This window comes from Carcharhinus amblyrhynchos, chromosome 5, assembly GCF_965287045.1.
Source record: "Carcharhinus amblyrhynchos chromosome 5, sCarAmb.v2.hapA, whole genome shotgun sequence".
Taxonomy (NCBI): Eukaryota; Metazoa; Chordata; class Chondrichthyes; order Carcharhiniformes; family Carcharhinidae; genus Carcharhinus; species Carcharhinus amblyrhynchos.
The window spans coordinates 25,003,255-25,147,433 of NC_137328.1; the positions used below are offsets into that span (position 1 = coordinate 25,003,255).

Genomic DNA, 144,179 nt, shown 5'->3' on the forward strand with positions numbered 1-144,179 from the left:
CCCAGGGTGGGCCTCATTCAACTAATAGACATTCATAAGAGGGAGAGGATAGATTTGAACGCCACTGACGAGTTCTGACAGACTCCAGGGGAGCCCCATGAGAAATATGACGCGAGCCTAAAACTCCTGCCAGAGGAATTGAACCTGATTCGGGTAAAATTGGCTACAGCCCACAGAACCTTCACCAAAGTAGTACAGCAGACCCAAGAAGTAAAATGGAGAATTAAAGAAATTAAAGTCACCTCTTGATGGGATGAGCTTTGGAACTGGGGCTCAAACACCCAAATCCATCCCTTTGTTCGCATAATATCACACCTAGCGGTAGTACTGATTTTGTTCACCCTAATCATCTTCACAGTCCAATTCAGCCAATGGAAAAAGAGGATCACCCAGAGGCAGAATGTAGGGGCCGCCCTTGGGCCATGGTCCCTTCTAATTCAGTAGAGCAATGTTTACAGGAAGCCTGCCATTTTGCAATTTGTACTAATGAACTGTTGGAAATCCTACTACCAAAATGTGCCTCAGATCTGTGGATAGTTTTTTGTAATGTTTGTTTGAATGTTGGTTTATAATTAGCTTATTGTAATAATTGTGTTTTGAAAATCTGATTGTCTGTATTTGTGGGTAATTAGTTTATTGTAATAATGGTGTTTAGAATATGTGGTTGTTTGTATTTGTAGACTGTTGTTGCCTGTAGCTTCTGGAATGTCAATATGTTGTGGGGATGTATTATCACTGTACATGCGAATGCCTGGGCCTTACTTGGTTGTTGAGTAAATGGGGGATTCCTGACAGATACTGGTCCTGAGTTTGTGATCCATCACGCTTTGCATTCAGGATCAAATGGAGAACCAGGCACCTGGCCATGGCCCAGTGAGTACCGGGGGTAACCTAAGGGGAGGGGGCAGGGCCTGAAGAGGACAGGGCCATGAAGGGGGTGAGAGGCTCTGTAGGGGGATGTATTCTGCATCGGGAATTGGCTGGAGCTGTAATCAGCTCTGGGGAGAAGATCTGGGTGGCTATTTGCCAGGGGGGGGCAATGGACTGGGGCAGTGGTCGGTTGGTGCGCGGGGAGGGGGTGTGGGGGGGGTGGTTCATGGCTGGCGCTCAACGCAGGGAGATATCGGGGCTGGCAATCAGCTGGGGGGAGGGTGGCACGGCCAGTGATCATCCAAGGTTGGAGGTGACTGACAGGCCTCCCAGTATACTGTGTACACTTACATACAGTGCACTGGCATATTGGGGTGCCTGCACAATGGCAGCCTGACAGTTCAGCAGCAAGCTTCCCAGTGTGAATAGGCTCTCACTCTTCAGTTGGCAAGAATCACATTTTGCCTCAATTTTTTAACCTAAGTGCCACACAATTGCATCTGGGAGCCCACCCATAAAATAGGCACAATTCTCTCCTTTTTTCATGTTCCTTCAGCACTCCGAATATTTTTTGGTAAGATTACCCCACAGTATTTATATGGATTGACCGGAAAATTAACTGGACCATGATAAGACCTCAGGGTGTTGATGGTGGAGAATACAGTGATAGTTAGAGGGGCTCAGTGACAGCTAATCAGAGGTGTGCAGGTTCCTTTCCAAATTAGTCTAATGGTATTATCACATTATGTATTAATCCAGGAAGTCAGCATATGTTCTGGGGGCCTTTGTTCGAATCCCACCATGGCAATTGGTGGAATTTGAATTCAATAAAAAATATCTGGAATTAAGAATCTACCAATGACCATAAAACCATTAATGATTGTTGGAAAAACGTATATGGTTCACTAATGTCCTTTAACAAAGGGAATCTGTCATTCCTACCTGGTCTGGCCTACATGTGACACCTGAGCTACAGCAATGTGATTAACTTTCAGCTGCCCTTAGGCCACTAGGGATGGGCAATAAATGCTGGTCAGGCAGCAATGCCTATAACCCACAAATGAATAAAAATAACAATATGTCCCAGAGGTGTTGAGACAATGACACACCATCAGGGAGCGCTATTTTCAAAGCTTACCCACACCAATCTCACATCATGGCCAATTAAAAAATCAATACCCAAGGACAGCAGGCATTCCCTAATTTTGTGCCTTCAGCAGCATTCGAATTTAAAATAACTACTAATGATGGGAGAATCAAGTGATTACAATTCACGGTCTAAGCGTGCTCAGTCTAATTTTCATTGTGATAAGGGAAGCATTATATATCAGGTACTGGCAGAATTAAAGGAGTTGGACTGTGGCTTTAAGAGACATAGGATAGGATTTTGTAGCCTCGCTCAAGAGAGACTGGAAATTCCTATCCGAGGATAGTGGACATTTTCGTTGTTCACCCCTCTACCCCCCTCAATTCCGTGGTGGGGGAGGCAATAGAATTCTGGCAATAGCGTTGAAATTTACAAATTAAGGGGTTGAGTAGATCTAATAATGGTGTTTAAGTTTAATCTTGATAGGACAAATAAAGAGGACACATTTCTATTAAAGTAAGAAAATAAATGTGACTGCTGAGCTTAGAGGTTTGGGAATCGATACATAAATTTCTAAAAGCAGTAAGAAATGTCGATTGAGTATACACAGAATGAAAATAAATATTGTGATGTATTCCTAAAGAAACAGAATTAAAAAGCAGGCTGCTAATGTTAAATTTCTACGCAGCCTTGGTTCGACCACAATGACAATACAGTGCACTTTTGATCTCCATATTATGAAAAAGGAATTCTGGAGGAGAAAGTGCAGAAAATCCATTAAAGTATATTACTGGAATATAGATTTGCAACTATCAGGAATGATCAATCAGGCTGGGGGGAAAGGGTGGGTGCTTTTATCTGAATGAAGACAAGAGGAAAGCTGATAGAGGTCTTTATATTAAGAAGCATTTCCATAGGATAGTTGGGGAAACCATTTTCTACTTCTGGATGAGCCTAGATCAAGGGACAGAAATATAACATTGATAAAGCAAAACATGAAAGACTACAGCAACTTTCAGAACTTCAGCTTACCCATTGCACTTTATAGCTGATTAAGTATATTTTTGAAAGTACAGTCATTGTTCTGGTGCAGGAAACACGCAAGCCAAATTGCACACTGTAAACTCCCACAATCAGCAATATCAGGATGAACTGTATGGGGGAAATCTTACCAAAAGTGGCAGAATGTTATTTCCAGAGGGAAAACTGATGATTCTTTCCCGATCTTATGAGACTCTGCCAAAAGAAAATCAAGGCGGCATATTTCACACCATTATGCAGGGAGAGGACCTCAACATGCCAGCAAAAGACGGCTGCACAGGAATCGGAGCGCTAGCTTTAAAGAGGGCCCTGATCATAGCAGGAATAAACCATCTCCCAGCCCACCATGGAGGTCATAGGGGCACCCTTCCGGACCATCAATCAGGTTCCATTTCTATCCCCTTCCACTGATCATTGGCACCTTTCCCCCCTCACTGATCATCATTGGCATGGGCATGGTACTAACCTAGCAGTGCCCACCTGTGTCAAGGGGCAATGCCAGGGAACATGGCCACCTGTCCCCTCGGAGGGCTACTTATCTTTAGGTCCACCTTTTTTTTGTGGCAAAGTAACATGGCAGAACCAACATTCTTCCACTTCTTTGTAAGATTCACCCCCAACTTTTCCAATTCATCAACATACTGGATTTTTTTCATCCCTGGAACTATTTTTGTGAACCTTTTCTGCATCCTCTCTAATGCCGTCACATCCGTCCTAAAGTGTGGTGCCCGGAACTGGAGATGGTGCTCCAATTGAGGCGGCATCAATGTTTCATACAGATTGAACATAACTTCCTTGCTTTGTACACTGTGTCTTTATTTATAAAGCCAGGGTGTGTCTACTTTATAAACTGCTCCCTCAGCTTATCCTGGAATGGCCTGTTTCTAAGCTCTATATCATACGTACAGGAAGCTGAGGATGGAGAGGCAAATGTGGAAACCCATAGAACATAGAACCCTACAGTGCAGAAACAGGCCCTTCGGCCCATCGAGTCTGCACTGACCACAATCCCACCCAGGCCCTACCCCCATATCCCTACACATTTACCCGCTAATCCCCTCTAACCTACACATCCCAGGACACTAAGGGGCAATTTTAGCATGGCCAATCAACCTAACCGGCACATCTTTGGACTGTGGGAGGAAACCGGAGGAAATGCACGCAGACACGAGGAGAATGTGCGAACTCCACACAGACAGTGACCCGAGCCGGGAATCGAACCCAGGTCCCTGGAGCTATGATATCTGAGTTTGCTGACTCCTCAGACAAGAGCAGCCATTGCTCCTCTGGAGAATCCTCTACCATCCTTGCTTTCTCTGGTCTTCTGGGTATATCCTTATACAAATTCCTCATTCTGATCCCTCTTTCTTCCTCTCATTCTTTGAGCTAGTAAGTGAAACAGAGGATAAGTGATATAGGAAAAATGTTGAATATGACCAGAAACAGAAGAACGAGTTTCATTGGCATGAATTCATCTGTCTCCTCGTTTTCTCTCATCTGCTTTTCTGAATGCTGACTGTGCTGTGGAAGAGGAGGGAAGGTACATGCAGCAAATAGTCCAGACTTTTAATAGCTGCTAAGTCCATTTGAACGAATGAGCAATTGTGAACATTGTTTCATACACATTTAGCTACAGTTACGTTAGCCCACTAGTCCCTCCATCCTAAACCTTGCTGGGGTACAATTAAGTATAGCTCCCAGGTGCTGAGGGACATGCCTCCCCCAGGGATGATACCACACCAATCTCTCTGGAGCTTGCTTGCCAGTTTAAAAGGCCCCATTCCACTGGATACATAGCACAAACCATAACCCCCAGATTCTCCGTGCACTGAGTGCCAGAGAAACTGAAGAGAAAAATCGGCTATAAAGCTGGAGAGCTACACAGTGGTTTTCAGTCTGCAATTGACGCTGATAAATTTTGGGAAGATTTCACCTTTATTTGTCGAAGCTTTTCATCTTGCACTCATCAGGACAATCATAAAAATACCAATGTCAGGGCAAATAACAACTTGATACTATATGAGGAGAAATTACTGATCGGTTGGCAAGTGAACTCAGGTAGAGATGCTGTCATGGAGAATGTATCTTGACTGATGTAAAATGTATAAAACATGCCTTAAAGATTCAATAACAGTTCTTTCTAAATGTGCTTTTTGATCGGAAAATGGTGCCTGCTGTTGAAACTGCCTCATTAACTAGCAAACCTTCAGCGAATACTAAGTACCACTATTATGTTTCTTTACAAGAGCTAAATCATGTGGACATTTCAGATAACTACACAATGTGCTCACAAAATGTACTGCTCTGTCAGCACTTGCAAGGCAAAACTGTGGAATGCATCATTTACTGCATGAAGAAGTGTTACCCACCTGCACAGCTTATCTTTGGAATGACATGAGAAAGATTTCCTTTGATTCTTTGATGTTGGTATCATTTACTGACAAAAGCTCACTGCACAGAGATACGAGTTCACAGGATCTAGAGCCTGAACACAACTTCTGTGCATTCTCTGTGTCTCACTGTCAGGTCCTGATTTAACTTTTGATTCCTCTGGCACTATAAGGGTAATGAATGACGGAGTAATGCACCCATAAAGAAATGAAAAGGAAGAGTCAGAGAGAGCGGACAGTTTCCCTTGACTGCTCTGCTGAAGTCATTAGGCTTTTTCTTGCACTAGCAAGGGGTGTTCAAGAATGTGGCACATATTGCCACATCCACAATAACCTCTGATCACAAACATACCCCAAAATAGATGTTCCCACCTATTTTGTACCTTCATAACGGCAAGGTGCAGGTCCAGTTTCATCTAGTTTGCTACATGGTTCTTTGTTCTGATTGCCATTGTTGTCCTGTAATGTTATTATATGCTGTGCTGTGGTGTAAAGCTTAGCTCCTAGTTCCTGTCCCTTTTGTTCTGGACTCTCACATCAGAGGAAATAATTTTCTTGTATCTCTCTCTTCTACCATGTAACGTTGTACTCACTAAAATACCTTAAAATCATGAGCCACGGCAGCACTGAGAAATCTGACAGTAACCCTTGTTGAAAGCCTATAAAATGAGTTCTTCATTGAAGAAACTCAAGGAACTAGGAGACTATTTGGAAGAAAATATCATGAAATCAAAACAATAACTCTTCTCTTCCCGAGATGCTGACTGAGAGGTTAACTCAGAAGAGCTATTTTTACTTTAATATACTTAGCAAACGTATTTTGTTCTGAGGTATTTAAGTTTAGTCTAGATAATATTTCTATTTATTTACAGGGTTTGCAATTTCAATTTTGTCAACACAAATGTTAATGTTAATGAAAACCAATATTACAATTATGGAGTCTGTGGCCTCGTAATATTATCGCTGGACCACTAATCCAGAAACTCAGCTAATATTCTGGGAACCTGGGTTTGAATCCCGTCATGGCAGGTGGTGGAATTTGAATTTGATTTAAAAAAAAAACCTGGAATTAAGAATCTATTGATGACCATGAAACCATTGTCGAAAAACAATCATCTGGTTCACAAATGTCCTTTAAGGCAGGAAATCTACTGTCCATACCTGGTCTGGCCTACATGTGACTCCAGATCCATAGCAATGTGGTTGACTCTCAACTATCCTCTGAGCAATGGCAACTAGGGATGGATAATAAATGCTGGCTAGCCAACAACACCCATGTTCCACAAATGAATAAAAAAAAAGTGATAGTTATCTTCACAATCAACTACCAGCATTCAGTTAAGTCTGGCAATATTTGTAAGGGATTAAAGGTTTGTCAGTCATTTATGGAAATAATTTGCTTCTTTCTGAAGACTGTCCAATATAATCAGTCCCTGTGTCAAGTAACCACCAGCTAGAGCCAATTGCCTATCATCTTTACATAGGATTACATAAGCTAAATGGCACAGGAATAGGATGTCAATGTTCTTTATCTTATTCTATCTTTAATCCCCAGTATATTTAGTCAAATTTATTGTCTGTCTTAATCCTTGACTAGGAGACATTTCAGATCATTATAGAAGCTTAGCTAACTATGCCAGTGACAGACTCGATCTATTTTTATTCATTTGTGCGACATGGGTGTCGCTGGCTGGCCAACATTTTTGTCCTACCCTAATTGCCTAAGGGCACTTGAAAATTAGCCATATTGCTGTGACTCAGCAGGGGTATATAGGCCAGACCAGGTAAGGACGGCAGATTCCCTTCCCTAAAGGATATCAATGAACCAGATGGGTTTTTCCGACAATCGATAATGGTTTCATGGTCATCAGTAGATTCTTAATTCCAAATATATTTTATTGAATTCAAAATCCGCCATGTGCTATGGTGGGATTTGAATCCAGATGCCCAGAATGTTAGCTGAGTGTCTGGATTAATAGTCTAGCGATTGTACCACCAGACCATCCTCTTCCCTTATAATAAAATGTCCTCCCTCCCAGGAGTACTTAGACTAAGCTTGGATATCTCAGGAGAAAATATACTTGCTAAGTATGTTATAGCAGAAGTAACTCTTCTGAGTTAACCTCACTCAGTATTTAAAATTCCCCATTGAAAAATTCTAGAGAAATTAGCAGCTTGATCTTTACAAATTACGTTGACAGCATTTTATAATTGTTACTTAATATTTTATTAAAAGCTTAAATCTTAGATTACCTTATAGTAACGGTTGCAATGTTAAAATTGTAAAGTAAGTAAAACAATGGAAAATTAACTAATCCAACGACAAGTAAATAAGAGGTAAAAAGTAAATTAAATCAATTTAAAATAAATGTAGGACATTAAAAATAATAAAAAGTATGGTTTGTCTTTGTCTCAGCTAAGAGAAGATCTATAATTCCCTTACCTCTCTTGTGTCAGCCATGTAGATCTGACCTAGATGATTATCTAAGAATCTAATTTCAAGAAAATCTTTTGTTTTAAAAATAACAGACCACTGTCGAAGTTAGGCTTCTTTGTTTTCAAATTCTTGGAAGGCCAGTTAGTGTGTTTTTACACATGTAAGCATCTCAGCTTTTTGTAAATAGTCTGAAGGCTTTGCATGCATGCCAAAGCCTTCCTAAGGTTTTCTGCAGTTTATGTGTGTCATGTTGTCTCCCTTTCCTCTTGGCAAAGATTCAATTTTTTCATAAGCTGAGTTAAATCCTTAAAAACGGCATTCCTTCCCACCAGACCTTGTTAGAATTTATGTTACATCCAAAACTTCGGTAAGGCTAATGTGATGATACTATGCTATTGATATATTTTATGTTTAAGGGGAGTGTTTTAAAGTTCAGTTTTTTTTTCAACAGGCAGTCAGTGTGTCTGGCAGGAATACAGCTCAGATGCTGAGAAAGTAGGATAAACACTCATTTTAGCCCTGTAGTGTTTATTTAGAAGAGAGCTCATGGATTTTTCTTTATAGATGAAGGGCTGGATTTTCCGGTCGTGCTTGCCCCAAGATTAGAAAATCCCATCTGACATCAGTAGACCTTTTCCCCACCCACTGTGATTCCCAGGAAAATTCTACCTGTAAAGTTCCCCTGGACTTTTTTGATTAAAGGAATAAAAGATGGGTTTTGGTATGAAGGGTCATGTTATAATGTGGTTAATGGGAGGAACTAGGTCTGCAGTAAGGATTTTCATGCTGGTTTATTTTTTGGTTTAAAGTTCCATTTCTGGCTGGTGTTGATTTAAAGACAGGAGCCTGTAAGCTGCTCTGAAAATCAATGCCTTTCTGAAAGCTTCAGGGGTGTTAATCCAATTTATAGCAAGTATGTCTGGGTTTGATAACTGTATTTAAAATAACATTTGAGTGTAAGAGAACTGTTGATTATTTGCAACTGAAATAATAAGTTCACAATTAGAGTTGTTTCTTTCCACTTTTAACTATTGTTCAACTGTTAAATGTTAAGCAGCTTCATTTTGTTTGTTATATTAAAATTGTGTTATGAATGAAGATTGTTTTGATAAAGGATCCCTAATTTATCAGTGGAATTAGTCATGGAGTGATGCATCCTCACATTTATGCCAAAATAGAAAAAATTGTTGCAGTCTCGTCTGGATTCATGATGCACCTTCGGGTTTGACTCCTGGATATATTTTTATTTCCCAAAGGTGACTAAAGCTCTTTCAAATTGCATGTAGACGCTTTGCAGGGAATCTAAAACACCAGGAAAGTCATCACGTAGTAATTGAATCAGCAACCCTAGAAAAATAAGTCGAGCAATCAAACAGTTCTGTAGAAATAGGTCCACTGATGGAGATCTTCAGAAATGTGTCAAACGCTGTTGACATATTAAAAAGGATGATACAACCCAGGCTCTGTGATACTCTACATTTTATATTGTAACCACACACGTTATGCTGCTAAAGTCAAGTATATAACATTGACATCTCAAGAAGAAGTTCCTGCAGTGGATATTTGAACATTTTGTTGCCAGAGAGTGAGATTATGATTACAAAAATGTAAAATGGGTAATAGTGAGTTCTTATCCACCTTTATATCTCCCTTGGTTTTTATGTAATTTAAATAAAATATAATAGCAACTATCGTTCGAAAGCAGTTCATTGGTTAGAAAGAGAATTTTAAATGCCTGAAGTTATGATAAGTGCTGTGTAAATGTCTGTCTACCTGAGGAGTAAATGAGTTCTTAATTTAATGCCCAATCCAAAAGAAGACAATTCCAACTCTGCAGATCTCCCAGTAAGCAACTGGAGTGTCAGCCGCGACTTTGTGCTTAGGTCACTAGACTAGGATTTGAGCTCAGCTTTCTGACTCTAAGGAGAGAGCACTATCTCTGAACTAATATTATCCCAGTAGCTTTAAACTGCAATAAAGGGCTTTTAGCAGTCCTCAAGCTTATAACATACTCACATCTGCAGATCCTAATGCCTTCTATTTTCAATTCTAAATTGGCTGCAAAACCAAGGAGAATCAGCTCCAGAGACATTGGCATTCAGTGAAAAATAATTAAATTAGGTACATACTGACTTGATGGGCTGATTCCAGGAAGGGTCCAATCATGTCTGTAAAATTCAGCTGGCTAGATTTTGATGTGGAAAACTGGCAGAAATGGTTTGCCTCTTCTCAGTGACGGTAGAAACAATCTATTAAATTCCTACTATTTCTGAAGACTATTGTTAGATTACTTCTTAACTTGCTCAGTTCGAGTGAAAACAGCTCTAAAAGAGTCTGTGGCCCTTTCTCCCTGTTAACAATCTGATGAATTTAAGCTGTGCAGTCTATTCATAACCTCTATGCAAGTGATATACCAACACTCAAGAGAAATGGAAATACGTAATTCAGCTTTATGTCGCAATATCCATAACATGCATCCTTCCTCAGAAATACAGAATCTTGGATTATGTGGCTGGTGTTTTATGTATCACAGTTTAATGCCCTCTGATCTAAAAAAAAGTCGCCTAACAACTATTATTGGATTGATCCTGTAGGATCTGCTGCAGTCACTGAGGCTGCGCAATGGAGATAGATATGGGTGAAATTGCACAGGAATGATGAATCAGGCAAAAACAGAAATATCTGGTGATATAGTTTAATTGATTTTTACTTTGGTACGAAATGCCACTCAAAAGGTTTTGCTATTCCCTCTCTCAATTCACTTTTGATCTGTGGGAAGCCACTTTGAGTTCAAAAACTAACGACCCAGACAATATTGACCTTTGTTGGTGCGTGTAACTAACTGGTACGTAGTCAATTTTAGAAAATACCTTGTAATGTGCTCCAGAAATCGAATACCGTCTCCGGTCATTTCTATCAATGTAATCTATACATGAAAATCCACCCTTCATCGAATAATGGCTAAAGAAACTCAACATCATTTTATACAACCTGTTTTCACAATATGGAAAAGCCCTATGAATCGGTTAAAATCAATCAGTAACTTCTAACTAAATGTACCTGTTTAAAGAAAGATACTTGTTTAAAAACAATTGTTAGCTTTGGCATAGCCTAATTATTTGCATTACCCAACATTTTCAAACTGAAAGGGTGGATGTTTGTTTGATATAGTGGCTTGGAATCCCAACCTTTCACCTTTGTATCCCTAGCTCATATCCAGCATTATGTGTGCAAGTTTTTAAGGCCCATCAGGCTTTTGAATGGGCCTACCTTGTATTAAGTTGATCATTCTCTGCATCCTAGCTATAACTGTAACAGTATATTCTGCACTCTCTCGTTTCCTTCTCCATGAACGGTGTACTTTGTCCATAGCACGCAAAAAACAATACTTTCCACTGTACGCTAATGTAACAATAAATCAAATCAAATAACATGCAATGAATTTTTGATATTCACAATGCAGTTTCAAATGTTAATAAACCGGCAGTATCAAACTTCCCCACAACAATTTCCTTCAAAGAGGGTACAAGATAGCTTGTGCAATGTTACCAGCTATGTGTAAAAGGGATCCATTCCTGGGCTTGAGATCGTAAAACACCATTGAGCTAGAGAAGAAAATGGATATAAGAATGCTGAAGTATCTTCAAAGATGGGTGACCGCCAAGTAAATTAATGAATAAACAGTTTATAAGAAGAAATTAACTATTTAATGAGAGTGATATAAGTCCCAAAATTTTGTTGATGCTGAAAGTGGAGGGATCTTATGGTTCTGCTGATGGCTTGCCCCCACCAGGGGTTCCCGGCTTTGAAAGGTACATTCAACAGGAAACCCCCTTATGGCAGGACGCATAAGAACAGAATGATGCCATCGCTGCAAAACACACCCTAGGGGGAGGAATATCCTGCCCAAAGGCTCAGTACACCACAAATTGCAAGTCATAGTATTTGCGCGCATCTGCTGCCTTGTTCTTTGGGTAGTAGAGATTGCAGGTTTGGAAAATACAATTACCTCTCCCCCACCCCCAACAGCACTGTGTGTGTATGCAACAGAGTGCAGCAGTTCAAGGAGGCAACTCCCCAAGACCATCCCAAGAACAATTAGGGATTGGCAATAAATGCTGGACCAGACAGTGATGTCAGGGGATGCAGTGTTGAAACGTTATTGTCACTGAACCAGGGTAATGCTTTGAAGACCTTCTTTGAATCATGGCAGATGGTGAAATTTGTATTCAAATTGTAATGGTCTACCAAACCACTCAGCTCAAAGTCTATTAGGGATAGGCGATAAATGCTGGCCAGCCAGTGATGTTCACACGACCCAATTGAATAAAAGAAAAATGCCCACATCTCATTGAAGACCATTAATGGAGGGCTGGAAAGTTTCAAGGGTAGGTGAGATGCCAATTAAGTGATAGAATCAAGATTCTTGAGTGTTATAAGGAGACTATTGCATTGCGCTCCTGACTTAAGATTTGTAAATGGTGAACAGGCTTTCAGGAGCCAGGAGGTGAGATACTCGCACAGAATTCCCAGCCTCTGACCTGCTCTTATAACCACAGTATTGATATGATTGGTTTGGTTCAGTTTCATGTCAATGATAAGTCCCCAGCATGTTGATAGTGAAGAATTTGGTAAGTTATTGTCATTGAATGTAAAAACAAGATGGTTACATTTCTTCTTGGAGATGACCACTGCCTAACACTTAAGTGACACAAAACTACTTAGCACTTCAGTCCAAGCCTGCAGGTTACCTAGATATTGCTGTGGACATGAATTGTTTCAGTATCTGAGAGATCAAAATGGAATTAAACACGGTACAATAATGAACCATTTCTAACTACGCAACAGAGGGAAAGTTGGGTAGTAGAGATTGCAGGTATACCGGAGATGAGGGGGTTGGACTATGAAGGGAGACTAAATAGACTGGGTCTGTACTCGTTGGAGTTTAGAAGGATGAGGGGGGATCTTATAGAGACGTATAAAATAATGAAGGGGATGGATAGGGTAGAGGTAGAGAGATTCTTACCGCTTAGAAAGGATAGCAGGACTAGAGGGCACAGCCTCAAGATAAGGTGGGGGAGGGTGCAGTTTAGATCGGAGTTGAGGAGGAACTTCTTCACTCAAAGGGTGGTGAATCTCTAGAGTTCTCTGCCCGTTGAAGTGGTGGAGGCTACCTCGCTAAATATATTTAAGTCATGGGTAGATAGGTTTCTGATAGACAAGGGAATTAAGGGCTATGGGGAGAAAGCAGGAAAGTGGAACTGATCCACTTCAGATCAGCCATGATCTTATTGAATGGCGGAGCAGGCTCGAAGGGTTAGATGGTCTACTCCTGCTCCTATTTCTTATGTTCTTATGTTCTTATTGATGAAGCAGCTTTAAAAGAAATTCATTTATGGAATGTGGATGCCACTGGCTAGGCCAGTGCCCTTGAGAGAGTGGTGGGGAGTTGCCTTCTTGAACTATTGCAGTCCAGGTGATGTCGATACACTCACAGTGCTGTTAGGCAGAGAGTTCCAGGATTTTGACTCTGTGACAGTGAAGGAATGGAGATATATTTCCAAGTCAGGATGGTGAGTGGCATGCAGGGGAACTTCCAGATGCTGATGTCCCTGTGTGTCTGCTGCCTTGTCCTTCTAGATAGTAATGGTCATGGGTTTGGAAAATGCTGTGGAAGGAGCCTTCTTGAGTTCCTACAGTGCATCTTGGAGATAGTACACACTGCTGTAATTCTGTATCAGTGCTGTAGAGAATGGGGCTGGAATTTTATCTGCTCGGAGAACAGCGTTGTCCATTGACCTGTGGCAAAATTCCGCCCTAAATGTTTGTGAATGTCAAGTGGGCTGCTTAGTCCAGGATGGTGTCAACTTTCTTGAGTGTTGATGGAGTTACACTTGTCCAGGCAAATGAAAATGTTTGGGCCTGCGTACTACCCTGAAGAATTTGTGCAGTGATGTTCAGTGGTTGAGATGAATGGCTTCCAAAACTACAACATTTCCATTGTACTTAAAAATGTTTTGAGGCCAAAATGACTACTTTGGAACTGGTTCCAGAGGACTAGCACTGAAAAATGATTTCAAAATATTAACTGCGTGTATCTCTCCACCAGTACTCCCATGCTGATAAGTTCATTATCCAAGCACAGATGGTGCACCATTCTCAAGGAGTCATACTTTCTTTTTGTGATAAATCTAACACAGCTCACCAATGCTGCTCGCCCCGCACCCCTTGCTGTGATGGCGTCTCTGCTTGCATTCCGACCCCCCCCAAATGATTCACCTTGCGAGCCCTCCAGTTAGTCCAACCTTTATTGCGAGTGTTCTTAACTGCTGAGGAGTATCCTCAACAACTCACTCTACAGACAAGTGTCGGGAATACAGATATTTGTTGCAATCTTACTCGCTCCACACTCCAAAGAACAACTGCCCTCACAGGGTGGTTCCTGGGCAGTTCCCCCACACCCAGGGCCACCTGACCCATTCCCTTAAAGAGGCTACTTATGTAAAACCACCTTTCTCTGCCTGCTGTGCTTTGCTGCTCTTCTGGCAGACTTTGTAATTAACACCTTCAGTAAACTCCTGATCTCCCAAAATGCTGCTGCCGTTCAACGATTATCAACAAAATATTGCAGATGCTGGAATCAGAAACAAAAACAGAAAATGCTGGAATATTTATGGGGAGAGACCAGAGCTAACATTTCAAGTCTGGATAGCCCTTTGTCAGACCTCCGACCACCTCTACAACACTGTGAAATATCTCTTTCCTTCTGATTCTGACCTCTGTCACATCAGTCTATCTCTCCACCACTGGCAGCTATGATGTTTTTAGGTTCAAAATATGAACCCAAGTTGCTATCATAATTCACGAAATGCTTCTGGAAAGTCTTTTGAAATATGTTGATCGTCCCTCACTTTCCAGCAACGGGACAATTCTAGGTAAGCGCACACATCAAAATGAAGATGGGATCAAATGCGGTGAGATGGGATCAACAGTTTATTCCATACTTTCCTCCCTATCACGGGCTGGACATTAATGTTAACTGCAATGGGTTTCCGGGCAGAAATATCTCGACACCTGAATTAAGAAGTTAAGAAGCAACAAAAGGGAGTTTTGACAGGTCACATTGCTCTAGAAGTGTGCAATTCACTTCAGCATGTTTCTGTGTTCCAATCTTTCCGACCCCTCAGCAGTGGAGTGGCGTGAAACATGCCTCAGAGATCGCAGAAAGCTTACTTTAGTACATTAGCATGTCATTATCGGACACTCTCTCTGGACTTTGAGCCCACATTGAATTTTCAGCTGACACCACTGTGATTCAGCTCAGTGCCATTTACAACAGCTCTATAGAAGCAGGAACCTGGACCCGTCACATCCAAGGGGGATTTTGGAGATCAGTGCTCAGACAGCCGGCACCTTCCGCGGTGTGCACTGCTCAAGAGGCACCGTAGACAACTCGAGGGACGCAAATAAATTCAACTCGAGTCTGAGGGTGAGGGTCAGGGACTCACATTCACTATTTCGGGGAGAAGGGTCACTTGCAGGTCTTACCCTTCCTTCTTGTCAGAGTGCCTTTTGCTCTAAGGGGGTTGTGAAGGCTGGTGTGCAGGCAGAGCTTGCTGTGTCCTCCTTCCTGGGTTCCTGTCCATGTCGCAAATTAGAAAGTGCCCTTCCTTAGTCAGGGTTGGCAAGAGGGTGAGAGGAGCATAACACTGTCATTCTCACACTCATCTGATGAAGGGGCAGCGCTCCAAAAGCTAGTGGCTTGGTCTACCAAATAAACCTGTTGGACTTTAACCTAGTGTTGTGAGACTTCTTACTGTGCTCTCACATTCGACAGGAATGAGGTGATGGTGACCACAGATTTACCCCCAAGCTTGGTGGCATGAACAGATAGAATGGAGGCTCAATGGACGAACAAGGTGAAATTTATTGACAAACATTCGGAACAAAATGGCTGAATATGCCCAGGGTCCATCAGCTGGAGGGCCCCGAGCTATAGTCCTGCTGATCCTCTTCCCTTCAGGTTCCTGGGATCTGACAGAGTGAGATCCAGAAGCCCCACCATCCTCTGCTATTGACACTCATGGATTCCCATCAGTCTGCACCATGCAATCCAAGCTCTGCACCATGGAGCTCATGAGCTGAGTCATGGTGCAGACATCTCCTGGCATGGAGCACATGTCTTGCATCATGGTCTCCACAGTGGACGTCAACCTTGCAGTCCTGGCCTCAGTGCGATGTAGTTACTGCACCATCTCCTTAGATAGAAGGTGATGGGACTCCTCCGATCGGCCTTGCAATCTGAGGAAGGATGCTGTCATCCCTTCCTCAGTTTCGCAACTCTGCCTTTGCAGCTCTAGCAGCAGTGGGATGACTGATCCCAGGAGCACATCATCAGGCAGGGTTTCAGCAGAGTCATGGGATCCAGCATCCCCTCAAGTGCTGGCTCTCTGGGATGCTGTGAATCATCAACTGTGAGGTGCTCACCAGCGAGTGCCCAGAAGACTGTTTATTTAGTGATCCCACCGAGGTGTGAGCATCTGCACTAGTGCCAGGTCTGCGTGTGATGTCTCTTGCATGGTGGGAAGTCCCGGAGAAGACCCCTCTGAGCTGCTGTAGTGCACTGGTCCGGGGGTGCGAAGATGGTCCAATCTGATTGTAGGAGAGAGGGGTTAGACCAGGTACCTGGTGTTGGCAAAGGCCAAGGTGGCTGAGTGAGAGAATGGGATGGACTTGTAAGGGGATCCAGTGAGACAGAGGGTGGTTCACTTACCCTGACTGAGTGAAGAATATTGTTCATCGTTTTCCGACAATGCTGCCCCATCTTCTTCAGTAGTGCGTTGGCACTGACTAGAGTCACCACTGTATCCCAGGGGGGAGTGATCACCCTGCTGGACAGCTATTGTCTGAAGTGTGGGTATAAGAATTCACCTCTGCTCCACTCCATCGGGCAGGCTGTTGAAGGACGATGCTGGCTTCTTTGCTGCCGATCTCTGCAGTCGTTGTGGAGCAAGTGATGGAAGCTGTTCGTATGGAGCTCCCTAGAAATACAGGAGCCGTTGGCAGCCATCATTCTGTTTTTATTGCCAGACCCAATGCTGCCATTTTTTAGCAAAATTTCACTCAATATCTCTTGACCAAGGTTACTAAAAGTGATCGACTGGTTATTTGCTGATGAGATTCCGCTGTGAACAAGTGTGTTATAGAATTCCTCGACAGTGTTTTGTGGTGTCCTGTGGTGATAAAAGGTGTATATTCCTCTGGATGTTTGCTGCAGTACTCCAGTCTGGCCCTGTATTCACTGCACAAACCTGACCTGTCCCACTTACAGCTATCAGTCAAAATCTGAGTGAGCTGCTACACACTAAGGTATGCATAAGTGATACAATATTCAGTGGCAAAACTGAACATTCACAGCATCTTTTAATTGGTAATTAAAAGTAACTAAGTTCCAAAACGAATGACTGACTTTAACACACTTACGTGGAAAAAAATTGAGAGGTTGATCCTATGATTGGAGATTCTGCTTTACCAATACGGTTCTCATATTTTTAACTGCTGCCGCTCAAACGTGGTGACAGTAAATAGAAGTGAAGCAATGTCACCACCTGGTGGTAGCAAAATGTATTACAGTCAACCATGGAAAGAAACGTGCAAATAAAATTCAGAATAGATGTTAGAAAATTCAACCACCATATAACAATTGCAGTTTTAACATGCACAGTCAGTGACAAGATTTTCTCCAATTTTGCCAAACATATTATGGCCAATAAGTGATTATTTCCTCCTTTAATTATTGGAAAGTACTGGGCACATATTTGAGTCACTTTATCATGTAAAAGAGGCACATTTCCACATGCCCCTGAAAACATCCAAAATGGCTCCTACTATCCCAATGTACTTGGCCACCTCCCACTTTCTCTGTAAGTTTAAGCTAATCCAAATCTCTTTATTTTTATTCATTCGTGGGACATGGCTGTCACTGGCTGGCCATCATTAATTGGCCGTCTCTACTTGCCCTTGGAGGACATTTGATTGTCAACCATGTAGCTGTGGCTTTGGAGCCACATGTAGGCCAGACCAGGTAAGGACGGCAGATTTCCTTCCTCAAAGGACATTGGTGAACCAGATGGGTTTTTCCAACAATTGACAATGGTTTCATGGTCATCAGTAGATTCTTAATTCCAGATTTTTTTTATTGAAATGAAATTCCACCATCTGCCCTGGCAGGATTGAACCTGGGTCCCCAGAACATTAGCTGAGTTTCTGGATTAATAGTTGAGCGATAATAATACTTGGCAATTGCCTTCCCCTTTACTCGTACCAGTCAACTCCTGTTAACAAACCACTCATGTACTTACTGACCTACATTGATTACTGCTTTGAAAGCGCCTCAATGTTAAAATTCTCACATGCTTTCAAATAGTTCCATGGTCTTACCCCTCTTTATTTCTGTAATCACCTTTCCCAGTAACCCTTTGCAATATCCACTCTTCTTTAAATCTAGTATCTTGAACAACTCTCATTTTAATAATGGACATGCCTTTAGCTGCCAGTGTCCTAAGCTTCTCAATTCTATTGCTTCCTGTCAGCCATTCCTTAAAACCCAAACTCCTGACCAAGCTTTTGGCCATCTACCCTATGTGGCTTGATGTCAACTTCTTTTTACTATCACTTGGGTGTTAAAGGTGTTATAAGACCACAAGAAATAGTAACAGGAGTAGGTCATTCAGCCCCTCGAGGCAAATTCGTCATTTAGTAGAGTCATATCCATTTTCCTGCCCTTTCCCCATAATCCTTAATTCACTTTCTGATACATCAATCCAAATTGTTGCTGTGGTAATACATAATCCACAATGTGACGCTCTGAACAGTTTGAAAATGGTACTGAGAAATCCATTATGTGTTCTTAAAGATGTGTTGAACATTAAAAAATATACTACAGTTGAAGTTACAAGAAACAAAATTCACCCAGAATATGCTGGATAATATGCTGATTTTGCCAAAGTGAAGTTACGGCTGGAATACATTAGCATAAAACCAAATACAAAATCTTCAGATAAGAAAAGTTTTTTTTAGAATTTACTTTTTGTAATTCATCCTTAAAGTTACAAAGCCAATGCTCAGAATGGACTGGGCAAACCCAAATCCGTTCCTTGCTTGCCCCAAAAGCCACATTCAAAACCCAATTGAATCCAATTCCAGGTTGCCTTGAGAGAGGCAAACAAGATCCAAGTTAACGAGATGAGGCATTTCACCCTGTTTGGGCTTGATTTGACATTCGATCTTAGCCAAAAAGGCTGAGAAGTGAAGTTGCCAAAGTGAACTTAAACCAAATGTAAATTCACCAGTTATGCAAAGTAGCAGTACCAAATGTGATAGACTTACAAATGAGGTAATAGAGCCTCAATCTGCTGTGTGACATTAGAGGCAAGCAAAACCAATGTCCTTCAGAGTGAAACTGTAGATTACAAGGTCCTCTCTGTCCTGTGCCAACAATGCACTGCTGTGCTTGATTTGGAGGAGGGAACAGGACAGATCAAAACATCAAACAGGCTAAAGCATAAGCAGCTGGAGTGAGACCAAGTAAATGTGCGGCTGTGACTGGAGGAGCAGAGAACATGGGAGAGAGAGAAAATTTGTGATTGGAGGTGCAAGACGTGGAGAGAGGGAATCTGTGATGGAGATGAGCGAGTGCAGAAGAAGAGAATCCATGATTAGAGCAGCAGCCAGCGTGGGAGAGAGGAATTTAATTATTTCAGAGCCAGCCAGGGTCCGGGAGCAAGAGATGGCAAACACTGGGGCACATACTTACCGAGTTTGGGAGCCAAAAGGGGCCTGGGTTCAGTAAATAAATGACATCTAGACTAAACACTGTACCTGAAAGAAGATTTTTTTTAAATTGAAACTATCAGGTTGACTGTTATGATTTTTTTAAAGATGGTCTTTCAGGTCAGTTTCATTGAGATGCTGTGCTGCTGACCTTCGGATAGCTCCGTGATTCTAATTTTTAAAAAAATCTTGTCAAAAGGTCAGCAGCAGCACAGCAACTGTCAGGAGACTGCTCCCTACAGAATACCTGCTTGAAAAAGAGGCTTGAGAACCTTGGGCCTCATCAAAATAACCGAAGAAATTTAAAAAAGGGACATCTACAAAGCAGAGTGTTGACTTACTATCAGCCATTTTACTGTTTTTGCAAAATCTGGAAATGAAACCCTTGCTTGTCTCTAGGAGATTGTGTAAAGAAAGTTTTTTTTTTCAAAATCTCTACTCCATCCTAGGTTCAATCCAGATAAGCTGTAGGTTCACAGTGTGAGCATTAATTTGTGTGACAATTACTGGCAGAAAGGCAAACAAGCTTGTTCTTGTGTTAAGGCAGTACTGAATTTAGGTAAGATATATCATTCTTTGAAAAAAATCAAAAACAATGCAATCTGCATTTTCTTGAGTTGTTCATATATGTCTGATTGACAAATCCTGGTGATAGTATCATTACATTAAAAGAGCAGATGCTATTTATGGTATGTTGTGGGTGGGTGCCAGATAAGGTAGAATGGCTACAGAATTGAATTGTTTTGTAACTGTAGTGATGTTTTTGTAGCCACTTCCTTCTTATTAGTTGACAACTCTATGATTAGTAATCATTAGATAATCAGTATTCGGCCTCCAATTTCACCATTGCTATAGTCAGTCTGACTTCTGCATGCAGATGTAAAGAAAAATAGACAGGACCTACATTTATACAGCACTTTCCTATGATCTTTAGACTTGCAGATCAAGGTGATACAGGTACCATTGTGAACCAGTCATTCTTTGTCCTCTGGCCTCTTAAAAATTTAATTGCACAGAGACACCTGTGAACTCTTATGCTTCTCACTGACATTGAGGACATATGTTGTTTATTGATTCTACTCATTGCTCAGGAGTCATTTGATCTTTCTACCCCGTGAGATCACTGATGAAATGGATTCCAAATACACTGCTATATGAAATAATTACATCAAATAATATGATGTACCCAGGCAGGAGAAAGTTTTCTATTTCTTCTTTAGAATGGAAAATATTCTGTATGAGTTTATCTGGATGGCAAGAATTAAATCTCTCCCTCCAAATATGAATTTGCTGTCAACATGTGCATATGGTGCAATAATGATCAAAATCAGTGTTATCATCTACACAGTGTTATGAATAACTAATGGGATATTTTCCTGTCAAATTAACAATACTTCACAATGCTATTGAAGGAAAATTTATACTCCCTGGCTTGTTTAATTGTTACAGTGGAATCACTTACAGGCCACGCACAAACAAACAGTGCATTTTCAAACATGCTGCTCTTAATATCAATGATCCATACTGCATAAATATGAGATAATATTTGTAACAAGGCGCCAACAATAGGTGTTATCATTTTACTATAATCTTTCTGTGATTATTTGGTGAATTGATTGGTGAATCTTAAAAGAGGAAAATATGTTATGCATGATTGAGAGGAGGCTTAAAGTGGAGAGACGGGAAGGAATAATGTGCCCGGAAACAGGATAGATATCAGTGCCCATCATTTCTTCGGGAGTAGTAAGCATGGGCAGTGGAAGTGGATGAGTAAGGGGAAAAGTGCCTGGAAGTGAACAGAGTGCAGCTGGAAGGACAGAGGGTGATGGGCCCAACAAGGACTCCGGATGTCAGGAGAGAATGCATTTTAGAAGGTGAGAGCACTCCAGATTTATTTGTTAGGGATTGTGGAAGGGAGAGAGACTCTGGAAAATTCCCCAGTAGCCAGTCAACCTGGTTTAGCCAGATGAAAGGCAATGGAGCATGTGGACTCTAACCAAGAATTAGAGAAAGTCGCAGGATTCCTCTCATTCAGCAAATTTCAACCCCCAAGCATACAACTGAAGCCAAATGACCCAGAAAAAAAAGTTCATAAAATCAATGGGCATAATCCATCATGGCCACATAATCCCACATAGTCTGTCTGATCAGTGGATTAAGTCCATTGAAGACCTCCTAATGCAAAGGTTTATGAAGCAGCCCAATTCATTGATAATTAGTATCGAGCATATGTACAGAGATTGCATGGGACTGTGTGAGGGCAGAGGGAGGAAATGCTTGAGGACACGCAGAATGGGAATTGTGAGGTCAGTAGATTCAGTGTTGAGTGGGGAGGGAAACTGGGACCCGAGGGAGTGGAGGGGAACAGAAACTACAGGGGGTGCATGGAAACTGTGGGAAGGGAGAGGATCCAGGGTTGCTGGGGTGGGGTGACTGTAAACTGCAAGTGGGGATTTGGTCAGGAGGGACAGAGAACTGTGGGACGAGAAATGGAATGGGATTGGTGAAGGGGAAGGGGGCTGGAAGTTGTGGGTGTGCTGGCTACCATGGGTGGGGAGGAGGACTGAGGGTTGTTATTAATTGGAGAGGGGGACTGAGAGGGCGGTGGGACAACTGTGGGAGGGGATCAAGTGTGCGAGTGTGCATTCACACAGCACTTTTGGAGTGAATTAAAATTTGCAGTTTGCTCACAAATGTGTGAAATTTCAATGACTTTCAAAGCAGCTCAAGGGCATAAACTTAGTAGACTGAAGAGTTTGTTGACCATCCAGTTCAAAAAACATTTAGGAGGGAATGTTGGCAGCATGAGGGCTGATACATTTACTGAATTTAAACAGATTTAAAGTAATTGCAACAATGAGAGTGGGGACGCAGCTGGGTCAGTGCTTTCAATTAGCTGCTGGTCCCCGCAGTTATTAATGATGGATTAATTTGCTTGCGGCTATCTGTGAATATGGAAATCTGGGTGGAATGTGACAAATACCCCCAAACAGAGGTAACCACAGGAGTCTGCAATGCCAACCTCGAGGACATGATCAGTATTTTGTGTTTTCGATGGATTAGTTCGTGACCCAGTGTAAAATATCACACTGCCCCAGTGTAAAGTGGTTTTGGGCACAATTCACTTCAGACTTAGAATTCTCCACTCTTCAGAACTCTTTCAGTTGATTCCCCAAGCAGAAACTTCAGCCTGAGCAGCCGATATGAAATAAAGACAACCACAAGTATTATAATCGCTTGAGATGGAAATGAAAAGCAGCTCTTGGCATAGTTAGGGACAGAGTAAATTTTCCCAAATTTCATTTCTGAATACACCTGATCTAAATACTCCAGAGCACATTTCCTTCGTGTGCTGCCAGTTACAGGATATGCAAAAATCGATCAGAAAATTGAACTGTTGGAACCAGGGGTGTGGTTTCCTTACTGTTAATTCATATCATTAAATTAAAAAAGTTCTTACGTAACATCTTTCAGGCCCTCAGGATCGTCCATTGTTGAATGATGTCTTGTTAATGTTCATAGAATCCCTACAGTGCTGAAGGAGACAATTCGGCCCATTGAGTCTGGGCCAATAACAATCCCTGGCCCTATTCCCGTAACCCCCTGCAGATATCCTGCTAATCCTCCTGACACTAAGAGGCAATTTAGCATGGCCAATCAACCCAACCCGCAGAGCTTTGGAGCGTGGGAGGAAACCTGAACCCCTCACAGACACAGGGAGAACCTGCAAATTCCACACAGTCAGTTGAGGCTGGAATTGAACCCGGGTCCCTGGCACTGTGAGGACGCAGTGCTAACCACTGTGCCACCCCAATGTTATGTAAACTAATATGGCGGCCAGTTTGTATCAGGCGATGCTATTTAACACCAAGTGCAGTAAAGGAACAGCCAATCGCTTGGAGTTTGCTCATTGCTGACATTGCCAAAACACACTGAAGTGATAGTGGGAGCAGGGGCCAATTGTATTGCTTCCTAGCATCACCCAGTGATTTCCTGGATATTCTCTAGTGGGCACCACAATGTCGCACTTGTGGTAACCAAGACAGGCTCCCCAACAAAGGCAAAAATCCAGCAAGATACTTAATGTAAGGGCTATACTCCCAAGCTCTGTACACTGAGATAACATAAAGTCTTAGGGGCCTTCAGGTATTAGCCAAGTTACTCCCATTGGCAGTAGTGCAATGGCAGTAAGATGTACTATTACCCCTGCCTGGTCTACAGATTCAGAACTCAGCCAGTTAAAAGGCTGGTTTCTAAAATGCATAAGGCCTGAGTAAGCTCATTGCAGGTGGCTAGGATAATGGGCGATTGCAGAGCTTGGATGAGACGTTAAATCAAATCCCTGACTGTTATCTCAAGGTGACATAAAGATCTATGTCATTATTTAAAGAGGAACAGGGAAGTGTTCTCTTGGTCAGAAATTTGCACTCCCAATTGTTACAGGTGTCATTGTGGGCTCAGGAGTTAAATCTCATGAGAAGACCCAAAACCATTTATACAATTATGTAAAAGAAAAGAAGTGACTGTGCACATCAGCCATCAATGGTGGGCCGCATTTCCAACCTGTAATAATTCTTGTTAAGGGAAACACAACAACATACAGGTAAAGGCTACACAGAGACTTGCAACCAGCTCCGAAGAAGCTTCTAGAACAGAAACCCATACTGACTTGGGTGATTCCCCCATGTTGCTCCCCGATTGGTACCCTGGGTCATGTGACCCTTACTCTGCAGTTTGATCCTTAAAGAGACAATAACCACTTTGCTGGAAAACATTGTGAATGTCCTTGGTATTAATCACCATCTCATTATGGAGTCATTGAGAATTACAGCATGGAAACAGGCTCTTTGGCCCAACTTGTTCATGCCACCCAATTTTATGATGCCTGCTCACCAGAATCATCCCTCCACACTGGGTTAAGAGCCCAGGTCAGTGTGTAATTAGAACAACATGTTTTACAACAGTATCAAATGACACGTAACTGGTGAACAAAATGTCACTGGTGACTCAAGGTTAGTTCACATGCCTTGCAATACACAGCACTATCGGGGTTCACCACCAGGCTTTGCATGCTGCACCACATCTGTTCAGAGGCATATCACAGGCAACTCTCTCCAGCTACCACAACAGGGTGAAGATAGGATTTCCTTTACTGTGCTGCAGGGCAAGTACTCCATTGGAGAAAGGGCCACTCAGGACTGAGGGAAGGAAAAGGCTGCAGAGCAATGACCCCATTGGGGACAATGAATGGGGAAGGTTGCACTGAAACACATGACTGGGGTTTCCAATCTAAATCTTTTGGCACAAATCCTATATTAACAAGATCTCGCTCTTTTGCAGGAAGATTCCAAGTTGGCTTATGTTAAAATAAAGCACCGCTTAGAAATTAATTATGTCTCCAGTTGGAATCCATCTTCACTACCACACATGCAGCATTTAAACTGCAAATATTAGGTTGAATTTCTCAGTGCAGATTCAGAGATGGGAGGCATTTTGGAGAGATATGAGTGGGGACCCCACTGCCTATCCATCTCCTTTCTGATTATGTCAGGGGCAGGAAAGTACATGGATAACCTTCCCACCCTGCTGCCAACTGATGTCCTCTAGAATCTTATCCATAGGAAGGTTAATCAACAAACAGGATGGTTGGAAAACATCTGAAAACCCATATTTCCTGTTGCCTTTCCTTCTGCAGGGAAGTGGGAGCAGTTGAGGCAGGAGGACCCTCATTGCCCGGCACTTGGTGTCTGATCAGAGGAGCCAGCATCGCTTGTTGATCCCACGGTCTAGTCGATGCAAAGCCAAATGCTCAAAATCCTGCCCTATCGCTGCCCACATTGAAGAGCTTCTGGCATCTGATTGGCTGGCTGTTCTGGGAGGGCGGTGCAATTTCCAGATCCTGGAAAAGGCCTGCTATTGGTCAGTTAACCTGCAAGTAATGCTAGTGGGTTTTCCTCAAAAGAGGTGGTATCAGACCAGCCGATGGGCAAAACCCTTGCCTCCTGGATTAAATTCCATTCATAATCACAAACCTGGGTGTGAGTGAGCCTAATTTCTCTCCCTTTGCATTTTTTCACCTTTTCTTCAGGTAAGTTATTTACTGAGGCTCAGGGAGAAAAAAAACAGAGGGCATGAGTTAAGGGTGAAAGGAGAAAAGTTTAAAGGGAATATTAGGGGGGGTCTTCTTCACATAGAAAGTGGTGGGAGCGTGGAATGAGCTGCCAGATAAAGTGGTAAATGCGGGGTCACTTTTAACATTTAAGAAAATCTTGGACAGGTTCATGGATGAGAGGGGTGTGGAGGGATATGGTCCAAGTGCAGGTCAGTGGGACTAGGCAAAAAATGATTCGGCACAGACAAGTAGGGCGAAAAGGCCTGTTTCTGAGCTGTAAATTTTCTATAATTTCTATTTAGTTTCTATTTTATAGTGTTCTAAACAGATTAAATGCATGAAAATTAATTCAAAGCATTCCTATGCTTCCCATCGCCTCCCCTCTAAATCTTTCCTTTGTTTTTCTCTTTGCTTTAACCTTCATTCTTTCACTCTTTTACTTGGATGGCATATGAGATGACACAGTAACACACTACTACCTCACAATGCCAGCGAGCCGGGTTCAATTCCGGCCTTGAGTCTGCACGTTCTCCTTGTATCTGCGTGGATTTCCTCCGGGTGCTCCAGTTTCCTGCCTCAGTCCAAAGATGTGAGGGTTAGGTGGATTGGTCATGCTAAATTGCCCCTTTGTGTCAGGGGTTAGCAGGTTAAATACGTGGAGTTGCAGGAATAGAACCTGGGTGGGATTGTTGTTGGTGCAAGCTCAATGGACTGAATGGCCTCCTCTGCACTGTAGTGGTTCTATGATTCCTCATTCCTTTACCTTTCCCTGTACGTTCTTCCTTTTTGGCGTTTTCCACCTCCTCTCATCAAGCTTGAAAACTCAGAAGCTTCTAGCTTCCAACCCTCTGGGGCTGGAGGGTGAGTAACTGCTGAACCTTGGTTGCTTCAAAAAGACGATTTTCTGAATGCTTCAAAGTGTATCAATCAATAAAAAATCTTTCCTAGTTGTTCTGCTTCTGAAGGCTTCAATAGCTGAGGTTAATCTAGCTTTGGGTGCAAGTGCACAAGGAAGAATCCACCAGAAGCCTCTTAGACCTCATCAAAGTAATTCGTTGTCCTTTGATGTTGTAACTCCAGCCAGTATTTTAATTCCAGTGAGAATTATATAAAAGGCTGACGTGGATGATTTTCCCTTCCATTGAAATGACAATGCTACAAAAATGTTAACCTATGTTTTCAAGATGTTCAATGAAGAGCAAACTTCAAGACTTTGACAGAATTGGCACTTTCTTTGTGTTTGTGGGAAACTGTAGTAAAGCTAGGGGACTCCATGAGGATAAAGAACAAAAGGCTTTATTGCCAATGAATAAATAACTATATCTACGACACGGTCAGACAGAATATCTATGCGACTGTGCACTACTCCTTCCGACTCCAACTGCAGATCCTTCAGGATATATGCCCATGCACTTGACTGGTTCAGCTTCCTATCTATCTGGGTCCAACCGCATGGTCCCGGGGGCTCATTCCATTAAAGGTGCCTTGCTGGCACACTCCTCTCCCACCCCCCACCACCTCCCCAACTCCTGAGGTCATCTAAGGAGGAAACAAAAAGAAAACAACATTAACATAAGGAACAGTTTTCAAAAAGAACCTGAGAAATTTGTCATAAGTTAGTCGATTGGCAACTTCTGAACTCTAGTAGAATGTTTCAACTCCGAATTAGGTTTGTCAGGGAATAAAAAATCAGGTTGTATTGAGACGAAAGGCAAATACATCAATCCAAGGTCGCGTTCTTCCTCTGTGGCTGCTGTATTCTCAGTTACAGAAACCACCGATTGCTCCAGTTCCGCATTTACAACCAGGTTGACAAAGGGTCATCTGGACTCCATAGAATCCTACAATGCAGAAGGAGGCCATTCGGTCCATGAGTCTGCACCAACCACAATCCCACTCAGGCCCTGTCCCCATAGTTCCACACATTTACCATAGCTAGTCCCCCCGACACTAGGGGGCAATTTAGCATGGCCAACCCACCTAACCTGCACATCTTTGGAGTGTGGGAAGAAACCGGGACACCCGGAGGAAATCAATGCGGACACAGGGAGAATGTGCAAACTCCACACAGACAGTGGCCCAAGCCAGGAAACAAACTGGGGTCCCTGGTGCTGTGAGACAGCAGTGTGAACTACTGTGCCATTGTGTCATCCTATAACTCAAAACATCAACTCTTTTCTTACAGATGCTGCCAGACCTGCTCAGATTTTCCAGCATTTTCTCTTTTGGTCCCTGTAACCAGGCCTGGCAAATCCAAATTTATTGCTGGCCTTGCTTTTTGATCCTTTGCATCAGCCATTGCACTCCTTCTCAGGTGGTCTCCATGTTTCTTAATACAACAACCTTGTATCTCTGTGATAAAACAGGCTGGTCCTGTCATTTCCACAATGATATCAGCCACCCATACAGGCCTTGCTGTAAAATTTCTGATCATGATTAAATCTTCAACATGGAAAACTCTGTTGTTCTTCCTTAACTTACCGTTTTCTTTCTGTGAGGCTTATCTAGCCTCCACTCTCCCTGCCAAATCTGGGAGTATCATATCCAAATGTGTCCTTGAAAAGCTTCCCATTAGTAGCTTAGCTGGCATTTCCGTGTGGTCACATTTGGCATTGTGAGATAAGACAACAAAAAGCTGGCAATATGTCAGAGTAGAGGCCTATTGACTTGTTTCTTCATTTCTTCATCTTGAAATTTGCACATTCTGCTATCCTATTTGAGGCTGGGTGGTAAGGCGTTGGCCTAACATTGTGAATGCCATTTGATTTTACAAATTTCTGAAACTCCTCTGTCATGAAGGATGTGCCATTACCTGATACTAAGACCTCTGGGATACCATGAATGGCAGAGATTTTTCTCAATTTATCGATGTTAGCAGTGGGGGTCATGGACTTCATCAACTGGACATCCAGCCACTCTGAGTGTGCATCCACTAATATGAGAAATATATGGCCCATAAATAGTCCTGCAAAGTCAATATGTGTTCTTGTCCAGGGTCTGCTCGGCCACTGCCAAGGATGCTTATTAACCGGTAGCAGCAAAGCTTGTTGAGTTTGACAACTGGGGCATTACCTAACAATCCTCTCGATTCCCCTATCTAGACCCAGACACCACACAAAATATCTGGCTAGTGCTATCATTCTATTTCGACCTGGATGTGAATCATGCAGCTGTCTTCCCTGGTGCAGGACTATAATGTGGGTATGCCGGCGTTGGACTGGCGTAAACACAGTGAAAAGTCTGACAACACCAGGTTTTAGTCCAACCTATTTATTTGATAATATACTCACAAGCTTTCGGGGTTAGCCCCTTCGTCAGGTGAATGGAGAGTTCTGGCCTCAGACAGAGCTTATAAAGCACAGACAGTTTAGAGATTACTGATTAGAATGCGAATCCTTACACCTAACCTGCTGTTCAAGACCTGAAGTGGCTGATAATGTGAGTGGAAGGAGCACTGATCACAGTTTAAAGAGATGTGTATTGTCTCCAGACAGTACAGTAAGTGAGGTTTTGCAAACCCAGGCAAGTCACGGGGGTTACAGACAGTGCGACATGAACCCAAGATCCCTGTTGAGACCGTCCTCATGTGTGCGGAACTTGGCTATCAGTCTCTGTTCAGCGACTCTGCGCTGTCGTGTGTCGTGAAAGCCACCTTGGAGAATGCTTACCCGAAGGTCGCATTCTCCAAGGCGGCTTTCACGACACACGACAGCGCAGAGTCGCTGAACAGAGACTGATAGCCAAGTTCCGCACACATGAGGACGGTCTCAGCAGGGATCTTGGGTTCATGTCGCACTGTCTGTAACCCCCGTGACTTGCCTGGGTTTGCAAAACCTCACTTACTGTACTGTCTGGAGACAATATACATCTCTTTAAACTGTGATCAGTGCTCCTTCCACTCACATTATCAGCCACTTCAGGTCTTGAACAGCAGGTTAGGTGTAAGGATTCGCATTCTAATCAGTAATCTCTAAACTGTCTGTGCTTTATATGCTCTGTCTGAGGCCAGAACTCTCCATTCACCTGACGAAGGGGCTAACCCCGAAAGCTTGTGAGTATATTATCAAATAAATAGGTTGGACTAAAACCTGGTGTTGTCAGACTTTTCACCGCAGGACTATAACCCTGGCCCTCCACAACAACATGTTGTCTTCACAGGTTATTTCCATTCTCTTTTGTTGGTAGAGCTTAAGCAGCTTTGACTTCTCATATGCTGCATAGCAGATTGTTGCATAAGGTTAAATCTCACGGGATCCAGGATGAGGTAGCTAAATGGATACAAGATTGGCTTAATGACAGAGGCCAGAAGGTGGTTGTAGAGGGTTGTTTCCTAAACTGAAGGCCTGTGACCAACGGTGTGCCTCAGGGATCAGTGCTGGGCCCACTGTTATTTGTCATTTATATTCATGATTTGGATGAGAATATAGGAGGCATGGTTAGTAAATTTGCAGATGACACCAAGATCGATGGCATAGTGGACAGTGAAGAAAGTTATCTTGAATTGCAATGGGATCTTGATCAATTGGGCCAGTGGGCTGGCAAATGGCAGATGGAGTTTAATTTAGATGAATGTGAGGTGGTGCATTTTGATAGATTGAACCAGGGTAGGATTTTAATTCAGAGACATTTGTTGACTGCAGAGCCTCTTTTATGGCTTTCACTTTCTCTCCTAGGGACACAACCTTTTTGCATCTACCTTAAACCCTAAATAGGTAACTTTGTCTGCTTGGAAGGTACATTTCCCCCAATTCAACCTAACGCCTGTTTCTTTAAAACGTTTCAATATTTCCTCCAAATTGGTCTTGTGTACATCAGGTATGGTTGCTGTAATTAAAACATCATTGAGATTATTCAGATACCTTGTAATAGACTTAACATTGTTTGTTGAAAAATGGCACAGGATGATAGGACTCCAAAAGTAACCTATCGATATGAATACTTGTGACTGTTGATAGTGCCTCTGTGAGTTTTTGTCCAATTCCAATTCCTGGTAAGTTTGACCGAGGTCTAATTTGGTGTATTTTAGACATCCAACTAGTTTTGCATCAAAGTCTTCAATATTATCTGTCTATTTGAGCTCCTCAATTAACTGTCAATTTGTAGTTCACACAAATTCTTACAGTCTGATCCTGTTTTAGGATAGGGACTGTGGGTGCTACCCATTCTGAGAATTGAACAGGCTTTATGATATCAAAATCCTCCAGTCTTTTGAACTGTGCAAAACTCTGGTGCGGCCACACTTGGAGTATTGCTTACAGTTCAGGTTGCTGCATTATGAGAAAGATGTGGAAGCATTGGAAAGGGTGCAGAGGAGGTTTACCAGGATGTTGCCTGGTATGGTGGGAAGGTCTTATGAGGAAAGACTGAGGAACTTGAAGTTGTTTTTGTTTGAGAGAAGAAGGTTAAGAGGTGACCTAATTGAGGCAGACAAGATGATCAGAGGATTAGATAGGATGGACAGTGAGAGCCTTTTTCCTCGGATGGTGATGGCTGACACGAGGGGACATAGCTTTAAATTGAGGGGTGATAATTATAGGATGAATGTCAGAGGTAGGTTCTTTACTCAGAGGGTAGTAAGGTCGTGGAATGCCCTGCCTGCAGCAGTTGTGGGCTCGCCAACTTTAAGGGCATTCAAATGGTCATTGGATTGGCATATGGATAATATTGGAATAGTTTAGGTTAGAGGGTCATTAGATTGGTTCCACTGGTCGGTGCAAGTTCGAGGGCCGATGGGCCTATACTGCACTGTAATGTTCTATGTTCTATTTATATCAAACTTGTCAGAAGCTGCTGTACAGCACAAACAATAATCTGAACGGTTCTGCTGAAAATGGCAGCCACAATTGAAGTTTATTTATTAGTGTCAAAAGTAGGCTCACATTAACACTGCAATGAAGCTACTGTGAAAATCCCCAGCGGACAAAGTTACCTATTTAAGGTTTAAGTCAGATGTAAAAGGGTTGCACCCCCTAGTCACTACACGCTGGTGCCTGTTTGGGTACACTGAGGGAGAATTTAGCATGGCCAATGCATCTAATTAACATGTCATTTGGACTGTGGGAGGAAACCGGAGCATGCAGAGGAAACACAGGCAGACAGGAGAGAACATGTGCCTCATGTCTGGTGGGTTTCGAACCAGCGTCCCTGGCACTGTGAGGCAGAAGTGCTAACCACTGTGTTACGTGCTGTCCCATTCTTCTCTATGTTGCAATGATTCAACAAGTAATTCAGATGCGAACAAGTGCCACATCTGATAATCCCAATTTTAAAAAAAATTGAATCAATTCTCACAGGTTTCACCTCTGTAGATTCAATAGTGCTGCGTGATCCTCTATCCTCTCCAGCTAGTAATTGATATGCTATTCAGTTTATTGTTGATTCATAAGGCAGAATTAGACAAGCAGTGAACAATTCATTAACAGTGGCCACAACATGATTTAATATAATATTCTGTTTGAGATGAATCATAGAATCCCTACAATGCAGATGGCCCATCGAATCTGCACTGGCTCTTCGATAGAATATCCTTTCCAGGCCCTATCCCCGTAACCCCACGTATTTACCCCACAAATCCCCTAATCCACACATTGTGGGACACAAATGGGTAATTTAACATGGCTAATCCACCAAACCTGCACACCTTTGGACTGTGGAACGAAACCGGAGCACCTGGAGGAAACCCACGCCTATAGGAAGACAGAGTCAGCCACATTGCTGTGGGCCTGGAGTCACATGTAGGCCAGACCAGATAAGAAAGCAGATATCCTTCCCTAAAGGACATTAGTGAACCAAATGGGTTTTTCTGACAATCGGCAGTGGTTTCATGGTCATCAGTAGATTTTTAATTCCAAGTTTGTGGAAAACTGTCTCTAGAAAAGAGAAAACTAAAGGGTGACCTGATTGAAGTTTGTGAAGCAACAGAGGAACATTGGAGTTAGGAGCAGGAGCAGGCCACTCGACCCTCCTTGAGCCTGCTGCACCATTCAATAATATCATGGCTGACCTAGTTGTGCTCTGTGTTCCATTTTCCTATGCGGCCTTCAGAATCTTGGAGATAATTACCTGTCAACAATTTATAAGGTAGTCATCAGGAAACCAAATAGAGAATTTGGAGGTGTTGAGAATGTGGAATTTGCTTTCACAGAGAGTAAATAAGATGAATATGATAGATAAGGGAGTATCTATGATTTTAATTTCCAGGGACTTGCAAACATTCAGTAATATTTCATAAAGCAAACTGATTGTAGAAATGAAAGCATGTGAATTTGGAGGCCAGCTATTGATATAGATCAGGGACTTGTTTAAAGGTAGGAGTCAGGGAGTAGTGTTAATGGTTATGAACTTCAATTGGCAGGATGTGCCTAGTGGCATATGATGTGGAGATGCCGACGTTGGACTGGGGTGAACATGGTTGGACTTAAACCTAGTGGCATATCCCAGGGATCTATATTAAGACCTCAGCATTTTTTGATAGTTATAGTGACTTAGATGAAGGAATAAAGACCCTAAGGGTGGATCTTACAACCTCGTTTGGGCAATCCTGACCTAGGCTAATGGAGAATTCTGTTCTGGGAGGCTCACCCGCTCTGATTCAAGGCGGGAAAGGCAGTAAAATTTCAGCCTTAATGTCAAATTTGTTGACAAATTAAGTTAGGTGGCACAGAGCGTGTCGATGGGAGTAGAAAGTTGCAAAGGGTCATTGGTAAATTCAGTAAGCAAACAAAGCTGTGGTAGAAGGACTTCAGTGTAGAGGGATGTGAAGTCAATCACTTTGGACCTAAATATATGAACGTATGAATTGGGAACAAGAGTAGGCCACCCTACCCCTCGAGCCTGCTCTACCATTTAATAAGATCATTGTTGATCCGATTATAACGCTAATTTCATATTCCTACCTACTCCAATAACCTTTTACCCATTCGCTTATGAACAATCTACCTAACTCTGCCTTAAAAATATTCAGTCTATGCTTCTGCCACCTTTTGAGGAAGAAAGTTCTAAGGACTTACAACTATCTGAGAGAAAAAAATTCTCACCATTTCTGTCACAATGTCATCCAGGAGCTTCCTCACGCTGCAGCCTTGACATATTACCTGTCCTGCCGTTATTAATGGCTGGAATTCTCTCACCTCACCCACGGCTGGGATTCTCCGGTCCTGCTGTTGTGAACAGGGACATGGCTGAGCATTGAATTCTCAGTTCTTCCTGGCAGCAGTAGTGAGGTTTGTGAGACCAGAGAATTCAAGCCAATTTGTTTTAATTAATTACTTAATTATATAATTCATTTATTTGTTTTTTAAATATATTTTATTAACTTTACCATCAGTTTGTATACTATTTTCAACTTTAGGACTGGGATAGAACTTAACCATTTATTACATACTCACAGAAAAACTAGCTCTTTTGCCTATAGTAGGGTAAGAACCAATTCTTACAGGGTGAAAAGGTAGAAAAAGCAAAAAAAAGGGACACCTCCTGACTTCCTTCCCCTCCTAACCTCCTCCCCACCCCTCACTCACCAAACTTGCAAGTATACACTCAGTTCATCAACTGCACTCATTTGATTTAGCTACACTAAAGAACCTTGAATCTATAGTAAACTGAACTGGAGCTGGAGAAACCAGGTTCAATCAGTTAGTTAATTAAACTCCCCCGCTCTCCCTCTCTCTCCCTGGTCTTACAAGCAAGGTGTTGCCAATCTTCCTTCCACCAGATGTCGCCAGTCTCTCTGCCAATCCCTCTAGTTTCTCTATTATTCTTCATTCATTACTCCAGAGAATGCCTATTTACATTCGTTGGTTAATTAAACACATCACATAAGGTGGCCGACACTAATTCGTTCTAACCTCTGATTATGCATTGTGCATGAAGTAAGGGTGGTCTTTGCCAAGGTTAGCTGAGAACTGGGAATGTGTGCAAGCAGAGAAGCACATATAACAGGATAAGCTTTCAGCAGGGTTTATCCCGTGTGAAAATGTTAATAAAAATATACCTTAGAAAATGTTATAAAAATGTTATATAAAAAGGTAGAATAAAGGTCATAAAACAATGACTTCCCACACAATGTTCTCAAGTATGCACTCAGTTCCTCAGTTCAAAAAAGGATAGTTCAGAATATTGTGATATGGTGAGAAAATAGGAACTGTGGCGACAGAAAGACTTAGGGATTGAACCACAAAAAAACCTAATTAGAAATAATGAACAGACACATAATTGTTAAACTTCACCTCAAGGAGCTGCAATGCAAAGCGGTGGAAGATATGCTACAGTCATAAATACTTAAACCTTATCTGGAGCACTGTATTGAGTCCTGGGGAACAATTTCAGGAAGTATATGCTGATCTTGGAACATGTGCAGAACAGAATGATACTGAAAGAAAATTGAAGAGTAATCTATTGAAGTGTTTCACATGAATGTTGAATTTGACACAATGGATGAAGAGAACATATTTCCTCTGGCAGGGCAGTCCAGAAAAAGTGAGTGTAAACTTTAATATTAGAACTTGGGGGGTTGGGGATGATGGTTGGAAGCATCTCTTCACAAAGATGGAAGCGGAAATCTGGAACTCCATCGCTCAGAAACCTGTTAAGTCAAGATCTGTTGAAAATTGCAATAGATTTTTATTACAGACATTAAGCGATATGAAACCAAATAGATAAATGGAGTCAATGATGGGTTAGACGTGAGACTGAATGGGATCTTTCTGTTTTTATGTTCCAATTGAATGTCTTTCATATAGGATATATATCTGTAATATATCTGTAGCAAAAATATTGTTATCCTTTTTAACTGGCACAGATTTTACATGCATCAATTCCAATAACACTGCTATATCAAACATGCAATTCTCCATCTTCCTTCCACCGCACTGCCTCCATTACTCCCGTCCCAGTATTCTCATAAAAAAATTCCCAAACACATCTTAATTCTCTTGGAATAGTTGGAAATGAGTCAAATCAATAACATCATAATTAATTCATTGTTAATTTACACTTTTCCATATATTTGTAAATTAATATAATTTATCAATTTTGAAAATCATGTTTTTATACCAATAATCATATATATATATTCAAATATTTATAAATCGGGGGATATAATTGCAAATAAACAAATTAAAATGTGAAAACATATCCATTCAACAAATTAAGGACTGGAATTTCTAAGTTACAAATTAGAAAATTAATTCAAGCTATAGCACCATATTTATAACTGAAATGTGTTATCTTGTTTAATTAGCGTGAGCATATTTTTGAGGTAATTTGCAACTAATAAACATTTTTTGCAGACTTTCCAGGAGCAGAACACAATGTATGCTGGCAGGGGATATCAATGTCTATAACCAAGTGTGGCTTAGTAGCATCGCTACTAAACAAGCAGATAGGACTAGGCATGCAGCAGCTTTTAAGAGATCCAAGAGATCCAACAAATGAAGAACAACCTACTTGAACTTACTTCACCAATCAACCTGTCACAGATGCATCTGTCTCAAGCATCTGTCTCAATGGAAGTGACCATCATGTCGTGGAGACAAAAGCTAGAAGTTTCCAGCTGCAGAGAAAGCACATATCAGCATGAAGCACATTGTGTGGTCGCAGACATGTTGGACGATGAGGGAATGGAATCTCCTACAGTTCCTGAATGATGCCATATTCTGCCGTAGTGACTTAAGAGCCACGTGGGTGCAGACTCCTCAAGGAATCATCAGTTAGTTGCTCTGGCAGCAACATTCTTGACGCTGAACTCCAAGAGGTCTGCAATTAGCTTTTGAAACAATTTCCTAGAGGAAAGCCTCATTCTTTCAGGTCTTCAATGCTGTGCAGTTAAACAGCCTTGCATGAGAGCTATACATGTCCTCTCACAGCTCTACCTGACAGTCAGAGCTCACAGAGAAGTAGATTTAAACTTTCTTTCCAGTAATCCCTGCTGGCCTCACACCATTGACAGAGTGAGGGTTGTAGGTTTCACGGTGCTTGCCCTCTCCACAAGTGAAAGGGTCTTTATGCCTTAAGAAGGAGGGTAGCTCCCCACCACTGAGATCCCTACACTGGCCTTGCAGCCTGACCTCTCCCAAAGCAGCACCCTTTCTGTTGTGGCTGCCTTGCACCCAGTTTGCAGCTCCAACAAGGAAAGACACTCACTCCATTACTGTTTGAACAGTAATCCTGCATGGAGGATCTGGGAAGTGATGCCAGCTTGCAGCTAGCACTTCCCCTTGGAACAAGGGGGTGACTTGATATGAAGCGAAGGCCTTTAGCCATCCATCCACGCCCCCCCCCCCGCCCCCCAAACAAGCTTATCTCTGATATCTGTCTAGGAGATGATAACGCCAGGTTCACGCTTAAGTAGACCTGTTGCAAATGAAGCCGAATTTCGGTGCTGGCTGAATATTTAGTGCAGCCTCAACATCTGGCATATTTGCTTGCCAATGATACATTGATGCATTCATAATGCATTATTGCCCTATCCTGGTGTGATCCACATCACTCTGCCAGCGAGGCTAGTTCACGTGAACGGAAAGGTTACGAAGATTATGGAAGTGAAAGCTTATGAAGATTATGAAACTGAAAATTATGAGAGGCATGGGCTTAGTGGATAGTCAGAAACTTTTTCCCAAGGTGGAAGAGTCAATTACTGCTTTAAGGTGTGAGGAGCAAGGTTTAAAGGGGAGGTATGAGGCAGATTTTTTGATGTGGGTATACCGGCATTGGACTGGCGTAAACACAGTGAAAAGTCTGACAACACCAGGTTTTAGTCCAACCTATTTATTTGATAATATACTCACAAGCTTTCGGGGTTAGCCCCTTCGTCAGGTGAATGGAGAGTTCTGGCCTCAGACAGAGCATATAAAGCACAGACAGTTTAGAGATTACTGATTAGAATGCGAATCCTTACACCTAACCTGCTGTTCAAGACCTGAAGTGGCTGATAATGTGAGTGGAAGGAGCACTGATCACAGTTTAAAGAGATGTATATTGTCTCCAGACAGTACAGTAAGTGAGGTTTTGCAAACCCAGGCAAGTCACGGGGGTTACAGACAGTGCGACATGAACCCAAGATCCCTGTTGAGACCATCCTCATGTGTGCGGAACTTGGCTATCAGTCTCTGTTCAGCGACTCTGCGCTGTCGTGTGTCGTGAAAGCCGCCTTGGAGAATGCGACCTTCGGGTAAGGCCTTGTTCTGAACATGGACACAAGAGGCAAATTCCAGAGGTGAGATGAGAGTGATTGCCCTTGATATCAAGGCTCCATTTGTATTTATTGTTCATTGAATGAGGATAACACCAACTAAGCCAATATTTATTGTCTATCCCTGATTGGTCTTGAGAAACTGTAATCTGCCTAAATTTGGTATCAAGGAGCCTTAGCAAAATTGATATCAAATCAGAGTTAAGAAGAAAACTATCCACTGGTTACAGTCATACTTGGCACAGAGAAAGATGGTTACAGTTGTTGGAGGCCAATCATAATAGCCATAGAACATCATTGTAGGAGTTTCTCATAACAGTTATATAGGCCCAATCATCTTCTGTTGCTTCACCAATGATCTTCCTTCATAAGGTCAGCAGAGGAGATGGTTGTCGATGGTTGAACATTGTTCAGTATGTTCATAACTCCCCAAATACTGAAGCAGTCCTTGTCCAAATGCAGTAAAACCTGGACAATATCCTGGCTTGCTCTGATAAATGGCAAGTCACATTTGCATCACATAAGTACCAGACAATGTCCATCTCTAACAATAGACAAACTAAACATTCCTTCTTGATGCTCAGTGGTATTTGAACAGTGCAGTGGGCCTGGAAAATCATGCCCAATATCTTGAGGATTACCATTGCCCAGAAAATGAACTTGTCTAGTAATATAAACACTGTGGCTATGAGAACTTACCGGAAACTTGGAATTCTGTGGTGAGTAATTCACCTCTTAACACAAACCAGGAGCATGATGGAATACTCTCCACTTGCTTGGAAGAGTGCAACTGCAAAACCACACAGGCATAGCACAGTTTGGTGGTTCTCTTATTCCTGAATCATAAGATCCTGAGTGCAAGCTCCAATCTGCAGCATAGGCACAAATTTTAAGGCTTGCATTCCAGTGCAGTACTGAGAGAGCACTGCACCAATGGAGGTGCTGTTAAAACAAGGCCCCATCTGCCTGCCCAGGTTGTTGTAAAAAATCCCATGTCAATATTTTGAAGAAGAGTTGGAGAGCTGATCCCAGTTTTCTGGCCAATATTTATTCATCAATGAGCAGGATAAAAACAACATGTTGTCTGTTCATTATCACTGTTGCTTATGGAAATTTGCTAAGTACATTTTAGCTGCCATGTTTTACAACAGTGACTATATTTCAAAAGGTACTTTAATTGGCTCTTAGCACTTTGAGACACCTGGTGGTCATGAATAAATGTTTTCTTTCACTATCAAACACAAAACAGCCTGCTTGACTGTATCCCATTCACCACTTAAACATTCACGCCTTCCATCACTGTGCATCATCACCGCAAAGTGTGCCATCTACAAAATGCACCACAGCAACTCACTGAGTTGTAACTTTTGAACCTTCTACAATCTGGAAGAACAAGGGCAGTAGGTGCATGGGAACACCACCACCACCAACAAGTTCCCTGCCTAGCCAAGCAATCCTGACTTGGAACAATAACACCGTTCCTCCATTATCGCTGAGTAAAATTCCTGGAACTACTTCCTAACAGTATTTTAGTAGCCACACAAGATGAGTTGCAGTGTTTCAAGAAGTGGGTCACCACCATATTCTCAAGGTCAGTTAGGGTTAATGGTAAATGCTGGCCAAATTAGTGCAATCTAAAGTTTCTATAGGTGGCAGGTGAAATCTGGAAATCAACAAGCTATTTTGTGACAAGCGAAACGATTGTTGGAAAAAAACTCAGCATGCCCAGAAGCATCTGCAGGGAGATAGAAGAAAGTTAACATTTCAAGCCCCCTTCAACATTTCTTCATCAGAACGAGCAAGGTTAGCCCCCTTTATGATGACGTTGTTAGTGAACAGTCAGCCACCGGAAAAGGAATGTGGATGACACTGGTTAAGCCATTATTTATTGTCTGTCTTTGATTAACTCTTGAGAAACTGTAATCTGCCCAAATGTGGCATAAAAGAGCTCTAGCAAAATTAACATTGATTGGAGTCAAGGAGGAAACTCTCCTTTGGTTAGAGTCATACTTGGCACAGAGGAATATGATTGTGGTTGTTGGAGACCAATCATTATAGACATTGTTCTATGTAGGAGTTCCTCATAATAGTTACATAGGCCCAACTATCTTCCGTTGCTTCATCAATGTTCTTTCTTCCGTCATAAGGCCAGAAGATGAGATGTTTGCTAATGATTGAACATTGTGCAGCATATCCACAACTATCTAAAGACTGAAGCAGTCTTTGTCCACGTGCAGCAAGACCTGCACAATATTCAGGCTTGCTCTGATAAGTGGCAAGTAACATCTGCACCACATAAGTACTAGACAATGTCCATCTCCAGTAACAGGGAAAGTAAACATTGCTTCTTGATCTTCAATGGTATTTGAATGGTGGGCCTAGAAGATCATGCCCAATTTCTTGAGGGTTACCATTGCCCAGCAACTGAGTTAGACTTGTCATATTAATATTGTGGCTATCACCACATGTCAGAAACTGGGAATTCTGTGGAGAGTAATTCATCCCCAAATCAAGAGCATGGACTTGCTCCACTTGCTTGGAAGAGTGCAGCTGCAAAGCCACACTGAAAACTCAACGCTTTTGTGTCATGTTGCCATCCAAAGATTTTTTTAGAGCAAGACCTGTGCCCCACCCATAATAGAGAAGGTAGAGATAGAGCTAAAATGACTGGAAGACTTGGGCATCTTTAGGCTCATACAATTTGCAGAATGCAACACCCACTGTGCCAGTAGTTAAATCAGAGAGGATAATCCTTATCTATGGGGACTAGAGTTGAGGATAAACTAGCCTGATCAACTGTCTTAGATGAATTTGTTACCTCACCTTCCTCTGGGTTTAGCTTTCTGAGATGTTAGTGATTACTTCTATCCACTCCTCAATCCTCAGTTTCTGGGAAAATTCACCATCCACTATGTTGGAAGCTATAGCTGCACCAGTCATTTTAAATTTCATCCACATTGATCACAAGTGTAATAAAAACAGAAAATGTTTTGGTCTAAATGATCTTTCAGCAGAACAGTTCTATTAACTTTGTTCCTCTCCACAGATGTTATCAGACTTGTTGAGTTTATCCAGTATATTCTGTTCCTGATTTCCAGCATCTGAAGTATTTTGTTCCTATTATACACAAGTGGCATACTTATACCTGTTTGCAGCTGGTTGCTACAGCCATACATCTTCACCTCTGTGAGCTATTTGCTTACTGTCAGAGATGCACTTTCCCATTTTATAGACATGTTTTACACATGCAACAAATAAAGGCCTTGACACCTTCTACAAAGACTAAGACAAAACTATTGAAACAAGGAGTTAAGTAAGGGCTGCTGATTTGAGAGTTTAGTGTGACCCAAAGACTATTTTAGATTTAAAAAGCCCCTCAATTATATTTACGAATCTGAGTGTTGTGCTTGAAGAAATTAGCCATTCAAAAGTCAGTTATGTTGAAGAATTATTTTGCCACCTCTGCTGAGCATTTGAATGTGCTAGTTCATTAGTTTACCCTCTAGCTTCTTCAATCTGTGTTCACACATAGGAGGCGATCATGAGCCCGTACTTACCGCCTACGGGAATAGCGATGAAGGAATCATGATCTGAGAAACGTGGAATTCACAGATCACACCAGCAAGATTGTGACTCCCGATTTTCACCACACTGCCCCCTCCCCCCCCAAAATAGTGATGTATCAGGTTCTCACCATTTAAATTTATTTGAGTAGATTGTTGAGTAGATTGCCATATTATTAAAGAAAGTGTCCAATGTTTGGGGGAAGAGTGGGAGGTGTTGCTACTGACTCTTAGGGGGTGGGGGAGGGTGGAGGATGGGGAGACATTGACTCCGGTCGCCAGGGGTAGATACCACCTCTGACCAGGGAAGGTGGGGGGAAGATATGGAGGGGAGCCTCTGAAACCTTTATGGTGAGTCAGGTCATTGTTTGGTCTGATCGGGGCACTCTTTAAATGTGACACCCTGCTCTCAGTGCAGCCAGGCTTTGCCAGCGTGTTGAGACCCTGTGCCCTGATCACCCCCTACAGGATGGTGTGAAACATGCCCACCTTTTTTTTTGTGATAGAAGGCAGGATTTTCCGGCCATGCTCGCACCAAAGTTGGAAGATCCTGCCTGAGGTCAACAGACCTTTGCCTATTTGTGTCCTGCCCACTACAAATCCCATGATGGGTGGGATGGTAAAATTTCACCCAGAATGTGTGGTAAGATCTGGAGAGTAAACTGGCCTGTTTCTTTGGAGAGAAACACAATGTATCTCGTTGAAACCAAAAATCTGCCATTTTTTTTGGTAAAATTTCACCCATTGGGTACGATTTTCGTTTTGGATTGAGAAAACCCAACTCACATATTTTCGTGCTTTCTGAAATGCACATCCAACCCATGTGTGACCTTTCCAAGGTCCTTTTCCATTCACACAGGGGTCAGTCCACAGCGCATTTTTTGCAAGCTCTCAGAGAGTTTGTCTGGAGAGTGGGGGTGAAAGCTTAAAAAGCCAACTTCAATTCTCCAACACAATAGCCCAGCTTTCAACATTTTGTAGAGACCTCTTAAACCTCACGACTCACATCCCATCAAATCCCATGCTGCTCCATGCCACCTCAGATCACCCAACACACCTCTGTAAATATTCCCCGAGTATGTATTGTGTACTGTCCTCAGCAACCTTTTGATAAGCCATTTTAAACTCCACACAGTCTGTGTGAAGTTTACACGTTTTCCCCACGTTTGTGTGGGTTTGCTCCAGGTGCTCCAGTTTCCTCCCACAGTCCAAAATGTGTGGGTTAGGTTGTTTGGCCATGCTAAACTGACTCTAGTGTCAGGAGGGGTTAGTAGGGTAAATATGTGGGGTTATGGGAATAGGGCCTGGGTGGGGTTGTGGTCGGTGCAGACTCGATTGGCTGAATGGCCTCCTTCTGTGTGGATTCTATGATTCTATAAGCAACGGGTATTATTTTACAATTGCTGGAAAGAAAACAAACCTCTAACAATCTAATCAAATCCTGAATTCAAACACCATCACTGATGCTGGAGTGATGATCCATTTCCAATTCAAAGCACAGCTCCTGTCAATCAACACAGAGGACCAGGTGCAGAGACGTCTTTTGAGCTTTCAACAGCAGAGCTTTTTAGACAGCGAGAGCTGTCAATTACTTTAAATCAAAGCACAAAATGTGGCAGCAGCAGCTGACAGGACTTTGTTTTCACATCTTTTAATGCTTTATGGCATTTTTCTCGAAGAAAATAGGAGTGTAATAGTTGGCAATATTTACACAACGATGGGTAATGTATGGGTCAACTTACCATTGCAGGACAGATCCATATGATGAAAACTGCATTAAAAACACACCCACATTAAAATGCAATATCAAATAGTGACACCTGAAAGTGTCAAATCATTTTAGCTCTTAGCTTTCAGAATGTTCCCAATTTTTCAGCATGTTGCTTTTATAATATGCCTTTAAGAGATTCCCTCCCTTGCAAGGGAGCATGGCATCACTGGAAAGGAGGTATGTCATGTAATCCAGGCTGTGGTTCACTTTTATCTGCGAGCAGAACACAGCACTATCGCTTCCTTCAAGTTTTCTATCCATGTACATCTATCTCGTGTGTCGAGTCTCAATAAATGAACCCACATCGTGTTCATTTAATTCCTCTGAGTTACTTACGCCTTTATATCATTTTAACAAATGACACAGTGCTCAACACTGATCGAACAGCAAGGCTGTAAGTATAAGTAAAGTTATGGCATGGTGAATAGCCTTGGATCATGCTACATGGCATGAGATATGACATTTTGCTTATACTACTACAAAGTCACAGCGCTGGAGAGTGTTAGAAATGCAATGTGTTGGTTGCACAGAAAAGTTTGAAAAACACAGTGAGGTAGTGCTGAAATGAAGATTTGGTAAGCAGATGATCCCTCATGGGAATATTGCAATGCATAGCTTGTCAGTTCTAAGAGTGGACAGAATGTTGGGAGGACCAACACTAGGTTAACACAGTCAGGAAAGGTGAATGACCAGGATCGATTGCTAGCAAGTGAGGGTCAATTAAAAAAACAAACAAAATCATCACAAATGGATCAGAGGAAATTGCGCTTATAATGTTGTTGAAGCTGCTGAACAATAAATTGAAAGAAACAAGGAGCAAGGTTAAAGATATATTGTCACAATATCCATAAAATTCGCCAGCTTGAATTGGGATGCAGCTAACCTACTATCCAAATACAAAATCTTTAAACAATTTATAGAACTGTGGTTTCCTGATTCCTGAACAAAACAAGCAAGCCATAAAAATTTGCCTCACAATTGGGGTTGAAGGTCTTACACAGGCTGAACACGTCAGGGTTAACAGCAGTAGATCAAAAGGAACCCCGAAGGATATTGACTACATTGGAACACTAGACCCACAGGTTCAAATTAGACTTCTGTATTCATCAATCAGAGTTCATTCCCAAAAAATTCAAAGTTCTACCCCTGCTACCCAGTGACCCCGGTGAAGCTTCAATGGCTCTGGTCCCAATGGCAATGCCATCATATCAAGTCCCCAGTGGCTGGCACTCCTCCTCCCTGTGGGTGCCTGGTGGCCTCTCCTTGAGGTGGTGGGACATCTGGAGGGAGGTCAAAGTGCCTTGTTCCCCTCTCACCTAGCCACTGCTGAATCCTACCCATTGCTAGGGTGATGGTGTGCAGGTCAGAGTGCAAATCCATCAGAGGCTGCTGGGCATTGACCTCCAAGGCAGCTGCCACCCTTCCCATGGAGACAGCCTTCGCGTTTGCATGCTGGGGCCACAACAGCAAATAGAATATTGACAGACTCCTCCATTCTTTAGTCTGGTTCCTGGGTAACAAACTCTGCCTGGTGTTCCAGACCCTGCTGTTGCATCTCCAAGAGGTCTATTCAAGGTGAATCCAGAGGCCAGACTCAGTAAAGAGAACTTGACTGTCACTGTCTCTGCCAGCTATGCATTCATGTCCTTGAAGTGATTACCAGACTGTGAACCCAAACCTGCTCTAGAACCAGGACCCACCAAAGTGTGTATCTGAGTTGGTGGAGGGTGTAGGTGGACGTCTTGATGGTGCTTCCTCTGAGGATACTGATGCTCCACAAGAGATGGACTGGGATCTGGGGTTGTGGTGTCTCCTGGTTGATATCTTCCCCTGTTTCTTGCTGGTTCATAGAACAGAGAAAAGAGAGATTGAGTGATTGACCAAGTAGGCTCATAGATGAAAAGTCACTCATAGTCAATGGTCAGTATTGTAGATGGATACTGGATGCATTCTCATTGGGCTGTTGGAGGAGGCTGATCTCACCTTGCATGCATACAGGGTTTTGCTGTTTTCCTGCCAGCTCTGTGGCCTGTTCCTCATGCATACTCAGGGATGGCACACCACCTCCAATCAGGCCTGCTCCCTTCTGAGTGTTGTCTTATCCTACAGAAAGGCAGAAGGATTGGGTGTGAGCATTTCAGAAGCATGCGTGTCGATTGTCGCTGCTAAGCCCTCCCCCATACCTAACTTACAAACAGTTTATCCTGGAGCTACTATGATTAATTAATGGACTACCCAGATGAACACTCAGATCCTGCATAGACCAGCTGCTGGGAGTATTCAGAGATATCTTTTACCTTTCCTCCCACAAATCTGAGGTCCCTATCTGTTTCAAGAAGACGACTATCATCTATGCACCAAAAAAAAAAGCCAGGCAGCAATTCCCCTTAATGACTATTGTCCAGTGGCTGTGGCATCGATCATTATGAAGTGCTTCAAACGGATAGTCATGACACACATCAATTCCGGCCTCCCAGGTTGCCTGGATCCACTACAGTTTACCTATCACTGAAAGAAGTCCGCAGCAGACACAATTTCCCTGGCCCTGCACTCACCCTGGAACATCTGCATAAAAAAGACACTTATGTCAGACTCCTGTTATTGACTATAGCTCAGCCTTCAACAACATCATTCATACAAAACTCAACTCCAAACTCCATGGCCTAGAGTTCAGCCCTTCCCTCTGAGACGGGACCCTAGACTTTCTAACCCACAGACCACAACAGTAAGGACACCTCCTCCACGATTATCCTCAACACCGGTGCCATGCACCTCAGCTCCTTTATTATACTCCTTATATACCTATCACTGTGTGGCTAAATTCCCCTCCAATTCCATTTTCACATTTGTTGATCACAGCACTGTAGTGGGTTGGATCTTAAACAATAACGCGATGGAGTACAGGAAACAGATAGTGGGGGCGATTTTCCCATTCCAACCCACTAGTTTTTGGTGGGTCAGAATTAGGGACATGTGCATGCGCCAATTCATACATGCGTTCCTGATCCATGTGAGTCTCCCACTGCCGGAAAGCAGGCGCAGTTGGGACCACACTGGAAACCGGCGGGAAGACCAGGTAAGTAATTTTAATTTATTTTCACTGTCATTAAATGTGATTATCGGGCCCGGGACTGAATTCTCCAGGTCCAATAGCATCTCCCATCCCACATGTGTGATTTCATTCTGGAGAGGTTTAGACTACCTCCCCATTTTTGGAGGATGCCCCCCAGGAGGTCAGGCACTGGGGAGAGGTGAAGCCCCCTGGGCAGAGGCTGGGGGCACTGCCAAGGAGGCGGGTCCTATCAGGCAGGATCTATTATTGTGGGCAGGGCTTATGGGCGATCAGTGGGGTTGGGGGCTGTCACTGCCAGCCTGCATGGGGATCAATTGGGTCTAAAGGGAGGCTACTGACTGGGGTGAGCTGGGGGAATGGTCTGCTTGGGGATGGGGTCTGCCTCCTATGTGTGGCGGGGATGCGTCTGTCAGGATGGGGGTGTCTGCCTCCTGCACTCCCATGGGAGGTGGTCTATTGGGGTGGAGGGCTGGGGGGATCATCACTGTTGTGGGGGGGAGTGGTGGCTGGACATTGTGGCTCTCCGGGACAAAAGGGGTCGGGGTTGGCCCAGGAATGCTTGTGTAGGATGTAATTGGGCATAATTAAGAACTCCACACTGGACATTCTCTCTTCTACCTTCTTCCATTGGGAAAAAGATAGAAAAATCTGGGAATGCGTACCATCTGACTCAAGAACAGCTTTTTCCCTGATACCAGCAGACTTTTGAATGGGCCTACCTCACATTAAGTTGATCTTTCTCCACACTCTAATTATGACTGTAACATTACATTCTGCACCCTCTCCTTTCCTTTTCTATATATGGTACACTTTGTATAGCGTGCAATAGACAATACTTTTCAATGTATATTAAACATGTGTGATAATAATAAATCAAATCAAAACATATCAAATTTTATCACTCAGATCCAGAGCTTCTGGCCTGCTGTGAGTCAATGGCATCATTATCTTCGACCCCATGAGATTGAAGCATGACTTCATGGCCACTCCATCACAGGATTTGCCTTTCTCCTTGCAAATGTGGGGGATTGCATATGTTCAGCCATCCCATTGTCCAACAGGAATCACGCCAACATCATCACTGGACTTAAACTCCAAAACGGAAAATTCCACTCAAAGTTTCTTCCTTTGAGTTTTGTCAAACTAATAAGTTATCTCAAAAGAAAACAAAAGGAACAATAACTACATCATTATCAGAGTGACTTCCGCAGAATACTGCTCGGAATCTTTGTGAGGCTTGGGAATAAACGCAATGTTCAATTATCAACGGTTGTCCCAGGTTTCTTCAAGTTGTTCACTTATTAGGTCTACTGGGAACCTGAAGAATTTGTTGGAACATAATTTATGGCTGTCGAATTTGTGGTTTTCAGAGCTGAACACAGCATTCTATAAACCGCGAACTAAACCTCATGATCCCCAAGCAAATGGAATGTGTGAGGAGACAGTACAAGCTGCAAAACTGATTCTGAAATAAAATACTTAGACCCTGATCTTATTAATTTACAGACCATTACCGGATGTAGCAAGGATTTCTAGATTGAACAAAAATCTGAAGCCAACTGTCAAGCTGAACAAAGAGCTTTACAAAAATATTCACTTCTCCACATGTTTTAATGTTCTGTTACAATAATCTTGCCAATCATTGTGATCGAAAAATGGGCAAAAGGGAGAGGGAAATCCTCCCACAATTAAATCGGAACTGAACTTTTGGATATTATATCGTACATATATCTAATTCAGCTGTTCGGGAACCAGGGACATTAATTTCATGTACAGAGGATAGTAATTTAGAGGCTTATAAGCTATCTGTGAGTCACCAATAAAAGCCTGAGGACCCTACTGTTCAGCTGTCACATCTAAGTTTAGCACTCTTCAAGTGTTACGCCACCAGCATGTTAGAAGCATCAAAGCTTGAAATCAATACTTCCTAAGACAGAATTGTGAGAAAACCAATTTGCCATGGTGACAATGATTAATTAATAACTGCAAACGATCGCAGAGGCAGACTTCTGAGCCTGATCAAAGGCTTTCTATCCCAGAGTCTAATTAGGATAATCAGCCCAAAGGAAGTGAGATGTAATCACAATGATTTTGTGGTCGTAATAAAGACACAACTGTCAAGCTTCACTATTATTTCTCCTTTGAAAATGCACCAGATTTTTATCGTCCTGCTTGCCACGGAAATTGTAGCAGGCGGGTTACTGACCACGCAAAGGTCTGTTGATTTCGGGTGGGATTTTCTGACTTTTGGACGAGTGTGGCCCGAAAATCCCATCCCTGAAGAAAGCATGTTAAGCACAAAAATCCAGAAGTTTCTGTCAGTGATTCTGCAACCCTCCAGCCCCTCTTCTCCCTGCTACCCCATAATGTCCTTGCAGGGGGAGGTGGAGATAGTAGTGGTGTTGTCTAGTGGACTAGTAATCCAGAGAACCAGGGTAATGCTCTGGGGAGCTAGGATCAAATCCCATCATGGCAGATGGTGAAATTTGAATGCTATAAAAACCTGGAAGGCCATGAAATAATTGTTAAGCTCTCAGAAACTGAGGCATCGTTAGCCTGCCCTGTGAAATACAATAGTGTACAGATGTTTGTGAGATGTCACCAAGGTCTGCAGCTGACCCTTGTAAGGAGACGGAATCAAAAAGGTTCAAGGCCACTGTGATTTTGAAAGCTACTGAACAGCCATGACAATCAGTGCTGCAAGATGTAATGGCTCAGCTGATGAAAGCATCAATATTTGCAGCCATTTGCTTGGGAGTCACTGCTTCCTGCGTCACTGGATCTCAGCTATCTCAAGGTGCATTCGATGCTGAAGGTACGGTCTCCATATCTTTCCTTTCCCTTTTCCCTCTGCTCTACCTGGGCTTCTGCCCTTCCTGAAAGAACATAAGAACATAAGAAATAGGAGCAGGAGTAGGCCATCTAGCCCTTCGAGCCTGCCCCGCCATTCAATAAGATCATGGCTGATCTGTCGTGGCTCAGTTCCACATTCCCGCCCTCTCCCCATAACCCTTAATCCCCTCTCTTATCAAAAACCCATCAACCCGCGTCTTAAAAATATTTAGCGAGGCAGCCTCCACCACCTCAACGGGCAGAGAATTCCAGAGATTCACCACCCTTTGAGTGAAGAAGTTCCTCCTCAACTCCGTTCTAAACCGCCCCCCTTTTATCTTGAGGCTGTGCCCCCTAGTCCTACTGTCCTTTCTGAGCAGGAAGAGTCTCTCCACCTCTATCCTATCTTTCTATTCATCATTTTATACGTCTCAATGAGATCTCCCCTCATTCTTCTAAACTCTAACGAGTACAAGCCTAGTTTATTCAGCCTCTCCTCATAGCTCAACCCCCTCAACTCCGGCATCAGCCTAGTAAACCTCCTCTGCACTCCCTCCAAGGCCAAAATATCCTTAAAGGCTGCTTATCATCACAAATCAGAGTTGCCAGCTGTTGCCTTCCTTGTGCTCAGCTGGCGCCCAAATTGTGTTTGACAACCGTGCCATCTCCTATTATGGAGGGTGGACAATCCTCTGCATGGCCGAGTATTTTCCGAATCTCTCCCACAATCAGTGCCAATGGCTAAGTCCTCCTCTGTGTCGTTCACCCCTTCACAGGTCCTCCTAATTCCCTAGGGTGATCATAACTGAGTGGATCCTCACTGTGTGTCCACTACAATTCAATGTCTGTCTGTCAGCATGCGAACCCCATGTGTGAAGGAATATAGCTATAAATACAAAGTTATAAGAGAATTCAGCTATAACTAAGGAGCTATACAATTAAAAATTGTGATCACAACTTAAGGCAGTTGTGAAAAAAAGAACTGACCTTCACATCACTTCAAAAGGACTTGATTAAATGGTATGATACTACAATCTAACAATAAAGTTCAAAGTTTATTTATTAGTGTCACAAGTAGGTTTACATTAACACTGCAATTAAGCTACTGTGAAAATTCTCTTGTCGCCATACTCCAGCACCTGTTCAGGTACGCTGGTCAATGCACCTAACCAACATGTCTTTTGGACTGTGGGATGAAACTGGATTACCCGGAGGAAACTCATGCTGGCATACTAGAACATGCAAACTCCGCACAGGCATTACCCAAGACAGGAATTGAACCTGGGTCCCTGCTGCTCTGATGCACAGTGCTAACCACTGTGCTAATAACTGATGATTCTAAACAACTTGTTAACTGAATTTTGGAAATGGGGGTTGGAATTCTTCACCTATTTACACCGGCGGGATTCTCCAGACCCACTGACAGCACCCTCCCGCCCATGTGTTTCCTGCCAGCAGGGGGTGGCATCAATGGGAATCCCCACTGACAGCAGCAGGATCAGTGAATCCCACTGCTTGCAAACAAAGTGCCACTGGTTGGAAACACATAGCTGTGAGGCTGGAAAATCTCACTCAGGGTGTTACAAAGAAGTGGCTACTGTCTATGCTTCCCAGTACCCTGTTTGGCTGAAGGATGTTGATGAAAAACAAAGGATTTGTCCACCATGGGTGCTCAACATGCTTCCTGCTGGTTTAGCTAGCTAAGGCCATAAATATTGAATCACACAGCAGAATATTTTGATTTGTTGGATTCACTCCAACATCTCTCAAGATAAAGATAGCAGCTATTGTGTACTGATGACAGTTCTCCCATTAAGTGGTGTGGAGTTACCTCACTAGACTTGAAAGCTTTCTACTCAGGGATCTAAGGTTATTCCTACGTTAAATATGGATGGATATCCCTCCGTAACTTTAAGAGGATCTTGATTCGCTATTATAAAAAAAGATTATAATACTTTCCCTATAACTGTCAATGTTGCAATTACCATCAAAAGGGAATTGCATGTTTGGTTCTTCAATAAACTTTAAATTACTTAGAAAATATATCGTCTCATGTAATCTTCTGCATCCAAACTCAATAAGCAATTTTTGCACACACTTCAGTGGAGTGGCACATTGTTGAGGAAAATGCCTGGAACCTTATCATATCTGGCTGCACAGTGGCACAGTGGTTAGCAATGCTGCCTCACGGCATCAGGGATCTGGATTCAATTCCTGACTTGCGCCACTGTCTGTGTGGAGTTTGCACATCCTCTCTGTGTCTGCCTGGGTTTCTTCCGGGTGCCCCGGTTTCATCCCACAATCCAAAGCTGTGTGGGTTAAGAGGAGTGGACATGCTAGGGACTAGCTAGGATAAATGCATAGGGTTATAGGGATAAGGCCTGGGTGATATTGTGGTCAGTGCAGACTCGATGGGCCAAATGGTCTCATTCTGCACAGTAGGGATTCTATGATTCTATGATATCTGGGTTGTTATAATTTAGCTAAGATGTGTTTGAAAAGCTATCTGGAGGATGGTAATATTCTCCTGTGGCTCCTATCCTTCTGGGAGACTTAGATCAGTTCTCCAAACCACTTAGGTGTCTGTGAGGCGTATCTTTCTCAACCTTAAGTGGGAGTGATCATCCAAGCAGTACGTCTGATGTGGAATAGTCCTAGAGAGAGACTAGGATTGCTCCACTTTAACATTCATTCCCTCTCACTATATGAACATATCCCTTAAAGAACTCTCTTTGATCTCTTTAACTATCTTCATTGGCGTTGTTAATGAATTGGATGAGATCTCAGGGCTAGCCTCAACCCACCCTAGTGAAACTTACTGTCATCACAGAACTGGCATAGTGAGCGGAGCTGGTATTTTTTGTCCCCTGTCCATCTCTATTCCTGAAAATTCAGTCCCTAGTGTTTGTTACTCACAACAAGTAGCTGTGGTGAAAGAATCTATCCAGACAGGTCTTTTAGCTTCAAACCAGTTTATTTCTCAGTCCTACTAACCTACAAGAAGCTCTCTGCACAAGCTGTTCCAGCAGTGTTTACTTATAGGAGAATCAATGTCGCATGTTTAACCTACATTTCCCATAACAAGTAATTGCCATACATTCTGATTAATAGTACATTGATGGTGTTAGATGTCCATGATATGTGGAGAGACAGCAAAAGCTTGAAAAGTTGGGTCATACAGGTGATCTTCTAAAAGTATACAAGATGGTAAACTATGTGGAGATGATATGAATGGTGATAAATATGAAAAAGGCTGTTTTAAACTAAATTGAGGAAATAGAATAAGGAGCCACAAACTGCACCTGAGTTTTATCAGGAAATTCTACACACTTTGACTGATCCACAGGGACAAGGGGCAGCAAACTTTGGTCACCATTGTTCATGGGGTTTCAAATAGTAGTGGTAATGTAGGCGAAAATATAAATCAGGAAATTAGAGTGGAATGCAACGCTGATACCATAGTATCATAGATGATTTCAGACTACATGTAGACTGGGTAAACCTGATTACACTAATGCTGAGGAGATTGAATTCCTGGAATGTATAGAGGCAGCTTTTCTTGAACAGTATGTTGAAGAACTAACTAGAAGTGGGCTATTTTAGATCTCATATTGTGCAACGAGAAAGAGCCACTTGATAATCTTATTGTAAAGGAGCCTTTAGGGTCGAACAACCATAATGGGTGGGAATTTTACAGTATGTAAAATCTCAACAAAGGAAACTCTGAAAATGTGAGGGGAAAGGGTGGCTGAGGTAGGTCAGGGATTCACTTTGAAAAATATGAAAATAAGCAGACAGTGCCCGGCACTTAAATAATTAATACATAGTTTGCAACAAATTTATATTCCTTTAAACCATAAGATTCAAGAGGAAAATTAATCCAATCATAGCTAACAAGAAAGTTACAGATTCCATAAGATCAAAGGAAAGAGCATATGAAATTGCCAGAAAAAGCTTTTTAAAATTCAATAAAAGAGAACCAAAAAATTGATAAAGGCAGTGAATACGAAATTAAACTAGTGAGAAACATAAAAATGCTCTTTAAAAGTTTCTGTGGGAATGTAAAAGGAGGTTAGTAAAGATAAATGTGGGCCAATTACAGGCAGAGAGTGGAGAATTTATAACGGGTAATATGGAAATAGCAAAGAAACTAAGCAAATACTGTGCCTGTCTTCATGGAGGAAGATACAAGAAACCTCCCAGAAATAATGGGGAGCCAAGGGAATAATGAGATTGAAAATCTGAAAGAAATTAACATTACTGAAAAAAGTAGTGCTGGAGAAATTAATGGGGCTGAAAGTAGATAAATCCCTTGGACCTGATGATCGACAACCCAGAGTATTAAAAGAAGTCGCTGTAGAGACAACAGATGCATTGGTGATCATCTTTCAAAATTCCATAGATTCAGGAATGATGTTTGCAGATTGGAAGATAGCAATTGTAAATGCACAATTTAAGAAAAGGGGGAAGAGAGAAAATAGAGAACTAAAGACCTTTTAGCCTGAAGCCTAAGATTATCAAGTAGCTCTTTCTCGTTGCACAATATGAGAAACTGCTAGAATCTATTCTAAAGAACGTGATAATTGGACATTTCAAAAATAATAATACAATTGGGTACAGTCAATGTAGATTAATGAAAGAACATTCATATTTGGCAAATTTATTGGAGCTTTTTGAGGATGTTACCTAAAACATCATAGAAGGTGTGCAGAAGGAGGCTTCTTGGCTCTTCAATTATGCACTGACTCACTGACAGAGCATTTTACCCAGGTCCTTAACTTGCACCCTATCCATGTCACCCTACACATTGAGGATGGTCTCAACCAGGATCTTGGGTTCATGTCACACTACCTGTAACCCCCACGACTTGCTTGGACTTGCAAAATCTCACTAACTGTCCTGTCTGGAGACATAACACAAGTCTTTAACCTGTGTTTAATGCTCTCTCCACTCACGTTGTCTGTACCTATAAGACTTAATTAGCTGTAAAGACTCTCATTCCAATCATTAAATTGAGTTGTGTCTTTATATGCCCTGTTTGTGAACAGAACTCCCACTCACTTAACGAAGGAGCAGCGCTCCAAAAGCTAGTGGTGTTTGCTACCAAATAAACCTGTTGGACTTTAACCTGGTGTTTTGAGACTTCTTACTGTGTTTACCCCACACATTTACCATAGCTAATCCATGTAACCTACACATCTTGGGACATTAACCAGCAATTTAGCATGGCCAATCCACCTAACCTGCATGTCTTTGGACTGTGGGAGGAAATCAGAGTACTCGAGGGAAAACCATGCAGACATGGGGAGAATGTGCAAACATCACACCAACAGCCACCCAAGGTCAGATTTAAACTCAGGTTTCTGCCACTATGAGGCAGCAGTGCTAACTACTGTGCCACAGTGCTGCCCAAAAGAATAAAAAAGGAAAAAAACCAATGGATGTGGTACATCTGGATTTTCAGGACGCTTTTGATAATGTCCCACACAGAAGGCTAGTAAGCACAATTAGAACGCATGGGATTAGGAATGATATACTTACATGGACAGAAAGCAGGAATAAATGGATCATTCTCAGTTTGGCAAGCTGTGATGAGTGGGGTACAACAAAGCTTGGGGCCTGAGCTCTTCACAATTGACACCAAGTACCTGAATCTTGCTGATTCTTTGGATGAATGCAACCAGCAGACTCAGAGGCAGACACGATATGTGTTTCCAGCTGCAATTGGACACTGACTGTGATTTCATGCTGGCTGGCTAATTAATTACATCCAGCCTGAAAGGTGTGCTGAGAAAGGCTTAGTGCTGCTGGGGGCAGGGGAGGAGATGGAGGGTTAGGCATTGAAAGAGCTGAGGGTGCAGGTGGACACTTCCACTGATCTTGCCGGAGGCTGGCAGCTGCTGTGGATCTGCCTCAGGTGCTGCCCTACCGCCAAGATAAAATGAGCTTGAAAAATGCTGAACACTGTCAGTGCTGCAAATTCAAGCGACAAACAGTTAATTTAGTTAACACAGGACATTTTATCCTGCCCTGGCTTGAGTTTTTATTGAAACGGTGAAGGCAGCCTGGCCATTTGGCCCATCCACCCATGTAAAAGTGGACAGACCAAATAAAGTCGCTAACGATTGTTTCCTTATTGTACTTAATTGTTGATGGGTGCTTTCCCAACTTCCGGACCTGCCCACGGAATGTAATATGTTGTGCATGAGCATAATGAAATCAGGAACACATACCCAAGGTCTTCTCACATGATTCCAGGTCAGGTGCCTGCCCACACGATCAACTTAAAATTCTGGCCAATGATTTAGGTGTGGGGACCAAATGTGATATTTCCAAAACAAGAGCAGGGTGTGTTGGAAAAACTCAACTGGTCTGCCAGCATCTATCAGGAGACAAACGGAGATAATGCTCCAAGTCCCGGACCCTTCATTGGAACTGAAAGGAGGGAGAAGTTAAAGCAAAGAAACTGCAACAAACAGTAGCAACTTTAAGACAAAAAAACAGATGGCCGGGGCAAGGAGATGGTTTACATTGAGAAAATACATGTATAGGATATTAAAAAATAGGGGAGTTTAGGATGTAGATGAAAGATGAAAATCTAAAGTTGCTGAACTCAATGTTGAGTCCCGAGGGCTGCAACCAACTGGAAGGTGAAATGTCATTCCTCCAGTTTGCAACAGGCTTCATTGGAATATTGCAGAAAGACAAGGCTGGACACATGGGTATGAGAGCAAGGTGCTGAGTTAAAATGGCAATCAGTAGGAAGATTGGGGTCCTGCTTGTGGACTCAGTGAATGTTTCCACAAAGTGGTCAGCTGGTTTGTGTTTAGTCTCCCTAGTGTATAGGTGACCGCAATGGGATCAGTGAGTGCAATAATAAACAAAATTGAAGTAGGCAGACATGATGCGCAGCATCACCTGAAAGGAGTGTTTGGGCCCTTGAATGATGGGGAGGGAGGAGGTAAGTGGGCGGGTATTGCACCTTCTGTGATTACAAGGGAAGGTGCCGTGAGATGGGGATGGGGGGTATGGCGTAATGAAGGAGTAGACCAGGGTGTCACAGAGGGAGCGGCCTCTGCAGATTGCTGATGGAGGAGGTGAGGGGAAGATGTGTTTCATGGTAGTATCCTTGGAATTGGCGGATCCTTTGAATGCAGAGTTTATTAGGGTGAAAAGTGAAGATGAGAGGGATCATGGTCCTGGAAGGGAGGAGAAGGGATGAAGGCAAAGGTGCAGGTGCATGGGGTGGGGTGGAAGGGGTGAGGAGCTGTATTTGAGGTAACTGTGGAAATGAGTTGGTTTATAATGCATATTGATGGTGAATCTATCACCAGAAATGGAGACAGAGAGGAAAGGAAGGGAAGTGTTGGAAATGGAGCATGCAAAGGTGAGAGAGGGGTGGAATTTCAAATGAAAATCAATACATTTTTCCAGGTCCAAATGAGAGCCTGAAGCAGCGTCAATCCAGTTATTGGTATCACGGGGAAAAAAGTTGTAGGAGAGGGCCTGAGTATGACTGGAAAAAGGAGACATAACTGGGGTCCATAGGGACATCCATAGCCACAACTTTTAGTTGTAGGAAGTGAGACAAGTTACAAGGGGAATTAATTAGTGAAAATTAAGTTCCACCAAGCAGACGAGAGTTGTGGACAGGGATTGTTCAGGCCTCTGCTCAAGGAAGAAGCATACTGCACTCGGTCCATCCTGGTGTTGGATAGAGATAGAGAGTGATTGGAAATCCAAGGCGGGATTTTCCGGTCACGCTTGCCCCAAGACCAGAAAATCCTGCCTGAGGTCAACGGACCTTTGCAACGAACTGCCAGTACCCAAGGACAACTCCGTCCACCCCCCCTACCGCCTCCGCCCCCAATCCCAGGAGGGCTTCAATAGCCTCAATAGAATTTTTATATTTGCAAGTACTGAATTGCACAAAAAGCTAGAGCATGCTAATTTGTCTTAAGGGCTATATTTGTAATTGATTCCAATGGTTAGGCTTTTGCTCGATATAGATTGCTGCCTAAGATAAACACAGATGGTGAGGAATGAATCTCACAAATATTGCCTTAAAATTTGTGGGGCAGTTGGCCTGGCCAGCTTCTGAGTTTGAGTCAGGAGAGCCACATGTGAAAATTCATTATTTTCAGAGTGAGCAGATGTTTCATCAAGGTAAAGCTTTAGTGAATGCTCTGAACAAAATATGTCATGGCTGTCGATGTGTCATGATAAATTTCACCAAGCGAACTTGACATAACAAAGTATTTGGTCAGCTTCACTTTTAAAATAATAATCCTGTCTCATTCTTGACTAGGATGGTTAATTAATGTCACATATGTCTTGTGTTAATGAGCCCATTGACGAAAGGATGAGTCCATCATTAGCTTAGAGAGTTGAATCTTTAATGATCTGAATGAAGCTTCAAAAAAACACTCACAGCCTGTTACAAAGTGGGACTTTCGCTGCAAATGTTGTTTGAAGGATGCAGTATACAATGGTATTTGAGCAAAATTTCGCACTTGGACACTATAATATTTCGTTATGTCATTATTGCAATGGGCATGATTGTGATTATGTCACTAGAAACCCAGAAACCGAGATAAATAATCCAGATGAATGCACAAATCCTGCCACGGCAGTCTGAGAATTTGAATTCACTTAAAAATCACCAAATACAAATCTGGTTACAATAAAAAGGACCATGAAACAATCAAATTGCAGGAAAAAACCACATTGATTTATGGGTGACCTTTAGGTAAGCAAACCCACTCTTATAATCTGGTCTGACCTATATATGACTTGTATGGAACTGCACCCAGCGATTGAAAAAAAAGAGTCCATTAACAAATTTTCAGGCTGACAAGTGATGGCCAGTGATGCTCATACCCTGAGAATGAATGAATAAAATAATTAATGCTGAAGTTCTTTGAAGATGTAACAAGCAAAGAGAGGAATGGGGCTCCTGTATTTCTAGTGTATCTGGCCTTCCAGAGGCATTTGATAAGGTGCCTCTAAAAAATTAACACACAGGGTAAGATTCTATGGGGTTGGGGGTAATATTTTAGCTTGGACACAGGATAGATTTCTGGTTGGCAAACTATAAGCAGTGGTGTGCCAAAGGATTCAGTCTTTGAGCCCCAACCACTTACAATTGATATTAATAACTTGGATGTGGGGATAGAATGTATTATAAACAAATTTGCAGGTGACATCAACATAGGTTGGAAAACAAGTTGCTATGAAGGTACTTAATGCAGATAAATATGAGGTTATTCATTTTGGTCAGAGGAATAAAAAGCCAACTTACTATCGAAATGGAGAGAAACTTCAAAATGTTTCAATTCTGGGGGATCTGGGTGTCCTCATGCATGAATTGTGGAAAATTCACATGCAGTTGCAGCAGATAATAAAGAATGCAAATGGAATTTTGACAGCCATGCTAATGGAATAGAATATTACATTAAGGAAGTGTGGTTGCAATTGTACAGGGCGCTGATGAGACCACATCTGGAGCATGACACACAGTTTTGGACCCTTTACTTGAGGAAGGATGTAAATACATTGGAGGTGCTTCAGACGAGTTTCACTAGATTGATTCCAGCAGTTAAACACATGTCTTAAGAAGAGAGATTGAGCAGTTTAGGCTTACACACGCTGGAATTTAGAAGAATGGGAGGAGATATAATTGAAGTATATAAGACACTAAAAGGGATTGACAGGGTAGACGCAGAGCAGATGTTCCCCACTTGTTAGATATTCTAGAAGGAGAGGCTGTAGTTTTAGACTAAGGGGTGGCAAGTTTCAATTGGAAATGAGGAAGAATTACTTTATCCAAAGGGGCGTGAGTCTGTGGAATCCTCCACCCCTGAGCACAGGTGGACGCCTGAATGCTGAACAAATTTAAGGAGGAGATAGGTAGGTTTTTAATTAGCAGCAGGATGAAGGGTAATGGGGAGTGGGCAGGAAGGTGGAGACGAAGGTGACAACAGGCATAATGGCATTGAATAGTGGAGCAGGCTTGAAGGAATGAATTGCTACTCCTGCTTCTTGCCCTTATGTTAACAAATTGATCTGAAATTTTTATGTTTCCACATGCACTTGAACAATGCGTGATTCCGTCAGCCCAATGCCACCTTGAGCAGGTACTAAATTATATCAACTCTGACGAAAGATGTCTAGAGGGTAAAAAGTAATCACATTCATTCTTTGTTATTGTACTTTCTCTGTCTACCACTTGATGGCACAGACAACCCATGAAAAACAAAGTAATCATCGGAAATGTGAAGCTACTTCAGCACATAGGCAAAAATGCTGTGGCTCTTGAAGTAATTCTGTAAACACGTATTGTAAACATAGAAAATCACACAGACAAAGGATGGAATTCTCCCAAAAAACCTAAGTGTCATAAAGGTGAGTATAATGGAGTGATCCGTGCCTGTCTTATCAATGCACTCCACGCTGTAATTCTCCCACACTCAGTCACTATTTTGGAATGTTGGGAGTTCAGTTCTGGCCCTGTTGAGGGGACAGGGCATAAACAAACTGGTCAGCCTGGCTTCAGAGCACTTATGCACGATTTTGCAAGGGCACCCCAATTTCAAAGTGCACTGGAAGGCCCCCTCCTCACCCCACCAACGCTGGGAACCCCCTCATCGGTGACATATTCCCCCAACTCACCCCGACATGGGTTGCTGGCACTGGGTTTTCAGGGTCCTCCTAATGGTTCCCCCCGCTCGACCCCTGACATGCCCCACCATGCCTTCATGATCCACCCCTGCATGACCCTCCCACCCCCATCAGATCCCCCCATCGCAGACCCCCATCATAGAATCATAGCATCCCCACAGTGCAGAAATGGCCATTTGGCCAATGGACTCTACACTGATTTTCTGACAGTGTAACTTACACAGCCCCTCTCCCCCACCCAATACCCGTCACCCCACACATTTACCATGGCTAACCTAAAAATGTGGGGCACAAGAGGAAATTGAGCCTGGCCAATCCACCTAACCTGCACATCTTTGGAGAGCAGGAGGAAACTGGAGCAGCCAGTGGAAACCCATGCAGACATAGGAAAAATGTGCAAATTTCACAGATAGTCACCCAAGTCCAGAATTGAACCTGAGTTGCTGGAGTTCTGAGTACTAATTACTGTTTTGCCCTTGCTCTACTCAGGCTTCACCTCTTTGGCATTGCCCCTGGCATTTTGGTGGGGCCCACCTTACACCACTGGGCTGTCCAAAGGCCACTGTTGGGCACTGAATTGATCTGAAATTTTTATGCTTCCACATGCACTTGAACAATGCGCGATTCCGTCAGCCCAATGTCACCTTGAGCAGGTACTCAATTATATCAACTCTGACAAAAGATGTCTAGAGGGTAAGAAGTAATCACTGGTGATTAAGTAAAAACTGGTGTGCCAGTTGGGCATCGCCAGTGTGATAGGTAGGCTTTGCCAGGAGGGCGCTGCCTGATGGGCATGCCCAGCCATGCCCCTAGCCAAGCAGGCTTCAGTGGCTTCCAACAGCATCCCCCCCAAACCCCTTCCTGTGACCATTGCACCAGGCCTCCTCCACTTGTGGAGATCAATAGTGAATCTTGCCTTTATCGTGCCTGAATGCCGGTGAATTCTGCACACTAGGATTTGAACAGGCTATGGATATTTAAATGCAACTTTAAATTTACTAATTGGACTTGTACACTTTCTGGGCATGATCCGGTTCACATCATTAGAAAGGGACCTGGAGAACTGCAAATTGTTTGGTACCAGGTGGAAAATAGATTTTTAGGCTTGCACGTTATTCTCCAGGATTGGCGCGATCTATGGCTCGGCAAGGTCAGAGAATTGTCCCCAAGGTCTCAGTATTTGTGCCAACAGCATATGCATGGTTACAATGAACACTTGAATTGAATATTACAAAAGATCTGGTTTTATATACTTGTGGGTACCATGAAGAAGTTCACGGTTTTTGCCAGTCCACAGATGCCTTGATATGTCTGTGAGTATTGAATAGCTACAGTCTTTGTGAATCCATAATTTTGGTGTATCAATGGTAAAGGAGCAGCATTACATGACCAGTGTACAGCTTGGAAGAAAATTGGGAGATGATGCTATACTCCCACGGCACTGCTGCTTTTGTCCCCTTCTGCTGGCTCATTTTGGGAGAAAGCTACAACAGGCAGAATTTTCCCTGAATTATGTTGGGTGCAGTAGCGGGCAGGAAATCAGCGCTGATCCCATTGGCCATATCAGTGAATCCTGAGCAGTATCACTCGTTTCCCAGCACGACTCACTTCATTGGTAAACACGGAGGCTTGGATCTGGCCGCCATGCAGTCCTCTACATGTTTCTTTTGCTCTGGGCATTAAATTAGAAGCCTTTCAGGCTGTAACTTCCATCATCTAAACATACCAGGACTGTTCCATGAGATGTATGGCCCTCAAAGCAAAGATGATGGCAGCCTCCAAAGTCAGTGACACCTGTCTGGGGTACCTGATGGATGCAGTGGAAGGCCACTCTGATGTCTTCTACCCCATTCTGGTCATAGGAGATCCACAGGGGTCACCAAAGTGGCCAGGAAGGCAGTGGCATTTATAACTGAGAAGATGCTCACTATCAATGAAGAACGTTAGAAGTTGTTTTCCAACTTCACTTTTAGGCTTTGTGAGTGCTCCCCCTACATCCCATCTCCATCCCTCATCCCTGACCCCTCACCCCACTAGCAGTGCATCTGCACACAGCCAGACTACAAGTGACCTTGCCAAGAAAAGGGTATGTGTGATAGGGCCTTTTGGAGCTTTATGCAGACGATCTCCTATACATGTGGAGCACTTATCCATCATCTTCATCTCTCTGTCCTGAGCTTTTCCAAAGCTGCCTGATGAGACTGATGACTGTTTCTTCATGGCATCTTTGAATTTTTGGATAGTTCTCTCAGCCAATTGATTTGAAGCAGGGCAGTTGGGTGCAGTTGAATATGTTGAATGTCGTTCAAAGCAGTGCCACTATCTGAGACTAGTGCCTCAGGCAACCTGTGGATGGTGAATATCTGTCTTAGTTTCTTGACCATTGCTGGTGAAGTTGTGGACTTCATTTTGTGTAAGTCCAACCATTGGTCTGCACATCTATTAGGAACAGAAATATGATGTCCATGAATGGGCCTGTAAAATTGACATGAAGTCACACCTGTGGTCAATCTGGCCATTCTCATGGATGCATTATAGACGCAGATGGCAATTTTTGTTGCTTTTGACATTGATCACACTGCTTGTCCGGATTCTCGATGTCAGTATCTATCCCAGGCCACCACACAGAACTGCGTGCAAGTATCTTTATCTTTGTCATCCCAGGACGGGCACAATGTGATTTGTAACAATGATTTTCTAGTAGGACTTGGAATGACCACTTTTGCTTCGTATAATAATATTCCGTACTCACAACTTAACTTGTCTTTTCTTATCTGAAAGGACCTGAATTGCTCAGATCTATTGTTATAATACCAGCCGTGGAAGACCATATGCTTAACTTGAGATAATACGGGGTCTTTTGGTTCCAAAACCTGCCCTGTTGCACAATGTATCGAGAAAGTTTTGGACAAGGCAGTTTCCTGCGGTATTTGTGGAGGTGGCATACTTTTAGAAAGGGGAAGGTGACTTAAAACGTCAGCATTTGAACATAAGCCTGGCCTATGTTGAAAAGTATAATTGTAGGCTGTCAGCTAAACAGTCCAACATTGCACTCTCACTGAAGCTATGTGACTGTCCTCTCCTCCTTAAATAGGCCCAATGAGTTCTTTGGTTAGTAGCTGCTATGAAATGGCATCCTTAAAACTACTGATGGAACTCCGTCAGTCTAAAGGTGACGGCTAGTCCCTCTTTTTCGATTTGAGAATAAGATTTTTCAGCATCAGTCAGGGTGCTCAAAGTGTAGGCGATAGGCCTTCCTTGCATCATCTTCCATCTTATGCCATTAAACTGTTCCAGTTCTAAAAGGAGACAGATTGTAGGTAAGAATAATCTCTTTTGAGGCATCAAAATGAATTAAAAGACTGGATGACTGCAATGACAGTTTAACCTCTCTAAAGGCCTCATCCTGATGCTCTTTCCGGTACCATTAGAAAGAACATCAGAACGAGGCCTTTAAAGAATGGCACAGCACAGGGCAGCACACTGGCACCGTGGTTAGCACTGCTGCTTCACAGCACCAGGTTTGATTCCCAGTTTGATGATGCCTCATTCTTCCAGCTGCTTAAGTTCAGATTCAACTTTATCATGTAGGGTGCAGGGTACAGATGAGACTCTGTAAAACTTTGGCATGGCCTCAGGATCTTTATAAATTTTTGATTTAGGCCATGTATGTTGCCGAAGACATCTTGGAACACCTCTTGATTATTTTTAAGACATAATGGAAGTTTCCATCATTGATTTTGAAGATTTCTGGTAATTTAGCTTAACTTGGCTGTTGGTTCCCTATTACCATTTTATCATTAGAGGCTGTTGCGCTGACCGATATTGGCAGCTTGTTCCTAGGTTCCTTAAAGCTTCCCCAGTATATGTTTGCTAGCCTGGCTGTTGTGCTTCTTAACTTTAGGGGCTGAACTCCTCTTGGTAAATAATGATATGTTTTGTTCTCCTATAACTGTAGCAGAAGCATCCGTGTCCACCTCCATTCTGAGTGGCTGACTGTTTACCATCAACACAATAGTAATCGGAAATTTCTTATTCACCTAAATGCTGTTTAACCTGTATGCTTCAGAATCATTTTCAGGATTTATTCTCAACATTGTGTACTGGAGAGTTATTTTTCTTTTTTGTTGGCCCTGGTAGGCTTTGCATAGTTATGTATTGCTCCTAATATACCCTCTTCTATTGCAGGCATAATATGTAGCCTCCCTGAATTTACATTTCTCCTGGGGATGATTTCCTCCACATCCTTCATAGGATCATAGAACCCTACAGTGCAGAAAGAGGCCCTTCGGCCCATCGAGTCTGCACCGAACACAATCCCACCCAGGCCCTACCCCCATATCCCTACATATTATCTCCACTGATCCCTCTAACCTACGCATCTCTGGACACTAAGGGACAATTTCTTAACATGGCCAATCAACCTAACCCACACAACTTTGGACTGTTGGGGGAATCCGGAGTAACCGGAGGAAACCCAACCAGACACGAGGAGAACGTGAAAACTCCACACAGATAGTGACCCGAGCACGGAATCGAACCCAGGACCCTGGAGCTGTGAAGCAGCCGTGCTAACTACTGTGCTACCGTGCCATCCTGGTCTATGGGCGAAATTCCCTACACCTCTGTACTCTCTTTTGCTTCAGGACTTTTTGCTTATTACTTCCTCTGTCCTCATCCCTGGTATGTCGACTACCAGTTGTTTCCAGCCAAATTTAATGGACCTTGCCTACTTGTATGCTCTGTAGTTCCATCACTTACGCCCCCTCAACTTTCAGCACTTCCTATGACTTGGGCAATGTCTAATGCCCAACGACTTCAAAATAATCTCTGCCTCTGCTAATAATTTACTTTATATGGTTGTGTTGTTAACAGCACAGGCTAGTCTGTCTCTCAACATGTCATTGGTGCTCAATGGTACTCACCTCCTCGCTCCAGTTTGTTACTGCTGCACCTGATCCAGACTTTAAAAACCATCTGTGATTTGTGCCAGCCTGACATCATACCGGAGAGGTAGGAGAAGTTGGAGGGGGGAATTGGCCATGCCGAACTCAGCAGTGGCAATGAAATATATTCAAATGCATGCTAATAGGTTTTGTGATGGGGTGCAAAGCAGTTCAAGCCAGGAAAAAGTGGCTGGGAAGATACCAAATCGCTTGAAGTGAATCTGATTTTTTGCATCGCATGTCATTTTCTGGCCTCGCCGTACCACTTGAGGGGAGCAGTGTGGTGGTAAGATCACACATGAGGTCTGTTCTCCCAATTTCTACAGCAGCAGGAAGGCACTGCTGATCTTCTTCGCCAAATGTTATATCTATCAAGGACGGATGAACACCAAGCAGATTAATAATTGAACAGTTTATTAAGGTAAGATAATTGTGTGCAGAGTGCGATATAAAGGCTACTGTACTCCATAACTTCAGATTCCTAACTGGCAAGGGAATCCTGTACCCAGTTCCAGGATTCGTGAGCTCCAGCCCAAATGGTCACATGACCCTCCGAGAGCTTGCTCATTAAAGGGGTTGGTACCACTCCACCATATTGTCCTTTCCTGCTGCCAAGCACACCCAGTACCCACCAGGGTGGAAAATTCAATTTAAAGAAACATTTATAGGTACCACTAATAAAACAGCATTGTCCTTCAATACTGGAGGTTAGAACCTTTGTACAAATGCTTACCATGTTTATGGTAAACTCCGTGTGTGCTGTTTGTACATGTGTTAACCCATACATTGAAAAACTCCCACATATAAACAGCAGGAATGTTGTGTGAACATAATATACTGAATTCTAGAGTATTTTGGACCATTATTTTATGTTCCATCTCATTTCACATTGTGACATGGTTAAGACTTGTAATATCCTACTTGATTTGTTTTGAGATCTTTAACTCTTTTTAAAAGATGTGCTGGAGGTTTTTGTGCTCATGTTAAGTGGAAATTATTGATGACATGATGTGGTCTGATGATTGCTCAAGCAGCTGAAGAATGTTGGTGATATTTAAATGCCCCAGAGCGTGGATCTGGATGGTGATGTTTTAAAATATAAACAACCACAATTTATAAGCTACCTGAGTCCAAACGCGGGATGTTGTGGCAACTCAAGTCTCAGGTAAGTTTGGGGAAGGGGTGGCCTAGTGGTATTATCACTAGACTGTTAATCCAGAAACTCAGCTAATGTTCTGGGAACCCAGCTTCGAATCTTACCATGGCATATGGTGGAATTTGAATTCAATAAAAAATATCTGGAAGTAAGAATCTACTGATGATGATAAAGCCATTGCCGATTGTCGTAAAAATCTATCTAGTTCATTAATGTCCGTTAGGGAAGGAAATTTTCCTCCCTTACCTGCACCAACCTACATGTGACCCCAAAGCCACAGCAGTGTGGTGAACTCTCTGGTTGTATCATAGCTTGATATGGCTCTTGCTTTGCCCAAGACCGCGAGAAACTACAGAAGATCATGCATGTAACCCAATCCATCACACAAACCAGCTTCCCATCCATTGACTCTATTTACACTTCCTGATGCCTCAGCAAAGCAGCCAGCATACTTAAGGATCCCACGCCCACCCTGGACTTTCTCTCTTCCACCTTCTTCCTTCAGGAAAAAAAAATAAAAATCCGAGATCACTTACCAAGCGACTCACGAACAGCTTCTTCCCTGCTGCTGTCAGATTTTTGAATGGACTTACTTTGCAGTAAGTTGATCTTTCTCTACACCCTAGCTATGAGTGTAACACTACATTCTGCACTCATTCGTTTTCTTCTCTATGAATGGTATGTTTTGTCTGTATAGCATGAAAGAAACAATACTTTTCACTGTGTGTTAATATATGTGACAATAATAAACCAAATCAAATCAAATTAAATCAACTCAGCTGCCTTCGGGCAACTTGGGATGGGTAATAAATGTTGGCCAGCCAGTGACGCCCATGTCCCATGAATGAATACTAAACCTGCATGTCTCATCAGCAAACCAGTACTGTAACATGGCAAGAGATAACTCGACAAATCCACCTCAATATGTTCACATCTGGTATTTGCTGCATATCCAATTATCAATCCCAGTCAAAGCAAACAGTAGACAACAGGACCCAAAGGTGCTTTCATAAAGGAGGAAGGTGCAATGGGACAAAATAGCAGCTTAGTTTGCCCTCTTGCATCTTTTGCTGGGTTATGGTTGGTATGAGCAGACACATTACAGCAACCGGCCTGCCTGCCTTCCAATTTATCGGCTTGAAAGCATGCGACAGAAATGTTATATAATTAGTAAACTGCAGTGAAATCATTGAAGAAAATGACAATGCATGAAACTGTGTTCCTTCAGTTGAGTGCAATCAACAGCTTTTTTACCAGCTTGCTAGAGAGCGGACCATATGGAAATAACAGCTTCCATCACCAAGGAGAAAGGTTGCCCTTGTCTGACATGGCTGTGGCTCATATTGGCTGATTAGAAAATGGCATTGACAGCACCTGTAGAGAATCTCTAACCACCTCATCCTGTCAGCTTGGGAACTATCTGCTTTCTGGGACAAAGTGGAATGAATGAAAGGGGAATAAAGCAAAGCAGAAAAACAAGAAAGGAGGTGGACTTATAATGACACAACCAGCTCTGAAATTGAAGCTGTGATTGCCAATAACAACAGTGAAGAATGTTTGATTAATTTTGATAGAATATAATAGCCAATTTTCAGAACTTCTATTTCCGGTGAGGAGTTTCTCCTACTGCAATGTGTGAGCTTAGAATCATTCAACTCCATACATTAATCAGATACATTGATCCACTTTGGCAACACTCGTGAAGGATCAATGTCACGATGAATTGGTTGGGATAAACATTTGGTTTCAATGTTTTAATTTCTAAATGCCCAACTCACTTTCAAGGCATGTCCTGGCTTGTTGAATGTCCACCCTAATAGGCAGAAATGGTTGAACATTTCATCTGTAAAGTGACACCTCTGACAATGCGGAGCTCCCTTTGTACTACAATGCAATCTCAGCTTAGATTTGTATGCCTCAGTCGTGGAGTGGACCTTGAATCCGAAAGTCTTTTGATTGAGAGACAAATGGATACATAGGTTAAAATGTTTCCTGCTCTGTGAAGGCAGTGTTGAAGGTGGCAGGATTATGGAAACATAGAATACATCATGTCAATTCCCTGATTTGTTCCCGCCTTTGGGCAAACTTCCCTGGGGCAGACTGTGGGCGAATCTAGATGATTGACCAAGAGAGACAAGCAGGCAGTTACAAAAATTAAGACCCAATTAGCAACTAGAGAGGAAATGCCCAGATTTGCATAGACTACCAGGAGCACAGCACTGCATCTCAGATGGCAAAGATGTGCAGGTTAGTTAATTGGTCATGCTAAATTGGCCCTTAATGTCCAAAGTTGTGTAGGTTAGATGGATTGGCTTGCAAATTGCCTGTTACAGTTCAAAGATGTGTAGGTTAGGTGGTAAATGCGTGGGGTTGTGGAGACAGGGTGAAGGAGGTGTGCCTGGGTAAGATGCTCTCTTGGAGAGTTGATGGCCTGAATGGCCTTCTTCTGCACTGCAGGGATTCTATGGTTCTCTGACTTTTCAGTAGGAGGTCCAAGCTGCATATCAGTTTAATCATTTGGCAGCAGTAATCCCCAAGCAGTAAGTATGCCAACGTAGGCAGTCATGGCGGCTAATGTCTCTGCTACTGTTATGCATGTAGAAATGGCTGCATTTCCCCTTTTACTCATGATAACTTTATATCCCTCAGCAGTGCCCACACTGCGAAGGTCCATGAGTCGCCCCAAATGTACCTCCAGAGTCTGAACTTGACTGCCATTGTTAATTGGAAGGGGCTCCTTGGCGGACCTGTGAGGGTTTTGCTACAAACAAAATGTGATTCATAGATCATTGAGCAGGGGGTGGTGAAAGGGCAGAGCTTTTCATGGGGTACGAGAGGTCATAGGGTGTGGTTGGAAGATCACAGCTTGGCATGGGGTGGATCTTTTGAAATTACCTTTTATAAGGTCCCCTCATGCACACTCAGGTTTGCAACTCCTCTGGGGAGCTGTGAACCAGGACTCTTAAAACATCTGGCCCAACTCCATGAAAATGCCAAAGGGATGGGACATGCTGATCTCTGCAGTGGTGCCAGCCAGGTCAGGATTGCTGGATTCCAGCCTTTGACAGGAATCTGTTCGCATCCACCCCATCCCCCACCCCCTTTTAAGGGACTAGCCAGGCAAGCACCAATGGAGTTTGGAATCCTGGATTTTTAAAGAGCTCCTGAATCATCCTGACTTGGTGAAAATCCAGGACAACGGTATCCGAGAAACACACCTACAAACTCAAGCTAGTGGAGTTAATGCTTAACCTTTGCTGCCTGTCAAATATCTAACTGAGATTCTGAATAAAGACTGTCAGTTTAGTAGTGCTGGTGTTCCTCTTTGTTTGCAACCCAAGGGGTTTTTCTCCTTGAGAACATTTATGGTTAACTCTGTGTCTCATGCTTATTTTATTTTAAGAACTTTCATATTATGCCTATTTTCAGTAGAAGTGAATGCTAACACCTTTGATATAAGCTGACAGTTGTCACATATCGTTTTCGAAAACTTCTTTTAACGCAGGAGTTTGATTTAAATTAGGCCCAGGAGGTTCTATGCTACTGCTTTTAAGCATAAGTTCAGCTCGGATTCCCAAGATGGACTAATCTTCAGTTGATTGAAAGTGACTTATTTACTGCCTAAAATGTTTCTGGAAGTATTTTAATCTCCTGTAAAAAAAAAAGTGTTTTAAAATCTTACTTTTCCTCTTGTTTAATTATAGCAAACTGGTGCAGTAGGCAAAATACACCAGAAGGTCAAAGTTCAGTAGCCAGAATGAATCATATTAACTGTCTGGGAAGTTCAGAAATAGGGTGGGTTAGATTTTTATTCAGCAGGAAATAGGAATAGGTGAAGCCAAAAGAGAAAACGCTGGAAAATCTCAGCAGGTCTGGCAGCATCTGTAAGGAGAGAAAAGAGGTGATGTTTTGAGTCCAGGTGACCCTTTGTCAAAGCTAAAAGGCATAGAAAATGGGAGTTACTTGTACTGCAGGGCGAGTGAATAAAAGATGAGCCACAAAAACAAGGGGAAAGGCTAAAAGTAACTAATGGCAGTCCATAGAGAGAATAGAAGGTGTGAATGGCCAAATGGCAGAGAAGCTGAAATCAAAGCTTCAGATGACGATGTGTGTGGGGGGGAGAAGAAGGATGGAAGTGAGGTAAAATTTAGAAAAAGGGGTAAAGAGGAACAAAGAGGGAGAAAAGATAAGGAAAGTGGGGACAAAATAGGGGGAAAGAGTGACGGTGGAAAAAAAGAACAATAAAGAAATAAAAAGTATCCAATAGGAATAGGTGGGTCACCATGCATAATTAACCTGTGTTCATTCGTAATGATGCATGCAGCAGACTCATCATATGTTGCCTGCTGACTTAAACGCCAATGGTTTTCAGCCAAGTGCTAACACTGTTGCAAAGGTTGGCATGGGAAGTTCACACCACTTATAGCGAGCTAGCACCTTTGCTATAACACATACTGAAACTGGTTACGGAAGAGTCTCAAAGCTGAAAGAAGCAAAAAAATGGTCCAAGTCAGAGAGTGTGTCCCAAGTTTTTTTGGCGTAGTTTAAAGTTTATTTACTGGTGTCACAAGCAGGCTTACATTAACACTGCAATGAAATTACTGTGAAAATCTTCTCGTAGACACATTCTGGCTCCTGTTTGTGTACACTGAGGGAGAATTTAGCATGGCCAATGCACCTAACCAGCATGTCTTTGAGACTGTGGGGGAGCATCCAGAGGAAACCCAGGCAAACGCAGAGAGAATGTGCAGTCTCTGCACAAACAGTGACCTAAGCCAGGAATCAAACCCAGGTCTCTGGCACTGTGAGGCAGCAGTGCTAACCACTGTGCCAGAGCGTAGCATTGAAGACCTTGGTGAAAGGTGGGCTACAGATGATAAATCCCATTATAAAGGGATCAGGCCACTTCAAATGCTATATCCTTACAAATGAAACACTCACATTACACACTGCCCATTCATCATCCGCCTGCAGTCTGAGAAAGAAATACTTGCTCAATCTCAAATCTCCCCGACAAGCATTCTCCAACAAGCACAATTCATAGCTCACATTCATAGCTTCACCTCACCCTCACACACTTAACTACAAAGCACTGCAGCAAGCCTCATATCCACATCTCACAATACCAGCTTATCCCCCAAAGACTCATTAACATGTTTCCCTCTCTCTCAGGACAAGGTGACCCAAAACTGGAGGCAGTGACACCTAAATACTGGTGTCAGTTGCAGCTCTGTGCCTTTAATCCCCTTGTGGAGATGGTGCTGGCCATCATTAGAGCAACCATGGTTGAGGCCATGACCAGTGGGAGGGCTGAAACCATAGAACGAGATAGTGTGTTCGTACCTAATCCACCTTCTCATTTCCCATTTGTCATTCATTTCATGATCATTTCTGAGTTACAATTTGAAGATATATAACAACAAAGGTTTTGCTTTCCATTTACACCTCTGCATCATTCTTTCAGGAATCATGATGCTGAAACCAAAGAGAATTCCTCTCTAATCCACCTTCTCACATTCCAGTTACAGTCTTAATTATGAGCTGCAGATGAGTTTTGCATGTATCTTTGATTTCCTTGCCTTTGTCTCACCCCAATTTTAGCCTTGTACCTTTGTCCTTCCAGATACCTGCAAACTGCCAGCTGGGATGGGAACCTGAAGTCAAAAGGTAATAATCTCACACCCACAGCCACCAGCTGATTTACTGATACCATACAAACATTCCAGGTTTAAAATAAGGTGGGACCTGCGCGTGGTGGGCTGAATTTTGATGGAGAAATGGTGGCTCCAACAGCGATTCTGAAAGCTGGAACCTGCACCACCTTAACCATGTACAGAAAGCCCAAGCCACATTTTGTCTCATCTGGCAACTAATTAGCTGCCATTCCGGCTACCACCCTTTAAGGGAAGATCTGGGCGTATGTCAATCATGATAAGAGGCAGGTGGGCTAACGAGAACTTTCAAAGTCAAAGTCATAGGATCATTGACTCCCTACAAGACAGAAGGAGGCCATTCCCACACATTTACCCTTCTAATCCTCCTGGCACAAGGGTCAATTTAGCATAATCAATCAACCTGACCTGCACATCTTTGGACTGTGGGAGGAAACCGGAGCACCCAGTGGAAACCTATGCAGATATGGGGAGAAAGTGCGAACTTCACACATTCAGTGACCTGATGGTGGAATTGAACTTGGGTCCCTGGACCTGTGAGGCAGCAATGCTACTGTGCTGCCCTTCTATAATTTCATAGAATCATAGAGTATCTACATTGCAGAAGGAGGCCATTTGGCCCATCGTGTCTGCAGTGACTCCAACCAGGCCCTATTCCCATAGCCCCACACATTTACCCTCTAATCACCCTAGCACTAAGTGATGATTTAGCATCTCCAATCAACCTAATCCGCATATCTTTGGACTATGGGAGGAACCTGGAGCACCCGGAGGAAACCCACGCAGACACAGGGAGAATGTGCAAAATCTACAGGACAGTCACTCGAGGTTGGAATTTAGCTTTGGTCCCTGGCACTGATTTACTGATACCGTACTGTACTGTGAGACAGCAGTGTTAACCACTGTGCTACTGTGCCAGCCCACCCCAAGGCTTTCTCCACTGCAGCAGCATTCCCTGTCAATTCTACCAAACATAGACAACTGTGCAACATTGAGGGAACAGTAAGAATTAAGCGGTTTATTTGAGAGTGGTTGATGATCCCTTTAAATAGCAGTAGTGGAAAGGTGATGGGTCCTTTCTGCACATGGTTAAAGAAGGCAATAGACATGGTGCTGTCAAATGAAAAACGACACCCTATCTGACCTTGTGATCCATGATGTACCTCATCTCCGTGCATCTGCCACACATCCTTAACACCTGCGTTAACATCCTCACCAAGATGGCGGTTGGTGCCAGCTGTGCCGGATGTGTGTACATGTGGCGTGGAGATCATTTTGGCAAAGTTTCCGAGGCCAACTTTGCAGCCAAGACATCTTCATACTGCTTAACAGAGGATTTGTAATTAAGTTATAGAGTTCTCAAGTGGGCACAGATCATGTGTCTACCTGAACATGATATCATAGCATTGGCAGCATGATGACACTGTGATTAGCACTACTGCCTCACAGAGCCAGAGACCCAGGTTCAATCCCCAGCTTGGGTCACTATGTGGACTCTGCATTTTCTCCCTGTGTCTGTGTGGGTTTCCTCTCAGCGCTCCGATTTCCTCCCACAGTCTGAAGGAAGTGCTGGTTAGGTGCATTGCCATGCTAAATTCTCCCTCAGTGTACTGGAACAGGTGCCAGTGTGGTGACTCAGGGATTTTCACAGTGACTTTGTCGCAGTGTTAACGTAAGCTTACTTGTGACAATAATTAAACTTAGTTGAGAGGAACTTTTAAACAATTTGGCCTCTTTGTAAAGAAGACTGCATGCTTCAAATAATTCACATATTTTAAAATAAATGTTCCTTTCTTTTGAAGAAGATGTTTAAAAAAGAGAAACAAACATTCACCTGCAAGCTTGTAAATTGGCAACAAAATTCTAAATTGAGCATTTGAACTTAAGACCACAATTTTTACCCAGAGATGGGAACAGAACATATGGGACTTGTCGTGCACGTGGAGGCCTGGTCAATGTTAACAGACATTACTTAAAGAATGCATCTGGATTCCTTATCAACATCACAAGTCGACAAGTTTGCTGCTAAATTGCACAATGCAATTTCTCAGCTACTATTTAAAGCCACAGTCCATTTCTTGAAGGGAATCAGTTGAATATAATGTGTTGTTAGAAATCAATGACATGGCTGGAAATGAAGGATGGGTGCAGAAAAAGAAAGGTTACAATTCCCTCAACCCAAACTGTCTTGATGCCTCTTGATGGACTTGCTGGCTACAGTGACAGCCAGGAGTGATGTGTTGTTACTCCACAAGTGGGAAAAAGAAATTTGTTGCTGTGACAATGCCATTTTGGATTGAAGTGTTAAGTTTTATATGTTTAATTGATTGAATGATTGCTTTAAAGCCAGTCACATGATTTGATAGTGATTCACTGGGACATTTCACAGGTTTCTGTTTATACTTTCAATTTGTACTCTGTGCAAGCAAAGCTCTTTCAATAAATCTGTCGTTGTTAGTTTGAAACTCTAAGTGTGAACCGCATCTTCTACTTTTTGTGTAAAACCCACAGCCCCAACCAGTTAGGATATTAAGTTGAGAAATAGGCAACAGAAGTATTATGTTAAAATCATGGGTCCAGTGTAAGAACTGACTAAGGGGCACAGTTTAGTTGTGGAAACAGGGGACCTATCTAAAGATGAACCAGTGTCACTTTTCAACAAGAGACTCAACGCTACTACTTGCTTCACAGACAACTTTGGGCCTCCTGTTATGTTAAGCCCTAGTAAGCCCCCATGAAATTCCATTAGGCTCTTGAATAGTTGGATTTAAAGTGGCTATACAGCCAAATTATCTCCCTGCCACTAGCAGGTGAGCTTCTGGTGTGGGCCCCGTCCCGCTGTTCACTTAATTTGGGACAGTTACCCTGCAGCTGGGAGTTGGACATGTGGTCTCTCCCATGCTTCTCTGGACCCACATATTTCAGTGGGCTCCACTAAATTCTGAACTATACCTTCATGCATCTCCTGTGATGTACTCCTTCTACTCCCTTTTGTCCCCCATATACTATTCATTATCTTTCCTAATGTGTACATCACTTTCCTCAGTACCAATCACTACATACACATGCACAATCTCTCAAGCTCACACATTACATACCGTCAAATCTTTCTCTTTTTTCTGCAGATGCCAGTGATCCCATCTAATCTCCTGTCCTCTCAGCTAATCGATCTCCAGTTCTTCTCAACAACTGCTCTCATTTCACACTGTGGGGAATCTCCACAAACACATCTGCATTACTATGACACCTATCTGATTTTCCATCTCACTTTTCACTGCTTGCTGGGGAAGTGCATATCCACACTAGCCACATATATTGTTAGCGGAGAACTCAATAGAGAGGACCAGGATGGACTCCCAGTATGTGTGGATATAACCCTGATTGAGGAGGAGATAATTGAAATAAGAAGGGGACTATGAGCATTCCAGATGGGAAAGTTGGTTGATCTACAGAGTGGGATGGCTGATTTCAACTTATTCCCTCTCAAGAAGTGTCACTAATCAATCCACTTGATTTGATTTTGATTTGATTTATTATCATCACCATATATTAATGTATAGTGAAAAGTATTGTTTCTTGCATGCTATACAGACAAAACAAACCCTTCATAGAGAAGGAAACGAGAGAGTGCAGAAGGTAGTGTTACAGCCAGAGCGAGGGTGCGGAGAAAGATAAACTTAATGCGAGGTAAATCCATTCAAAAATCTGACAGCAGCAGGGAAGAAGCTGTTCTTGAATCGGTTGGTATGTGACCTCAGACTTTTGTATCTTTTTCCCTGACAGAAGAAAGTGGAAGAAAGAATGTCTGGGGTCTTTGGGGTCCTTAATTATGCTGGCTGCTTTGTTGAGGCAGCAGGAAGTGTAGACAGAGTCAATGGATGGGAGGCTGGTTTGCGTGATGGATTGGGCTACATTCACAACCTTTTGTAGTCCTTGCGGTCTTGGACAGAGCAGGAGCCATATCAAGCTGTGATATAACGAGAAAGAATGCTTTTACTATGATGCATCTGTAAAGGTTGGTCAATTCCAGTATGCAATTCTCATAGGATCATAGAATTCTACAGTGCAGAAAGAGGCCATTTAGCCCATCAAGTCTGTACCAACCAAAATCCCACCCAGTCCCTATCCCCATATATTTACCCACTAATCCCTCTAACCTATGCATTCTGAGGCACTAAGGGGCAATTTAGAATGGCCAATCAACCTAGCCCACACATCTTTGGACTGTGGGAGGAAACCAAAGCACCCGGAGGAAATCCACACAGACACAGGGAGAATGTGCAAACTCCGCACAGACAGTGACCCAAGCTGGGATTTGAACCCAGGTCTCTGGGTCTGTGAAGCAGCAGTGATAACCACTGGAGAAAATAGTTCAAGAAAAGCAACTGGCTTTCACATGGGTAGTTGAGGTGAATGACTTTGATATATTTAAGGCAAAGCTAGATCAGCACAAGTTTGAAAATCTCTGTTGGAATCCTATCCACTCCTGCAGCTTTTCCAACCTCTGATGCGGAGCTGGGAGATTTCTGTGAACATGACCTCATCTACGATTGTATCACAATTTAGGAGGTCCTTGAAGTATTCTCTCAATCAAAAGCTGATGTTTTCTCTGTCTCACAAAAGAATTCCATCTTTACTCCACACATTTTTGGACCCTAAGGTGTTGCATCCATATATTGCCTTGGTGGCACTGAGAAAGCCCAGGCATCATGCTTGCCAGTGAGGAATTACAGCTCCTTAGCTTTCCCAACCCACCATTGCTTGTTGCTTTCCCTAGTTCTTCCTTGTACCTCCACATTTGCTGTTTGATGAGCTCTCCTCTTTGCCCTACTGGTGATGTCATTTTGCCAGGCATGGTGAGCTTCCCTCTTCTTGTCTATGATGTATTGGATGGTGTGATCATTCTCTTCGAAACAGTCTTGGTGTTCCCTGATCTTGTAGCTCTTGGTTTCTTCTCAGTTTGAGATGATGGCTGTCTTCAGTTCTTTCCAGTTTTCCTTAACTCCATTTCAATACATTACTAGGGGATTTTCACAGTGATTTCATTGCAGTGATAATGTATATCTACTCGTGACACCAATAACTAAACTTTAAACTTTTTGAAAACACTTTGGAGATTTTGATGAAGATAATAATGAAAAGTCTACGTGCATGCTTGACTTTTGAAACCACCCAATGTTAATCTTTTTTTCTGAGCTATTTCTTCATTTTCCACTACTTCTGGTCGAGTTGGATGGACATAGAGAAGTGGATGAGCTAGTGGTTTGTTCAGCTGTCATCTGCATTGGTCATCACTTTGGTGATGAGGGAATCCTTTTGGTCTTGGGATCAGACAATGATACAGTTGATCATTTGCCAGTGCTTTGATTGTGGATGTCTCCAGGAAGTCTTGAATTTGTCGTTTTGGTGGAACAGTGTGTTTGTCATGAAAATGGATTCTGCATGGAGATTTTCAAACTTGAAAGAGAAAAGAACAGCTCCATCAGCTGTTCCTAAAAAGGAGGAAAAAATCCCCACCAACCTTAGGAATATTGTCATCGCCACCGTCTTCAAGAAAAGAGGCAAAGTGGACAGTGGGCACTACTGAGAATTCTTCCTACCCACTGGAAAGTTCATTGCCTTAACCCTTTTTCTTCATCTTCTCCCTGTCTCCGACCAAGCCCTGGATAAATGGACATGATTTTCACTGCTTGACAACTACATGAGAAATGCCAGGAGCAGCATCAACTATTTTACATAGCCTTCATCAATCTGATCAAGGCTTTCCATTTAGTCAGTTGGGAAGTGATATGAATCACCCTGTCAAAGATCGGCTGTCCAAAGAAATTCATCAACATCCTCTGACTCCTTTATGACAAGATGTCGGCCACATTCCTCACCAACAGAAAAATGACAGAAACCTTTGAGGCTCAAACTGAAGTCAAGCAGGGATGTGTCATTACCCTCACCCTTTTCTCCTTCTTTCCTACCACCATCCTTCACCTTGTCAAGAGCAAGCTTCCCAGTGGAGTGAACGTCCTTTACAGGATGGACTGAAATCTTTTCAACCTCAACCGGTTGAAATCCAAGAGGAAAATGACATCGCTCATGGAACTTAAGTATGAAGATAACAATGCTGAATACTGAAGAATCAGCCTCAGCCTCAACCTGAAGAAGACCACAAGAAGTCTCGTACCAATCCATCTCAGGGCAAGACCTGGTCTCTCCCATCAAGATCAATGAAGAAATTCTCCCAAACATGAAAAATTTCCCATACATGGGAAGCCCCCTCTCATCTAAGGCTGACATTGATGTGGAGATCCAACATTGTATCGAATTCATGAGTGTCTCTATAGGATGCCTAAGAATGAAAGTCTTTGACAACCATGCCATCAATGCTGATACTAATACCCCGGTGTACAAAGCATTCATCCTCTAAAACCTGCTATATGCTTCAGAAACTTGGATTATGTACAGAGACCACCTCACAGCCCTGGAGTGTTACCATCATGTTGTCTGAAACCGATTCTCTGCATAAGGGAAGACAGGCTTACAACAGCAGTGACCTTGAACAAGCCAAGAGCACCGTCATCTGAAACCAACCCCGCTGAGCTGGCCATGTGCTTAGGACGCTAGAGCCTTGACTGCCAAAGAAAATCTTCTTTGCCCAGCTTAAGGAAGGCATCAAGCAAGAGGAGTTCAAAGGTTATGGTTCAAAGACACCCTGAAGGATTACCTCAAAAAATGCAACATAGATGCATCTGGGAGACCAATGCTCAGATGAAACATACCTGCGAGACCTCCTGGTTGAAGGGACATAATTCTTCAGAACACTGAACAGGAAAAGGAGGTCCAGAAAAGGAGCCTGAGAAAGGATTTTGAGTCCAAGGAACAATTTCGCCTCCTGGGAGGACCTGCTGAATGTATGGTCAGAGATGTGGCTCTAGGATCAGGTTCAACATCCATGCAGGGACCACAGGACACCTGGCTAGTGACACAGAGATTTTTAGCTGGGCAATACTAGTTAGTTTGTAATCAGCCAAAGAAAAAGAGATTGGTACATGACAGAGAAAGGAATCCAAGAATATGCTAATCGGGTTAGATAAAGAGGGTGGGAAGAAGTGAATGTGGAACAAAATTGGCCTGTTTCTGTATTGTGTTTTCTTGTACCACCAGTTACACTTCAAAACATAAATTAATATAATGAATTGCACATTCGCATTTTCTCTTGGGCGGTGGCACAGTGCTTAGCACTGCTGCCTCACAGCACCAGTGCACAGTCTTCCAGTATCTGCGTGGGTTAACCCCGGGTGCTCTGGTTTCCTTCCACACTCCAAAGATTTGCAGGTCAGGTGGATTGGCCATATTAAATTGCCCCTTAGAGTCCCAGGATGTGTGGGTTAGGGAGATTAGCAGGATAAATTTCTGGGGTTAAGGGAATAGGGCAGGGATTGTTCCAGAGTAGGATGCCCTGTCAGAGAGTCAGTGCAGACTCAATGGGCCAAAATGGCTGCCTTCTGCGCTGTGGGGATTCTTATGATTCAGTGATTCCAATAACCGGGCCTTAATCTTCATCTTTTCTTCTTTAGTCACTTGAGAAACACGAATCGCTGTCCACAAAGGAAGATTCCCTGGTGGATCTCATGTTCTTGAGGATACACCATCATGTGTTAGATATATTACTCGCACCAGCACACAGTGAAGACGTTAATAAGATAGATTGACTGGTGAACCTCAAGCATAAGTGTGCAGGAGCGGTGGGGGGGTGGGGGGGGGGGAGCGGGCAGTCACAGCAGGAACTGAGGGGAATGCGCTACGGAGGGCTCCATCCCTAATTTTTTCTGAACAGGACAGAAAACCAGCCGAGAAGAGGAGAATGCTCGGGGGAGTGGGGCAAATGTATTGGTTTCTGCTTGACGATCTTGTGAGGCACTCTGTACACTCCATCGTATTTGGGGTAGTTTTGCGGGGATTTATCAGTTGGCCATCTAGTGTGGAGCATTTAGTCATGTCCAAGGAAATGGAAGCCAGATGGTCACAGTAGAAAGCACAGCACCAACCTTTGTAGCTTTGATAGAGGTTTAAATAGATACAACACAAATTCTGAGATCCAAAGCCCACTCATCCTTGGAGAAGCTGATGAGCGGAGTTGATCGATGTTTCCAAAATGTCCCTCATCTCCAATCCCTCTCTTAAAGACTAGCAGCATTGAGAGGTCATTGCCATAAGTGTTTTGTGTTGCCTTCCTCCAAAAGACCTCATTATTGAGAGAAAGAAAAAGATAGTTTCCTCTAGCAACTACCCGTCAATCTGACTGCTTGACTATTTCGAGCAAACTATAATGGGGAAAATTGAATTAAATTGAAATTGAGGAAGAATATCCAGACTTTTCTTTTTCGTCTTTACAACACAAGTGAGTGAGTATATGCCTGGGTACTGGTGTCATCAGATAATTCACAATAGATGCCTTGCCTCATTGTCTGTGGAGTGAACTATGCAGCAATTGGTGTCATTCTGTAGTTTATCACATGTGATTTAGCAATGGTGCTTTTTGTTTAACTGACTGCCAACACAGTTTTGTATTTCAATAAGCTGTGCTTCCCTCACCTAACCAGGTGCAGCAATGCAATTAAGGTGGTAATGAAAAAGATAGCTTGCAAGGAAGGATTTGGCCTGTGAAGACTCCTATCTATTCAAAATGATAGGGGTAATCCAGTTTCTTGTAAGCTGAGTTCTCTCTGCACAGTGGAGGAATAGTCACTGAGCTAGTTTCCTACGGTGCGTATAACATCATAACTGTTATTACTGTTATAGTTCTTGTTCCTTATTGCCTTCATAATCATTTCAGTTCATCATAGTGGCTTTTGTAAATAGTTTCCTGTTATGAAATCATTTAACAGTGGGTAAGGATTATTGTCCAATTCCAACCATATTTTAAACAATGTGCATCAGAGTTGTTGTCGATCGAAAATGTAAGTGAGATTTCTTTATGAGCGTGTCAAGGTTCTGTCATTCTAAGATTATCAGAATTGTATTTTCAAATAAGACAGTGTTGTTATCTAATATTCAAGAGTTCTTCTGTTTTCAGAACCTTTCCCACCTAATTAGGTTCCGGGTATGGAATATTTCATCTACTCCTTTCTGTAATAGCTTCGTTTAGACAATCTTTGGCAGCAGGTCACTCAAAGTCTCTTTTTAATGCAAGCTTTTATAGCAGTGCAAACAGAGAAATTCCTTTTTGTTGATGACTCATTTCAGTTAGACTTACACAGCATTTACATTTTGTATTTTAACAATTAGCTGAGGTGCTTTTGAATTAGTCAACTCTATAATTGTTTCTAGCTGTTAGACCATAAGGTCTCTTCTGACTTTATTGTTGCTTGTTGCTGATATAGATAGAAGTCGACAAAATTATGAAAGGCAGAGATAGGATGGATAGTCAGAGGCTTTTTCCCAGGATGGAAGGTTCTTCTACAAGAGGACACAGGTTTAAGTGAGTGGTGGTAAGTTTAGGGAGACGTACGGGGAAAGGTTTTCACTCAGAGGGTAGCAGGTATCTGGAACATACTGCCAGTGGAGGTGGTTGAAGTAGGCATGTTAGCAACGTTCAAAATGTATCTTGATAGACGCATGAATAGGAAATGAACAGAGGGATAGAAACCGCATATTGGCGCAGGATTGGCCTGAAGGGCCTATTACTGTGCTGTATTGTTAGAACAAACAAACAAAGAACAAAGAACAGCACAGCACAGGAAACAGGCCCTTCGGCCCCACAAGCCCGTGCCGCCCATTTTAACACACTCAGTGAGTGCCTTATTCGAGTCTTACATTGCTCGTCGACGTTTTTGTCTACCTCTAGTGGAACTCCACAATAAAGGGGGTGGAAATTTAGGGAATTGTATGTACGCTAGATTAAGGGAGATCCAATTAAGGGACAATTTATTGACGCCAATCAGCCTGAAAAGCATGTTTCTTTGTTCTTCCTTCTTTAGTCATGTGATGCAGAGACGCTGCAATCAGGACTCACAACACAGTTCTATTCCCAAGGTTGAGCTAATTTCTTTACTCAGAAAAGTGAAAATCACACAATTATATAACTGCATCAATCCAGTGAAGTACACCAAGTGACTAAAATGTTTTATTATTCTGTATAACAGTACTAAATAAATCAAAAACATTGCACAACAGATTTTTAAAACAAGTTCGAAATTATGCTAAACTGAATGGATTACATGGTCTCATGCAATCGAAAAACCATTCTTACCAGGTTTATCCTGATCTCTGTGGGTGAACCAGGAACACACAGACACAGAAGAGAAAATGCTGGAAAATCTCAGCAGGTCAGCCAACATCTGAGAGAAAAGGGCTGATGTTTCAAGTCCAGATGATGATCATCTGGATTTGAAATGTCAGGTCTTTTCTCTCCTGACAGATGCTCCCAGACCTGTTGAGATATTCCAGCATTTTCTCTTTTGACTTCAAATTTCAGCATCCACAGTAATTTGCTTTAATTTTCTATACACAGACACAGTCAACTTTATCTATAATATATTTGGAATTCGTTGGAGGATTGAAAATTGTGACAACAATTAAGTGGTCAGCTCACATGCAGATCAGCAAACTTCCTTTCCTAAAGGACAGCCGTGAACCATTGGGTTTGAAAGGGTTAATAATCACACAAATTTGAAAATCACATAATCTGCTCAACTCAGTCACACAGGAAAAATATTAGAAAGCCACAGGTCTTGATTAAAGCAGACCCAGATGAGCGTCAAGGGCCATAAAGCTCTGAGTTACAAGGGAGGATTCAGTCACACAGCAGACACAAGCGCTCCACTGAGTTACGTACAGCTACAGATTGTTAGTGTCTATCCTAACGAGAGACAAAGGAGCCATTCTCCCAAAAGTGCTGAATTGGCAGAAAAACTGTTCTAAATCTCGATTGTTCTGACAGTTCACCTTCTCACCTGAAACTCCGCACTCTGTGCGGTCATGAATCTCTTTAAAAACTTAGGGGAGCTGGGCCTATCCACGCTGGAGTTTGACAGTTCTGGAACTCTGCGCATGCGCATTGGCCCCCAAACTGTCAGACTCCCGTTTGCTGGCCAGCTCAATCACTGGCCAGCTTGGGACCACTGCAGTGCTCCCCATCCAGCCCACCCCCCCAACCCCAAGGCACAATCGCGGCCCCTGTAGCAATTCCCGGGCTAGCCCTGACCACCCCCTCTCTATCCCAGAGCACCCTGATATCAAGGCCCCACCCCCCAGCAATGATGATCTCCCCTCACCGCTCATCCCAGCAAAGCCTTCCGCTCCCTTGTTGATGCCCCTCCGGGTCAGACCCTCCCCCCAGAGGCCGCCCGCCTCCCTCCCCCCCTCCCCCCCGCCGCCAACCCCAGCCTGCCCTCGCTCCATCACAGACGAATCCCAATGCAGAGTGGCAGAGGGATCCCCCACCCCTACCAGTCATCCCTAGTAGACCCGTCCCCTTGACACTGCCCAGTGGCCGGTGGGTGGTGCCAATATGCCTCCTGGGCTGTGGGTACTTTGCCACTTGGGCAGTGCCAGGGGGCACAGGATGGCACTTCCATGGTGCCCAAGCCCAAATGGCACCTCCCCCAACACCCAGCCCCCTCGAGGGCCCCGATGGCCCCCACCTTCATTCCGTCGGGGCCTCCTGCTCATTCCCCGAACATGAGGAGCTACTCTAAATCTGCTAGGATGAAGTACATCCTGGCGGGGTGGGAGATTCTATCGGGGTCTGAAAGGTCCCGATAATTAATACTGTCTGTATATTTAAATTTAAAATATGTGCAGAAAAGTCTTAAGTCACTTACCTGCCTTCCTGCTGGTTTCCAGCACAGTCTGACCGGTGACCGTATGCCGGTTCTGGGAGTTATTCCTGGCGAATGTGCAAATACCTGTTCAAGGCAGCGGATGCGCATCTCCCACCTCGACCCACCAGAAACGTTGTGGGCCGCAATGGGACAATCACAGCCAAAAGGACAAGGGAGTTGATATACCACTGGTTAGAAAGATGGCTTCATAGAAAGATAACTTTGTCACTTCAGGAAGTGACGAAGGTGATTGATGAGGGTAGGGCAGTGGATATTGTCTACATGGACTTCAGTAAGGCCTTTGGCAAGGTCCCTCATGGCAGACTGGTGCAGAAGGTGAACTCTCATGGGATCAGAGGTGAGCCGTCAAGGTGGATACAGAACTGCCTCAGTCAGTGGAGGCAGTGGGTAGCGGTGAAAGGGTGCGTTTCTGAATGGAGGGCTGTGATAAGTGATGTTCCTCAGGGATCAGTGCTAGGACTTTTCCTGTTTGTAATATGTATAAATGATTTGGAGGAAGGTGTAACTGGATTGATTAGTAAGTTTGCTGACGGCACAAAGTTTGGTGGATTTGCATGTAGCGATGAGAACCATCAGAGGATACAGTGGATATAGATCAGATGGAGACTTGGGCGAAGAGATGGCAGACGGCGTTTAATCCAGACAAATGTGAGGTAATGCATTTTGGAAGGTCTAATACAGATAGGAAATATACAGTAAATGGCAAAACCCTTAAGAGTATTGATTGGCAAAGGGATCTGGGTGTACAGGTACACAGGTCACTGAAAGTGGCAATGCAAATGGAGAAGGTAGTCAAGAAGGCATTCGGCATACTTACCTTCATTGGCTGAGTATTGAGTTTAAAAATTGGCAAGTCATGTTGATGCTTTATAGAACTTCAGTGAGGCCGCACTTGGAATATAGTGTTCAATTCTGGTCACCACACTACCAGAAGGATGTGGAGGCTTTGGAGAGGGTATAGAAAAGATTTACCAGGATGTTGCCTGATATGGAGGGCATTAGCTATGAGGAAAGATTGGAGAAACTTGGTTTGTTCTCACTAGAGCAACAGAGGTTGAGGGGAAACCTGATAGAAGTCTACAAGATTATGAGAGACATGGACAGATTGGATAGTCCGAAGCATTTTCCCAAGGTGGAAGAGTCAATTACTAGAGGGTGTAGGTTTAAGGTGTGAGGGGCAAGTTTTAAAAGGGATGTACAAGGCAGATTTTTTACACAGATAGTGGTGGGTGCCTGGAACTCGTTGCCAGGGGAGGTAGTGGAAGCAGATATGGTAGTGACTTTTGAAGGGATGTCTTGACAGATACATGAATGAGATGGGAATAGAGGGATTTAGTCCCTGGAAGGGTAAGGGGTTTTAGTTAAGTTGGGCAGCATGGTTGGTGCAGGCTTGGAGGGCTGAATGGCCTGTTCCTGTGCTGTAATTTTCTTGTTCTTTGTTCGTAATTATGTAGAAAAATATATGTGCCTGGTGATATTATAATTGGATAGACATGCACAAGTTGTAATTGGACAACTACACCCTTATGTTATGCATTACATAATCCCAGTTGTTCTTTGTGTGTGGATATAAGTGACTCCTGTTTCAAATGTATAGCTTGATTAGTATATGTTAATTACTTGTAATCAATACTGGAAGTATATCTGTTATGTGAAGCTGTATCAAGTGCTCTGGTCTGTGCCACTGGACTATTGTGTCACAGTCTACACAGTCTACAGCTAGGCTGGAGTCCTAACTGTAGCTTGTAATAAATGGTTGATTTTAAATTCCAAAATTCTTCACCTGGTCACTTGAAGGGAGCAAAAACTGTAAGAAGTTGAACACCAGCAGCTCTACCACAGGTTTTTCTGGCAATGGTTTCATAGTTGTTATTACATTTTAATTCCAGATTTTCTTTGAAATCAATTTCCACTATCAACCATGGTGGGATTTGAACCATGTCGATGTTAGTCATGATGTAGAGATGCCAGCTCCTTGCAAGAAGACTTGCATTCTAATCAGTATTCTGTAAACTGTGTGTGACTTTATATGCCCTTCTCTGATCAGAGCCTTACACACACCTGACGAAGGCACACCGTTTCCGAAAGCTTGTGGGATTACTATCAAATAAACTGGTTGGACTCTAACCTGGTGTTGTGAGACTTCTTACGGGATTTGAACCTCCAGAGCATTATGCTGGATCCCAGTATTATAGCAACAATAACATTGCACCATTACCTTAGCAATGTTGGTGATATTACACTCCCAAACACCATTGGTAATGAAGCATTAGAAAGAAAAAAAATTGCATGAGGTCTGTAATCAAGTCTAGGAATCTCTTCTGCAGGATTCCCTTCAAGCCCTCTCTAAGCTTAATTGCTCATGAAACCACTTCCGGTTTCCAAGAACATAAATCACTGAGCATCCAACTTCATTTCCTAAACCTCCTGTTAGTTAAATTTTATTTATTAGTGTCACAAGTCGACTTACACCGTAATGAAGTTACTGTGAAAATCCCCTAATCGCCAGCACCCATTCAGGTACACTGAGGGAGAATTTAGCATGGCCAATGCACCTAACCAGCTTGTCTTTCGGACTGTGGGAGGAAACTGGAACACCCGGAGGAAACCCATGCAGACACGGGGAGAACGTGCAAAGTCCACATGGGCAGTGACAGCCAGTTGGGAATCACTCCCAGGCCCCTGGCGCAGTGAGGCAGCAGTGCTAAACTCAGTGCCATCTTGCCACCAGTATGTTGAAATAGTTTACAGTTCCCAATCTTCAGATATTCTCACTCATTCCTTTAAATCTGCTGTCATGACCCATCTCCTCAGACAAACAACCCTTAACCTCAATGTCCTTACAAATTGGTACACGTTTTCCACACTGCCTTTCCTCTCCAGGTCCTTGAATATATTATTTCCTTGAAAATCCAGTACTTAGAGGACAACAGCATATTGATAGAAACCAAAAGAGAAAATGCTGAAAAATCTCAGCAGGTCTGGCAGCATCTGTAAGAAGAGAAAAGAGCTGACATTTCAAGTCCAGATGACCTTCTGTCAAAGTATCCACAGTAATTTGCTTTTATTGATAAGCATGCATCCTCACAACCACTCAGTTAATCCCTGTTGAGGAGTGGGGTCTCACTGAGCAAAGGCAGTGCCAATCCTATGGGGACAGCTATTACTGCTTGGAGTGTCCAAGAAAGAGGGCACCCCATGACCTCTGGAGCCCACTGAGAGTCCACCCTAATTGACCTTCCAGTCTCCTCACATTACAATGAGCTTCCCATCACTTGTCAAATGCCAGTTAAGGTGGAAAAAGGTTCTTGATTAATTGGCCATTTAAGTGGCATAAAAGTCTCTTAATTGATGGGCCATTTTCTCAGCCTTTAAGCCCATTCCCAAAAATCTGGAAAATTCAGGCCATTAACTTTGATTCCTTCTCCTCAAATACTACTGAATCCTGCTGAATATTTCCTATATTAATTTAAGATTTTCTGTTTCCACAATATTTTGCAATTGTATAAGCTGTTGGGGTTGAATATTTTACATTTTAAAAGCCATCATTCTGTCATTTTTCATCAAATCTCACTGTGTAGAAGGAAGGCTGCACGGTCCAACATGCTTCTGTCAACTCTTTTAAACAGCCATCCAATTAGCCTCCTGCTTCTCCCCTGCAGGCCTGCATTTTTTCAGCATGATTATATTTACATTATGGGTTTAATACATAACAACAAGAGTTTTTAAGCAAATAAACATCAACCTGTATATCTTTTGAAGAGAAAAGAGCAAATTAGTTAACTTGGCTGGACACAATTGAAACAAATTAACTCACGTTCTCCCAGTCAATAACAAGTGTTAACCCATTCCAATAAACCTCCTCTACTCAAGTTTTTAACTTACTTCAAACAAAAGTAATTCCAGACTGAAACTAACTCTACTGAAGTGTATATAATTGACTTCCAAGAGAGTGTGCATACAAAATGTAGACAAACTCCAGTGTGTTACAGGGTTGTAGTGTAGTCAAATATTGCTTCCAGTATTATTAATCTCTTAAAAAATATTCATCAGCTTATAAAATCATTGAAAAATTAAGATTATGTTACAATACAATTGATAATGTGGCCTTAAGAAGAAGCAACAAGATGGTCAGACATTTCTGGCACCTCTATGCGTGAACACTGACATTTCTGGATAAAGCAAGGCAAGTGTGCTGGGGTCTGGCTAACTCCCTCAATATACTGGCAATAGACCCTCAATGTTGGGCGATAGCAATTAGTGGAGGACTGCTCGACAAGGCCGCTGTTGGAATATGAACTACGCAGTAGCCATTGAGCCAACTAAATGAGGCAGCTTCCTTACAAGTAGTGGAAAATAAAGTTGAGAACCAGGCTGAATACACAAGCTTCAGAATGGAACTGAAGATGCAAGAGAAGTAAACATAGAGAGTCGGAAGAACCTGATAGCAACAGAAGTCTTCTACAGGCATATAAAGAGCAAAAGGGTGGGAAAAAGAAGAGTGGGCTCATTTGGGACAAAAAAGGGATTGACGGAAAGAGGCAGGGGACATGTTTGAAGTACTAAATGAATACATTGCATTAAGTGGCTACTTTGCATCATGAATACAGGCGCCACATTGGCACAGTGGTTAGTACTGCTGCCTCACAGTTCAAGGGAACCGGGTTCAATTCTGACCACAGCTCACTGTCTATGTGAGTTTGTACGTTGTGCCTGTGCCTGCATGGTTTTCCTCCAGGTGCTCTGATTTCCTCCCGCAGTCCAAAGACATGTGGGTGCTTAGCTGTGTTAAATTGTCCCTTAGTGTCAAGAGGATTAGCAGGATAAATACATGGGGTTACAAGGATAGGACGTCGGTGGGATTGTTGGTGGTGCAGGCTAGTGGACTGATTGGCCTCCTTCTGCACCTTCAGAATTCTATGATTCTATCTGTCTTTACCATGAAAATACTGACGATAAACAGAGTATATCAGATGTTTTTAATTTGAGTTGAAGAAAATATTCCGGATATACTATGACCAGGACTCACTGTCAGATCAACAACATCAAGACCTTTGCAAACTTTATCTTTTATAGTATCCCATTTGTAATTCATAAGGAGGAGCTATTAAACAGACTGTATTTAAAATTGAAAAGGACCAGGGCCAAACAAAATACATCCAAGGATACTGAGCAAAGGGAAAGTAAAATTAGAGGCGGTATGACTATTTTTTCTTTGAGTCAAGATTGGAGCCAGAATATTAGAGAATGGCAAATGTTACAACCTTGTTCAAAAATGCCCAGTCAGTTTAATGTCAGTGGTGAGAAATGTTTTAAGAATGATTCTTCAGGATAAAATTAATAGCCACTTGGGAAAATATGGATTAAATAATGAAAGGTAGTATACATTGATTAAGAGCAAATTGTGTTTAACTAACTTGCTTGAGCTTTTTGAAGAGGTAATGGAGGGTCGATGAGGGTGATACTGTTGATGTGGTACACATGGTCTTCCAAAGGCATTTGATAAAGTGCTTGATGGTAGGCTTGTGAGCAAAGTTAAAGTTCATGGAATAAAAGGGACAGTAACAACAAGCATACAACATTAACTGAGGAAACACACGCTGAAATCTTACCATCTCGTCCACCACGGAATCGGAGCAGGTGAGGGGCAGACAACAGAAATATCCGATGACCACTTGCACACGGCCGTAAATTCCCACTTTGTGAGTGTCGGTGAGCAGTTTTTTTTGGACTGTATAAAGTTAATAATGTTCCCTGCTCTTCCTGATATATTTTAATGAATTAGGCCCTGGCACTATTTTAAAACTTTCAGACACTGGGCCCAATTCAGATCTGAATTGGAAATTTGCTTTCAGGCGCGAACATTAGCACTTAGCTTGAAAAGAAATCATGGGTCTGATTCGCCCTGTGGGCAGGGCTTAACATGCCCAAGACGATTGGAGCTCTGAACTATGCATGCATAATTAGAAAAAATTTGAAAAAGTGCGCCTGTGTCAGATTGCTCCCGGACTGCAGAAAGCAGAGAAAGCGGTCCAAGAGCGAAAAGCAGGTGCGATAGCCCCCACAGATATCACTGCCCTCTTATCCATCACTGCCCCCCCCGCCACCCTGCTCTCCAGACCGATAGTGACCCCCTGCCCTTCCCTCCCACTCATTGCTTCAGAGTGGCAGCGGACCCCCCTGCCCACCGCCAACCACCCACCACCCCCCCCCCCCCCAGCCAATTCCCTTCCCACCAGCGAGTGATCAGGCCTCCCCCCTCCCCCACCAGAGATACCTCTGATCCACCTCCCTTCTCCCCACCCCCCCCCCCGACAAACCAGAGAACAATCTGGCCTCCCCCTTCCCCGCCTCCCCCCCTCACCCCAGAGGTACATCTGACCCACCTCCACCTCCCTCTCCACCCCCTCACCAGAGAATGATCACACCCGCCTCACTCCCCCCACCCAGCCAGACAATGATCTGCCCTTTTACCGCCACCCCCCTCCCCCAATCAGATTGGGCCTACATTCTCCTGCCAAACCCACCCCCCCCCCCCCAACCCCCACACCCTCCAACCACCACCAGAGAATGATCTGGCCCGCCTCCTCTCCCATCCCTACCACTGATCTGAGTCGGAGAGCTGTTGGAAGCTTTGAACTCACCTCTTCAGCAGCTGGAATGCCCAAAACAGACTTTTATTTAGCGAGTCCATTTCGGCCTGATTCCAGATCGGTGAACACGGTGGTTAAAGGGGGAAATGCTGATAAAGTTGAGCAGGCAGTTCATTAATTCAATTTAGATACACACAAATGCATTTAAATCACTGTTGCACCCGTTACGGACACAAATCGGATCGGGGGCATTCCCGGGCCTCAGTTAAGTGGCAATCTGCGCGGACGCAGGCACGGATCGCATTAATGGCCTCATGCCGACTTTGCCACGTCTTTGTGCCTGAAAACAGGTGCGATGCAATGGCAAAATCGGGCCAATGTGTCAAATAAAAGTTTTGTGAATTGTGAAAAGGGGGGAGTGTAGAACATTAAAAAGACACAGAAAAAATTAGCGAAATGGATGCATAAGTGACGGATGAAGTAATTGATTTTGCTTTGAAAAGTGCAGACAGAAAATATAAATTAAGGATCACAATTCTAAAGGGGGTGCAAGTGCAGGGGGACTTGGACATATATACGCACAAAGGCGAGAGAGAAGGTGAGTATCACTGAGCACCAACCTCTAGGGTGCAAGGATGGGGGGAGTATGTGGGGGGGCATGTGATGTCTCAGCCACAGCCATGGGGAAGAATGTGGTGGAGCCTTGCATGTGTGCAGTAGTTTGTCGAGGCTCGTTCTGGTCTGGGGATCCAGCAGTCGGGGGTCGGTGCTGACTTGGGCTTGTGTTGCGTGCATTGAATGGCCCCCAAGGGTTGCACATGAGGTTGACCCCCCCCCCCAATCCCACTGACATTGCCATGGTTACTCTACTATCTGTCTGCTGGACTGGCTCTGTGGCTGACCTCTGACAGCCCATCGCAAGTCCCATTAACAGAAACAAACAGCAGACCTTTTAGCTGCTGCTCCAATCATGGGAGCTGAGCAGGTATTAACAGGTCTTTTCACACTGCATGGACTCTGCAGTGCTGCCTCCGATGGGAACCAATCTCATAATAGTCATGGGGGCTGCTTCTTCACATTTGTCTGAACTGCCAGCCATTCCTGGAAGCCACTGCTTCAGGTATTCAAGCAGTTGCACCCATATGTATACTTCAACGGTTCCCAATGGGGCCCCCCATGTAATATTCTCTGTGCCCCCCCCCATGGCGAGGGTGCAGTAATGGTCGCCAACCTGTTGAAGTGATATATAGTATCGAGGATGATATTGGGTTACCACTGTCCACTCTCATGAGGACTCAGGTTGCTGGGAGGGAGTGTGAGTCCTTGGGTGGATAACCTCATGGACCGTCTCTCTCTCTCTTCCCCCACCTGTCTTCCCAGAGCAAAGATAGATTTTAGCATGGAGCTAACAGACCTAGTGGTCATTCTTGTGGCTGCAGAAGGAAAAGGGAGTCGTCTGTTGCACAGCAAGGCCAGTCCAGACCAAAGGCTGCAGCTGAAGGACAAGGAGCAACCAGTTGGGAGCAAGAGGTGGGCGCCCATTGGCTCGAGATGGGGAGAAGGGAACGGAGGAGATGGAAACCCCAGCAGTTCAGGACACGCATGTCCTTCAATGAGCTGAGGTACACTGTGTGCTGCCGCAGACTCTGGCTCAGCAAGGAGAGGGAGTGGCAGATCCTTGAAGATCTGACCTCATGGGACAGGGAGATACCTGCTCCCTGTGGTGGTGAAGGTTACAGTAGCCCTCAACTTTTATGCAACCAGGTCTTTCCAATGGGGTCCTTTGTGGAATTTCCCAGTCCTCGGTCCACAAGTGTGCCCGTGAGATGACAGATGCCCTGTTTGCCTCAGCAGGTCAGTACATCAATCTTGACGTGGGCAGGGCCCAGCTGGAAGACCAGGCCTCAGGTCTTTCCGCCATCACTGGCATACCGAACATGCAGGGAGCTTTTTATTGCACACACATGGCTCTATGGACCCCAAAACATCAGGCATTGTGCTTTGTGAACAGGAAGGAATTCACTCCCTGAATGTGCAGATACTGTGCGATCACAGGATGTACGTCATGAACTAGGGAGTGTGCATGATCGCTTCATCCTGCGGAGCGCTGACATCCCTGGGGTCTTCAAAGACCAGGCCAGTCTGCAGGGTTGGCTCCTGAGGGACAAGTGCTACCCCTTAAAAGTTTGGCTGATGATACCAGTTTGGAGGCTGGAGCCGGATGCAGAGACTTCTTACAATGAGGCCCACGCTGCCAACTAGTGCCAGCAATACATTGGGCTCCTGAAGAAACAGTTCCGCTGCCTGGCCCACTCTGGCAGAGCCCTGCAGTACAGCCCCCTGAAGGTCTCCCACATCATTGTGGGAGACCTACTGTGTACTACACATCCAGGTGCAGCCGTGGGGAGACTTACTGAAGAAGGAGGATGATGACCAGGCGGATGTAGCTGAGGAGAAGGGGGCCCAAGAGGATGTGGAGGAGGAGAAGGCCAAGGAGGAGCTGAGGACATATGGTGGAAAGGGACCAGCAGGGCAGGGCAGTGAGAGAGTCCCTTATCCCCAAAGGATCAACCCTTGGAGCCTGCCACTGCGCCCCCCTCCCACCCGCCAAACCTTGTCCACACCCCCCGACAAGGGTGCGATGGACATCACACCAGGGTGCTTTTATTTATAATTCTTACAATGTGAACCATCCTTGTGTCTTTGGTATGTTTGGACATTTACCTCTTTATTTTACTAAGTAAGTTGCTGATGAATGTGGTGTATCGTTGAAGCCCCAGTGTAGATCTTTGTGAGACAAGACTAGTCATATCCTGTCAACGGTCATTATCTCTAATCTCGGTACCCTGTCTCGCTACCCATTTCCTCACCCGATCAATAACTCGCCATCAATCCTCGAGCTTCAATAATAGCAGTCCCTTACAAGTGGTATTATCAAATATTTCCATGAGGTCTAAATAAATAGTGTCTGTAGACATTCCCTGACTACTAGTTTAGTCACCAAAACTTCCAATCCAATCTGTCAGACAAACACCACCCTTTACAAATCCATGTTGCTTCTCTCTGATTCACTGGAAATGTTCAAGATTCTAACTCATTCTTCAGTTAATTCATAGACACTAGTCATTTCTAACAAAAGGTGTTAGGCAAACTGATCTATAATTTCTTGGTTCCCTTGATCACATTCCTTAAATAGTGAAGCAGTATATACAATGTCCCAATCTGTTGGCAGCACAGTAGCACAGTGGTTAGCACTGCTACTTCATAGCTCCAGGGTCCTGGGTTCAATTCCTGGCTCGGGTCACTGTCTGTGTGGAATTTGCACATTCTCCTCATGTCTGCGTGGGTTTCATCTGGTTACTCCAGTTGCCTCCCACAGTCCAAAGGTGTGCGGGTTAGGTTGATTGGCCATGCTAAGAAATTGCCCCTTTGTGTCCAGGGATGCGTAGGTTAGAGGGATTAGTGGGTATAATATGTAGGGATATGGGGTGTAGGGCCTGGGTGGGATTGTGTTCGGTGCAGACATTATGGGCCGAAGAGCCTCTTTCTGCACTGTAGGGTTCTATGGTAAAGGAACCATTCCTGAATTGAGGGCAGTTTGAGCAGTTGCAATGTTCTCAGCTGCCTTCTATTAAATCCTGTGATGAAAATGATTTGGTCATCTGTCACTCTTTAGTGTCATTGTTTACTCGATTACTGTAATTTTGTTTACATTTTGTTTCTGAGCTCCCATCCCAGATTCAATATTAGTTTCCTTGGGATACCAAACTTCTGTAAACTCCTGTGCAAAGTTATTATTCAACATGTCCAACATTCACTTATTTTTGTTGACCATTTCAGCATTCTTAATTTTCACAGGATCCACATCGCTCCTTTTTTCAATATCATTGTCAATATTTTACGTGTTACTCTATTTTTTCTTCATCATTTCTGTTGCCCCTATGACCTGTTTTGTCATGAAGCACATTCTTTGCCCCTCACGGACTCACCAGGATCAACCAAGCGCTATTTCTTTTTTACAATATACTTACCTGGCAGGGGTGAAACCATGATCAAGCAGGTGATTTGCCTAGTACGAGGCTAGCCCATTGCACTTCGGGTGTGCTGACACCTACGATGTCCCCAAATTTACAATACCTGACTACAAAAATTGTAGGCCTCTTTATTGAGTTTTACTGTCATTTACCTCTTTAGTCATGCATCCCTTCAATACCAGTGAGGTCACAGCTAGATTTTGTACTCATGGGCCGAAGGGCCTCTTTCTGCACTGTAGGGTTCTATGATCCTATAAGTCTTTGAGCTCGATTTTGAGACAAAATTGCTGCAACTGCATTAAGTTAAGAACTCTGATGAACAAACCTTTTGATCTATAGCTTGCTGTTTTGAAAGGTCCTCACATTAAAAGACAATACATCATTTGACTTTTATTTGCTAATTTGGCTAATGGTGTTCATTACAGTTTTGTTCTACACAAAAGAGATTGCTTAATTTGCTTAATTCGTTCCTAGTATTTATTTACTCACAGAAGGAAGATAGTCTTGGTTATGAACAGACAGGGCTTTAGTGCAATAATGCTGATAAGGTGTTCCAGAGTTCAAATTGATTTGTTTTCCAGCTAACGATTCATAAAATGACCCCTTCATGACAAATATTCCAGTTAATCCCGTAAGTATCAGTCACATTTTAGCTGATAGAGAGTTGAGAGAGCTGGATTAACTTGTTCAATGTAATAGTTTTAAATGGATAGGCCACGATTAAATGGATAGGCCACAGGCACAAATCCCGTAAATCTCGTGAGAGGCTAAAAATAGGATTTGCGCTAGCAAGATTTCTCCCACTCCTGCCCCTCCAGTGACACAATCAGATTCATGCTCAAAAAGGCATCAATCCTGACTTGCATGGATGTGAAAGCATTATAATATTTTTAGTGACTTCTTCCATCCTCACGGTACCTGCCCACCCATCAGACATGATGCTGTGTTGGTACAAATCACGACCATTCTTAAAAATGGAAAGCTGACATTATGACTTCTGAGAGGGAGATAGGAGATGAATGTGCCAATGTCTCCACTGAGCACCAGGGAGGGCATTGGGAAGGTCAAGGGGACTTGAAAATGTAAAGGGCAGCTGCTGTTGGTGGTCAGTGACATAGTTTGCAAGGGTCACTAAATTAGTTCTTGGTGGTATTTGGGTCCATTGTTGGTGGTCTTTAAGTCTGCTCTCTGTGGCATTTAAACCTGCTGTCTGTGGTATTTGAGTTTAGAATATACAACGAGAGAAAACAACATCTCCACATCTGCCCTGTCAATGCTCCTCAGGATCTTTGAGGTTTGATCTTGTCACCTCTTTCTCTTCAAAACTCCAGTGGATACAAACTTAACCTCGCCACCTTTCCCTCATAAGACAACCTGCCCATTCCTGGTATTAGTCTAATAAACCTTCTCTGAATAGACAAAACATACCATACATAAGGAAGGAAAGGAGACAGTGCAGAATGTAGTGTTACAGTCATAGCTAAGGTGTAGAGAATGATCTACTTAGTATGAGGTATGTGCATTCCTATCACATACTAAGTGTGATGGCAGCAGGGGTGAAGCTGTTCTTGAGTTAGTTGGTACATGACCTCAGACTTCTGTTTTTTTCAATGACAGAAGAAGGTGGAAGAGAGTCTGTCAAGGGTGATTGGCTGCTTTTCCGAGGCAGTGGGAAGTGTAGACAGAGTGTAGAGATGCTGGCGTTGGACTGGGGTAAACACAGTAAGAAGTCTCACAACACCAGGTTAAAGTCCAACAGGTTTATTTGATAGTAAACCCACAAGATTTCGGGGTTTGCCCCTTTGTCAGGTGAGTGGAGAGTTCTGGTCTCTGACAGAGCAAATAACAGCACAGACAGTTTACAGATTACTGATTAGAATGCAAGTCTTTACAGCTAACCTGCTATTCGAGTCTTAAAGATGCAGACAATGTGAGTAGAGAGAGCATTAGGTTAAAGAGATGTGTATTGTCTCCAGACAGGGCAGTCAGTGAGATTTTGCAAACCCAGGCAAAGTCACGGGGGTTACTTATAGTGCGACATGAACCCAAGACCCTGGTTGAGACCATCCTCCTGTGTGTGGAACTTGGCTATCAGTCTTTTCTCAGCAACTCTGGGTTATTGTATGCCGTGAAGGCCGCCTTGGAGAACGCTTACCCAAAGATCAGAGGCCAAATACCCATGACCGTTGAAGTGGCCTGAAGTGTTGTGAGACTTCTTAAAGTGTAGACTGAGTCAATGGATGGGAGACTGGTTTGCTTGATGGCCTTGGGCCTCATTCACAACATTTTCATGACACTTGGTAGCTTCTTGGCAGGAGCCATACCAAGCTGTGATGCAACCAGAAAAATTTCTTTTTATGGTGCATCTATAAAATTTGATGAGTTTCATAGCAGACATGCCAAATTTCCTTGGCCTCCTGGGAAAGTCGAGGCGTTAGTGGGCTTTCTTAACTATAACCTCTGCGTGGCGGGACCAGGACAGGTTGTTGATGATCTGGACATCTCGAAACGTAAAGCTTTCAACCATTTCCACTTCATTCCTATTGACATAGGCAGAGGCATGTCCTCCACTAGTCTTCCTGAAGTTGATGACTATCTCCTCATTTTGTTGACATTGAGGGAAAGTTTATTGTCACTGTGCCAGTTCACCAGATTATGTATCCCTTTCCTGTACTCTGTCTCATTATTGTTTGAGATCTGACCAACTACAGTGGTATCATCGGCAAACTTGAAAATCGAGTTGGAGGGGAATTTGGCCATACAGTTATGGGTGTATGAGGAGTATGGAAAGAGGCTGAGGACACAGTCTTGTGGGGCACCAGTGTTGAGGATGATTGTGGAGGGGGTGTTGTTGCCTATCCTTACTGATTATGGTCTGTGGATTAGGAAGTCTAGGATCCAGGATCCAGCTGCAGAAGAAAGAACCGAGCCCAAGGCCACAGAGTTTGGAGAAGGGTTTTGTAGGAATAATGGTGTTAAAGGCTGCACTGTAGTCAATAACGTGTGATTCCAGAGCCATGCCATTGCCAAAAACTTCTGACCTTGTCTGTGGCTGTGATTCTCCAGTGCTGCTGCAGTGAAAGGAGTTTTGGCTAAGTGCCAAATTCTCCATTCTCATTGGTAGCAGGGCGATTATGGAAAATAAGAACAAAAGAACAGGAGTAGGCCATCTGGCCTTTTGAGCCTGCTCTGCCATTCAATAAGATCATGGCTGAGCTTTTTGTGGACTCAGCTCCACTTATCCGCCTGCTCACCATAACCCTTAATTCCTTTACTGTTCAAAAATTTATCTATCCTTGCCTTAAAAACATTTAATGAGGTAGCCTCAGTTGCTTCACTGGGCAGGGAATTCCACAGATTCACAATCTTTGGGTGAAGAAGTTCCTCCTCAACTCAGTCCTAAATCTGCTCGCCCTTACTTAGAGCCATACCTCCTAGTTCTAGTTTCATCTTATCTATTTCCTTCATAATCTTGTATGTTACTCTAAGATCTCCCCTCATTCTCCTGGATTCAAATGAGTGCAGCCCCAGTCTACTCAGTTTCTCCTCATAAACCAACCTTCTCAACCCTGGAATCAACCTAATGAATCTCCTCTGTATCCAAGAAGTACCAAAACTGTGCATAATACTCCAGGTGTGGCCTCACCAACACCTTATACAGCTACAACATAACATTGCTGTCCATCCCTCTAGCAATGAAGGGCAAAATTCAATTTGTCTTCTTAATTACCTGCCGAAGAATGCTGCCCCATAGGTCAATTCTTATCTGTGCTCTGAAGTAATCTAGCAAGCCACTTGTTTGTATCAAATCTGTTACCAGCATTGAGAAAGTCCAATTTCGCCTTTTCAGGGGAACTAAAATGAATTGACTGGAATTGATTTTAAAAATGATATGATCAATCATGCATTAAATAGAGAAGCAACTTGATACAGAAGAAAGAATTTAAGGTCAGTTACTTTGCCATGATCGTCACAGTAGACCTAGTAATTTCTATTAAGGTTATTTTTAATAATAACACAAATTCCATAGAAATGTTGTCATAGATAAGAATCAGTGAAATATAATGTTCAATAATGTCAACTAAACAATTATCCCAAGAGTTAGTAGAATTGCATGCAATTTCCATAATATATTAATGCAATATCTTGTCAATGAGGTCACATTTCATACATCCAGCAAGATATGTATAATTATATCAATGTCACTATTTCATTGATTTATCTAACATTTTAAAGGCTAACCATGTGTCAGTGACATAATTAATGACATAATTTAATGACAATGAGCAGATTCAATTAGTTTTTCACTGTCATGTTTCCTGAATCTGCCATTCTTTAGCATATCACCAGCAAGTACACCAGCTCCATGTCAAGGATTTGAAAAGAAGTGCTAGGCTTATTGGGGTGAATTTTACTGTTCTGCCAACCATGGGAATTGTAGCAGGTGATTAGGAAGGGAATAGATAAAAGTAGGGAAATTGTTTCCACTGGCAGGTGAAACTAGAACTATGGGGCATAGCCTCAAAATAAGGGGAAGCTGATTTAGGACTGAGTTGAGGAGGAACTTCTTCACACAAAGAGTTGTGAATCTGTGGATTTCCCTGCCCAGGGAAGCAGTTGAGGCTACCTCATTGAATATTTTTAAGGCAAGGATTTTTGAACAGTAAAGGAATTAAGAGTTATGGTGAGCGGGCAGGTAAGTGGAGCTGAGTCCACATAAAGATCAGCCATGATCTTATTGAATGGTGGAGCAGGCGAGAGGGGCCAGATGGCTACTCCTGCTCCTAGTTCTTATGTTCTTATGTCATCAACGTGGTGAATAGATTTGCACTGGGTAGGAGAGAGAGGGAAAAAGTGGGAATGGGGTACTCTGATTGACACAGATAATCAAAAAGAAGTCTAATAGAGCAGCACAGTCCCAGAGACAGAATAGTTCAGGAATTCAGATGGAAGCGAGAATCCAGCAGTTAAAAATTTAGTATTGGAGAATGGGTGCTGTGTTTTTACATTTCATATGCCTATTACTCAAATATTCCCAGCTGAATTGTCTTCAGATTTTCTAAATTCAAAAAGGGAATACTTTGGCAACAAGACCCATTATTGTCTACTGGTCGATGAATTTTATTACTCTGTTTGGAGCTACCATTGGAATAGCAGAGTTACAGATTTCAACATCCCCAGGGAAGAAAGAGGCTGCAATACCTTGACAGTGGAGTCAGTTTGTAAATCAACTAGTTTGAACCAACAAGAACATTCTTCATCAAAGTAATGAGGATGTTAAACATTTCACTATTAAATGGGAGAAGGCAAAGCGGCAAATGGCAACCTCTTTAAAACCACCCCCTCTCCCCCATCCCCACCTCCCTCAGGGCACAAAGCATTAGGACAGGCTGTTAGTGCCAGAGATCCAGGAGGAGTGAGTAGGGAGGGGAGTGAGTAGGGAGGGGAGTGAGTGGGGAGGAGGGCTGGGGGGGGGTTGCTGAGAGGGCATCTGAAGGGAGAGTGGGGAGGGTGCTGAATGAAGGGCTGAGGGGGCTTGAGAGGGGGCATCTGAGTGGGAAGGGATGGGTTAGGTGAACCTCGTACCTGTATTGTGTGTGTGGGGGTGGGGAGGGGGTGGGTTAAACCATAACTTGAGTGATAGGGGGAAGGAGGCTCCTCTTTACTGAGGAGTTGGTGGCACTCCACTAGTCAATGGGAGAGATGGGAGGGGCGTACCATTACTATTTGAAGGAGGATGGTGGAAAAGGTCTTGTCTGTAAACCTAGTGATCAATGGGCATCTGATCTCTGAACAGTGAGGCTAGCTGTCATGATTCACTGGATGCCTACACTTGCATCTATCAGATAGGTGAATCCCACCTGACAGATTCCTCCAGCACCATTGTAAAACCTGTCAGCAGGGACACTTGGTCTGAAAACAGGAGAATTCCATCCAAAGAGTCTACAGAGAGATATAGATAGGTAAAGTGAGAGGGCAAAAACTTGGCAGATGGAATTGAGTGTCAGAAAATGTGAAGTTATGCACTGTGGTTTGAAGTGGGCAGCACGGTAGCACAGTGGTTAGCACTGCTGCTTCACAGCTCCAGGGACCTGGATTCGATTCCTGGCTCGGGTCACTGTCTGTGTGGAGTCTGCACATTCTCCTCGTGATTGCATGCGTTTCCTTCAGGTGCTCTGGTTTCCTCCCACAGTCCAAAGATGTGCGGGTCAGGTTGATTGGCCGTGCTAAAATTGCCCCTTAGTGTCCTGAGATGCGTACATTAGAGGGATTAGTGGGTAAATATGTAGGGATATGGGGGTAGGGCCTGGGTGGGATTGTGGTCGGTGCAGACTCGATGGGCCAAATGGCCTCTTTCTGTACTGTAGGGTTTCTATGATTCTTTCTATGAATAAAGGAGCTGAATATTACTTAAATGGAGAAAAACTGCAGCACAGAGGAATTTGGGGGTCTTCAGGCATAAATCACAAAAAGCTAGCATGAAATTTCAGTAGGTAATAGAGAAAGCAAATGTTGGCCATTATTTCTAAGGTGGATCAGGTATAAAAGAAACAGAAGTTTTGCTAAAACTATTCAAGGCACTTGTTAGCTGCACCTGGAAAACTGTAAACAGTTTTGGCCCCCTTATCTAAGGAGAAATATACTGGAGGTTGTCCAGAGAAGGTTGATCCCAGGTGTGGAAACATTTCTTATCAACAAAAGGTTAAGTAGGTTGGGCCTGTACTCATTGGAGTTTAGAAGAATTGAAGGCAATCTTATTGAGGCACATAGAATTCTCAAGGGGCTTGGTTGGGTAAAAGCTGAAACAATGTTTTCTCTTGTGGGAGAGTCTCGGATGACAGGAAATAATCTCAGAGTAAGGAGTAGCCCATTTAAGGCAGAGTTGAGGAGGGAGTTCTTCTCAGCGTGTAGTGAATCTGTGGAATTCTTTACTGCAAATAGCTGTAGAGGATGGGTCATTAAGTATGTTCAAGGCTAAACAGATTTTTAATCAGTAAAGGGATTGAGAGTTATGGGGATAAAGTGGGAAAGTGAAGTCAAGAATTATATCAGATAAGCCATGATCTCATTGAATGGAGAAGAAGACTCAATGGACTGAATAGCCTACTTCTGCTCCTATGTTTTATGATCTTTATGGTTCCCAAAGACTGATTTGTGTAGTTGGATATCATTGAGCCATGAATCAAAGTGACAAAACAAGAAATGATGTCTTATGATACAGTGTTAGCGTCTGTGCCTCTGGATCAGAAGCTTCAGGTTCATGTTCAATGCAAGGACATGTTGGCTATGGAAAGAGTCTTCATAAAATGGTTCAATGGGCTATTAATCAGCCCAGGAATCCTTCTAACATTTCCTCCACTATTCCCAAAAATTATGTGCAAAGATTTGCTTATAAAACAAGGCAAATTGCTTTTGAATTCTAAATTGTCAAAAAAATTTCTATCCAAGCTGATAAAATCAGAAGAGTGGACACTTTCTGACTGGCTTGAAACTCAGTGCACTTTTCATTTACAACTTCTTCACTTATATCTAATTCCTTATGATGTTAGCTAAGTTCCACCACTATTTGATTTTTGTGAAAAAAAATGACAAACTGGAGAAAAAACAGAATCCGCAAGTATATACATCAGAGAAGTTTGTGTTTAATTCATGAACAAACAGCTGTCTTTCAACATACACTGATGGGACCTAGCCAGGTTTCTGAATTGATCATGGATGTTTCAAAGACACAACAGCGATTTAACTTTCAGAAACGGCATGGCCATGATTTTACAGGTACGGTGAACAACGTTTGTAGAAATCTGTTAGAAGGAGACAAATCCACAAGGTGTGGACTGTGGAGACCATGTTGGTCATAACAGCAGGGCCTCAGTTAAATAAGTTATGCTAGAGTCTCTTGCGACACCTGGCCAGACTGACTATATAACTGGTGGGCATCAATAAAAATTTGGCTGCTGCTGCTGCTTAGGAGCTGTGGGTGGAGAATCTTCCCTCGAATCACAATGGGAAGAATAGGAAGTTTATTTTTTAAACATGGCAAGCGTGGCTGGCTGTTGATGAGGAATTCTCAGGGATGCTAGGTATTCTAGTGTTGACATTTCCCTGAAGATTGGAGGTAGACTGAGGCTGGAAAAGCCCAAGAGCTCCATCGCAAGGATTATGCTTTCAATACTCTGAAAAATTGCCAATAATGACATATATTGGCTGTGACATATAGAACATAGAAAAGTACAGCACAGAAAGAGGCCCTTCGGTCCATGATGTTCACTGAACATGACGCCAAATTTAACTAAGCCCTTATGCCTACCTTGGTCCATATTCCTTTATTCCTTGCATATTCATGTGCTTATATAGAAGCCCCTTAAATGTCCCTATCATATCTGCCTGCACCATCATCCCTGGTAGTGCGCTCCAGACACTTAACACATTCTGTGTAAAAAAAATTGCCCCTCACATCTCCTTTGAACTTTCCCCTCTCACCTTCAGTGCATGCCCCCTAGTATTAGACATTTCAACTCTGGAAAAAGCATTCTCATTGTCAACATTATGCCTCTCATAATTTTATCGACTTCTATCAAGTCTCCCCTTAGCCTCCACCATGCCAGAGAAAACAACCCTAGTTTTTCTGGCCTCTCCTTATAGCTCATACCCTCTAATTCAGGCAGCATTCTGGTAAACCTTTTCTGCACCCTCTCCAAAGCCATACTTCCGATAATGTAGCGACCAGAATTGAATGTAATATTCTAAGAGTGGCCTAACCAAAGTTTTATCAAGCTGCAACATGACATCCTGATGCTTGTACTCAGTGTCCCGACCAATAAAGGCAAGCGTGCCATGCACCTTCCTTGCCACCCTATCTACTTGTGTGGCAATCTTCAGGATTTGGGGATAAGGCAGGAAAATGGAGCTGAGGATCATTATATGAGATCAGTCATGGTCTCATCGAATAGCAGCAGACTCGATGGGCCAAGTGGCTAATTATGCTCCTATGTCTTATGGTTCTATGGAATGATTTAAACTTTCAGGATTGAGATAGACTTATTTTGTTTAGATTATAGATTAACTAACTGAACAGTGAAATAGATCCAAATGGCTGAATGTCCTATATCATGTCTTCATGGAACAGCATCTGAGGAGAGAGAATAGAACTGTTTTCTCTCTTCACAGATGTTATCAGGCCACTGTGTTTTTCCAGCATTTTCTGTTTTTGTTTCAGCTTGCAGCCTGTGCAGTATCTTGCCTTTAGCCTACTTTCTAATGAATGTTACTTCTGGTCTGGTTCCCTCCCACATTCCAAAAGACGTGCTGGTTTGGTGCATTGGCCATGCTAAATCCTCCCTCAGTGCACCCGAACCAGGCACCGGAACTAGGAAATTTTCACAATGCACTGTTAATGTAAGCCTTCTTATGACACTAATGAATAAACACACTTAAAAAGATTTGTTTTCCAGTAACAAAGAACATATATGGGACAGAATTTTGTGAGATTGATTCTATGTGTCCAGCTAGCATGAAAATGGGAAAGTTCCTTATCTATTTTTTGGGCCGGTTTTCATGCCCAATCTTGTGCACTTAATGATTGAAAATATGAGCTAGACTGCTTCTGGTTGCTACAAGCAGTGGGCTGGGCTTAATTTACCAGCCAGTCTGCAGAGGGAGCTACTGTGCATGTGCAGGTGTCTGATTCAGGTCTCCCCCTCCCTACTGCAATCGTGGGGACCTGCCCCTATCGACCTCACCCCCATATGCCCCGCCACCTGGTGTTACCAGTGGACATTGCCCAGGTGCCAAGCCAGTAGTGCCAAAGTGCCAGGTTGACCCTGCCAAGCTGACACCCCCTTGCCCTTAGCCTCCCTGAGAGACCTCAGTGACCTCCAGTTTCAATGGCAGGGCCAACATGACTGTTCCCTGTTCATGGGGAACAGATGCTTTTCTTGCCAGAGAGAACCTCTCCCGTCAAGGCCATAAGGACAAGTGAGTCTAGACAATTCAGTGCGGGCTCACTTAACACATGTGAATTGGCATTTAAATTTATTTAAATAAATTATTCAGCTTCTGACCCATTTCTGGTGAGAGGCTGACCTTGCCAGAAATCTGGCTCCTGTAAAATCGCGGGGGGTGAGCAATCAGGCGTGACCCTGATTTCTGAGCTCTTGTGCGATTTTACTGGCTCATTCTGCCCATCAATGGGTGGAGGAAGCCTGTAAAATCCTGGCTTTGGTTTCAAATTTTATGACTTAGTCTGCAGTAAACAAACTAGAACTAATGTCTAAATATTATTCAATATGTAACAAATACTTTAAACTACATAAAATTACTCCCATTTCGCTTTTAAAATGACTCAAAATCCTTCTGCCCTCTGGTTGTACATTAACTATCCCTTAATCAGCATTCTTCAGGGGCTAGCCTAAAGCTATTCACAGTTATTGATTTTTTGCCTCCTTTTTCCTATTTCCTCTACTGGCTGGATAATTTTCAAACTTCGAATAAACTTTCATTGTGAGTGTTACTCAGAAGAATCCTCCCACCGGGCAAAGCTAGACAAAACTTCCAGTTTTGTTTAAATCCTTATGAACTTGCTATCTCCAATGCTCATCCTTTCTGCCTCATCATCCCAACAACCCTACGAAAAGGAGCCATTCAATGCGGGTGGCAGGAGTGTGGGGAGGGAGGGGTGGCGGGGTCTACACCTGGTGGGTATGAGAAATATGCAGGCTGGAAGAGTCATAGATTGGCATGTAGGGTCTGACTGGCCATTGTGGGTGGGTGGGATATTTGACATGGATGTAGCATGGAGAGAGGGTGGGGGGGAAAGCGTAAACAAACAATAGGGATGAAGTACCAAATAAATTGGGCCAAACTTTTCGAAATGTCCACCTTGGCATTCAGCAGCCCTGTTGACATCCTCATTTGGTGTCCAGAGGTGGCAAAACTGACTTCTAATGCACCTGTTGCCCCAGAACAAAGATCCCACCATTCTGGAGAATTTTGTCCAAAGTGAGTGTGACAGACTGGGAAATTTCCCGACTCACGCTATCCAACTTGGGAGTGGAAATCCTGGCCTTGGAGACTAATAGACTGCCCAAAGTCAGCACAAACACCCTTTCCATTGTCTATAAGTGTGAACATCTTGCACCTTATTCCAGTGAATCAGCCTGGACCTCAGTTTCCAAATCAACCAATCCACTCTGGCTTGTCACGAGGCATGACTCAGAGCAGTTCTCATTGCCCCATTCAGTACTCCATTTTACCTTAAGTTAAACAGACATTCCTAAACATAACAAACTAACAAACTTCACATTTGTAATCGGTTCAGTAATAATATGAGGGAAGAGCCATAACTTTTTATTATATTGTGTGGCAAGAAATAAAAATGTCATGTAAAGTTTTCTATCCCCTTTAATACAGCTCAGCTGCTATTTTTAATAAATCTTTGGAGTGTATAGCCTGAACCAGAGTCTGATGACGTTTATTCTGATACTTTCTGAACTCTAAGAGATCTCAAGAGGATATGCAATATATTGAATACAATGACAAGGAGTACTGTTTACCACTGGATTCATAAAATTCACAAACACTGAACTCATAAAGCGTGCATGAGTTTGCTTATGAGAGTGGAGTTTCTGCTGAGGCATGACTTCAAAACCTTTTTCAGAAAGATATCGGGCGAGACCCTGAGCCCATGTCCGCTGTCCGTGCAGGGGCTAAAGATTTGGAAGTTGCAGATTTCGCTGGCAAGGTTGCAATCCCAGATCTTGCCCTCTCATCCCCCACCCCCTTTGCCGGTGAAGTAGTCAGGTTCATGCCCATAATAAGTATGAACCTGCTTTACATGAATTTAAACCGATTTCAATATCATTAACCTACTCCCTTGCTGTATATTGACCACCCTCCATATATTGACACTGTGCCATGTGATGTCACCTAGGCGTGAACCTGTTGCTGGGGTCTCCCTGGGACATAAAGGTAAGCATAGCACCCGAGGGAGGGGAAAATGACCTGGCGGTGCCCTAGTGATGCCCACTGGCACTGCCCCATTGCACAGGTTGTAGCTCCCAATCTGCCACCATGCCAACATGGCAGTGCCAAGCTGTGCCAGGGGACATTGCCAGAGGTGGGTGCCAGTGGGAGCTTTGTGGGGGAGGGGAGGATTCATTTAAATTTGGCAGTGGCCAAGAGTGGACAGAGGAGAGCAGGGGATGCCTAAGATGGTGCTAGGGTGGGGGTGGGGGGGGGAGAGGGGCGGTTATTAGGCTTTCGGGTCACAGATGATCTGGACTCAAAACATCAACTCTTTTCTCTCCTTACAGATGCTGGTTGTTGCCAGACCTACTGAGACTTTTCAACATTTTCTCTTTTTGTTTCACATTATGATTTCTCCATTGGCCCAGATCTTTTAATCAGGATCCAAAATATAATAGACCTGGATCAGACAATAAAATGACACTTCTCTTCATCTGATTCCCCTGAGCAATCTCCTGAAGAGTACCCTTCATAGCTGATCCGTGTAGTGAGTCACTTAGGGGGTGGTGCAAAGTATCAACACAGAAGCAACACTCCCTTTTTGTGGTGCTGTATGCTGCCGTATTCAGTAAGTAAAGCATTTAAATGTCCCCAAGCTGCTTTGAAAACACTTAAGGAAAGAAGCTAAATGTCTGAGTCAAGTGGATGAAGCAATTGGGTGGGGAGGGCATAGGGTAGGTACGATAAATGAGTAAGATTGTGGACCTTGCAAGGGCAAAACATGAGTGATGCCGGGATGAATAAAGTGGGTAGGTGGGTGAAGTAGAGCCCAGTGATCTAGACAATACCAAACACTAGGGGTTAAGGATGGGGGGCAGAGTGGGGGAAACAACAGGCTCAATGGTTTAAAGGATGTTTCTTGTGATTCTTCAGGTGAGCTTCAGACCTGAAAGACTGGCTTTCAAAAAAATCAGAACTGTTAGCCTGACAATCTTTTTTTCAATCCAGTCTTTCAGGTCAGATTCACTGAGCTGCTGCTGCTGACGTTTGGGTTGCTTTATGATTCTAATGTTTTCTTTTGAAAAGCATGTCAAGAAATCTCAGAACTGTTTGAATGGCAGCAGCAGCTCAGTGACTGGGAGTACTATTGGTTGAAAAACAGCAAGTGAAATCTCTGATTATTTTAGGGTTAATATCTAGAAAAGTAAGTTGGAGCCCTCTGAAGTCTCTGGTTCAAATTCAGAGATGAAGATTTTTATCCAAAGTTCCCTGGAGAAGGAGAAAATGTTCAAACATCCTGGGCAACTCCCAAAGAGTCCTTGCACTGGGAATTCTGAAGGTCATTCTGGTCTCCCAGTATCCAGAGATCTGGGCTATTAATTTCCTTACTGGTCCACTCTCCTTTTTCAGTTGGGAATATTGCTATGTGAAACAGCTGGCCCTTGGCTTCAAACAGGGATTCAGAATTATTCCAGTTGTTAAAAAATCCGGGGAAACAAAGGTTCTGATAACATAATTTCCCAGGGACAATGATGTTCAGGGCATTTTGATGCTGCAGTTCCTGTTCCTTACCAAGTGCTTCAGGGAACATTAACTGGTGACATCCGTGCAACAGCTTAACAAAGAGCAGAGCACTCAAGACGTTTTCCTTAAGGTAAAAGTATATTTAAATAAAAAAACCCTTATTGGGTTCCCCCTTTACTTAAAATGAAACACATTTTCGAACTAAAAGACATTTTTCATCATATTCAAGGCATGCGAGTAGTTTATTTATTTTGAACTCCTGTGATTAGGCCAGGATTGATCATGGTATTTGGCTAGCTATATACAGCAATCAATTACATGCCCAAGCACCCTCAGTTAATTGAAAGCAGCACTTCCCCAGCTGTTATCACAATGCTGCACAGGATTCTGAAATGTGCAAACATTTAACCACTATTCTCACGGATTTATGTAACCAGTTTATCATCATTGCTGGCAATTGAGCAATGTCTCCTTCAAACACACTAAGTACATAAAACTCTTTTACAACTCAAATATACATCTAATTCCATTTCTTGAGTGCACCGTATTACATTTTCCATTCATCAAATATTCATCCTTTGTTATTTTGAAAATAATGTGAATATCATTCCACAGGGTGGAATTTTACCATTTCATGACTAAGTGTCAACTTAGATGTACATTCGGAATACCGCCCCCTGCCCAACGGTGCTGCTTGTGTCAGTGGCACTGCCTCCTTGGGCATTGCCAGAGTATTACCCAGACATGAACATCTCCTTCCAGGGGACTATACTTACCTGAACACTCCAGGAAGGTTCTCCTCAACCAGATCCCCGTTTGTCAGTGTTTATTGTAAACCCTGTTGATGTGATGTCGCGTCAGTGAGAGGGGTGGAATTCTAAATGTGAGAGGATAATATGGGTGGCACAGTGGCACAATGGTTAACACTGCTTCCTCGTAGTGCCAGAGACCTGGGTTCAAATCTTGGCTTGGGTCGCTGTCTGTGCGGAGTCTGCGCATTCTCCCCGTGTCTGCATGCGTTTCCTCCAGGTGCTCGGGTTTCCTCCCACAGTCCAAAAGATGTGTTGGTTCGGTGGATTGGCCATACTAAATTCTTCCTCCGTGTATCTGAATAGATGCTGGATTGTGGCGACTAGGGGATTTTCACAGTCACTTCATTGCAGTGCCAATGTAAGCCCACTTGTGACATGAATAAATAAACCCTAAGAACTTTAAAATAGGATAAGAACATAAGAAATGGGGATTCTTATCCCCATTTGGGGTTGGGGAAACCTGCTAATTAGACATAAATATGTAGTAATTGGGTTCCTGACCTTGCATGGTTGGAACCCCAAAAGTCATTGGTGGGGTTGTGGACAATTTAGTGGGAAATTCCACAAGCGGAAAAGCCATTTGGGGATTCCTATTAGATTCTGCCCCCCTGCAACCCCCCCACCCCGTCCCCCCGCCTCCACCAGCTTTCTTAACCACCGAAAATGGGGGCGGAAAATCCCAGCCTCATAGACAGGAAGTATCTGGTACCTGTGCTGTGCTGAAATTGTAGCTGTGTTATATTGCATTGTGATGCAGAAGGTTGAGTCTTGATCCGCTGCACCAAGCTGTAATCTTGTCATTTTTACATAAAAGCTATTGAAAATTGTGGCCAGAATATAAACCAAGACTCAAGAAAGATGCAAGTTTCTTGAATTACTTCACTGCTCACAGGGTGCAATTTTTCTCTGTATTCCGTTAGAATCATAGTACTTTATATTCAGCCCTTGAAAATGAATGTGGGGAACATGATGAAGCTAACTTATTGCTGGCTGTGAATTATAATCATTTCTGCATGCCACCAGCGGGCATAATTCACAAGGTGCGTGCATCAGCGAGTAGGGTCAATATCATTAAAAAACTAACACTCCTTAAACAGGAGATGCACGGTGACTGCAGCAAGTGTTGGCAATTGTTTAGGGAAAAGGGAAGGAATGAAAGAATGGGCCCCAAGGTTTTCAGACACTGCATTGAAGTCTTCGTTGTAGAAGGTGGGTGGGTGGGGTGATCCTTTGAGTAGCTGTAGGTCCATGTGGAGAAGTAGTTAGAACATCTCGTTTTGAAGATCAATATCAGGAGTAATATCCAAGGACCTGGATGCAGTGTCAGAAGAGGTTCAGTGGTTCAAGTCAGTAAATGCATCGTCAAGTACCATGACCTAATGATTGCATTATTAGCCTCAGCCACTTCTCAATTCACCACAGCCCAGCACATCACTTCCAAGAATCACTATCAATCAAAGAGTGTAAGTACCTGGTACCTGTGTTGCGCTGAAATAGTAGCTGTGTTATATTGCATTGTGGTGCAGAAGGTTGAGTCTTGATTCACTGCACCAAGCAAATGCTGCTATAATCTTGTCATTTTTACATAAGAACTATTGAAAATTGTGACCAGAATATAGCTGTTTTGATTTTACCATTTTGATTCTAAGTGCTGAATCTGGGAATGTTCCAGATCCGACTTGTAAACCTGTTCTCCGGCACCCCCATATGCACACTGCCTGATAAAAAAGCAGCGATTCTGAATCGTGCTGCTGAAGCCTGTGGGTGGGGCTTATCGCGCCCAAAATCCTCTGAGTGGCGCCTCCAACTGCACATGCACAGAAAATAAATGATGGAATGCTGCTCCTCTACCACATCGCTCTCAGGCCAGGTAGTGCCTCCCCCTGGCCCCCCACAGACACTGCCCCATCCCCCAAAACATTAATGACCCCCTTATCCCCTCACCACCCAGACCGATCACGGCCCCCTCCCCCATTTCCCCAAAGAGCTCAAGCAGAGAGGCAGCAGACCCCCCTTCCCCCTTACTCATCTCAGGCAGAGTGGCAGCGAACCCCCCGACCTCCCCTTACTCTCACTCATCTCATGCAAAGTACAAGCTCTCATGCCTCTCAGCCATGAGCCACAGAATCTTGACAGAGTCCCTCTGCTGTGGCCTGCTGTGACTCGGCCATGGCCCTCTGGGACTCTGCTGTGGCCTGCTGTGACATGACCATTGCTTGGAGTCTGCCACTCATGGTGAGGATCCCCTGCCGCAGAGTTTCCACTGCAGATGTCACCCTTGCAGTGTTGGCCTGGGAAGCATGCAAAATAGGCAATAGCTGGTCGACCTGAAAGCTTCGGGACTCCTCCCAACAGCCTTGCAGTTGGTCCAGTGTGGCCGTCAGCCCCTCCTGCATTCCCCCTTCCACCTCAGGCATCTCAGGTAGAGAGGTCCAGCCTCCCCGCTCCATGTCAGGCAGGGTGATTTCCCCACACCCCCATCCCGTACCCTCCCGCACAAGGCCCCCATCTCCTCTGGACTCCGATGGTTGTGTGACACCTCCCTCTCTCTCCCTTTTCCCAATCATTGAGGCACTCATCCACCCCACCTCCCACTCCACCACCTGCCCCTCACCCTCCCCAGCGGCACACCTGCAAGTGTTCACTTGCCTTCCCCTCAATGCTAGTAAGTAAACTGCATGTAACTTGCTGGAATGATCTGCCAAACTGCCTGCAACTGATCTGCCCTAATGAGGGGCAGTTCCACTAAAAACTCAAGAATGGGCAGGCAGGCAGGAAATGAATGAGCACACGGTCAGCTCCCCCCCCCCCCCATTTACTGAGGGCAACCTTGGGAGGCTACTAGATGCAGCAGAGCTGGGGCAGGACATCCCCTTTACCCCAGGAGGACGCAGACCAAAGGGGGCTGATGGAAATGTGGCCTGGGAGGAAGTCACCACCTCAGTCAGTGCCAGGGCACTGGCCCCCACGAACCGGGAAGCGTGCTGGAGAAAAGTCAACAACCTCATCTCGGCAGCAAGGGTGAGTGCTGAACCCCACCTTGCAGCTTCCTCCAAATCTCCCCCAGTCCCTCCCATCCCCAGCATCTTGTATGCTTCCAGCTCCTGACCCCCAAGCATCTCCTTCCTTTCCCCTGGATGAGCCCCGCTGTGCTTGCCCTCCAAGGGCCACCACCTGATACTCTGCAGGAATCACGCCACCATTTATTTCATGACTCCTTCTGTCTCCACAGAGGAAGATGGAACGCCACACCCGTGAGAGACCGAAAACAGGGAATGGCGAGCCAGACCTCCGGGTCCTCACCCCTTTGAGGAGTAGGCACTGGAAGGTGAGATGCAGGCTGTCAATGACAGCATGGTTGGGCTGCCATCAAGACGTGAGCGCCTGTCATTCCTCCAATCACTTCGAGGCAACTTCTCAAGGGGCATGAGTTTCGGGTGCGAGGGATAAGGTTTAAAGGAGATGTACAAGGCATGTTTATTTGCACAGAGAAGGGAGTGGATGCCTGAAACTCGCTGCCAGTGGAGATTGCGGATGCTGATACAATATTGGCCTTTAAGGGGTGTATCTGTAGCTATGTGAATGGGATGGGGATAGAGGCACATGGTTCCCAGAAGGGTAGGGGGTTACAAATCAGATGGACAGCCTCGTTCACTACAGTCTTGGAGGCCGAAGGGCCCATTCCTGTGATGTAATTTTCTTGGTTCTTTGTTCTATGTTCAATGGAAAAATGTGAATCATGTGTTTAGTATTATAGATTCCTTTCTCTCCCTTCCAATTAACATGTGTCCTGTGTTGCAGGGATAAATCTGGATGCCCTGGGCATTCTGGTCTACAGGCCTTATTACAGCTCCCACCCCTCATGGTCCAGATAGCTCGGATGAGTCCTCAGAGGGTGCGGGTGAAGGGACCTCCAAGGGTGGCACCATTTTGGCTTCAACTGCCACCTCACAACTCACCATCCCAGATACTGACATGTCGGTGGGTCCAGTTAATGGTGAGACTTCTAGGTCACTCTTTGCTGCGCTCGACACATCTGATAAGGTACATCGGGTGGACTAGGAATGTCTGAGGCCTCTGGCATGCGGTCTGAGGACTCAGCTGGCCCCAGGCTACATGGTAGTCTTCTGGGATCACTTCTCCCTCAACTGCTGGAGATGCAGCAACAGAGCCAGTGAATGCAGGAAGGCCTGATGGCCACACTGGGCCAGCTGCAAGGCTGTTGGGAGGAGTCCTAAAGCTTTCAGGTCGACCAGCTATTGCCTGTCATGTGTGCTTCCCAGGCCAACACTGCAAGGATGACGTCTGCAGTGGAAAGCCAGGGGGAGGGGATCCTTACCATGAGTGGCAGGCTCCAAGCGCTGGCTGAGGCACAGCAGGCCACAGCAGAGTCCCAGAGGGCTGCAGCCGAGTCACAGTGGGCCACAACTAAGGGACTGATCAAGCTTGTCAACGTTCTGTGACTCATGGCTGAGAGGTTGCAGGAGACACAGTGGTACAGTGCTAAGACACAGTGGGCTTTGCCATCAGCCCTTGAGAACATGGCCCAGTCTCAGCTGGTCAAGGCTGAGGGGTTGCAGAGCATGGCCCAGTCTTAGAAGGCACTTGCTGCGGCCATTGGAAGATGGCCCTCGAGTCAAGTGGCCATTATAGAAGGGTCGCCCATCATGGTAGGACGCCAGTAGTCCTCCAGGACTGGCAGTGCCAGGTGACGCCGGAGTTTCTGGAGCTGAAGGCAGAAGCACGACTGACCCAGGAGCCAACAGGAACCCCAAGGGAGGCGGAAGGGCTCAAACCCATGCTAGGACCTTCCAGCCAGAAGACTGTGGTTGTGGTGATATCTTCTGACTCCCCACTTCCTGACACCAGGGCACCTCAGGGACAGAGCGAGGAAGAGGGTGTCACGGAAACATCCCAGACACTAGGAAGCAGGTTGGGGCCCTCAAGGTACAGGGTCTCCAGAGGATGCCCTTCACACGCATCACCATGGGCATGGTAGGCAGGTGGCCCTCTCGACCGCCAATGTACATTCTGGGGAGTCACTGAGACGTAGTGGTAGCCATGTAAGGTTAGGAAGTTGCAGTTGCACTGAGATAGCACGGGTGAAGGGCTACACTTGTTAGAAAGATATGTAAGCACCTTAATGGTTTCTGTTCACAAGGTTTTATATTACAACATCTTATTTAAACACTTTTATTGTAAATAAATGTTTTTTCAACACTCACCTGCGACTAATTTGTCTTGATAATGAATCCTTTTCCATTGGTGATAACCGGAGGGATGCTTCATGTTGATGTCAGTTGGGGAGGCCCCTCAATGCTGTGTGAACTGAGAAATGGAAGCCATTGGTTTCACAGACCCTTCCCGTCCCCACCCCACCTGCCCTAGGGCCCTGTATGAACGTTTCAGATCCCTTACCCACTACACAGACATGGGCCCAGGTGCCAGCATGCACGCGGAGCTCAGGTAGGAGTCAGACTAGTTTGCACCAGGGCACCATCAGAATGGTGCTTAGTGAGTCATCATTACCCTCCTGCCTACCAAAAAACTCACTAACACAGAGTACCCAGGCCAACCACTCTGATGTGCTCTGCCTCATCTTCCTCCTCCTCTTCCTCTTCCTCCTCCTCCTGCTGGTCATCCTCCCCAGTGCCGGCTGGCTGGTCAGCCTCCACGTCCTCCTCTTCCTCCTCTAGGAGGTCACCTCTCTGCAGAGCCAGATTGTGCAAGGCACAGCACACCGCCACAATACGGGAGATCAGGGGGCTGTACTGGAGGGCTCTGCTAGATCAGTCCAGGCACTGGAATCGAATCTTGAGGAGCCTAATGCACCTCTCCACTGCCGCGTGGGTGGCTACATTATAGCAGGTTTCCATCTCAGATACAGGCCTCCGCACAGGCGTCATCAGCCATGACTGAAGCAGGGGACCAATGTCAGTCAGGAGTCACGCCTGCAGCTTGGGATCCTCCTCGAATGCCTCCGGGATGTCCGAGCTCCTGACTTTGAAGCTGTCATGCACGCTGCCTGGATATTTGGCAGTGAATGGAGAGTCTATTCACCTGATGAAGAGTTTAACCTCGAAAGCTTGTGTGTTTCCTATCAAATAAATCGGTTGGACTTAAACCTGGTGTTGTCAGACTTCTTACTGTATTTACCCCAGTCCAACGCCGGCATCTCCACATCATGACTCACCCATTTCCTCCAGGTCCAGGTTGTCTCTCCTCTGCAGCACTAGGGTAAAGACCACGACAATAAAGTAGATCCTCTGGAGGTTGTATTGTAGGGCCCAATGTCCCCAGTGCTGCCCTGGAATGAATCGCTAGCATAAAAGTTCAGAGCGACTGTAACATTAATGGTCACAAGCATTGAGTGTCCTCCAGTTCCATGAGGTGTCAGCTCATGCAGTATGTGGCAGACGTGGTCCACTGTCCCCCGGGATAGACACAGTCTTCTCCAGTACTGCAGTTCAGACAACCGAATATAGGAACATCAACACCGGAAGATTCTTGGCCTCCACTGTCTCCAACGTTGCTCCTCCTATGTGGTCCTGCTCCTTGAGTGGTTGCAGATCACTGGTCCTGGCCATGTGCAGCAGCATGTCATTGTCAGGATCACCTCTAACTGCCACTGATTTGCGGAGATTTATGTGCAAGAACCAAGAATGAAAGCAACAACCCACAGAACAAGGTTTTGCTGAAGACACCTTCTGATGCACAATTGGACTCTTACAATATCCCTTGCACCCTACATCTTGAAATCACAAAATGATTTTGCCTCAATTACTTTCTCTGGTATTCTCTGAGTGAAGAGATTTCTCCTCACCTCAGTCCTGAAATGCTTATCCCTTATTCTCAAAATATGACCCTTAGTTCTGAACTTCCCCACCATCGGGAACATTCTTTCTGAATCTACCCTGTCTAATCCTGTTAGAACTTTATAAATTTTCTAACTTTCTGTGAAAAACCCTTGTACTTCAATAAAATGAAATGAATACAATCCCAACCAACCTAATCTCTCCTCATGTGACAGACCTGCCATCTCAGGAATCAGCCTGCACTCTCTCTATTGGAAGGACATCCTTCCTCAGATAAGGGCACCAAAACTATTCACAATATTCCAAGTGCGAAACATCCCTATTCCTGTACTCAAATCCTCTCACCATGAAGGCCAACTTATCACTTGCTTTCTTTATTGCCTGCTACAATGATGCACGAGAACATCAAGGTCCCGCTGAGTATCCACGACTATCCATTTACACCCATTCAAATAATAATCCACCTTCCCATTTTTGCTACCAAATCGGTTGAACTCAAATTTTTGCCTGATACATGCAGAGGTACTTAGATATAATAATTTCACCTATACTGATTGAGTGAGTATGCAGAGCCCTAGAGATGCCGATAATTGGCACAACACCATTTAGATAATAATCTGCCTTTCCTGTTTTTGTTACCAAAGTGTTACTTCATATTTATCCAAATTATAGTGTGTTTGCCATTCATTTGCGAATGCACTCAACTTATCCAAAGCACATTGAAGCATCTCTGCATCCTCCCCACAGTTCAGCCTCCCACCCAGCTTTGTGTCATCTGCAAATTTGGAGACGTCACATTTAGTTCCCTCACCTAAATCATTAATATATATTGTGAATAGCTAGGGTCCCAGCACTGAATCCCTGCAGTACCCAAATAGTCACTGTCAACCATTTGGAAAAGACTCGTTATTTCCTATTCTTCGATTCGGTTTATTATTATACAGTAATAGGTATTGCTGCTTGTGCACTAAACAAGCAAAGCGTACCATTCATAGAGTGCATAGGGGAAAAGGAAAGGAGAGAGTGATACTGTTATCACTAGGCTGTTAAGAAAGATCAACATCTGTCAATCAGTTTTCTATCCGTTTCAACCCCCAAATCCCACGTGCTTTAATTTTACAGAACACAGAAATATTTAAAAAAAGGAGCCGGAGGAGACCATTCAGCCCTCTAAGCCTGCTCTGCCTTTTATCATAATGATGCCTAATCATCCAACTCAGTAGCCTAATCCTGGATTCTCCCCATAATCTTTGATTCCATTCACCCCAAGTGCTATGTCCAGCAGCCTTTTGAATACATTCAAGTGTTTTGGCATCAACTATTTACTGTGGTAATGAATTTCATGGGCTCACCACTCTTTTGGGTGAAGAAATGTCTCCTCATCTCCATCCTAAATGGTCTACCCTGAATCCTCAGACTGTGGCTCCTCGTTCTGGACACCTCATCATCGGGAATGTCCTCCCTGATTCTACCCTGTCTAGTTCTGCCTCGTGCACATTTCCCAGTGTGCCACCGTACCACCCCATGTGTTCTGAAGACAAAGATAGTTACAAAATGTTTTGGTCTCTTTAATGTCTTAGCACCAAATAATGTGCTCGAGAAAGATGTGCCATTCTTGCAGCATAAAGATCATCAATATGCAGTTTGATTTGTTATGTAACACTGCTGCCTCACAGCCCCAAGGTTTGATTCCCAGCTTGGGTCACAGTCTGTGTGGAGTTTGCACATTCTCCCCATGTCTGCATGGGTTTCCTCTGGGTACTCTGGTTTCCTCCCACAGTTCAAAGATGCTCAGGTCAGGTTGATTGGCCATGCTAAAATTGTCCCTTAGTGTCCCAGGATGCATAGGTTGGAGGGATTAGTGGGTAAATAAGTGGGGTTACAGGGATTGGACCCGGGTGGGATTGCTGTCAGTGCAGACACAATGGTCCGAATAGCCTCCTTCTGCACCCTATGGATTCAATGATTCTAAGTAGTCTTTGATAGTTTATCCTCCACCTCACTGGCATTTGGTCCTATTCCAGTGTCATAATAGATTGAACAAAAGAAATTAATATGGGTCACATTAATGTTACATTTATTTACTATTAAACATGAGAACTTCTTTTCTAGTCTTCTCCAGTAAAATGTGAAGGTTCTTGTCATGCTCTTCCTTGGTATTTCCCATGACCGCCATGTTATCTGTGATACAAACACAGCCAGGAACATTCTTGATAATACAATCCATGTGTTGTTGGAACAAGTCCTGACTTGATGACTGGCCAAATGTTCAACAGTACAGAGTATGCAGCTGGTACTTAATATTGGTTGAGTGCAGAAATGGAGCAGTCAATATAAAGATGCCTGGGCTTCATCAAATTCACACAAGATAACTGAGTAATCAAAATCCAAGTGCCCATTTGTGGGTACTATACAATTTAGCCTCCCCAAATGCCTTATTTAATAGGGAGAATTAATACATACACATCAGGAACTCCTCGCCCAGCAGTTAGGATTTCGAGGGGCTATTGTAGTTAATGGTGAAAATAGGCTGTGCTCATAAGGCAGTTTGGTTTTAGTATCCAATTTTAATCCTTATCGCTGATTATCATAATTTTAATTTGCCTTTAGGTGCTAAAAGAAACAAGAATCCAAGTGCTAATTAGAAGCAATTTTCATGGAGCAATATGTTAGCTCAATACAAACATGGGTCTGTGCTGGTTGACACACAAAGGCAGGTTACAGCTCAGGGATCGAGGGAGAGAGTGTACACACTCAGAGAAACAGCACTGGCTGTTGTGGTGGAGGGGATCCAGGGAAGGAGAGGTGTCCTGTAATCACAGTGTGGTAAGGGTCCATCTCACCATCGTGTCATTTTCCCCTTTACGAGTTTGTAATATTCTGCTGAATCATACGTCCTTTCCCATTGCTGTTGCAGATCGACGATGATACTTAATAAAATATCACTAATCAACTACTTTATTTTCTCCTGGTGACTCCTATGAGGTTTCTAATAAGACAACACTCGCCCTTTTCAGATGAAGTCATCACAAAAATTCCAGAATAATTGTCCGAAGGTGAAGTATTGAAACTGTGTCCCAGAAATGTTTCCTGATATGTTTGAAAAGTTCAGCAGCAAATGAACAATAAAGGTGATCTAACTTTAAGAAGCATTTGTGCCCTCTGCAACTTATTTATTCCCAATCAGGTGGTCACTGTTACGAGGTGAAGAACTGGCTTCAAAAATGCCACGTCGCCTGTTTGTGAGCTCTACTAGGCAGCTTAAGTGGTAATGAGACCCTTATTGATCCTTTGACAGCTTTTCCATGTATAAGCTTCAACTGCTCTACCAAGATAGCAATTTGGGGTAAACAGAGATTAAACATTGGCTGGAATTTTCTGGCTGTTCATTCTGGTGGGATCTTCTAGTCCCACCAATGGTGCATCCCCAGCACAGGTTTCTTGGCGGCAAGGGGTGCACCTAATGGAAGGCCCATTGACAACAGTCAAGCTAGAAGATCCATTGCTGGTCACTGGCAGCAATTCACACAACCGGTTGCATGGAAAATCCCACCCCTTATCACAGATAATCCAATTTAAAATCCAACTATTATCAGCTCAGATGCTCTTTAGATTGTTATCACTGATTTCTTACGAGCTAATCACAGGAGGCTCGGAATGAGTTATGATCACTTTATTTTTCACGCATATGCAGAAATAGCACTACTTTACAGACATCACTGGAGCAGCCTCTGCCCAGAACTACGATATATCTATTTAGTGCAAAATCACATAAGTAGTATATTGTTTTGAATTCCAGCATTGTTTATTTTAGATTCACATTAAAGAACTTACAGACAATAAAACTAGGGGTGGAATTTTCCCGTGTCATATTGTAGCAGGGGTATTGTCCCATAAACCCAATGGGACACAAACCATGCAAAGGTCTGTTGGCCTGAGGTGGGATTTTCTGGTCTTGGGGGTGAGGAAATCCCACCCAGTTTGTTGCTCCAAGAATTATCTGTCTTTCTAATCTCTTGTTACCTGCCTTAGCCTTGCACTGCCAGCTTTGAGGCAGTACCGGGGTCACTAGGCATACTCATTAGTTGTCAACCCACTAAGCAGTCTCTTCATATCAACATGTTCTTTTCCCCGATTGTGGAATTTTACTTAAACTTTCTAATAGTTTTGTATAGATTCTCCAGTCCCTCCTGATGAGACATCTAATCTTTAAAGAGATCCCTAAATCACCCATACTCTGTCTCCGCCCTGAAGACGTAGTTGTATTAAACCATATTCATTAATTTCCTCTAACAGCATCTAACCTACCTGGGAGAAACTCTCACTCGAACTGGGATTTTCAGGTCCCCTCTGTAGTAGGACCTGCCGCAAGGGATGTGGCAGGACTTCTACATCCACTGATTTTTAATGGGACCAGACGATCTTGATCAGCAAATTCCAGCCAAGATTATTGGAGGCAGAAATCCTAGTTCTCCAAATCTTTAAATCGATATTGTTGAAGTACAAAGTGTACTGAGGGAATTCAAAAAACACTTAGCAATCTGTAATGTATGTCTGAGACAAATGACTGCAGAGGTAAAACAGCCAATACTTTGTTACCCACAAAATAATGTTACATGCATCAAGACAGCCTTTGAGTATAAAATCTTTAGTCAGGGATGAACTGAAAGAGTACTAACCAGCTCTTTAGGGTGAGGAATAGAATTGATTAGGAAGTTAATACTGTGTATGTGCAGCCATATATGTGATAGGGAATTTAACTGTGTAATCAGAACTTCAAATGGATTTGTGCATTAGTGACAACTAGGAGTAATTTTCTACTTCCAAACAGTTTCAAATTACACTTAAAACTCATCATAATTTATGCTAGCAATAATTTTGCCTTACTGCTGAAAGCTAACAACTATATAAAAAACAATTCTTTTGCATATATGGCGCTTGGGGGTAATTTTCAACCCTGAAAGTTCTTAGCTTTGGTTAAGGTGGGAATATAAAAAGCTAACAATCTGAAACAGGAATCTAACTCATTTCAAAGCCATGCATTTTCAGCTGGGAGAAAGGCAAGTGACAAATCAACTATGACCTTCTATCAACTATGGCCTTCATCACGAGGGGGATTGAATATAAAAGTAGGGAGGTCTTGCTGCAGCTGTATAGGGCATTGGTGAGGCCGCAGCTGGAGTACTGTGTGCAGTTTTAGGCGCCGTACTTACGCAAGGATATTTTGGCCTTGGAGGGAGTGCAGAGGAGGTTTACTAGGCTGATGCCGGAGTTGAGGGGGTTGAGCTATGAGGAGAGGCTGAATAAACTAGGCTTGTACTTGTTAGAGTTTAGAAGAATGAGGGGAGATCTCATTGAGACGTATAAGATGATGAATGGGATGGATAGGATAGAGGTGGAGAGACTCTTCCCGCTCAGAAAGGACAGTAGGACTAGGGGGCACAGCTTCAAGATAAAGGGGTTTAGAACGGAGTTGAGGAGGAACTTCTTCACTCAAAGGGTGGTGAATCCCTGGAATTCTCTGCCCGTTGAAGTGGTGGAGGCTGCCTCGCTAAATATTTTTAAGACGCAGGTTGATGGGTTTTTGATGAGAGAGGGGATTAAGGGTTATGGGGAGAGGGCGGGAATGTGAAACTGAGCCACGACAGATCAGCTATGATCTTATTGAATGGCGGGGCAGGCTTGAAGGGCTAGATGGCCTACTCCTGCTCCTATTTCTTATGTTCTTATGAGGAGACAAGTTGATTGTTTATTTTTACAGTGATTTTATTGTTAAGCACAGTTAGGTGGTCCGTCTGGCCTCAGGAAGTTTTGATGTGGAGATGTCGGCGTGGACTGGGGTAGGCACAGTAGGAAGCCTCACACACCAGGTTAAAGCCCAACAGGTTTATTTGGCAGCACAAGCACAAGCTTTCGGAGCACCGCCCCCTTCATCAGATGAGTAGGAGTTGTGTTTGCAAAAGGGCATATGTAGACACAAACCCAATTTACAAGATAATGGTTGGAATGTAGGTCTTTACTGGTAACCTAAGTCTTCCTGCTGGGGAACACTTCTGATGTGGAGCTGCTAGCGTTGGACTGGGGTAAACACAGTAAGAAGTCTGACAACACCAGGTTTTGCTTGACAAAGAGGGAAACCTCCAAAGCTTGTGAGCTTACTATCAAATAAATCAGTTGGACTTAAACCTGGTGTTGTCAGACTTCTTACGGGGAACACTTCAGCAGTCATGGGCATTCAGTCTCTGATCTTCGGGTAAGCGTTCGCCAAGATGGCCTTACGACACACGACAACGCAGAATCGCTGAGCAGAAACTGATAGCCAAGTTCCACACTCATGAGGATGGCCTCAACGGGAATCTTGGGTTCATGTCACACTATTTGTAATCCCTCACAACTTTCCTGGGCTTGCAAAATCTCACTAACTGTTTCAGCTGGAGACAATACACATTTCTTTAACATGTACATAACCCGCTCTCCACTCACATTGTCTATCACCTTAAGATTACCTGTAAAGACTCACATTCCAACCATTATCTTGTAAATTGAGTTTGTGTCTAGATATGCCCTGTTTGTGAACACAACTCCCACTCACCTGATAAAGGGTCAGTTCTCTGAAAGTTTGTGGCTTGTGCTACCAAATAAACCTGTTGGACTTTAACCTGGTGTTCTGAGACTTCTTACTCAGGAAGCTTGGCAAATGAAAGGACTTGAAAGGGATTGAATCCATGAAGTAAGTGGTTTTATAGCACTGCTTGTGGGCCAGGAGGTGCGGGTGTGCTTGCTGAAGGCCCAATCATCCTACAATTAAGCCAACATCTGCCGCCACACCCAATGAACTCCTAAGGTCTCCATTATTCCTCAGCAGTGGCATCTTTCCCAGAGGAGGAGTTAAGGCTTCAGAACAGCATGCTCTCTGGTTGGCTAGCAGAATCAGGGGGATGGTAGGCCTCCAGATAGCCAGTTAGGAAGCTGTATGTGGTAAATTGAAGAGGCCATTACGCTTTCATCAAGTGCAGATTTGCGCCCAGCATTTCACCCTGCTGGAGTTTTGATTCCTTAAGTAAAAACCCACTTTGCGTGTGACTGGTCACTATTTCTGAAAACAAAAAGCTTTGTTGGTGTATTTTATGTCATGTAACAGATGGTGTGGACTCCAGCATACACCAGACAAGGCCATGGCAATCATTTATTCAGCACACTGCAATTGAATAATCTGAATTAGTCACACATTATCAGTTTCAAAAGGCTTCAGTTGAAGAAGCAGTACATGAGACTGGAGCTGCCAGTTCTGAACAATGGTGCAATGTTAAGAGTACAATCACTGGTTCTATCTGACAAGCACAACAACAGGTTCATGCCATTCATATCACGTCTTCCAATGTTGCTCAAATACGATCAGATGCACTGATGTTTCTCCAGGCCTAAATCACTCAGATTGTATTTCAACTCTGTGACCCATGAAAAAGAATGGGAGATTAAACTAGGGACAGCTTGCAGCCTTATTGCTCACAACTGCACTCTCAAGGGTTATAATTTTAACTACAGAGTTTCAGGAGACATGAGAGGTCCTTGCCACAAGCAGGTTAAGGCCTTGCAATTTTTAAAAATAGGGTTCAATTCAATCAAATGGATGCTGGCTAGATTTTAACACATTCAGTGTCTGATGTTAGCTTGGCTGGAGAAGTCTAATGCCATGTGGCAACATGCCAGGAAGATGGTCAACAAGTTACTTACCCCTGCAGAAGCCATAATACAAATTAAATGCAGCTATGTTTCATCTGTGGCTCAGTTGGTAGCTCTCTCAACTCAGTCACAATGTTCTGACTTCAAATCTCATTCTAAGGCCTGAGCACAAATATAGATGCTGGTGCTCCAGTACTAAGGGAGTGAGATGAGAGATTAAACCGAGGTTCTGCCTGCTGCTTGGTGGCTGTGAAAGATCCCATGGCAATATTACGAAGAATAAAATCCCTGGTGTCCTGGTTAATAATTGTCTATCAATGTCTATAAAAGAAAGGTCATTTGGTCATTATCACATTGCTGATTTGGGGAGTTTGATGCACACATAGTGGACACTGAATTTTATACCTCAGAAAGACTACACTTAATTTAAAGTGTTTTGTGACAAGTGCATTGAAAGCACTTACGTCAATGCCAAAGTGGTAGTGGGGGGAGAAGCACAGCAAGGGAGTAGGGGACAGAATTCTGAAAGAAGTGGAGAGGACAGTGCTAGCAGTCCCCCCTCGCAGCCCCACACCCACACAGTCAGTGCTAGCGGCCCCCTTGCAGACCACCCCCCACACAGTCAGTGCCAGCAATTTCCCCTCCCCCCCACCCCCAAGAAGAAAGTGAGTGTGTGGGGCAGCATTGTGAAGGGAGTGAGTAGGAGGGCCATGGGGAGGCTCGGAAATCCCCCCAATAACTATCTTTCAACAGTACTGCATCCGAGGTGATAAAAGTCACTATCTAAAACACCACTTTCTTTTTTTATCTCCGCTTTCCCATCTGCCTCCTGTAAACCTCAGACTTTTGCCCAAATGTTTGGTTAGCTCTCATATCATATTCCTCATTGCCTCAGTGTTCATTTTTGGCTGATAGCACTTTCGAAAAATTTCTTTGAACAACACAATATGAACATAAGTTGTTTTTCTTGCTGTTTCCTTTAACTTTACTGTTGTATTCATGCCAAATATCTGAGCTGTTACCATGTTATTGCTTCAGTGAACTGCAATCATTCAAACCTCCTTAGTTGTACCATCCTTATGTCATCTCTGAAATTAAATTATCACATGAATACATTTTAGAATTTTTTACACACTGAAATGAGTAAATGATGTAGCAGAGAGAAAGAGAGAAGTAAAATGATTGTGAATAATCAGTTTGTTCTGGGACAGCCAATTACAATCTTTGCTACAGTATAATTATGTTGTTTCTTTTTGAAGTGATTTTAAGCCTTTTCAAATTCCTGTAATTATCGTAATCACAAACACACATACAAGCCATTAGACTAAATGATGATTCCAAAGCTTTCATTGGAGATTCCCTTTGGATTTACACAAGATGACAGGAAAGAATTGAGAAAGAGCGACAAAAGAGAGATTAAAGTTTTGTTTTCACACTGTAACTTGCACTGTATCACTGCACACTGCTATCATGTCATTAGAAAAAGGTTTATGATTTATTAAATCTAAGGTACAGAGAAAATCTTGACCTCACGCAATGTATGTATGAGCAGCAACACTGAGGGGTCTTCATGATACAAGATCTTGAAAAAGGAACTTTATTTGATTTGATTTAGTATTGTCACATGTATTGGAATACAGTGAAAAATATTGTTTCTTGATTGCTATACAGACAAAACATACTGTTCATAGAGTACATAGGGGAAAAGGAAAGGGTAGGATGCAGAATATAGTGTTGCAGTTACAGATAGGGTGAAGAGAAAGATCAGCTTAATATATGGTAGGTTTATTCAAAGACCTGATGGCAGCAAGGAAGAAGCTGTTCTTAAGTCAGTTAGTATGTGTTCTCTGACTTTTGTATCCTTTTTCTAATAGAAGAAGAATGAAGAGATTATGTACAGGATGCGCGCCGTTCTTAATTATGCTGTGTGCCAGCAATGAATAAGTATCTAATTTCTGAGTATGAGATTTCCTTGTCTTGATAAACAAAACACCAAACACACAATTATTTTTGAGGCAAAGACAGTATCTTTGAAGATGTCACACTGATGCAATAACAACATTGACTGTAATGCCATCCTGCCATCAACAGATCTCTTTCCCTGCTTGTTATTTAATCTGACTCTAGCTTCCTAGCATGCTAATTGTAAAATAAGCTTCAGAGATTTCAGGACATACTGCTGGCAAGCAGTTTGAAACTAAGAACCCACTGTAAACCATACTTAATTGCTCAGTAAGTAATTATGCCATAAAACTTATTTTCTATTTGTGGCTCCACAACTAAATTTAGGATCAGTTATGTAAGTAGTTTCTAACTTTGTATCTATAAACTGAGTGTTATTCTAACCTCTTTGGGTGGAGATGCAGTAGGAAATCAACATCCAACTTACAGAAAAATTATTTTTCAGAACTATTGACCAAAAGGTCCTTCCTTCTAATTACTGCACCAGATAGTTTGGTAGGACATTTGGGTAGTTCCTGCTCTACCTGTTCAACCAGACAGGGCTAGTATGTATGATAATAAAGCTAGCAAATATCTTTGAGACAATGTACAGCGTTGTGTGGGTGAAATGCATTGCACCAGCATTTACATCACAATCCCCTGAAATTCAGAGAATTTGCTAAAAAATGCATTTACACTATGGAAGGATGCAAAGTTTCTGATTAGGTATTTTTGTATTATTAATAGGCCTTACAGTTCTCCAGAGTGGTACTTGTAAGGATTATTAAAAGATAATATTGAAATGGGGTTTTTCTTCTCACAGCTCTTACATACTCTTTCAATTTCAATGTTATGCCTTGGGTAATTTTTCATATATTCCTTGAATTCTACCAAGATGTTAGAGCTACAAAGAGTGGTGTCTAACGATAGAACTGTCAAGGGCAATTATTCAATTGGATTGAATTTTGCTCTTCAAAGGAGGTGTAATCGAGTTCTGTGAATCTGAGCTAATGCATAGAATTTTTTTGTTTTTTGGCTTATTCGAATTAACAGAACATTATCACATTTTTAATCATATTACAAAATTCTTGTTGGCAATTAACAAGAAATATTGCATGCTAACACATGCATCTGGCACTCATATTTTCTTGACACAGTCAAAGATTGTTGTACATCAATCAAAGGTAAAAACACATAATTTGACATGCTTTCCTTCTTACTGTCTAATTCCATGAATTGGGCACTCCTTTTTAAGAAAAAATTAGGAAATCTCAGCTATTCTGAAGAGAACAAAATCGGTTGGCTGTTAGACCGTGCATTGTGCATTAAATCACAATGTAAGCCTTGCAGTTTCCCTGCCCATCTACCCTTCTCTCCTCCCTCCTTCATACAGTGTTTTCAACTGGACAATATTGGAGGTGACCTACAATATATGAACAAAGAACAAATAAAATTCAGCACAGGAACAGGCAGTTTGGCCCTCCAATCCTGTGCCAATCATACTATACTTCTGAGTTGCAAGTAGATTCATAGCGTTCTGTATGCAATCACAGAAAAAAAGCTTGTTTGAGGAAGATGACAAAAAAGGTCAGGAAGAACAGGTAGAGGAGAAGAAGATAGGAGAATTTGATTGGGAACCATTAGGGACAAGGTCAGGAGAGAACTGAAATCTTCATATACTTTCCCTTATTGTCCACAATTAGTCTGATTTTAGAAAGCAAGATGTGTGTGTTTCTTACTCCTGGAGCATGCATGGTCAATTTAAATAACAGCAGCAAACTTTGGTGGGTTTAAGTAAAGAGGATTATTTTTTTCTGCATTCACCCTGAAAGTCTAAAAGCTGCATGCACACAAGAAATATACAGTTCAAGATAAACAAGTTATAAACAAAAGAAAATTTCACAATCCACTTGTTTAGCTTGTTCAGGGTAAAATGATCATTGTAAGCCTGGCTGACATGATCTTTTTTTTCACTCTGAAAGTATAGGTTAGGTAGTTTCAGTAACTGCTGTTGCGTATCAAGGATTGTGTAGGATTCCCTCAATGAGATGGACATGAAGGCCGGGAAGTTAGTCACTTCTAGTTTCTTCTTATCAAGAAATTAAGTTTCTTTGCAGGTGGTTTCAAAATAAGAATTAAGTAGAGAAATAGTATTTTAGTGTCTGTCTCCAAGTTTTTATAAAAAAGTGTGTGTCTGCTGCCTTATCTACTGTTGATATCTTGTAGTTGGTAGCCTATGTAGACACACTGAGATTTCCTATGGTCATGGGATTAGTACAATTTATTTATTTGTGTCCCAAGGAAATATGAAGTTATTGTGAAAATCCATATTCCAGTGCCTGTTTGGGTACTGAGGGAGAATTTAGTATGTCCAATGCACCTAACCTGCTCATCTTTCAAGGAGGAAACTGGAGCACCCGAAGAAAACCTACAAAGACACGGGAAGAACCTGCAGACTCCCCTCAGACATGGACCGAAGCCAAGAATTGAACTTGGGTCCTTGGTGTTGTGAGGCAGCAGTGCTAACCACTGTGCCACCATGCCACCCAATTTATTATCCAAAAACAAATTTGGTTGCAATGATCAAATTTTATTAATATTATCCACAATTACCCAAACTGGGAGGAGGAGATCACTAAGTGAAGACAACTAGTTGTATCCATCGGGAAGATAAATCACTAAGGGAGGTACAAAGAAAGAGATTCCAGAGGCTGTTTACTGGCTCCATACAGGCAGGACAAAGGGAAGTCCTGGAGAATGGAAAGACTCCTTGTTTTGTGCCCATTGAGGCAAAGAAAAGCCTATAGAACAGTGACGCTCTGCTCAGCATGGCGAAAGAGCTGTAATTGGGCCATTACATTAGTTCTGTAATGCAGTTTTGGAAATAGAGTGGAACATAGTCTCAAGAGAATAGTTTAAACTATCAGGAGCTGAGTCACACTGAGCAGCCTTTGAGAGAATTTAAAGGCTAGATTTTCAAACATGAAGGCGGTGATCTTACCAGCTCATCTCGTTTGGCATAATAAGAGAAAGAACAGCCCCAACTCCATAGGGTGAGGCAGGTGGTTGAAATGAACCGTCACTTCCGACCTCTTCAAAGCCTGCTTTACCACCAGGTAGGCCTCCTCACATTCCTTTATCCATGTCCATGGTTGCCCTTTTCCACACAACTGATGCATCAGTTTCAACACTGTTGGCAGATGCAGAATGAACTTACTGTAATAATTAAGAAGTCACAAAAATTACCTTGCTTCGGAAAATTTTCTTGTCTTGGGGTCTTTCTGATGGCTTCAACTTCTTAGGTGCCTTGCGTAACCCTTCACCACCAATGCATGGCCGAGATATTCAATTGAGTTCTTAAAGAACTACATCGCTCTCTTAACTTGGAGGCCGTGCTCTTGTAACCTCTTTAAGATGCCCTTGAGGTTCTTTAAATGCTCCTTCTCTGTTGAATCCATGAGCAAAATATTGTCCATGTAACATTGTCAATCCATTCAAGGTTTGGTCCATAGCCCTGTGGAACAGAACTGGAGCTGACGTAATGCGAAAAGGAATCCAGTTATATCAGAACATCATTAGCAGCGCCTGTGAATCTTTCACCATTCCTATTTGCAAATCGGCCTGTGATAGGTCCATTTTGGAGATTTTCTTTTCCCCTGCCAGGCCACTGAATAGTCCCTCTATGAGAGGAAGTGGATATTGGTCCATACACAGGGCAGAGTTTACTGTTACCTTAAAATCTCAAAAAATTCTCATCAATCCATCTGATTTCATGACTAGAACAATTGTGATGGCCCATTCACTGGTTGTAATGTATCCAGATCCAGCAGCCATTCCAATTCAGCCTCCACTTTAGGCCTAATGGCATATGGTACCAGATGTGCCTTTAAACCTCTTGGACAAGCATTCAGCTTCAGCTATAAGTTAACCTTGACACCCTTCATCTCCCCAACGGTTCCTTGAAAAACATCTTTAATTTTTTTCCAAAATGTCTTTCAACCTCGTGTTTGAGTCTGACAGCTTACTAATCACTCCCCAATTCAATTTCAACTTCTGTGACCAGGAGCATCCAAATAATGGTAATTCTGCACATTGGTGCCTCAACCATACCTACACCAATACATAACCCTTGAGAGGACCTACTTGCTTGGTATAAGTTCGCAACATGATCATGTCAGCAATTCTGGGTGATGTGACCAACTTGCTTGAGCTTGTGACCTTGGGCCTCTCATGTCCAGCAATCCGACTTAGTATGGCCTATCCTGCCACGTCGATGGCATTCCACTTGCAGTGTCAAACTCCATGGAGCTTCTGCTACTTTGTGCACCCGGGCACTGATACCCAACTGTGCTGCTTCTCTGGCAGCAACTCCAAGAAGTTGTGATCTCCAAAGCTGACTTAAAATCTAAATTTGTTTTGGCTAATAACCTCCGCTGGATGGCTTCATGCTGGAGGCCACAACCAGCCAATCCTGGAGTACTTTTCCAAAATAATTCCTCTGCCAGTCTCTTCAGCGTTGCCACAAATTGAGCAATGGACTCCCCTTTGAGTTGGCCTCGCTTATAAAATCTGAACAGCTCAGCAATCAGTGGCTTGGGAGTGAAATGAGGTTTTAATATATCACACAATTTTTGTTCAGTCTTCTCAGCCAGTTTCCAGATTGTACCAAACTTCTCAAATTAGTGAAGGTCTTGCTCTCCATGGACAGTTTGACTGTTAATTCACCGATACCTCAAGTTGGATATGCATTTTAGAATAGATATTGTGAATTGTTTTGCTATTCTGACATTGTATAGTAAAGCTTGTGTTGGTTTGTTTAAAATTGTGGAACCTTGTGTGGAAATTTGGATATCAGATTCAGGGTAGCAAGAAGCTTGAATTCCATAGATAGTATTTGTCTTTATAGGTCCATTCAAGGAGCAACATGCCTTGGAACATTTGAAAACTTGAGATAATCTTTATAGGAATTTGGGAAGTTGACCTGAGCCATTTTAACAGTATTTTGTTGTCCATTCCTTTAAATAAAAGTCTGACCCAGAGAAGTACATATTAAGTGCAGTCCAAATTTAAGGTTATGGATAGTATATGCAATCAATTGTCTGGTAGAATGAATGAAAATACCTGAATAATAGCCTTCCAAACTAATTTTATTCTCTGCACACAAGTGGCTTCTCCTGTGCTCCACACACATTGATAATCTAAGTCAGAATTGGATCAGTGACTGGTTGGGAAGTCCTCTTGCAGGTTCTTTCCAACTGGAAACAAAATTATGCTGGCACCTCATGAGAGCTACGGCTCAGATATAGCACAAGCTAACAAAAGAGTGGGGAACACCCGGCGGCCTATGCTGGCTGACTATGGAACCAATTTGTTACCAATTACATAGAGTTCAATTAAAGGCACACCACTGGTCCACATGAATCTGGACCCTGATAGCACATGCCGCTGAGGAGAATCAGAAAGCCTGTGAGAATTTTGACCCTGATGATAATACACTTGCAGAAATCTGGGCCATCCATAAAATGAGTTGTGTGTGGGAATGGGCAGTGAGGCAAACAGACACCCCCCAAGTCCACGAAACACGGAAAGATGAGCTCGATCCACCCAGACTCGGCCCCGGTTTGGCATAAAGAAGGGGGAGGTGGAAACAGGAGACTGGGAAACTCAGGGCACGTACCCCCATATACCTGTCAATCATTGATAGAGAAAACCACAGCCCTGCGCACAACCCCAATATATTCCCAATCCCAGGTACAGGGAACAAGACAAAACCAACCGCAGATATCCACCATCACAAGCACATTGTTATAACTGAGGGCAATCCAACCATTTTGCCTGTGACTGTAGGGCACCACCAAACTTCAGGGGACTAGCAAACCTCGAACACTCATCCACCCCTAGTGATTACCAACACAGGGAACCAAAAGCCCAACAGGACATATATCCCACCCCTGACACTGGGAACCATACAGAGCTGAGCCCAGAGGCTCACCCCCACAAGCACAGTGTTATAACTGTGGGCAACCCCACAGTTATGCCTGGGGCACCACCCAACTACCTTACATGACTGTTTCAGTGGTCCTCCAAAGATGGATCCCAACCCATGCCCTTCAAAGGACTGACCTGTCAAGCCACTATAACCCACATCCAGTACTCCAGGCCCCGAACCTCCACCCAATGTTTCCAAAATCGATTCCAATCTGCCCAGTCCCAGCTCCAATTCACTGGACATCAGGAGGAAGGCCCTGTCTAAGGGGACCTTGACCAAAAGGACTCCAGGGCACCAGAAAATATTACTCCTCGTACAGATTCTCTCAGAACTGCCTGACCTGCGCTCACTACTAAAGATGGTAATGCAGTGGGTGCCCAGCAGCCAAAGCCCGCCCAAGTAGGTTCCCTCCACTAAGGAAGAATCAGGACATCACAGGCTAAATTGTGAATAGCTTTATTCACACCCAATTGAAAAGGGGTTCTTATCTGCCCAGATTATACTGCAACATATACAGCAACATACACTGCACACCACAGTTTGGTTGTAGTATGAAAATTTATTGTTATACTGGGCTATAGTCCTCCGACAACAAGGACACATGCCACATATCCAATTTTTTTTTACGCGCTGCCAACTCCTTACCCCATTAACCTGATTGCTGACCAAGATTACACTATTGGGCTTTTATTATTCATTTACTTATTTTTAAAAAAGATGGTTATTCCACATTCTACCAAAGAAAAGGAAAAGGGAATCAGGTATTAATGAGAAGTAACAGGTGCTACCTTGATCTCCCCCAGAATGAACTACATACTTCTTTGATATCTGGGACTCCTGTGGCGAAAGACTGCAGCAGGCAGCGGTGCAGAGGGACCTTGGGGTCCTTGTGCATGAGTCACAAAAACCCAGCTTGCAGGTGCAGCAGGTGGTCAGGAAGGCGAATGGGATGCTGGCCTTCATAGCGAGGGGGATTGAATATAAAAGTAGGGAGGTCTTGCTGCGGCTGTATAGGGCATTGGTGAGGCCGCAGCTGGAGTACTGTGTGCAGTTTTGGGCGCCGTACTTACGCAAGGATATTTTGGCCTTGGAGGGAGTGCAGAGGAGGTTTACTAGGCTGATGCCGGAGTTGAGGGGGTTGAGCTATGAGGAGAGGCTGAATAAACTAGGCTTGTACTTGTTAGAGTTTAGAAGAATGAGGGGAGATCTCATTGAGACGTATAAGATGATGAATGGGATGGATAGGATAGAGGTGGAGAGACTCTTCCCGCTCAGAAAGGATAATAGGGCTAGGGGGCACAGCCTCAAGATAGACGGGGGGGGCGGTTTAGAACGGAGTTGAGGAGGAACTTCTTCACTCAAAGGGTGGTGAATCTCTGGAATTCTCTGCCCGTTGAAGTGGTGGAGGCTACCTCGCTAAATATATTTAAGACGCGGGTTGATGGGTTTTTGATAAGAGAGGGGATTAAGGGTTATGGGGAGAGGGCGGGAATGTGGAACTGAGCCACGACAGATCAGCCATGATCTTATTGAATGGCGGGGCAGGCTCGAAGGGCTAGATGGCCTACTCCTGCTCCTATTTCTTATGTTCTTATCTCAGAATGGACACAGAAGGACCGAACCCACAGATGCCACATCAACTGAAAACCAGAAGACCAGCCTACGTTACACTGGATATATGTGGTTCACCCCACCAGATGTAGACAAATGTGTGGATGGCATCCTATGGGTACACCCCAATAACAGTATCACCTATGAGTGTAATAACCAGAGTGGTGTACAGAAAAGATACTGAGAGCATTGATTACTGCTCCCTAAGGACAAACCTCATTAGTGATTGGTGGGTGTACACTAACCATAGGTGGATGGAGTTAGCCTGTCTAGCCCGTGGCCCAGGAAAAGGGCTGGAATTAGGAAAGAAGTGCTGTAAGGTTATACAGAATAAGTATATATTCTATGAAATTAAGAAATTAAGAATTAGTTAAGACCAACTGTTGTCATACTCCTCCCACTTGTCCTGAAACCAGCCCAGGGCCCCAAAATGGGTTGATACTAAAACATACAGGGAAAATATTAGTCAACAACACACACCGCATTGGTACCGGCAGTGGTAGATTTAGCCGAACACAATTACCAGACTGGTGTCCCTCCCCACTAAGAAAATTATACCTCTACTTGACCCAGAGGCTACTAAGCGGAAAGACTGGGACACATGAGGGGTAAGAGATGCCCAGCAAAAGGAGGGAAGTCCTGAACAATCTGGCAACTGCATACGGGGCAGGAGTATCCACCATTAATGCACTGGATCTGCCTGATTTGGATAATAAGCTCAGAGTCCTGACCCGACAAGTTAAAACAGGCCTTGGACAGCCTAAATGAAAATACTTGGCAAGATGTTGAGGGAGATTTGGCTGAGAACAAAGCCAATTGCCTTATGGTTACCATACTAGGAGGACATGCCAAAACTGTTAATCAGATCATCTGAGGGAGGGTAGAAGATGATGCCAGGCAACAGAACCAAACCCTGTGTAGCATCTATTGGCAATGAATGGTTGAGCAGTTAAGAGAAAACCTCAACCAGGTTAGCACGGGGTAAATTCTGTCCTGGTTCAGTGATGAACAGATTGAACCCCTGTACCAGGGGGAAAAGACATCTCAATGTCACTAGCTGCCATTTATGGCAACTGGCCAAAGTCTAGTCTAATGATAGCTGTAGAGGAACCACAGGGATAGCACGAGGAATGGTGTTGAGGATCCCAATAATATTAAAATTTAAGGTCGGGTTGAGGGTTGAGACTTTTTGAAGCCGAAAATATAGAGATCATTAAAGGAGGGATATGGATGGGATACCAGGGGACTCTACCCATATGTGGTTGAGAAAGTGGGGGAAGCTCATAACACCAATCTGGAGAAATGTGAACATGCAGACAAAACGGTCATGTGTCCAGATCTGGTGTATGAAAATGAACATGCTCTGTGTGGATTCAGAACAATCACTGACCTAAATTATACGCTGGAAATTCAAAATTTGAAAAGGGATGTCACCTAGGTAGCCTACAGTGGGGAGGGAGAATATTGTATTACAACCTCACAAGAAAATTACCAGTATGGGACAGCCACAACAGTACAGCCATAACATCCACAACATTACATTTTGCATTAAACAACACATTCCCACTAGGATAGGATTAATTGAGATGGTAGACATACACAGAAGAGAGGAAACACTAATAAGCACTAGCAAGGAATTGAGCTTGGGGGACTATTTTGAACAATTTGATACTGGGATAAGACTTCTACCCAAAAAGCTTTAACGAGTTCAGACATAATTGATCATAGCGCACAAGATCTTTGTTAAAGTGGTGCAACAAAGAGGGGAAATAAAAAAAGAACATTAGTGAAATTAGAGTCACTACATGACGGGAGGATCTCTGGGGCTGGGGTCCAAATCTACCCATGTGTCCACATTCTGTCACATCTGGCCATAATAGGAATCCTACTTACGGCCGTGTACCTAACCATCCTCATGCTTAAATTCGCCTGAAGGAAGGAGGAATTTCTACAACACTTGACTCGGCAAAGGCCATCTGACATTGAGAAAGGCTCAACAATCGAAAACCTTGATACTTTTCCATCTATATTTGCAATATGTAGAGTCACTTGCCATTTTGTACTGGTTATTGCTTTGTTTTGTATATGCCCTATTGATTTATTGTTTTTTACTTGCTTCTTTTATTATTTTACTTCATTGAAATTTGTAATACTATTTTGGGTTAGGGATGATACCATCAACCCTGGATTCAGGGTACTTGCTCGTTGAGTTGGTTTGTGTGATCCGGTTCGCTGACACTCACTGGATCAAGAGGAGAAAGTGTGGCACTATAATCAAGACCTAGTTTTAAGGGTGATTAAGTTGGATATCCTACATTAAAGAATTGGACATATTAAAATCAAACACAGTCAAACCTCGGGCAGACCAAACTTGACAAAAGTCAAATAGACAAAGACACAGGAACATGTTTGGGCCTGGCCTATCAATTACCCATCAAACATCATAGCACTCTACCAAGACTCAGCAAGAGATCATCGTACCCCATTGAAATGCACCGGCTATTGTTAGATGTCTTGTGGGCCGAAGGGCCTGTTTGTGCTGTAGTGTTCTATGTTCTAAGTCCTGATCGAGCCAGATTTCCTGTCACCTAGATTTCCTGCAGTTATCTTACATGGCAACAGGTTGCATATAAGAAACACCTGGGGGCAGGCCCCAGCGTCCTTCTCCATGGTGTTGCTGAAGACACATATTTTCCTCCAAATCATTTATATATACTATAAACAATAGAGGTCCCAGCACTGATCCCTGTGGAACACCAATAGCTGCAGATCTCCATTCTGAAAAACACCTTTCTATTGTTACTCTGAATTTTATAACCAAGCCAATTCTGTATCCACCTAGCCAGCCCCAAATCTGTCGTGATTTTAGTTTTTGTACCAGTCTGCTATGTGGGAACTTGGCAAAAGCCTTACTAAAGTCTACATGAACTACATCTACAGCTCTTCCCTCCTCAATTATCTTTGTCACCTCTTCAAAAAGCTCAATCAAGTTAATGAGGCATGGCCTTCCCCGTACAAAACCATGTTGTCTGTCACTAACTAGTCCAGTTTCTTCCAAATGCACATATAAGAACATAAGAACATAAGAAATAGGAGCAGGAGTAGGCCATCTAGCCCTTCAAGCCTGCCCCGCCATTCAATAAGATCATGGCTGATCTGTCGTGGCTCAGTTCCACATTCCCGCCCTCTCCCCATAACCCTTAATCCCCTCTCTTATCAAAAACCCATCAACCCGCGTCTTAAATATATTTAGCGAGGTAGCCTCCACCACTTCAACGGGCAGAGAATTCCAGGGATTCACCACCCTTTGAGTGAAGAAGTTCCTCCTCAACTCCGTTCTAAACTGCCCCCCCTTTATCTTGAGGCTGTGCCCCCTAGTCCTACTATCCTTTCTGAGCGGGAAGAGTCTCTCCACCTCTATCCTATCCATCCCATTCATCATCTTATACGTCTCAATGAGATCTCCCCTCATTCTTCTAAACTCTAACGAGTACAAGCCTAGTTTATTCAGCCTCTCCTCATAGCTCAACCCCCTCAACTCCGGCATCAGCCTAATAAACCTCCTCTGCACTCCCTCCAAGGCCAAAATATCCTTGCGTAAATACGGCGCCCAAAACTGCACACAGTACTCCAGCTGCGGCCTCACCAATGCCCAATACAGCCGCAGCAAGACCTCCCTACTTTTATATTCAATCCCCCTCGCTATGAAGGCCAGCATCCCATTCGCCTTCCTGACCACCTGCTGCACCTGCAAGCTGGGTTTTTGTGACTCATGCACAAGGCCTCCAAGGTCCCTCTGCACCGTCGCCTGCTGCAGTTTTTCTCCACGTAGGTACTAATCCTTCCTACCATTATTCCTACATATGTCCTGTCCCTCAGTATCTTTTGCAACAGTTTCCCCACCACTGATATCAGGCTCACCGGCCAATAACTTCCTGGATTATCCTTGCTTCCTTTCTTAAACAGAAGGAAAAATGTTTTCAGTGATGCTGATGTATTAGGTTTTTGCCATTTATTTATTCCAGGCTGTTAGCTTTGACAAAAACTTGTAAGATTTGGAAGACCGATTCTTGATTGGTTGTTTTGTCTCCTTGTCAAATAAGGTTTGGTGAATTTATCAGATTGGTGCATAATCACAAAAGATTTTTCATGCTGCACATTCATTTAAATAATGTAGTGCAGATCAACAGTATAGTGAAAGGTGCATATAAACCTTTGAATCGTATTGCAAGGTAAAAACTGAACTGTCACACTGATGCATCGAGAAAGATTCAATCTCCAGGTTAGGAAGCTGACAGCACATGCTGAGTAAGAAGTCTCACAACACCAGGTTAAAGTCCAACAGGTTTATTTGGTAGCACAAGCTTTTGGAGTGTCACTCCTTCTTCAACTGAGTGAGGAGTTGTGTTCACAAATAGGGCATATACAGACACAAACTCAATTTACAAGATAATGGTTGGAATGCGAATCTTTACAGGTAATCAAGTCTTAAAGGTACAGACAATGCAGATGGAGAGAGGGTTAAGCACAGGTTAAAGAGATGTGTACTGTCTCCAGCCAGAACAGTTAGTGTGATTTTGCAAGCCCAGGCAAGTCATGGGGGTTACAGATAGTTAGCATGAAAGCAAGATCTCGGTCGAGGCTGTCCTCATGTGTGCGGAACTTGGCTATCAGTTTCTGCTCAGCAATTCTGTGTTGTCATGTGTTGTGAAAGCCGCCTTAGAGAACACTTACCCTAAGGTCAGAGGCTGAATGCCTGTGACTGCTGAAGTATTCCCTGACAGGAAGAGAACATCCTGTTTGGTGATTGTCGAGCAGTGTTTATTCATCTGTTGTCATAGCATCTGCATGGACTCCCCAGTGTACCATGCCTCAGGGCATCATCTTGTGCAGCCTATCAGGTAGACAACATTGGCTGAGTCGCAAAAGTATGTACTCTGAACCTGGTGGATGGTACTCTCACGTAAGATGATGGCATCCATGTTAATGATCCGGCACATTTGCAGAGGCTGCTGTGGCAGGATTATGTGGTGTCATGGTCACTGTTCTCCTGAGGGCTGGGTAGTTTGCTGCAGACAATGGTCTATTTGAGGTTGTGTGATTGTTTCAAGGCAAGAAGTGGGGGTGTGGGGATGGCCTTGGCGAGATATTCATCTTCATCAATGACATGTTGAAGGAAAGGATGTCCCAAGGCATGGTACATTGAGGAGACCAATCAGACACTATGACAATGGATGAATGAACACCACTCGACAATCACTAGGTAGGAGTATTCTTTTCCTATCAGGGAACACTTCAGCAGTCATGGGCATTCAGCCTCTGATCTTCGGATAAGCGTTCTCCAAGGTGGCCTTCATGACACACAACAATGCAGAATCGCTGAGCAGAAATTGATAGCCAAATTCTGTACACATGAGGACGGCCCTAACCAGGATCTTGGGTTCATGTCATACTATCTGTAAACCCCATGACTTGTCTGGGCTTGCAAAATCTCACTCACTGTCTTGGCTGGAGGCAATACAAACTCTTTAACCTGTGCTTAACCAAACCTTCTCTCCACTCACATTGTCTGTGCCTTTAAGACTTGATTACCTGTAAAGACTCGTATTCCAACCATTAACTTGTAAATTGAGTTTGTGTAGGTGTATGCCCTATTTGTGAACACAACTCCTTACTCATCTGAAGAAGGAGAGACACTCTGAAAGCTTGTGCTACAAATAAACCTGCTGTCTTTAACCTGGTATTGTGAGACTCCTTACTGTGCTTACCCCAGTCCAATGTCGGCATCTCCCCATCAGCACACACTGACCCAGGAGTATCTATGGATGACCAGATTGAGATTGACTCTTAGGGCTGGAATTGTCCGGCTGTTCATGTCCCTCTGCTGATGCCAGACAGGATGAAGAATTTGGTGAGCAGCCAAATCTCCATTCACTGCAGCCAGACATGAGAAACCAACTGGCATGAAAGGCCGGAGAATTCCGGCCCTGGTCTTTTAACATTCCACCTGCAAACGGCCTGAACTCCTCACTGTAAAAATGTGAACTTATCTTTCAGGGGCTCTGTATTTCCCCAACAGGTTTTGCTGAGTGGGTATCTGATGCAATAACGCTCTTCACTCTGTTGTTAAAGTGCTATTGATGTTCTTTGTCTGCCACAGGATCCCAATTTGTACGTCATTGAAGAGTCTAACAGCTGAGTCAGGCAGGTACCTGAAAGGGTGACTAATGACACACATTAAAAAAATCAGAAAAGCTGCGAGCTATACCTCAGTCACACAGGGGAAGCTATGTGAAAACCACAAGGCTTGATTAAAGCAGACCCAGATAAGAGTCAATGACCATTTAATTGAACTATGTGTAGCTGCAGCTCATGCTTGCCCATTAGAGCAAGGAATTATGGGAAGGGAGGTTGAAATACCATTGGTCAGAGCTACAATACTATTAGGAACACATGCATAAGTTACAATTGGATGCTATACTCTTATGTATGTATGACATAAGCTTAATTAATAACTGATGAAGTCTCACCTGATGAAGGAGCAATTCTCCAAAAGCTTGTGATTCCAAATAAGCCTGTTGGACTTTAACCTGGTGTTGTGAGACTTCTTATTGTGCCCACCCCAGTCTAATGCCAGCATCTCCACATCATAATTAATAACTGTGAGTGCATAAAGATAACTCTTATTCTTTGATTGGTATATGCTAATTACTTGCAATTGAATTTGAAACTGTAATTGCTTGTGTATTTCAGAATTCAGTACTCTGGCTACCTAACAGCACTGACTGTAACTTTCCAGGATCCTCACTATATTGCTTGCATTAAAACAGCTGCTTAAGAGAACTCTGTGCCTTGGTCAGGTTACTTGAAGGGTAAAGTTGGGACCAATTTAAAAGCTGAACATCAAAGCCTGCAACAGCACCTCAGCCATCTTCAGAAACATCTGGTTGAAACCTGCAGGAGGGATAGGAATACAGGGTCAAATAGAGACACCTGATAGTAACTCCCCTTCCATCTAATTTCTGAAGTGCAAAAATTCCAGTGTGTTTCCAGCTGTTGTGGTTAGTTGATATGGAAAATTGTGTCTCACAACCTGCATTGCATTTCATCCATCCTTAATTGTTGTCTCCTTGGTTTAGACATTCGATCATTTTTATTATGAAATTGAATTCAATGAACTTATCAATTGGTGGCATCCAGAAATATTGATACTGCAAATATATTTATTTACTGAAATAAAAATGGATAAAAACAATCCTTTTTATCTAAATATTTCTCTTCAGCACCAAGCCACTTGAGGAAATTTTTTTGGGTGGTTCTGTGCATCTAAATAACAGATTGTTTTATTACAGAAAAAAAAATAACATTAATAACCTCAGTTGCTAAATTGGTGATGTAGTTTCAGGAGAGAATTTTTTTTTCTGTTCATGATTCCTAACATCTGTTACTTTTATGTCTTGATGCAACATTTTGAGATTAGCTAATCTTTCACAGGTGTCACAATAGTGGCAGCATTGTGTTGGAACTGTAACGCTTCTGCAGTTATACTCGGAAAATAGACACTTTACTTTTAAAAAAACAAAATGAAGAATGGGTAGTCTAATTTGAAACAAGATGGGGTTATAGATCAGGTGACTGCCTTTCTTCTCTGCCAATAGACATGGAAGCACATGAGACTGGAAGTTAGTCTGCTCATCTGGATAGGAGATTAAAATGCAAAATACTTTTTGGGACATTCCAATGTGAAGGCTTCAGAATGTAATGGATCTTTCCAGTGGATTAAATGGCAACCTTTGTCCAAATAACTGCACAATGGCCCTGCAGATATTTTGGCTGTGGAATGCAATTCCACTGAGTGAGTGTGAAGAGAAATCCATTGTATCACAAGGATTAAACTCACAAACTATTGCATGTCAACGCTCAAGTCAGTAGAGACCATTAGGTGAATAATGAAAACAGATACAATAGCCTGATAGAAAACAAGTTGTTTTAACATTGATTAGCACTCATGCCAGGAGAAGCTTCAATCAGTAAGTCTGAGAGTCAAGAAGACTCAGAGGGAACAGACCTCGCCCAGTAAAGGAAAGGCATGGCTTAAAATCCACCATCAGAGTAATGGGACTAATCTTTTGCCTAGCGAGTTGAAGAATCAATCCAAATCTTCACTGACAGGAGTCCAGCTGCATGTTGAATACAGCGAAAACTGCTGTTACAAGCAGTGAGTCACTGCAAGTCCATCATCATAAACTTTCAGCCTCTATTTCTTCAGAGAGCCACAAATGAATCATCAGACCTGCAACATTTCAAGCTCCCATCTAGGGGGAATTAAATATTAGAGTAAATCTTTGGACCTTCCAAGAGACTTAAGTTTCATCTCTTTCATAATCACCATTCAGCTTTGTGTGTATCTGTGTGCATATCAATGTGGGATTTATTGCAACTACATTTAGGTGTTGAGAAATACACATTTATTTTAAAAAAAACTGATGATAAGACCTGCCTATCTGTTCTTGAGAGTCAAAACCTCAAGGGTTAAAACACTTGCTTTCCAAAACACATCTATCTGCCATCAGCTAAGAAGCTACAAAAAGGGAGATATCTCTTCCCTCTCCAGAACAGGATATACTGACACCCAAACTTCTGCCACATGGAGAAACTTTTCGTTACAGCAAATGCTGAAAATGCTGAAAATCCTAAAACCCACTTCCGAACATGACGTTCCCTATTTTCTTTGGGTGGCACGGGATTAGGTCAGGGTTCACATATTTGCATTTTACAGGGGCAGTGGGTGTTTAGATCACTAAAGTGGGATTTTGGTTGGCCAGGAGTGTGAAACCAGGTGTGTGCAGGTTAGAGCAAGTCAGAGCTGGTCTGAACTTGGTGAACTCTTTGAAGAAATAAAGTAAATCTTTGGCCATGATTCTGGGACACCTTTGAGAGAGGTAAGGACGCTTTGAGATTGTTAGAAGTAAACCTGATTATGCTTAATGATGCATAAAATCAATTGATTTAATTCTGCTGGCTTTTAATTTTTTTTAAATATCTAGAGTTCAAAAATAATCAGTGCTTGATAATTAGTTCTATTTTATTATGTCTGTTGACATAAAGCTGTGGGTTGCCATTATATGATTTGTGCTGTAATTACTTTTTTTGACAAAGTAACATTATCATAGTGGGGTACTGTTGAGTAAGCAGTTTGATTGACAACACCAGGTACTTACAGAATAGAATTGTTGGTTTTCAGAAGAGATTAATTGAATGAATTTCATTGTATTGAATGTTTTTTTAACAACAAGGATGTCTCTTATTTAAAATAGTGACTCATCAGTAGACATGTAACGATACTTTATGTCAGCATGGCTCCTGAGATTTGCCCATGTTTATTCTAGATGTGTTGGCAAGATGGAAGTAAGGGAAGAGGGTGGTGAGTGGGGGTATGCAGAGACATGAGTTGGCACTTTGGGCTTGGGGGGATAAAGAACTATGTGGACGTGTGGGACATTGGGGTTATGAGGGCTATGGGATTGGTTAGAATGACAAGGATTGGCATGAGGACATGAAGGCCATGGGGAGTGGGTGGGAGCATGAGGTGGCCTGGGTGAGGTATGGGAAGTGTGCTGAGAGAGGGTGGTGAGAAGCCTTAGGAGTGAGGGCCGGTCGATTTGTTTTTTATTTTATTTTTTAATTAATTTTAATAAAGTGGCAGAGCATGGGAGCAGGCCTTGCATCCCACCTGTTTCTACATCCTGCAGCCTCGCACTCATTCCAAGAGAGGCAGGCTCTAACCCAGCCCACCTAGAATTAACTCGAAATGCAGGCAGCCATTTTAAAAATTCAGATTCACAGAGCTGGGAATTCTCCCATTTCCCCGCACCCGATCCTGGAGTGAAAATCTGGGCCTTATATTTCTATTTGCTCAACAACCAAAATACCTTATACCATAGAATCCCTTCAGTGTCATTCAGCCTATCAAATCTGTACCAACTTTCTACAAAGTATCTTACCCAGGCCCTCTCCTCTGCCCCATCCTACAATCTCATGCATTTATCATGGCTAATCTATCAAATTTACACATTTTGGGATACTAAGGGGCAATTTAACCTGGCTAATCCATCCTACTTGGACATGTGGGAGGAAACCAGAGCACCTGGAGGAAACAAATGGTGGCACAATGGTTAGCACTGCTATCTCACAGTGCCAGGGACCTGGGTTCAATTCCCAGCTTTGGGAGTCTGCATGTTGTCCTCGTGTGTGTGTGGGTTTTCTTCAGGTGCTCCGATTTCCTCCCATGGTCTGAAAGACGCGATGGTTAAGTGCATTCTCCGTGCAAAATTCTCCCTCGGTATACCCAAGCAGGCACCTGAGTGTGGTGACTAGGTCATTTTTACAGTAACGTTAACAGAAGCCTACTTGTGACACTAATAAATAAAGTTTAAAACTCTGCACAGTCACCTGAGGCCAGAGTTGAATTCAGGTAATTGGCGCTGTGAGGTAGCAGTGCTAACCACTGTGCCACCCCTTAATTAAATGTATTCTGTTATATCCTTCTCGGTACTGCTGTAGGACATCTTGTAAAATTTCAAGAAATTTAATTAGACCTTGGAAAATCTTGCCATTAAAACTGTCTTGACCAGGAATGTATTCCAACTATTATCATAGTATAAGCAAACAACAGCTCCACTGCTTGAATATTCCATAAACTGTTGATATATTAGAGCTTTTTAACTGAGGGCCAACTGCTGTTTTATGCTTGGTGATATATTCTGCAGTGCATTTGCCAGTAAATGTACTTTATCTTAGATTCGAGTTGGATTGTATGATTTATTTAAAGCTTGCAGCTGCTGGCAATATCCAACACAATGAGCATTACAACTAGGCACACATTTCTGAAATGGATGTTCCATATCACCTAGGCCCAGTGTGCAATGAGCAATGAATGCATTGCAATAATAAAGCAATTGGCATTGGATTAGAGAAAGCCACTGCAGGCAATAAACACACTTACTAAACAGCAAGATACCAGCACCTGTGCCTCATTAATCGTTCCAAGCTGTCTTCTCTGCTTGGTGGCACAATGACAAGTTAAGAGCTGTGTGATTTATCACTGATAACATGGCAGAAATTGTTTAATCTATGGCTCCTCCCTACACAATATCTTCCGAGTAAATGTAAACATTCTGCTTATTATTCTCAAAGTAAATATATTCTTAACAAGCATTTGTCAATTGTTAACAAAAAGTAGAAAATCATTGTGATTTACTAAAAACACTATTTTCTACCAACCAATTGCAAGCTGCTTAAAACAATGTGTTTCTACCCAAGAGCACTAATTTGTAAATGTAGATGTCGTCATGGATTGCCGATACATTCTGAGTGTTGATGTAAACATAGGGAATCATAATTGGCAGTTAAGCTAAATGAAAATCATTAATTATTGCTCGAGAAAAATTCGGACTTAAAAATTCTCATCCTTATTTTCAAAGCCTTGGGCCCTGCTTCTTCCCATCTTAATCTCCTCCATCCCTCCAAGGTTTCTGCATCCTTCCAATTCTGGTCTTTGACACAATCCCAGTTTCCCACTCCTAACAATCATGTTTTCGGTAGCATTGAGCTGAAAAGGTGGAATTCAGTTCCTGAAACATCTTCTTTGCTCTTCCCTAATTTAAGATAGCCTAATTCTGCTTCTATATCTTTTAGTGGGAGAAGGGGTTGAGAAACTTACCA

The 144,179-nt window shown here is 43.2% G+C and overlaps 1 pseudogene; it reads left to right on the forward strand.

The window, feature by feature from the left end:
* The first annotated feature begins 94,105 nt into the window (after positions 1-94,105).
* Positions 94,106-94,255, forward strand: LOC145343603 (U1 spliceosomal RNA; annotated as a pseudogene).
* The last annotated feature ends 49,924 nt before the right edge of the window (positions 94,256-144,179 follow it).